Raw genomic sequence first — 143758 nt, 5'->3', positions numbered from 1 at the left:
TTGAGTTTCCTCCCACCATTTGTGTATCTTTTGAAATTAATAAATATATCTCTCACCCCTGTGGTGTCTGTGTGGCTTTATCTGCTGAAATGCAAGGACAACATTGGAACGGTTAAAAATATATATTTTTTGAGGGAAATGCCTCCTCCCGAGATCTAACAGTGAATCTGCCTCACTGTTGGTGAAGCTTTATATTTATATATATTTATTATATTTATATACTGCCCTCCCCGAAGGCTCAGGGCGGTTTACATAGAACTTGGAAACTATACAAGAAACATGGCGGAACTTTCAGGGGTCGCTAATAAAGGCATTTAATTATCCCATTGAGGGGATGGATCAGGGGGTAAAGGTAAAGGTATCCCCTGTGCAAGCACCAAGTCATGTCTGACCCTTGGGGTGACGCCCTCCAGCGTTTTCATGGCAGACTCAATACGGGGTGGTTTGCCAGTGCCTTCCCCAGTCATTACTGTTTAACCCCCCAGGAGCAAGCTGGGTACTCATTTTACCGACCTCGGAAGGATGGAAGGCTGAGTCAACCTTGAGCCGGCTGCTGGGATCGAACTCCCAGCCTCATGGGCAGAGCTTTCAGACGGCTGCCTTACCACTCTGCGCCAGAAGAGGCTCTGGATCAGGGTGTAGGTGAACTAAAATTGGTAGGGTTGCCAATCTCCCAGTGGAGTCTGGAGAGCTCTGGGAATTACAGTATGCCTCTAGATTACAGTGACCAAATCTCCTGGAGAAAATGGCTTCTTCGGGAGGTTGGACTCTGGACTCTTGATTTGGAATGCACTTTTTTCCTGAGTTCCTCCCCGCCCATGTGTGTTTTACCTGTGGACGTGTCCTATGCTGTTAAGTCATTGTTGACCCAGGATGCCACTGTGATCAAATGAGCTCCAAAACATCCTGTCATTGACAGCCAGTCTTGCAATTGAAGGCTGTAGCTTTCTTTATTGAGCACATCTGTCTCCTGCTGCGTATTCCTTCTGCCTTCAAGGTCTTATCTCCCCGGGGGGCACCCTGACACCCAATGGAATTTTCCTGGTGTTTTTAGAAGTATTAATTCTATTTATTTATGGTACGGCATGAGTGGCTGGGCAGGGACTCTGGGAGGTAGTTTGGCCTTGCCTGCCTTGGTGTCATGGCCCCTAATGTTCCTACCACCCAAATCCTTGGAGGTCTCCCATCCGAATTCCGTGGCTGGGGGATACTGCAGATGTTGCCCTTCTGCCTCCATCGCTGCAATCAGACACCTTTGGCAAGGGCGCCGAATCCCTTCCTTCCTGGGATGCCAACCTACAGGTGGAGGCTGGATATCCTTCGAGGGTTACAGCTGACTTTCAGGCAACAGGGATCCGCTCAGCTGGGGAAAATGGCCCCCTTGGAAGGGGGTCTCTCTTTGCCCCATTGAAGACCCTCCCCTCCGCAGACACCTGGAGATAGAATCAAATGCACCCTTGAGGTCAACAAAAGCTGCATAGAGTTTCCTCCTACCTGTATGAAGATATTAGTGATATTAGGCTGCTTTAGGATCCACCTCCCAAATGTCCAGGGATTTCCCACCCCAAACCTGGCATCCCTTCTTTCTACCCCCTTGGGAGGTAGAAACTCGCCTGATACACCACATGGGCTGCTTTTAATTTAAGGTGACCAGATTGCCCCACTTTTGGAGGGACATCTGGGGGTACCTGGCAAATTGTACTTACGTTGAAATTAAAAATATATATTACAATACTATTTTTGCGTTCTATGCGTTCTGTGAAACTTTTTGTTGCTCCAGATAGACCAAATTTTTAATCAAGAACCTCCCCGGTCAATGGTGTCCTGCTTTATGTGAGTTTATATAAATAAAAGATGGTCACCTTATAAATGCACAAAGTGTGTTGACGGTCCATTGCGCACGATAAGGGCCGTTCCTGTGTTCCCAACAGAAGTGCTGGGTTTTCTGGCCTTGGAGCACATCTAATCTAAGAGTAACATTAAAAGGCATAACAAGCAGCTGCTTCTCTCCCTCTCCTCTCTTTGGAAATGGGGTTATGAAACAGCTTGGCTCTGAAGAGGCCTTTAAACAGCGAGATCCCCTCAAGTGTGAATAAAGCCGGCCCTGTTAACGTCAGCCGAGCTCCATTGAGGTCCACCTGGGCCTTCTGCGGCTGAGGTCCTTCAAGCGCTTCAGGGCAAGTTTGAAGGGGCAAATTGGCAGTGAGGCCTGGCTGCAGCCTGAGTGACGGCGACATCTGCACAGGGGCAGAGAGGAGGGAGGCTGCAAATCCGGCTCTTGAGCTTCACAGGCCATTCATTTTCCTGTTGCCTGTATCAATTGTGAAGAGGCTGAGGAGAAGAAGAGCTGGTTTTTTTTTATACCCACACCTTTTACTACCCAAAGGAATCTCAAAGCTGCTTACAATCACCTTCCCTTCCTCTCCCCACAATGGGGAGGTAGGTGAGGCTCAGAGAGCTTTGAGAGAACTGTGACTGGCCCAAGGTCACCTAATAGGCCTCATGAGTCTCAAAGAGGCTTACGATCACCTTCTCTTCCTCTTCCCACAACCAACAACCTGTGGAGTAGGTAAGGCTGAGAGAGCTCTGAGGGAACTGTGACTGGCCCAAGGTCACCTAGTAGGCCTCATGAGTCTCAAAGAGGCTTACAATCACCTTCTCTTCCTCTCCCCATAACCAATACCCTGTGAGGTAGGTGAGGCTGAGAGAGCTCTGAGAGAACTGGGACTGGCCCAACGTCACCCAGGAGGCCTCACAAGTCTCTAAATGGCTTCCAATCGCTTTCCCTTCCTCTCCCCACAACAGGCAACTGTGAGGTAGCTGGGGCTGAGAAAGCTCTGAGAGAACAGTGCCCCCTGGGTCACACAAGTAACTCTATGCGCAGGAGAAGTGGGGAATCAAGCCCAGTTCTCCTGGTTAGAAGAACTCTTAGGAAGGAAACACAAGGGCAGGATTTCCAGAAGCTCTCCCCCGCTTTTCCTCTCACTTTCATCTGTGTTACTGGGGGGAACCTGAACCTACCCAGGTCAGAGTTTGGCAGAGCCAGCCTTGATCCCCTTAAATAAAAGCTGGTTCTCCCCCACTTCCAACTCCCCCCCCCCCGGCCCTGTTAATGGTCATTGTAGTCCACAGGCATCTGGAGAGCCACCGTTTGGCCACCCCTGCTGTAGGAAATCACTTTATTCAGTTCTCAGAGGTCACCCCATGCTAAGGTACAAAATAAATTTGGCAAATGAATCAAGTGATATCACAGTGCTTAGTTTTTCTTTTTTTTAATGGCATCTCTTTAATAAAGCCTTCCTCTTGAATCCCCAGTCTGCTACTTTTTGATGTGTGAGATAACGAAAACAATTATTCCTCACAAGCAAAGGGAGGGGAGGGGGAATCAAACGCAGTTGTTCTATCACAAACAGGAAATCTCATTATATACTCTCCTAGAACCAACTCTGCAGCAGATTCATTGCCCTCTGTGGAGACCTGGGATTGATATATGTTTTCTTCTTTTTGCCGAGATTTTGGAACAGAAGATGAGAGTCGAAAATATTTGTGTATTGCATTTTTTTAAACGTGCTGATAAGCAATTTCCAGCTCTGTTTATAGCAGGTTATTTCCACTTGTAGAACTGATTGGGAGGCATTCATCTTCTTTCTCCGCTCTTTTGAATAGCAGCCTTAATGGTTGAGTCCGAGGGGTGGGGTAGGCAGTGAAAGGGGGCAACCCACAGACAAGCTAGGGGCTACCATGTACTCCGCAGTTATGTTGAAAGACATTGATTTCAGTCTCCCAAAATTGTCCAATGAGGACTGGGTGTGTTCTATATATAGGGTTGCCAGCTCCAGATTAGGAAATTCCCAGACATTTTGTGGCCAGAGACTGAAGGGGGGAGGGTCTGGAGAGGGGAGGGACCTCAAAGGGATATAATGCCACAAAGGCCACCCTCCAAAGCAGTGAAATGGGACCACCTTTTAGCAGCATTTAAATCCAATAACAGCAGCTCTTTTTGGAAAACAATTGCAAACCACTTAGACGAAAGCAATGGGTCATTTAAGTCTACTATTTCTCCCCAAACATGGTGCAATTATTTTTCTACACTCTTTGTTGCCTCCCCAATCCAAAATAATCACCCCAGTCTCCCCTCTGCTGATTCTCTTCCTAGCTGGCCACCTGTTAGTCTGGATGAAATTGAAAACCTTATCCAGCAACTAAAACTAGACAAATCTCCAGGCCCCGATGGACTACCAGCTGAGTTATTTAAACTAAACTCTAACTAGTGGAAACAACTTCCCGGTTATCCTTTTTACAGCTATCGACCAATCGGGAATATTCCCTGAATCCTGGCTTAACTCAGTCATTGTGCCTATTTACAACAAAGGTGGTTCTAGCTCTCCAGTAAATTATTGTCCTATTAGCCTTCTATCTATCGCCAGTAAAATGTACACCAAACATCTAGAACTTAAGCTAGTAGATTGAGTGACTTCAAATGACCTAAAAGGTCCCGAACAAATTGGCTTTACTAAAAATTGTTCTACTCTAGACCAGTGGTCCCCAACCTGCGGGCCGCGGCCCGGAGCCGGGCCGCGAAGGCCATGGCGCCGGGCCGCGGCTCCCTCTCCCCGCCCCCCCACCGCAGTAAAAAACTTCCTGGGCCGCAAGCTTGTGGCCCGGGAAGCTTCTTACTGCGGGAGGGCGGGGAGAGGGAATCAGGGCCGGCCGTGCCCATGCGGGCACGGCCCGACGCGTGGGTGCGGCCCGCGGGTGCGGCCCGATGCGTGGGCGCGGCCTGCGGGCGCGGCCGATGCATGGGCGTGGCCCGTGCGGACCGCGGGCTGCGCCCCATTGCCCTGCCGGTCCCCAACCTCAGAAAGGTTGGGGACCACTGCTCTAGACCACTGTTTAACCCTCTATTATATTGCAGACAAATATCTTCATACAGGTAGGAGGAAACTCTATGCAGCTTTTGTTGACCTCAAGGGTGCATTCGATTCTATCTCCAGGTGTTTACTATGGAGAAAATTGCAAGACCTTAATATTGATTCGTGCCTATTACTACTCCTAATGAACTTCCATTCCAACAATACCTGTCAGGTCAAATTTACTGAAAAGGGTTATCTAACTACCCAAATCCCCATCCTGAGAGGAGTTAAACAAGGCTGCGTCCTTGCTCCTCATTTATTTAACCTTTTTTTACACAATCTTCCAAAAACCCTAAGACTCATAAATGGTCATCCTCCCAAACTAGATAAACTGAGGGGCTTTCCGCACTCCTTCAAAATCGCACAATGGTTGCCAATTGAAATCACTACAGTTTTGCCATTATGCACAACGTCGTTGACAATCTGCCACACACCTGAAACCGATCCGCAAAAAGCGCTTCCTTGTAGCGCTTTCGGGGAAATCCCCAAAAGTGGATTCACCCTCCGGAAAGCGCTACACTCCTGCAACCAATCTGCAACACTAGCGGGAAAGTTCTGTGCGTTACCATTGTTGTGGTTTCTACAAAGTCCCTCCCCCTGGCTCTCTCCTCTGATCTTCCGGCGAAGCGATCGCCATTTTTTTTTCTCTGAGCGAGCGGAGATTAATGCACTGGCAAGCCTTCGTTTACCCAGTGAGGCTTCCCCGGCTGCAGTCCCTCCCCAGAGCTCTTTACAGTCACTAAGCACAAACAACAGAGAAGCCCGTTTGCTGATGTATTTTCCCTTTATTTTTTACACTGTTTTCGGACGGATTTTTTTTTCACTCGGGAGGAGCGTGGTAACGATGAAACGACAGCTCAAACACACCTGCAAGCTGGATGGGTCTCTCCGTTGCAACGAATCAACACAGATTCGTTGCAACGTGTGTGTGTGTGTTTTTTTTTAAACTTTCTTAAAGGGAAAGGGGCTGTTTGGGAGCATGCTAACGGCTGCCCATTGGCTGCTTGACAGCCAGAGGTGGGACGAGCTTGGCAATAGCGCTTCCTTTCTAGCGATTTTTGCCGAGACCGGAAGCCTGTGGGACACGATACAAAACGCAACTGGATTCCACTACAAAGTCAGGTATGCATAATGACGAATTCCACTATTTTAAATGGCGATTTTTCGTTCAGCAAACAATTTGCTACAAGGATCCCGGTGCGGAAAGCCCCTGACAATCCCACTTCTTCTATATGCTGATGATAGTCTTGCTTTCCTATTCCAGAATTGGTCTGAAAAGATATTTGAACGATTTCTATGAATATTGCCAACTTAATAACGTATCGATTAACTTTGAAAAAGCCAAAGTGATGGTCTTTGCACAGAAGTGGTCCCCCTGAAACTGGCATCTTGGTGGTCATCAAACTGAGCAGATCAAATGGTTCAAACACCTAGGAATCACCTTCCACCATAATTTGCACTGGACGAAACATAGAAATAGGATTATTTTGCAGGCTAAATGTTCTACTGCCCATCTAAACAGTTTTTTCTTCCTCAAAGGTAATCAATTTGTCCCATCTGCCTGTCGTCTGTTTGACTCAAAAATTCTCCCCCAAATTTTATATGGCATCCCTCTGTGGATCTCAGTTTTTAACAAAAACTTGGAAAGGTTACAGTCTGCCTTTTTCCGGCAGATTTTGGGAACTCCAAATTGTGTCCCTTACTCCTCCTTATGTCTCGAAATCGGCCATAATCTTCTCGAAACTAAGGCCTGGATTTCTACCTTCAAATATTGGCTAAAATTGCATTTTAGGGTTCGATCAGATAGTCTATTGGTCTGTTTATTGAGAGACTCTTTCAAATTTAAATGGTTCTCTACCATCCTGACTACACTCCAACAAACTGGCATTGACTACAATTACATCTTATCTCTGAATGAATCTTCCATTATGCGCCAAATTAAACAAAGGCTCCTCGATCAGGAATTCCAAAAAGTCCATCCTACTGTTCTGGCAACTTGCTCTCCCCGTGCTCTTGGCCTCCAAGTGAAGCATGGGATGATGCCGGCTTATTTCTATAACTTGGCAAATCCCCTTTATCACAGAGCGTTTTCGCTTGTGCGGCTTGACGCCTTTCCATCCAAAGTATTACAAGGGAGATTTACCAAGATTCCTTTCAAAAATAAACTATGTCCCTGTGAATTACACTCCTGACACCATGCAACATATCTTACTGGATTGTCCCTTGTTTATTGTCCAGCGAAGGCACGTTATACCTCTTATACCCAAATGGAGAAACCATTCAAAAGACCTGATCTGCCAATTTGTGTTGAGCGATAAGGATGCCAATGTCACCTTTATTATGGCTGAATTTTTGTCTTCAGTTTTTAAACTTAAACTGCTTGATATATCCTGACTATCTCTGTTCAGTTTGCTAATCTGCTTTATGCCAATAAAGGTATTGTGTATTGTAATACCACAAAGTCCACCCTCCAAAGCAGCCATTTTCTCCAGAGGAACTGATTTCTTTGCTCTGCTGTAATTCCTAAAGATCTCCAGGTCTGATTCTGCACTGAATTCAGATAGTTTTGAACCCAGGTCTTTCTCCTTCCTCTCCCCTCCCCCTGAATTGAAACAGTAAGCCTTCTGCACTTGATTGGGGAAGCTCAGAGTGGGGAGGGAAAGAGTGGTCATGAAGCTGAACTACCTTTCCTGATCTGGCGAGGGGAGGGGGGTTGGGTGAAGTCTAGATGGCACTAGTGTTTTTTTCCTAGCCAGCAGCAGCCTCTCAGAGAACGAGGCAAACCTCTGCTGAGAGAAGTGTGGGCTTCTGGAGCGCAGTCATTTAAAACAGGGAAGGAAGCCTTGCAACCAGGAACCAGGAAGTCTTTGAACTGACGCCCTGGCCAATCAGGGAGAACTGCTCAGGTACATCAGTGTTGGAGGCAAGGAGCAGTAAGTTAATTCACAAAATGGAGAAATCTACACTTATACTGGTGGTGTTTTTTCAACTGTCGAGGCTTATATCCACTCCTGGATATCGCGGGAGAAAGGTAGAGTCACTCCAGATCAATCATGCTTGTCGCAGAGGGAAAATTTAAAGCACCCAAAATCAAAATGGAAATCAAATTCAGTGTAGAGCTAGAAATGTTGTGGTTGTCCTTGAACTTCCAGGGAGGGATGGAGTATAAATGAATGAATGAATGAATGAATGAATGAATGAATGAATGAATGAGAGATCTGCAACATAGTCCCTGTGGGAATCCTGGTGCCTACAAAATCTTTTTAGAAAGTGGCTAGGGCTTTTGCCCAGCAAGGCTTTTAACTGGCAGAGATGTGATTGGGTTGTACAGATTTGAAAAACCGTACTTGGCACTAGCTGCCACCACAACCATGGATCTTTATTGTGTGACAGGAGGTCAGCGGTGGCAGCCATTTTGTGCCTGGCTTCGTTTTCCGTGGCCATCATTTTGTGATAACGCCCACCAGGCGGTGCCAGAATTCCAAAGGTGGCCGCAAGCTCAACAAGGTGAGGGACCGCTGCTCTGTGCTAAAACCTGAGCGTCATGAAGCAGAGGGGCTGTCGGGGACCCGCTTGCTAACTGAAAAAACAGGGTGCCCTTTTGAAGAAAACGTCACGCCAGGCCTGGTGAACGATACAACAGGAACAAGCTTTATTTCAGCAACGTGGAGTCCGCTGGTATGGAGTAAGAGCTTCCACTGAACTCCAGGTGGAAGCTCCCTTTTATACAAAACCCACCTCCTTAGGCTGTATTGCCCCACCCAGTACTTGCGGAGGGAACATGCTGATACAATCATGACTCATGCACATATGCGAGGTTTTCCGGGGTTCCTGATGGCCCATTTTCCTGGAACAAAGGGCCATCTCCGGGCCCTTGTCAAAAGGTGGAGGGGGACATTGAGGTTCTTTAGCGGCCATTGCCACCTCAACGATCGGGTGGGGCGCCCAGCTGCCGGCTTGCCTATGATCACCATGCCCTACCTCCGTGATCGCGGGCGCCTCTGATGGCGGGGTTCGGTCCGGTTCCCAAGCCACCAAGGACCGAACCACGACATTCTGCCCCCCCAAAGGTCCATTCTCCAACCCCCCGGGACGGCCAGGATACCGCTTGTGGAAACGTTCAGTGAGTCGGGGCGCAAGGACGTCCGCTGCCCAGACCCATTCCCGGTCCCCCAAAGCGAAGTCCTTCCATTCCACGAGGTACTGCAACTTCCCCCTGTGGAGTCTAGAGTCCAGGATATCCGCCACCTCGTGGTGCTCCCCCCCCGGCAGGACCTCGGGCGCTGGCGGGGAAAACACGGGGTGCCAAACGTCACCGTCCGGAGTTTTTTTTAGAAGGCTCACGTGAAAGACGGGATGGATGTGCCGGAGGTTCTTGGGGAGCTTGAGCTTGACCGAAACTTCGTTGATCGGGGCCAAGACCTCGAAAGGCCCCAAAAACCGAGGGCCTAGCTTCTTGCTGGGCAAATTCAACCGTAGGTTCCGGGTGGAAAGGTAAACTCGATCCCCCGGTCGGATCTCTTCAGCTGGTCGTCTCTTCCGGTCGGCGTCCTCTTTCTGCGCTGCCTTGACTTTGTGGAGCTGCTCCTGCAGCGACTTCCAGCAGCTCCCGGCACGCTTCCCCCACTCGCGAAGGTCGGCCGATTCCCGGGCGGGGACCTCTCCAAGCTCCGGGAAGTGTCTCAGGTCTGTCCCGTAGACGACGGCAAAAGGCGACATCTCCGTGCTGCTGTGGTCTGCGTTGTTGTACGCGAACTCGGCCAGGGGGAGCAGGGGCACCCAGGTGTCTTGATGATAGGAACCGAAACACCGCAAGTACTGCTCCAGTACTTGATTAACCCGCTCGGTCTGCCCGTCCGTCTGGGGGTGGTAAGCGGAGCTCAGCCCTTGCTCGATGTCTAACAGGCGCAGGAAAGCTTGCCAAAACCGGGACACGAATTGTGAGCCCCGATCGGAAATCACCTTGTCCGGCAGCCCGTGCAGTCGGAACACGTGATCCAGGAACATCCGAGCCAATTGTGAAGCACTGGGGACACTGGCGCAAGGAATGAAATGGGCCTGTTTGGAAAATAGATCTACCACCACCCAGATCACCGTTTTCCCCTTGCTGGGAGGCAAGTCTGTTATAAAGTCCATGGAGATCACTGACCACGGCCGGGTCGGGACCTCGAGCGGGTGCAGCAGACCTTTCGGCTTGCCAACCCCCGGCTTGCAGGTCAGGCAGACAGGACAACCACTGACGTAAGCTTTTGTGTCCCGCCGCAGACTGGGCCACCAAAACCGCCGCCGGGCCAACTTCCAGGATTTTACGAAACCGAAGTGCCCGGCGGTCTTAGCATCGTGGCAGAGGCTGAGGGCTTCCCGTCGTAGCCCTTCCGGGACGTAGACAGCCTCCCCCCTCCGCCAGAGACCGGAGTCCAAAATCAAAGAGTCCCGGAGCTCAGCCAGCTCCTCGTCTGTCCCGTAGGCTGCCACTAGGCGGTCTCGGAGCGGGGCGGTCGCCGGGTCGGGCTCCCATTCCTCCCTGGCCCGACGCCTAGTGACGACCCCCCGTCCCAGCTGCTCCTCACCAAACACGGACCTGGTGCAGGGAGCGTACCCCTCCCCATAATGCGGCAGACGGGAGAGGGCGTCCGCGAGGAAATTCTCTTTGCCGGGGATGTGACCAAGCTTGAAATTGTACCGCGAAAAGAACTCCGCCCACCTCATCTGCTTGGCGTTCAGGGATCGCGGTTGCCGGAGCGCCTCCAGATTCTTGTGATCTGTCCAGACCTCGAACGGCTCCTCTGTTTCCTCCAGCCAATGCCGCCATTCGGTGAGGGCGAACTTAATCGCAAACGCCTCCTTCTCCCAGGTAGACCAGTTCCGCTCCGTTTCGGCGAATTTTCGTGAGAGGTAGGCCGCCGGCCTCAGCTGTCCCGCCTTGTCTCGCTGCAGGAGAACCGCCCCGGCTGCTGCGTCGCTGGCGTCGACTTGTACCACCATCGGCTGGGTTGGGTCGACGTGCAGTAGCGTGGGCTCAGACGCGAAAGCTTGCTTGAGGGCCAGGAACGCTGCCTCCGATTTCTCATTCCAGCCGAGCGCTGCGCTGGGCCGCGTGGCGCGAGGACCTCTCCCCTTGGTACCTAGCAAGTCCGTGAGGGGAGCCACTACGGAGGAGTATCTGGGGATGAAGCCTCTAAAAAAGTTAGCAAACCCCAGGAAGCTTTGTAGCTGTTTCCGGGTGCGGGGCCTTTCCCAGGCCAGCACCGCCTGCACCTTCTCGGGGTCCATAGCTATGCCCTGGGCTGAGATGCGGTAGCCCAAATAGTCCAGGGAGGGACGGTGGAATTCGCACTTAGCCAGCTTCACGTATAGGTGGTTTGCCAGCAGGCGCTTTAACACCTCCCTCACCAGGGTCACGTGCTCTTGGGGATCTTGGCTGTAGATCAGGACGTCATCCAAATAAACAACCACCCCCTGAAACAGAAGGTCCTGCAACACCTCATTAATTAGACTCATGAAAACCCCAGGTGCCCCGCTTAAACCGAACGGCATCACTTTAAATTCGAATTGTCCCAATTGACAGTTAAACGCTGTTTTCCACTCATCCCCCTCCCGGATGCGTACCCGGTAGTACGCCTCCCTTAGGTCCAGCTTAGTGAACAGAGTCCCTTTGCCCAGCCGGGCCAGCAAATCCGGGATCAGCGGGAGGGGGTAAGCGTTCCCCGCTGCGATGGCGTTGAGGCCCCGGTAGTCCTGGCACAGCCGTCGGGACCCATCCTTTTTCCGGACGAACAAGACTGGAGCTCCCATGGGACTGGAAGCGGGCCGGATGAAACCTCGGGCCAGATTTTTACCCAAAAACTCCCGGAGGTCCTTGAGCTCACCCTCACTCATCTTGTAGATGCGCCCTTTGGGTAGTACCGCCCCCTCTGGGATGTTGATAGCGCAGTCCGCTCCCCTGGGACGCGCCGCCGTCCTCTTGTGGCTGGAATTCTCGTGGGGGACCCGATGCCGTGCACCCACCGTCAAGTCGAACTTCAGGGTCCCCGCCCGCCAGTCCACCACGGGGTTGTGTTCCTTCAGCCAATCCAGGCCCAACACCGCCCGATATCCCGCTACGGGGACCTGGATCAGCCACCGCAGCTCTTGGTGGTCCCCTATGTGGATGGCGATAGGACCCACCTCCTCCCCGAAAGGTCCCCCCTGAATCGGGCTGCCGTCCATCTGGACGAAAACCAGGGGAACCTTCCGAATGCGCTTCGGTAGCCCCAAAGCCCGGGCTATCTGGGGGTGGACCATGCTGTGGTCGCATCCAGAGTCCAAAAGAGCCTCCCCCACCCAACTTAGTCCGTTCTCCGGGTTCCGGAGCTCTAAAATTACCACGTTCGGAGGTCGCGCCTCATGCTGTAGGGGTTTTCCCTCGCACCGCGGGACCTGCTGCCCGGCGCCGTCTACAGCAGGTCCTGGCCGTTTCCCGTCGCCTGGGCGCTTCCCGGTTCGTTGCGGAGGTCCTCCGCCCGGCGTGCCTGCTGGGGGCGTGTCGCACCTCCCCCCTGGGAGAGCCCGCGGTCCTCCCCCCCTTGCCGTTGGCACGCTGCTGCGAAATGTCCTGACCCCCCGCATTTCAGGCACAGACCTTCCCGGCGTCTCCTTTCCCGCTCAGGGTTCGGGGGTCGTTTGGGGCGAGAGTTGTCGGGGCCCGGTCTCGGCGCCTCGGCTGACCCGCTTTTGGCCTCCCGGGGGGGTGCGGCGGCCCAACCCAGGCTGGCTTCCAGCTTGGCGACCACAAAACACCACCCCTCCAGTGTAGACAGATCTTCTTCCGTCCCCTTGATCACGGCCCATTCCCTGAGCTTCGGGTTAAGGCCCTCCCGGAAGTACTCGATTTGGGTCTCCTCGTTCCAGGAGAACACCTTGCCTGCTTCCCTCCGGAAAATGTCTATATAGTCCATAACCCCCCTAGTACCCTGTCGAAGTCCCTTGATCCGACTCTTTGCCTTGTCCTCAGCCTGGGGGTCCTGGAATCGTCGGCGGAGCGCGACCACGAAGTCCTGCAGGTCCCGAGTTGCCGGGTCGCCGCGCTCGGCCAACCCTAGGTACCACTGACCCGCCTTGCCCTGGAGACACGAGGCCACCCCCCAGACCAAGTCCTCGGAGTCCTCATACCGGTCTCCATACCTCCGGGCATGCGTCAGCGCGTGGAGGAGGAACTGCGGGAGGTCGTCCGGCGTCCCGTCGAAACGCGCCTTAAGCTCTGGGGGGGAACGTTTTGGAGAGTAGTCCGACCCCCTCCGGATCCGGGATTCTCGGCGTCCGCCGTCTCGTCCTGCTCCGCTCCACCGGCTACCAACTTGCCCAACGACGCCGTGCCGCTCCCTGCCTTGCACGTCGCTCCTGCGTTGGTCTGGCTCTCGCCGCCCCGTCGGCTCACCCGCTCCCCCGAGATCCTCTGCTGCCTCGCCTCTCCGCTGGCCGTCTCGCCTACTCGGGACTGAAAACTGCTCCGGGTCGGGGTCCGGGGCCCGCTCACCAGTGCCGGGCTCGTCCTCGTCGCTGGAGACGTCCTCACTCGACGCGATCCCCTCCGCCGTTGTATTACCAGTCCCTCCGGGCCCGGCCCGAGCTTGCTCACGGGCTTCAGCTGCCTGCAAGCGCCTGGCCAAGTCCGCCATGGCCCGCCGCAGGTCCTCTAGGGATTCCTCAGGTCCTACCGGGCGAAGCGCCTGCCTCAGCTGGGTGTCCCAGGTTGGGGCCAACCCCCCAGACCTCGGCGCGCTCCCCGCCGTGCTTGGGAACCCCATGGCCCGGCGCCTTCCCTTGGCCGCCGCTGCCGAGGGTCTCGGGGTCCCGGACAGCTGCTCCTGGCCCCCCGATTTTCGGAGGAAATCTCCCGGGGACATTAAACTCATGTTCCCGGGGTTCGTGGGGGTCGAGACCGCCCCGTTGCTTGAAAACGCCATCTCTGGATCCGTCCCGATAAGCGCTCGGATGCGATGCCGACCCTGGAGTTCGGTGGGAAGCTCTTACGATGTCGGGGACCCGCTTGCTAACTGAAAAAACAGGGTGCCCTTTTGAAGAAAACGTCACGCCAGGCCTGGTGAACGATACAACAGGAACAAGCTTTATTTCAGCAACGTGGAGTCCGCTGGTATGGAGTAAGAGCTTCCACTGAACTCCAGGTGGAAGCTCCCTTTTATACAAAACCCACCTCCTTAGGCTGTATTGCCCCACCCAGTATTTGCGGAGGGAACATGCTGATACAATCATGACTCATGCACATATGCGAGGTTTTCCGGGGTTCCTGATGGCCCATTTTCCTGGAACAAAGGGCCATCTCCGGGCCCTTGTCAAAAGGTGGAGGGGGACATTGAGGTTCTTTAGCGGCCATTGCCACCTCAACGATCGGGTGGGGCGCCCAGCTGCCGGCTTGCCTATGATCACCATGCCCTACCTCCGTGATCGCGGGCGCCTCTGATGGCGGGGTTTGGTCCGGTTCCCAAGCCACCAAGGACCGAACCACGACAGGGGCCCAGCACAAAGACCTCATCCAGAAGCTGTTGTCCTGGTCCCGAGCAGCCACTTATCCCGACAGGAAACGCTTCCTGTCCTCTTTTCAACATTAAGTCCCCTTTTCCTATTGTCAGTCAGTTTTACACTGTAAGCCTTCTGGAACCAGCTTTTTAAAGAGACCTGTGGTAATGTGAGTTTATATAAATAAAAGATGGGAATAATAAAATAAATGCTTGGGGTTTTTACCTTGTGGCCCATAATGGACATCTGTGTCCATATCTATGCTCTGGGGAATGGCAGAAAACATTTAGACTGTCCAGTCACGGCTCTGACAATCTAATCCACTGTACTTTTCTAGCCTTGTGGGTCTTCGGAGCTCAGACATTCTTCATCTCGCTCTCTCTTTTTTCTCTCTCAGGTTTTAGTTTGACGGCAGGATTTAGTTTTGCATTTCTCCCTCAGACCAGATCGGGGAATTCTTTCAAGCACATCCATTACTTTCATGTTCTGGCTTAATGCATTTCTGCTGCATCCCATACTTTCACTGCTGTGAGGCACAACTTGATTTGAGTTGGCGAATGAGAGCGCCCTTTTCCTTCCAGCTAGGCTGCCTGTTATGCAAAGAGAATACTATAAAAGAATGCACAACGATGGATAATGGAGCCTAAAACAATCATCTTTAGGACGAGACAGCGTTTGTTAGCTCAGTCTTGTGTGCGATGGTGTCATTTATAATCGAACTGCAATATGTCATAGAAAGCAGGAGACTGGCACAATTTGTTTATGGGAACGACACATCTCTAATGTCAGAGCAGCGGCCTGGTGCATTTTATGCAAATAGGAGCATGTTGATTATGAACTATGGGGTAAGATGGGGTAAGAGGTAGACATAAGAAGAAATGAATTACGTAGGACTACTTCAGCTATTGATAATGCATTACAATTCAACTCCAAGTAGCATTTTTGGTTCTGTCAGCACATTTGTAAGATTAATTCTGAACCTGGGCCACAGTGTAGATTAAAAAATTGGTTCCATGGGGCCAGGCTCAGAAAGGGGGATATTTCTAGAAATATAGGAGGACCTATAGGTTTGCACGAAAAACCCTTAAATTTCAAAAGGGAAGAGATAATGATCTTTTTAGATTTTGAGATTCTGTGAGATCTCCGTAGTCATTTTGGATTGTCCAGGAAACTTCTGTAGTTGTTAGTTTTATTTTGAGATGAGGTGTGGGGCAAAGAGAAGAAGAGCTGTTTTTTTATACCCCACTTTTCACTACTCAAAGGAGTCCCAAAGCGGCTTACAAAAACCTTTCCCTTTCTCTCTGCACAACAGACACCCTGTGAGGCAGGTGGGGACAGAGAGAACTTTGTGAGAACTGTTCTAACAGAACTGTGACTAGCTCAAGGTCACCCAGGTGGCTGCATCTGGAGGTGCAGGGAATCAAACCCAGTTCTTCAGATTAGAATATGTTGCTCTTAACCACTATGCCATGCTGGCTGGAATGGTAGAAAAGACAGGAAGGAGGATGGGGAGGGGGAATAATAAAAGCTAGAGTGGAGGGAGAGGAGAAAGGAATAGCAAAAAAGGATTAAACAGTGGGGGCTGGAAAGAGGGAAGGAAGCAAGGAAAGGGCAAATGCTCCAAGGGGGAAGGAAGGGATAGAAGGGAAATGGCAGATGAACTGAGATAAGCAGATGGAGTGAAAAAGAGAGGAAGGAAAATGGGGTAAGTTACAGAATCATAGAAAATGAGGAAATGAGGGGCAGAAAGCCCAAGTGTGGAAAGCCTAGTGTCGACTCACAGCATTCAGTGGAAATCCAAAGCAAGGGTAAAGCAGGATATGTCTCGTTGTGTCTGTGGATCCACTGAGGACCAGAGTTCGAGGTCTGGAGCAGGATCATAAACCTGAGCCACTGATTGGCTCACGCCTGGCTGGTCCCCTGAAGGTGTCAGTACATTCAAAGGCGACCACAGCATCCCTGATTGGACAGCACGCAGCCAGATCCACTAGGGATCCAATCACTTTGAATTAATTGGGTATCCAGTTGCCCAACTATGGGAACTTCTTTTGTTCTGGGCTGTATATATTGGGGGGGGGGGAGATATTTGGGAGTTCTCCGTTCGGTGTACCATGAGCTGAGATCACTAATAAAGAGATGAAAGATTCCAGGGCCTCTGTGTCCTTGACCCACAGATTTAACATGTCTCAAATGCGGAAATGGTCCAGGCCATTCCCAGAATCTATTCTTAGACTCGATCCCAAAGAAAACGGGCTTTGGGGGCAGCCAATTCCTGAGTGCAGCCACTCTAATTGCTCCATTAAAAAGCTATTAAATTTAAGGGTTATTCTTTGAGAAATGATATCTATAGTTTGGGACTTCACTTTTTATGACCCATTCACTACTTTCTGGGCCTTACTTACATTGTATGTTGAAAGAATTTCTGTTTTTATCATCATCATCATCATCATCATTTTTATTTTTATTTATTAACCTCCCCTCTCTGTATCCAAACTCAGAACTGGAAACTGTGTCTCCCTAGGGCAGGGTTACCCAACCACGGTACCGGTTTTAAAATTAATTAATTTAATTGCTGGTCATCAAGGGTAGGCAGATGTTAATCAGTGGGCGGCTGGGTAGATTCTCAAGCAGGAAGGTCAGCATGTCATGATGTCACTTCCTGGCCTTAAATGTAGGCCTGGCAGAACACCTTTGTCTTCCTAGAACTTCTGGGGATATAGCAGAAGTGGCATCCCTGTAAACGTAAGAGTCAGAACCTTGAATCTGCTTCAGTCTGTCTGCAATCTGGGGCCAGCGCAGGTTCTCTGAGGTTCTAGGGCAGGGGTAGTCAAACTGCGGCCCTCCAGATGTCCATGGACTACAATTCCCATGAGCCCCTGCCAGCGAAGGCTGGCAGGGGCTCATGGGAATTGTAGTCCATGGACATCTGGAGGGCCACAGTTTGACTACCCCTGTTCTAGGGGATCGAGTGCAGTCTCCTAGGGTTTCCAGGCATGGACCTGGAAATGGTAATTGCCCCTTTAAATAAGATAAAAGGAAGTTAAACCTCTCCAGATAATCCTGTGGCCACCAAGAGCCCAAGCTCAGACTATCTGCACTGCTTTTTTGTTTGTCAGGGAGGACTGGGTTTTCAGCTGAAATTTTAGGTAACCAAAGCTCCAGGGAGCACTCTGTTTTCTTTTGTAAACCCCACGTTCCATCAAAAACTTATGTATCAGATGTCAAAGAAGAAGAGCTTTTTTTCCTGTGCACCTAAAGGAGTCTCAAAGCAGCTTACAGTCGCCTTCCTTTCCTCTCCTTCACAACAACAGGTGGAGTTGAGAGGGCTCTGAGAGAACTGTGACTGGCCTACGGTCACCCAGCTGGCTGCATGTGGAGGAGGAGTGGGAGATCCAACCTGGCCCCGAGCGCTACCTATCACACTTATTTGTACTGAAACACACTTATTCTGTTCAGCTTTAAATTGTGAAGAAGTAATAACCCTTTCCCTGGCAGCAGAGGTGGGCAGGCAGCAAAGTGATTAATGGTCCCTTGGTGGTTTCAAACCTGCACTGACACAAATTCTTTTATTTAAAGGTGGGAAAGGGCTATAGAAACAGAGAGGTTTGACTCAAATGTTAACAATAACATCATACTGAGTAGCCCTTCGGGTGAGGGAAGGAGTAATCCTCCGGGCTGGAAGGCTCCATAGAATCATAGAGTTGGAAGGGACCTCCTGGGTCATCTAGTCCAAGGGTAGTCAACCTGTGGTCCTCCAGATGTCCATGGACTACAATTCTCATGACCCCCTGCCAGCAAACGCTGGCAGGGGCTCATGGGAATTGTAGTCCATGGACATCTGGAGGACCACAGGTTGACTACCCCTGATCTAGTCCAACCCTCTGCACTATGCAGGGCACTCACAACCCACTCGCTCAGCCACTGTAATCTGCCACCCCCTTGAAGCTTCACAGAATCAAGTTTTCTCCCCATAAGGGCTAGGTGGAATGGTCCCAGCAGGCAGGTGGGTAGAAGGCTAGTCCAGGGCCTAGTCTGCATACAATAGATAATGCACTTTCAATGTGCTTTCGCAGCTGGACTTTCCTGTGCAGAACAGGAAAATCTACTTCTAAAGTGCATTGAAAGTGCATTATCTCATGTGTGCAGACTAGGCCCAGGTGTCCTCTTTTTGAGGTTTTGGTATATCTCCTGTCCCCCACAGTGGTAGAAGTCCTGAGGAGCCAAACGGGCCCTAACCCATTTGGCTATTTTGAAAGAGGGAGCCAGGTCACAGAATCAAAGTATCATAGAGTTGGAAGGCAATTCCAGGGTCATCCAGTCCAACCCCCTGTACAGTGCAGGAACTCACAACTACCTGCCCACCCACAGTGACCCCAATTTCATAATCAAATGATCCCTCCAGCAAAAACTCTCCAGAATTCAGCCTGGCCTGGAGGAAATTCACCTACCATCCCACAGTGGTGATCAGCAATTCCCTGGGTATGCAAGGAAGGGCCACAAGAGACAAACACTGGCACATCCCTTCCTGCCCACCCAACTCACAATCTGCCTAAGTTCATAAAATCAGCATTTCTGTCAGATGGCTATCTAGCCTCTGTCCACCTGAGGAAGCCTGATCCACTGAGGAACCGCTCTAACTGTCTGGAACTTCTGGATGTTTAGCCGAAAATTCTTTTGAATTAATTAAAACCCACTGGTACTGGTCTGACCCTTTGGGAAAACAGAAAACAACTCTACTCCATGTTCTATATCAAGTGTAGTCAACCTGTGGTCCTCCAGATGTTCATGGACTACAATTCCCATGAGCCCCTGCCAGCATTTGCTGGCAGGGGCTCATGGGAATTGTAGTCCATGAACATCTGGAGGTCCACAGGTTTACTACCCCTGTTCTATATGACAGCCCTTCAAGTATTTGATCTTTTTCACATTTACTACTGTCAAGACGTCTCACCCATCCTTTTGTGATGCTTTGATTTTTCCTTCCTAAATGCAGAACTTGACATTTTTCACTACTGAAATTCATTTAAAAAAAATTTTTTTAGCCCAGTTTTCCAGCTTGTCAAGATCATCCTGTATCCATCTCCTCTAGCTACTCAAGGATCGACTGTTTGATTTGTTCGAAAATGTTGCCAGCTACAGACGTCAAGCTGATGGGTTGGTAGTTACCCGGATCCTCCTTTTTCCCATTCTTGTAGATGGGGACAACATTTGCCCACCTCCAATGTTCTGGCACTTCACGTTCTCCAAGAATTGTCAGAAATAATGGACAGAGGCTCAGAAATTACATCTGCAAGTTCTTTTAGTACCCTTGGATGCAATTCATCTGGCCCAGAAGATTTGGTTTCATTTAAAGAAACTAAGGGCCTTTTCGCACAGGGATCTTTGTTGCAAATTGTTTGCGGAATGAAAAATCGCCATTTAAAATAGTGGAATTCGTCGTTTTGCACACCTGGCTTTGTAGTGGAATCAGTTGCGTTTTTTAGCGTTTCCCACAGGCTTCCGGTCTCGGCAGAAATCGCTAGAAAGGAAGCGCTATTGCCAAGCTCGTCCCGCCCCTGGCCGTCAAGCAGCCATTGGGCAGCCGTTAGCATGCTCCCAAACAGCCCCTTTCCCTTTAAGAAAGGTTTTTTTTAAAAAAAAAACAGACCCATAGCAACGAATCTACGTAGATTCCTTGCACTGGAGAGACCCATCCAGCTGCCTAATGTGAGCTGTCGTTTGATTGTATGATCGTTGGCACGCTGGCTCGAGTGATAAAAAAAAAATCCCCCCCCCTCTCACAGCCCCGATTTTGGGCTGAATTAATGTGTAAAAAATAAAGGGACTTTATTTCAGCAAACGGGCTTTTATGTGGTTTGTGCTTAGTGACTAAAGGTGAAGGAATGAAGCCAGGGAAGCCTCTAAACAGAAAGAGGCTCGCCGGTGCGTTTATCCCCGCTCGCTCCGAGAAAAAAAAATGGTGATCGCTTTGCCGGAAGTTTGGATGACAGGCTCAGGAGGAGGGACTTTGAAGAACCCGCAACAATGGTAACGCACAGGTCTTTAGCGCTAGTGTTGCAGATTGGTTGCAGGAGTGTATCGCTATCCGGAGGGTGAATCCACTTTTCTGGATTCCCCTGAAAGCGCTAAAACGAAGCGCTTATTGCTGATTGGTTTCAGGAGTGTTGCAGATTGTCTACGACGTCGTGGGTAATGCCAAATTAGTAGCGTTTTCAATTAGCAACCATTGTGCTATTTTTAAGCCGTGGGAAATGGCCCCAAGTGTTTATGAACTAACCCTACAGTGATCCTAGGCTACAGCTCTCATCCCTCATCACATGAAATGATTTTGTCATATTGAGTATGATTCCCGTTGCAAAAGAAGACTGAGGAGAAGTAGGAACTGAGCATTTCAGCGCTCTCCTCATCTCCTGTTATGGAGTCACTTTCTGGTCCCTATAATGGTCCTACTTTGTCCCTATTCTTTTCTTACTTTTAATATAACCGAAGAACCCTTTCTTGTTCTATTTAGCATTTCTTGCCAGACTAAGCTCCTACTGAGCTTTAGCTTTTCTAACACTCTCCCTACAAAGCATTGGTTATTTGTTTATATTTCTCCTTGGTTATAAGGCCCTCCTTCCATTTCCTAAATGATTCTTTTTTATTATTTTGGTTTCTTTAGGCTCCTCCCAGTTTTCCTTCTCAAGGGAATTGTTAGCAATTGTGCCTTCAGTATTTCACTTTTGATAAACTCCATGTATGACCATGTATGGTCTTATCCAGGGGTAGTCAAACTGCGGCCCTCCAGATGTCCATGGACTACAATTCCCAGGAGCCCCCTGCCAGCGCTGGCAGGGGGCTCCTGGGAATTGTAGTCCATGGACATCTGGAGGGCCGCAGTTTGACTACCCCTGGTCTTATCACTTGATAAATGTTTAACAAATTTTAAAAAATGCATAAAAATTAATGAACTCCCCCCCTTTTGGGAAACCCTTACAGGGCCATTAAAAAACAAACAAACCAGGGTTTCGCAAAACCCTGGTTGAAAGGGCTTGATGTAGAGGTTCTCCAGAAATCCTCTTTTCCAAGAGGCAGAGGGTGGGAAGGGGAGGAAACTTAGCAAGTCAGTGCTGCCATAGAGTTCCCAAATTAGCCCCCCCCTTTTTTTCTTTTTGCAAGGGAATTGATTTCTGTGACCTGGAGGTCAGTTATAATTCCAGGAGATCTCCTGCCAGCACCTGGAGGTTGGCAACCCTATGTCAGGAGACATGACCTGCTACCCACATTTTGTAAGGCCATATATTTGCGCATTTCACAACTGGAAAAGGCACACACAGCCCTATTCACACAAAACATGCATTGGGCAGATTATAGATAGCATGATCTCTACTTATGTGCTGCCCGATTGCTAATCCTTAACAATGGGAAAGACCTACAGAGAGAGAGAGAGAGAGAGAGAGAGAGAGAGAGAGAGAGGAGAGTATTTTCTCTTGTTGGCCGAGAGAGGGAGCTAGTTTCTGGGAAATCAAAATGTTGCATTAATGAAATTTCTGCATGCAAGAGAATATCTGTCTTGGCCTTCATTTCTCAAACTTCTGAACCATCCTTTTATAATCATGAATGTTTTGGAATACCTGCGAAGCAGCCCCCAGTCTTCTGCAAGCACATCTCTTTCCTCAGTGGCAGACCCTGCAATTGTGGGCACCGTGTTCTTCGCAATCAGCCTGGAGAAAAGGAGGTTGAGAGGGAACATGATAGCCCTCTTTAAGTATTTGAAAGGTTGTCACTTGGAGGAGGGCAGGAAGCTGTTCCCGTTGGCTGCAGAGGAGAGGACACGCAGTAATGGGTTTGAACTACAAGTACAATGATATAGGCTAGATATCAGGAAAAAAAATTTCACAGTCAGAGTAGTTCAGCAGTGGAATAGGCTGCCTAAGGAGGTGGTGAGCTCCCCCTCACTGGCAGTCTTCAAGCAAAGTTTGGATACACACTTTTCTTGGATGCTTTAGGATGCTTAGGGCTGATCCTGCGTTGAGCAGGGGGTTGGACTAGATGGCCTGTATGGCCCCTTCCAACTCTATGATTCTATGATTCTAGTTAATGCCTGGATCCCAATGTGTGTGATTGTCTATAAATCTCTGTGTTTTATTGAGGGCCTTCAGAACTTGGACCAGTAAGTCTAGAGGAATTCTGAAGAACATGCTTGGGAACTGGAACCTTCTCAAGGGTCTCCATTAATTATGTAACTCCCACGGGCAAAAGTGGCTTCAATGTGGTTCAGATACCACATGCTGCTCAAAGGGAGCACTCCTGTGAACACAGAGACATGACCGGCAGGGCAGAATTCGATCATCAGTACATAGCGGTGAATGAGTAGTGACTGTAGGCAGTGCTTCATAAACTGTGCTGCTGGGTTGTGATTCATAAGTAACGTCCATGGGACATCTAGTTCCGTAGGAGAAGGCACCAGCATCCATGCCTACCGCTGTGGCTACTACTCATAAAAGTCAGCTTGACATTTGGCCAGGATCTGGATCAGGTTGCCAGCCTTTAGGTTGGGGTCATGGAGAACTCCCAGAATGACAGCTTCTCTCCAGACTATAGAAACTGGTTCCCCTGGAGAAAATTGGCTGCTTGGTAGGGTAGACTCAACAGCTTGGGTCTTACCTACTTCACTTACTTTCTTATGCTCCCCGCAGGGCACTTGGCTCTTTGCTGATGGTCCTGGGGCCTCGGGAAGCATGCCTAGCCTCGACCAGGGCCAGGGCTTCTTCAGTCCTGGCCCCTACGTGGTGGAATGAGCTCCCAGAAAAGCTGTGGGTCCTGTCGAAGCTCTAGATCAGGGGCTCATGGGAATTTAGTCCATGAACATCTGGAGGACCACAGGTTGACTACCCCTGCTCTAGAGGTTCCTCAGGGCTTGCAAAACGGAGATCTTCCACCAGGCATTTGGTTGATGATGGGCGTGATGAGTACCAGGAAATTTTAAACTCCCCCCCCCCCCGGTTCTTGGGTATTAGACCATATAGACCCACCCTGTTGGAATCCATATTCCCAGCCACGTCAGCCACCAAATCAACTGTATTGGAGACTGGGAAGATCTTTCAGTTGTATTGTACTTCATTGTTAGGTGTATTTTACTGGGGTAAGATTTGGTGATTTTATTGTTGTAATATTTTTATGTTAACATGTTTTTATATATGTGCTGTAAACCGCCGTGAGCCAGTTCCCTGGGAGTGGCAGTCTAGAAATGAAATTATCAAATTACTAGCTGCAAAGCCCGTTCCTAATAATGGGCTTTGAAAGGGCTCCCTCCCCGGCCCCTGGCCAGGCAGCTTAAGGTGGCTTTTGGCCAGATCAAATGGGTGGGCGGGGGCTGGGCAGCTCTTTAGGAGGCCTGGGACAGAACTCCTTAGCAGGCAGTCAGCAGGCCCAGCCTAGCAGGCCAGGAGGCCCTCGTTAGCAAGCCCTCCACCATGACCCTTTGCCCGGGGCCCTCTCCCCTTATCTGCTGCTGGCTCCAGGCACTGAGGCGTCTGAGAGCAAAGAGGCTAGAGTCTAGGGAGAGAGGGCGGAAGCTTTAGGGGCAGGGCCAATCAGGACAAAGCTGGCTGCACCCTGATTGGCCCTATTCCAACTTAGACAGCTGGACATGTCCCACCCCCTAGGCTGTTTCATAAATATATAGAGGAACAACAATGGATAAGGATAAATAAATAAAATAATGAGATCCCTTTCTTCCCTAAACCTCAACCTCCCCCGTCTCCAAACACAAAATCCACAGGAATTTCCCAACTCATTTGGTATGGAGGTGGAGCCTGGGGAGGATGGGTTTTGGGGAGAAGGTCCACAGGCCATAGTTTTGACTCATCAAACAACCCTAAATTTGAATGCAGAATATGTGATAGACTGTAAAAACAGAAATGCTAGAAAAGCCCATGTCACTTGGGTTTTGGTTTGATTTGGGAAAATCCATTGATTTTTGCTGCCTGGGTGGTGGGGTCAGCCCTTCCATCACCAGCAAAAAAAGAAAAAAGAATAAAAATAGTGATACCCAGGCTCTCACAGGTATGTGCTCCAGAACTCTTTAATCCATCCACCTTTAATCATGCTGATTTTTCAAATATCAAGGGTTATATCCACTCCAGGATATTGTGGGGGAAAGGTAGGGTCACTCCAGATCAATCATGCTTGTTGCAGAGGGAAAATTTAAATCGCCCGAAATCAAAAAGGAAATCGCATTCAGTATAGATGGCAGGGACTGAATCAACCCGGGATTGAAATAAAAGCTCTGTGCAGTTTCAGCCCAGGAGCTCCACAGGGTGTTTGTAACCTTTCCGCTCCTACCTTAACAGATCTGGACACAAGCTAGTGAACCAGCTGTTTCCAATGCTTCCCCTCCCCCCTTCCAAACGCGAGTGAATTATCTCATGGATTCTGCACCAGGGAAAGGGTGGAACCTGCATGCCTCCTCCCGCCTTAAACTGCCTCCTGTCTCTTCCCAGTCCTCCTCGAGCCTGCTTGTTAATATGGTGGTGGTGTCACTTCCGGTGAAATGTTACTCCACTGGGACATGGCCAACTGACACCACCTCTGGGGCTCCTTGAAGCCTGAAACAGGTTGAAAAAGGTCAAAAGGTTGAAAACGACTGGTGTAAACTTCGCAGTGCAACGGCACTCCCTTGCCCTGTTGGCAGCACACCTCAGCCTCCATGGTTACCCTGGACTCTCATCACCAGCCCACGGTTGGCTGCCTGTGTCTTGAATTGTGTCTTGAACCTTGATGAAATCAGGGTTTGAACTGGCTTGCATTGGGTGGATATGAGCAGCCCAAATAGCCCAGGGTCATCAATACAGGGTCTTTCACAGTTAGTAATTGGATGAGAGACCACCAAGGAAGTCTGGGAATACTATACAGAGTAAGACAGTGGCAATCCACCGCTTGCCTGGAGTGCCCCATGGATGGGGTCACCATGTGTTGGTTGCAACTTTACAGCACATTCTTCTGTGCAGATATTCATACATTTTAGATCAATGCTTAGCTGAGGGCCCATCTGTGTATAATAACAATCGGGGGGCTTTTTACACTTTCTGCCCAAATGCCTTATGTCAGAAGAAGCTGCCTTCCTGCTCCCTTCCAAATAAAACATGGAAATGGTTGGGTCCAGAGCTCTGTTTCTATTCATGGAAGGTGCTTCCATCAACGGAATGGAACATTTTGGCCTTCCCTTGCGCCTGCCTTGCTTCCTTAAATTGTCTCCGTCATCTAGAAGTTAGGAAAGTTCCATTCCGCTGCTCAGAGAGCCTTCCAGCCACAGAAAACCAAGGCTATATCACTCCCATGGACTGGGGGCCCCACAACCTTTTTGAGCCTGCAGCTACCGTTGGAATTTTGACACAACCACAATCAAAATGGCTGCTGCAGGAGGTGGAGTCAACTACAAGATGGCAGCCTGAGGTGGTAGAGCAGAGCACAGAATGTCAGGGAGTGAGGTTATGCATAACTCTTCAATTTTTCAGGAAGAAGCTGTACTTAATAGGATGTCTTTTAAAAGAGTGGTCCCCAACCATTTTATCACTGGGGACCGGTTAACGCTTGACAATTTTACTGAGGCCCCGGGGGGGGGGGTAGATTTTTGCCGAGGGATGTCGCCGCTGCTGCCTGAGCCTCTGCTCCACTTGCTTTCCCGACGGCGCCCCTGACTTCCCGCTACCCGCTGGTGAGCGCTGCCAGCAGCATCTGCGCAATGCCACGCCGAGGGGGAGCTCCAGCCATGGCGGCTGTTGGAGAGCACCAAAGGTGAGCTGGCGGCAGAGTGGCAGGGCAGCCCGCAAGGAGGAGCCGTGGCCCGAGGAGACGAGGAGGAGCCGTGGCCCGATACTGACTGATTCACGGACCAATACCGGTCATTGGACTGTGGGTTGGGGACCATTGTATACATACAGTGAGACAGTGAAGAGCCTTGTGGTGTGATGGCTTCACAGCAATCAGATTTCTAAAGGCCAATCAGAAACTCTTCTAGGGAAAAGCCCCACCTGGCCCCTCCCAGGAAAGGTGTTTGTGAATGCTGTGTTGCCCATGGGCAGCCTGCTGTGGGACCCTGCCATAGCCTCATATGTGTTAGCATAGAATGATTACGCTTTATACCACAGGGCACCCAGAGAAAAAATAATATCCATGCATTTTGGTTATTTTGATAAAACTTTAATTAGGAAAAAACAGTATTTCATTTGATACAAAATTACTCAAGCTGGTAAATCCTGGCAAGATAGAGAGAATAGGTTTTCTTCTTTATTATGAACCTCATTAAACATAATTTTAAAAATTTCAAATAATGAACAGCATTCGTCAAGTTATCGTCCCCCAATCTACCACTTCTAATATAAAAAGCCTATTAGTCCACCCCCCTTTCAATAATAGCATATATAGGGGAGGGTGTTTATGAAAACTTTTCGAGGGACAATTCTCCTAATTTCGATCTGTTGACCATTGTCTGCAAGCCAAACAGCAAGTGATTGCAGCAGAGTAACAAAGAGGGAAAGGGGACTCTGATGTAAGAAACGCTGTAAAACAGAACAAAAGATGCATTGATCCGGTAGCAATACTGTCAGTCTATAGTGCTCAAAACTTGTACAAGCAGTGGCCTGAATACCACCATTCTGCTCAGCCAGGCTTGAAGGCTTCCTCAGTCTCAAGGAGTCTTGATCCCAGTAAAGAGTCTCCTTCATCACAGGAAGCCCCCTGGCGAAGGAGCAACCCCTCGAACTTGGCTGAGCCAAAGGGTGGGATACACGCCAATACCTTTGAGCTGGGGTGGTGGAAGCATGCTGGTGCATTGTGCTGGTTTATGGTATGATTAATCCGCTCATTACTGGAAGGCAAACATTTGAGACCAATGCCAGAAGGGGCTTCTCTTTTATTTATGAAATAATCAAGGTGAGAACGACAGTGGCCACTATCCATCATGCTCCACTGTTGTGCATTTCTCATGTTTTTTCTGGAATGTGCGGAGTTCTCCCACCAGACAGTACTCCTGAGCTGGATGGACGCCACACACCACAGAAGGGCTCAACAGATCTGCTCCATTCTCCTGAAGGTACAAATGCGTAGATGGAACACACACAAATGTTACATCCAACCCATACGGTAAGATTGCATTAGTCTGCTGCTTTGCGCTAGGGCTCCGGAACAATCCCGGTGCTTAAGATAGTCAAGTTGCAGCCACACACTTGGGTGTCAAGATCGTATAGGAAAGTCTCCTTGTTGGAGCTCAAGGAGGAGGACGGATCTAAGGATAGGTGGACACAGCTTTCGGTTGGGGTCTGGTGGCCCCGTACGAGTATGGCATGGCGGTGCTCAAGATTTCTCACCTTTTCAGATTTCTGACTACACCCTCCCACCCAAGCAACCACCTCTTAAGCTTCAATAACTGTATGATAGTTATGGGGGCTTACTGATGGGTAGCGAATGCAGGGTCCTGATGGAGCTATCACAGTCCCACAGGGCCTGTAAGACAATGCCCTTCCACCAAGGTTGAGGCCAGAGTGATCTAGTAAGGTGGGCTTCCCTCTACCCCCCCCCCCCTCAGGCTCCTCTCCCTCTTTTTCCATGCCACTGAACAAATGTGACCGCCATAGACAGGAAAGGACAAATGATGGCTGGGTGGGGTAGTTAGATAGATAATTGTTTAGATTACAGAATACCTTTATTGGCCTAATAATGATTTAAAAAGAAGATTAAGTGGTATAGCTAAATAGTACAATTAAGTGATACGTACAATCTTTCAATAACATATCAATATTACAAGATGGCCATATTGGGATGTGCGGTCTACAGTGGACTCACAGAGGTTTGTTTCTAGCTGGTACAGGGTTCAGATGTGAACAAGTCACCCTTTGTATTGTTAACAATACCTTGGCTACTTCTTGGATAAACTCCGGATCATTTTCACCTAGGATTTTATGCATGGTGTCCTTCTCGTCTACACTAGTAGATTTCAATTTGCTCCAATATTTAACTAGTGAGTTTTGCAAGTGGAGAAATCTAGGGCACTCCATCAATAGGTGGTATAAAGAGTCAGGTGCACCATGGCCATGAAGACACAACCTTTCCGCAAAGGGAACGTCCAAAAGGCGGCCTTTTGGCTAAGATCAAGTGTAGTATCTGTTCTTATCAGATCATGGTTTAATTGTGAACTGAGGGTTAATTTTTAAAATTTTCATTTAAAATTTAAATAAATTAACAGTTTTATGAGCTTTAACTACATTGTACACCGGCCCAAGTCCATTATAGGAGACAGGTAGTATAACAATCCTAATAATAGTAAATATGATGATGATGATGATGATGATGATGATGATGATGCATCAGGATCACAGCCTCCATGCTCTCCCCAGCCATACAGACACACATATATATATATATTCAGGAGTCCTGAAAATAATATAGGATTTCAAGATGAAGAGCTGATTTCTAAAATCTAATTTGTTTTATTTAGAGCTAGCAATCATCGGAGTTACCATGTTCCTGTTTCCAACGGGGGATCTCCTGCTCTCGGCGCATGACCCCTGCCACCAGTTGGCATGCTAGACAACGAAATGGGTACACAGTGCGAAAGTCAGGCAACAAAGAAAAACAAAGGTGCAACAAGTCGGAAACGGAGCTATAGCCTCAGAAGGGCTGCAACGTCCTCGCCAAATAGATATTCATGCAAATTATCAAATATGTTGTATTCCTTTTAGAAATGTGTTAGGCTATAGCTCCCGTGCTATAGTAGCGTTTTTGCTATTCTTTGTTGTCCGACTGGTCGGCATGCCAGCAAGGGACAAAAATAAAAATCGCAGTTGATGCCACGGTGTTACGTCACTTCCGGAGAAGGCCCCAGATCTGCTCTCACACTGCCGCAGGAATCCGGGGAGACTCCATGGTTGCCGTAGAGTTTCTGCTGACTCTTAGAGCAGTGTGATGTCACTTCCGGGTTTGTCCTGGAAGCGTGGTGACACTGCCCCCCTCACTTCTGCCTCCAACATCCATTCATACTGAAATCATTAGATGGAATGTCAACTTTCCATTTTTGTTTTGCATAGCACATTGGATACTTTTTGTTAAGACCTATGGAGTGTAAACCCACTGGTTTGCATCTTATCACTCCCTTTGGCCATGGTGGAAGCATGGCTCTCCAGGTGTCCATGGGCTACAATTCCCATGAGCCCCTGCCAGGCAGGGGCTCATGGGAAATGTAGTCCATGGACACCTGGAGAGCCACAGTTTGGCCACCCCATGACATCAGAGGAAATCTTTGAATATGGGTGAGTGGCAGGTTACCAGAAATAAATCAAAGCCAACAAGCCTATTTATTATGATGTCACAGTTAATTTCAAGGCATTTGGAGATGAGAAGCTACGCTATGCCAATCGCAATGCAGATTATATATTAGGCCAGTACCTGTACAGACAACGCACATTGTCAATGACACATTGTCGGCTGTGCTTACCTCTGCCCCAAATATAGCTGCTATGAATGGGCTGTTTTGCATCCTGAATCTTAATTGGGTCTGGCTGAAAACCGTGATTGCTTCCTACACGGAAGAACTAGGTAATATGCTTGCTTAAAGAGTGTGGGACGTATTTCCCTAGGAAATGTCTAGCTTTACCGATACATTCCCCGTTTAATGCAATGGAATATTTCTTAAACTGTAACCCTACCTTTTCTCATCTTCAATGGCCCTTACTTGCAGATTATTGGACTGTGGTTTGAGCTAAAAGGCATTCAAAAGAGGACAAAATCAGTCGCCGGCATAAATGGTTTTTTAAAACTATGTCTCCAGCTGTGAAAATTGGCTTGGCCTACCGAAAGACGGCATAGTCTTCTTGGTTGACTGGATTGACTCATGTCCTCAAATGGGCAGGGCAGGCATCAATTCTGGTGCCGAGATTTCGTGTAATGCTTAATAACCTATGCAGTCGACACTGGAAAACACAAAGCAGTTTGAGTAGCACAGCCTTCTCCCCTAAAGCTAAACATCTGCAAGCTTATTAACACGATATGTCGACTCTTAGAAGCTACTTTGGACATGTCCAAGGTCTTCTGCCCTGACATGGACCGTCTAGGCTAGGCTGATCTTGTCAGATCTTGGAAACGAAATAGGATTTAGCTATGGTTAGTACTAGGGTAAAAGACCACTGAGGAAGTCCAGGGTTCTTACACAGAGGAAGGCCATCACCTCTGTTGGACTCTTGCCTTGAAAACTCTACAACAGGTTTTCTCAGCCAGGGTTTTCTGAATGGATGGGAGTTAATTAGTTTTTAATATATTTTCAAAATTTGCTAAGTATTTATTGGGTGATATGACCAGATGTCCATGGAATGCAGGGGCTCATGGTAACTGTAGTCCATGGACATCTGGAGACCCACAGTTTGGCGACCCCTGCTCTGTAATGTACTACAAATTGTAGAGGCTCACAGTTATTGTAGTCTGTGGACACCTGGAGACCCATGGTTTGGTCACTCCTGCCATAGAGTCTGCCCTTTCCCCCAGGGAATTGGCCTCTGCAGTCTAGAGATCAGTTGTAATCATGGGAGATCTCCGGGATCCACCTGGAGGTTCGTAATGGGATTTGTACTATACAGTCCTGCAGGTATATCCGAGTAAAACCCAGTCTTGGAGATTTCTATGTCTCACTCAAACACTTTATCAGCCTCCCCCTTTCCTCCTGTTTCAATATTTCGAAGGTTATCTCTTGAAAATAAGGATGTTTTACTGTCACCAAAGATCTGTTTTTGTAGTAGTTTATTCTACAGAAAACTATCGCTGTCTCCCGTGTTTCCTTTTGATACGATGTTAGATTTACCCACGGGGGAGCTCTGGAACTGTGACAACTGATCCTTGTTAAATATTTCAAACCAGTGATCCAAGTGCTGCCAAAATCTTTGTATGGGAGTCGGAAGGCGGTCATTCACCGGCTGACTTTCGTCTCTTGTGCTCAGACGTTCTTCCCACAAAACTTTCCTGCCTCTCTGTCACCACTACAAAACTCTGCACCCCAAAGATCAGAGGGGTGCCCGGAAATGGCATGGGATGCGGTTCGGGGGCCTGCAGCGAGAAGGAGTAAACGACAGAATTCTCCTTGAGCGACAGACACGCAGAAATTGCCTACAGTAGTTTGGGAAGAACGCTGACTCTGCCACAAGGCGCCTTCAATTCATCATTTTGTAATCGATATGTCAGTCGTTACTTCCAACTGGAATGAACTAACTAATGACCTGGCTAATTTTGAAAATCACTGCGGCACAAGTCTGAATTTCCTCTGCTAATAAAAGGCCTACAAAATGGGGAGGAACCGGCCATGGCTTTAGCTTCAGATATAAACGTTTGGATGGGGAGGAAGTGGAACTACTTTGACATGACCGTAAAGTCAGTCTGTTTGCTGGCAGGGGCTCATGGGCATTGTAGTCCATGAACATCTGGAGGACCACAGGTTGACTACCCCTGTCTCCACTGTTTTCTTACTAGTACCCAACACTGCTGGAGGTAATCTCTGGTATCCCAATTTAAATCCCCCCCAATATTATAAATTAAGGATACAATCCAATGCTAGATATTGATTGACTGCAATGGAAAAGCTTCAAGTGCCTAATTTCACTGAAGTCCAGTGAAACTTGTGTTCCGTAGTTTTTTGGAAATATAAGAACATTTTGTTGGTCATTTGTTCAGGAGATTTCAACAACTTCAAGTGAAAAGGATGTTATATTTTTCAAATCATTTGCCAGGGGGGACAAGAATCACAGAACCATTGAGTTGGAAGGGGCCATGCAAGCCATCTAGCCCCACCCCCTGCTCGATGCAGGATCAGCTGAAAGCATCCAGGATCCGTATCTGTCTAGCCCAGGGGTAGTCAAACTGCGGCCCTCCAGATGTCCATGGACTACAATTCCCAGGAGCCCCCTGCCAGCGTTTGCTGGCAGGGGGCTCCTGGGAATTGTAGTCCATGGACATCTGGAGGGCTGCAGTTTGACTACCCCTGGTCTAGCCGCTGATTAAAGACTGTCAGTGAGAGGGAGCTCCCCACCTCCTTAGGCAGCCCATTCCACTGCTGAAATACGAGGACTCTGAAAAATGTTTTCCTGATATCTAGCTAGTACCATCCTACACATAGTTTAAAGCAGGTCCTCTCCTCTGCTGCCAACGGGAACTGTTCCCTGCCCTCCCTCAAAGTGACCACCTTTCAAATATTTAAAGAGAGCAATCTCGTCCCTGCTCAACCTCCATCCCTCCAGGCTGAACATTCCCAAGTCAGCCTTTTCTCATAGGGTATAAGTTCTAGTTTTCATTACCCCTCAGTCTTGCAAAGGGTGGTCCATTAACAGCCAGCTTGGACCCACCAGCTTTCTGCCTCCAGACTGCTCGGCCACAGTGATCCATGCAACGTTCACCTCCAGCCTTGATTTCTGCAACTCGCTCTACGTGGACCTGCCCTTGTCCTTGACCCAGAAATTGCAACTGGTGCACAATGCAGCTGCTAGGGTCCTCGCAGGAACCTCTTGGAGGGCCCATATCCAGCCTGTGTTGAGGCAGCTGTATTGGTTGCCAGTTGCGGCCCAGATCAAGGTTTTGGCATTAACTTTTAAGGCCATCTGCAGCCAGGGCCCCAGGTATCTGAAGGCCACTTACCTCCTCTAGTCCCCTGCAGGGCACTTTTCTTGGAGGGCATGAATTTGTTGGAGATCCCTAATCTGAGGGAGGTTTGCCTGGCCTCGACCAGGGCTGGGGCCTTTCCGATCCTGGCCCTGACCTGTCGGAATGAAATCCCAGGAGAGCTGAGGGCCCTGATGGAGGTGTCACAGTTCTGCAGGGCCTGCAAAACAGAGCTCTTCTGCCAGGTCTTCGGCTGAGCCCAGGGGAAGTAAGATCTACGACCCCTCGTTGAGTCCACTGGTGCACTGGGTTGCTCCTCATTAACCCCTGAGGTGAAACGCTGCCTGTTGAGCGGGAAGGGGAGGGATATACCGGAGTAAATGGTTTTATTGTTTAAGAGGATTTTATTGTGGGGGTTTTATGACTGTTACTCACCACCAGCCCTCCTGCACTGGAGTGGCGGGCTACGAATCGCATAATAAACACACAAACAGTTAGACTCAGCAGTTTCCGAATAAATTGCTGATCCATCACATCCCCTTCCAGCCCCTAGGTCAGGTGCCAACACAAGTGTGATTACCGACAACAGTCTCTCAGCACAACTAATGAATCATTCATTTGTGCTCGGCAATAAAACATAAGCTCTCCTATCAATTATTCATCCTTGCAGGGGAAGAAGCGAGTCCTGCCATGATACAAAATGTCAACTGAGTTCCTACCAGTGGCTTGCGCTGGAGGAGGAGGAGCGATTCTAAGAACAGGCAGCTGTTCCTGCTTTTGCTGAAATAGTTGCCGCAGGTCCAGCTTTGACAATGGGCCTTATTGGCTGCTTTGCAAAGACTGGAATCAAATCCATCTGTCTGTCTCCCTTCCGCCTCCCTCCCTCTCTCCATATCTGTCTGTCTGTCTGAAGAATGTTTCAGGGGTTTCTTAAGGGTAAAAAAGTTAAGAACGGCTAATGTAGATAGCTAGGTAGACAGACAGATAGACAGACAGACAGACAGACAGACAGACAGACAAGAGAGACGCCATATCTTTGGGGACAGGGGCCCTCACAGCCATTTACCATGGGGACCCAACCTGAATTAAATGAAGCAGCAAGCTCTGCTCCTGGGGGTACTCTTCGGTCAATTCCTTTATGCTTTAGAATAGCGATCCCCAACCTGTGGGACGCAGACCACATATGGTCCGTCGACTAATTGGAGGTGGGCCCCGAAGGACGCCTCCCCCCCCCCCGGCCCTTTACAACACACTTTGGGTGTCATTGTCTCCCATCACTCCCAGATGGGACTATCTTGTAGCAGAAAAACAAGCTCAGGGTTCCCATTGATTTGTTATTGTCATGAGTTAAAATTTCCATGAAAATAAAATGTTCCTTATGTTCATTGTTTTGGCGTGTCTGTATCTTATTTTGAGAGTAGAGGAGTAAACTCCCCTCCCCCCCTGGGGCCTCAGTAAAATTGTCAAGCGTTGAGTGGTCCCCGGTGATAAAAAGGTTGGGGACCACTGCTTTAGAACTCACAAACTTTGACTTCCTGGAAGCTGCCTGGCAGGTCAGGCTGAAAGTCTCACGCAAGACGAGTTGCCCACAGAGGCCTTGATCCATGCAATCCTGCGCAATGTTTCTCCCGTGTAAGCCTACAAAGAAAAAGTAAAATTCCTCCTGTGGAAGAGTAGGGGCCATATTATTAAGCAGGTTGCCAAATTTCGTGTGCATGTGCTTAGCACACGGGAAAGACAACTTAAGCTTAAGTGAAGATTTTCGGAGGAATTTTACTATGCATTTTTTATAATGTCCCCATCAATTATACAATTTTATATATTTTAAATTTTGTACTGGCTCCCTGATTTTGCAATTTTCTACTCTGAAATGTTTTTTTCTTGCTATCTGTTTTATCTGGCCGCAGTGCTGTATTAAAAAAAAAATTTAATTTGAAACATTATTCTAATACATTCCCATCCAAGCCCATGCAGACTGGAATAACTCTGCAAAAGATGAGATTGTCATAATGGAAGTCAGGGGGAACTGACGGGCGAGGAAAACATTCTGAAAAGCGGGCCCCTTGTTTCTGGTCTAGAATAATCTGGCCTGCTTCATTTAGATTCATTTAAGGCAGGGGTAGTCAAACTGTGGCCCTCCAGATGTCCATGGACTACAATTCCCATGAGACGTTTCTTCGTTTGTGTGTGTGTGGCTGTCAAATGTGCCTGCCACGGGAAGGGTAGCATCTTGTGCTTGTTAGACTGGGTTCGGGCTGCCTCAGTGATGGCCTGTCTAGAAGCCTGATGGGATCAACCAGGCAGCTGGTGCTGCGGGGCTCCTGTCTGCTTCTAATTGCATTCTCCTGGTGCGGAAATGTTCAAGGGACACCAATCAACTTGCCTTCCTACCATCCCCCATGGCCCGAGAGCCAGGTTCTTCCTGCCACAGCAAGCCGGAAAATATACCTCTCCGTCCTCAGAACGGGCTTTGCAAGATCACCCGCCTTGACCTTAAGCCTTCTTGGAATGCAGAGCCACCGCCTCGCTCTGCAACGATAGATAGCCTTCAATAAACTATCCAGGTTCCTCTTGTCTGTTATTGCACTTAATTTCTCCGCGGCCAATTGGCAACTCTCCGGGGGGCTAAGGCAAATGGATGCTCATTTGATTTGCAGGATGTAAATAGGCCAGGGGGGAAGAGAGAAATCCCTTCTCCAAGAAGATATCTGTCTCTCCACTGGACACTCTCCTGCCCGTGGGTGAAGATTTTAATGTTTCCTCTAAAGGACTGTTTTTCGCACTTGTTTTTCATTCTTGGCTTTATAAACCTACCATTTTAAAAAGGATATTTTTAAGGACTACTTCAGCCTTTCTACTTTTTTTACCTGAAATATTCTTCACACTTTGAGAAACCCCAAAAGTGGCACGATCGTGCAGAATACGGTTGGGAAGAAGAGCTGTAGACACGCCCACCCGGGGCCCCTCCCCTTCTCACCCCCTCCAGGCCCATCATTGGCCATTTTGGATGGGGGCAGGTCGGCATGGCCATCTATGGTCATATCACCCAACAAATGTTTAACAAATGTAAATAATATATATAAAAATAATTAACTCCCATCCATTCGAGAAACCCAGGGCCCTCAAGAAATCCCAGGGTTTCACAAAACCCTGGTTGAGAAAGCCTGGTCTACTTGCAGATAAATAAATATATTTCTCTGTACCCCTTAAAGATGCCCATGTAACCTTTTCTTTTCAGAGAAGAGCTGATTTTTGATAGCCCACTTTTCAGTACCCAAAGAAGCTTGCAAACACTTTTAACCTTCCTCTCCTCACACCAGACACCCTTTGATGTAGGCGGGGCTGAGAGAGCTCTGACAGAACTGCTCTGTTCGAACAGCCAGTAAGAGAACTGCATATAAAAAAGGAAGGAACACACTGTGTAGGAGTCAAAGAGAAATTCTGCGTGGCAGTAAATGCTAATAACTATAAACAACAAAGAATCGATCAACGTCACAGTTTCTTCCCTGAAAATATTTAATTGATAGCAGAATTTGCTCGAAGACAAGGATGGAAAACGTTTGTTATTAGCATTTACGGACATGCAGTTCTTGGACTGGTCCAAGGTCACCCAGCCGAATGCATGGGGAGGAGGAGTGTGGAATAAACTGGGATTTCCAGAGCATTTGCTGGCAGGGGCTCATGGGAATTGTAGTCCATGGACATCTGGAGGGCCACAGGTTGACCACCCCTGCACTACACCAAGCTGGCTCTCAAGTAAAAATGGCCCTGCTGTCTCTGCTCCTCCAATCTGATGCTTCTCAGATGCTGTTTGTGTCCCAAAGTTTTCTCTCTCCCTTCTTTAGATTAATCCCAGCCAAACAGGGCTCACTTAGTTCAGTACACGTTGACCCCCAAGGCAAACTAAGCTGAGTTTGGTTGAAAGGAAATGATTTGTGCATTGCACACATGACCGCTCCTAGCCAATCAGGGGTTCGGTAGGGACTGTGCCACCATCCATAACAGAAAACAAACCTTTTTAAGGAAGGATAATTATTCCAGAACAGAGGAAAATTCCCATTTTACATAGGGATCCTAGTCCCCAGGTGGGATCTGGAAATCCCCTGGAATTATAGCTCATCTCCAGACTAACGAGATCGGTTCCCCTGGAGAAAAGGGCTGCTTCGGAGGATGGAATCTACCGAGGCCCCTTCCTGCCCCAAATCCCACCCACTCCCAGCTCCACCCCCCAGATCTCCGGATCTTTCCCAACCAAGAGCTGGCGATCCTAATTTCACTCAATCAACAAAAGAGGGAGGACATTTTATGAAAGAGTAAGCAGTGATTGGCCACCTTCCGCCTATTGGCTAAGCCCAAAACCACGGATGGTTTTTAGAGAATCTCCCACCCCTTTCAAAATGGAACTGCAAAAGTTGGAGCCGCCTTCAGTCAGAAGAAGCCGTGCTCACAGGAAAGGCAATCGTCATTTTGCAATTCAGCATTGGCTGGAGGCAGAGTGCGTCTTCTGCTTTCCTGGAACCAGGAGATCCTGGTTGGAGGTACCTGATAACCACAGTCAGCCCTGACTTCAGTACTGCAATGCTGGAAGCTGCTTCTAGTGTGGCTTGTTCACTGCGCATAACAATGTCTTCCTTTCCCCAAAGTAAGGACATTTAATTTATGGTGCAATTCAGCCACAGCATATTAAAATATGTAACACTACTCTATACTAGCCAGTCTTGATTTTATTTTGACCCCAACCCTTTTAGGGGCTCTTCTAAAGTTCCAGGGGCCTCAGTGATAGGTGGCCACTTGCACCATGAGCTAGGCTAAAAAATGCCTAAGCTAAGAGTGAGCTAATTAGACTCGCCGTACCTCATCTTATATACATGTGAGACAGATTTCTAGAACATCCAACCAAGAGAACCAGGTGCGTTCATTTTTTTTTCCTTGAATGCATTAATTCAAGCACACACCAGGGCCTATTCTGCACACAATAGATAATGCACTTTCAATGCACTTTAGAAGTAGATTTCCCTGTTCCGCACAGGAAAATCCAGCTGCCAACGCACACTGAAAGTGCTTTATCTGGTGTATGCGGAATGGGCCCAAGGAATGGATTGCACAATTTCTTTTCCTTTCCCTTGGCAAAACTCAAACCTTCTAGCAATTATCAAGGTCATGCATGACAAAAATAGTCTTTCATTGGTTCTGTTACCAGGCCCCCCCCGAAACCCTTTAGGTTCCTCTTCCCACATTCTCCAGTTTGCGGCCTCCTTTGAATGTACTGGGGCCTCCCAGGGGACCATATGGCCCCCACTGAGCATGGCTGGTCTACATTATAATTAGCCAAAATGATTTTAGAAATGTCCTAGAGATGCCGGGCATCTCTATGAGTGGAGCGATTCCTAGAGTGTCACCCAATCTTTACCCAAAAATGATACTACTGCATTGTGTGACACTTTCTTCCCCATTTTTGAGCCTGTGGCCCCATCGAGTGGTGCAGTTCAACGTGAGGACAAATTACTGAAGCCTAGGCCTGTTCGATTGGTTGGGCTTTGACTGGAAGAAACTCAGCATAGTGGCTGTTTCCTGCATGCCCAGGGAAATGCCAATCGCCACTTTGGGGTCAGAAGGCAAATTTCCTCCAGGCTAGACTCGCAAGGGATTCTGATTTTTTTTTGTCGGGGGGGGGGCACCATCTGGGGAAGGAATTGAGGTCACTGTGGGTAGGCAGGCAGTTGGACTAGATCAGTGGTCCCCAACCCCCGGTCCGGGGACCGGGACCGGTGTGTAGATCAGTTGGTACTGGGCCGTGGCTCCTCCTTATCCTCCTCTCTGGCTGCTGCCTCGGGGGCTGCCCTGCCACTCTGCCACCGGCTCATCTTAGGTGCTCTCCAGCGGCCACCATGGCAGGTGCTTCCCCTTGGCATGGGATTGCACAGCTGCTGCTGGCAGCACCCCCCAGCAGGCTGCAGGAAGTCAGGGGCGCCAGTGGGAAAGCAAGTGGAGCAGTGGCAACGTCCCTCGGCAAAAGACTACCCCCCCTCAGTAAAATTGTCAAGCATTGACCGCCCCCCCCTGATAAAAAGGTTGGGGACCACTGGACTAGATGGCCCTGGAGGTCCCTGCCAGCTATATGGCCTGGAGAGTGCCAACAGGATTTATATTGACATGCATAATATACTAATGATAACGATGGATGACATAAAGAAGGACACACTGGAAAATAATTTAAGAACAACCCAGTTGTTCCAGCTCATTCTCTCCACCCGGACACTATGGAAGGATGGCGTCCAAAACACATGTAGATGCTCTTGTTTGGAATGAATGAGAATCTTTTCTCCTGAATAGTTAGAAAAACGATAGGTTTCAGCAGGGAGATCAAGATGATAGAATATGTGGTTGTATAACTCATTCCTCCCTAAACAGCTTGAAGACATAAGAATACATGGACCTAAGAAGAGTCCTACAGCAGGGGTAGTCAAACTGCGGCCCTCCAGATGTCCATGGACTACAGTCCCCATGAGCCCCTGCCAGCCTTCGCTGGCAGGGGCTCATGGGGACTGTAGTCCATGGACATCTGGAGGGCCGCAGTTTGACTACCCCTGTCCTACAGGGTCAGGACGACAGTGGTCGATGTAGTCTGACGTCTTGTTTCACAGAGTGGCCAACCAGTTGCCCTGGAGGGCTGACGCAAGTAGAATAGGGGCTCTGCGGTTAATATATATATTTCATTTTTCCTAATGAGAACCCAACGTTCTTAATCACATAGGTCTTACCACCTCCAGCCGGTCTTCCCAACAGCAACCCCGTGGGACAGGCGAACACATGCACGGGATTTAAAAGGGGGAGGGGGTTTATAATCCATTAAAGAACCTTTGTGAAATCTCTTAATTCCTTCTTTCTCCCTTCAGCTTGAATTCTAAACTCTTTTAGATTGGGAACACATCTTCTGGCGCAACTCCTGGGACGGAAATGGATAGGGACATGATGCCTGCAGTCCCGCCCCAGGGAGTGCACCGGAAGACGTAGGGAGGAAGCCGGTGATGGTGGAAGCCGAGGCTCCAGCCACGAGGAAGGGAGGGTGGTGGCTGGTGGAGGTGAAGGTCTAGGTGCTGGCCATGAGGGAAGGAGGGAGGTGGCTAGTGGACGGGGGCGCTCTGGAGCCTGGTGTGGAGGCCGTGCACCTGGCCGAGGCCAAGCTGCCCCCTCCCCGTAGGCATCTGGGGGCAAGGGCGGAGGCTGGGCACCTGGCTGAAACTGCCACCCCACAGTCCTCTGGGGGCCAGGGGGGGGGGAGGCCACAGGGCTCCCGATGGCTGGGCTGCTGCCTTCCAGGGCTGAGTCTTCACTTACTTTGCTTTTTCCCTTGTGGATCCTGCTGAATTCAGAATGATTTGAACTCGAGTCTTCCTCTATTCCCCTCTTCCCCCAATTGAAACAGAAAGTGTTCTGCACTTGATTGGGAAGCTCAGAGCGGGGAGGGGAGCCAAGTGCAGCAGGGGAGGGAGGCTCTTATGAGCATCTTATTGCATTAGGAAGGGAGATCCCGAGTGACAGCATGAAAAGAATCCAATATTTGTAGCATCAGATTGCTCTGACTTGACTGGGACATCCTGGACATTCACATTTGACCATCCTCCTGAGAGCTTTTTTGTTTTGTACTGTTGATGATGATGATGATGATGATGATTGCTGTTTCTTGAGCTAGTCCAAAGCTGAATAAGGATTTTGGGTGGGGGCATCCCTCCTATTAAAGATCATCATGACCAAATTGAATATATTGCCTTCTGACATCATCCTGTCTGAGTGCATAAATGGTCTTCGGTGATAACTAAGTGCCAGCCGCTAAATTTTGCACATGCACAAAAAAATCAATGTGCAAGCAAAGTGAGATGTTTTGAAGAATAATAAGAGTTGGGTTTTATACCCCGCTTTTCATTACTTGAAGGAGTCTCAAAGCCTTCCCTTCCTCTCCCCACAACAGACCCCCTGGGAGGTAGGTTGGGCTGAGAGAGCTCTGACAGTACTGCTCAGTCAGAACAGGGCTGTGACTAGTCCAAAGTCACCCAGCTAGCCACACAGTGGAGCTTGGAGTTCTGACAACATCGTTTGGCTTTTGAGGATCCAGAAATATTTCCCACGCAGGAGAGCCTGGGCAGAGGGGAATCTGGGAAGGAGAGGGACGGATGTGATGTCATCGAGCCTGCCTTCCACAGCGGCCATCTTGTTCACTGGAAGGGATCTATGTAGGCTGGAGGTCAGTTGCAACTCCCGGAGATCTATGGGCTCCACCAGGAGGTTGGCAACCTTAGCATTCGGAGAGGGAGGCCTACATGGCCAAAGCTAGAGCCAATGAACTTGCAACAGCCACAGAGCTGGAAAAACATGCAAACCGAGCTGGAGCTTGAGAAGACTAGATGTTCATCCTGTGGCCATTCTCCTCTCTGGATGACGCTCTCCCTACACCACAGGGCTCAGAGCACCCAGGCTCCATGCACTCCAAGGAAGACATCTTCCTTTGTCCTGGGCCGGAAGCACTCGGCCATAGCTCTAGTGGGATGGGGGGTTTCACTTTGGAAGCCTTACTTCCAATGCTGGAAGTGGCTCACGACGGACCCTGTGGGGTGTGTACCTCCTAAATATTAATAAGGCCACGGCCTTATGAAGGAGGAGGAAGAAGAAGAGGGTTGGAATTGGGGGTTTTCACCTTGCTTTGCACTACCCAAAGGAGCCTCTGAGCATCTTGCAATCGCCTTTTCCCACAACAGACACCCTGCGAGGTAGGTGGGGCTGAGAGAGCCCTGAGAGAATGGTGACTGGCCAGGGTCACTCAGCTGGCTGCATGTGCAGGAGGAGCGGGGAATCAAACCCAGATCTCTGGATTAGAGGCCACCACTCTTAGCCACAACACCAAGCTGGCTCTTGAAAATCATAGAATCACAGAATCATAGAGTTGGAAGGGCCATACAGGCCATCTAGTCCAACCCCCTGCTCAACGCAGGATCAGCCCTAAGCATCCTAAAGCATCCAAGAAAAGTGTGTATCCAACCTTTGCTTGAAGACTGCCAGTGATGGGGAGCTCACCACCTCCTTAGGCAGCCTATTCCACTGCTGAACTACTCTGACTGTGAAAAAGTTTTTCCTGATATCTAGCCTATATCGTTGTACTTGAAGTTTAAACCCATTACTGTGTGTCCTCTCCTCTGCAGCCAACAGAAACAGCATCCTGCCCTCCTCCAAGTGACAACCTTTCAAATACTTAAAGAGTGGCAGAGAATAAACAGCGACTGCCATTGATGCGGCGCAGGTGTGGGCGGGAACAAGAAGTGCAGGGAGGGAGCATGTGAGCTTCGTGCAGGTGTGGCCGGTGGGCGCGCTGGGGCGGCTGGGCAGAGCGGCAGGCGATGTGTTTAAGCGCCTCGTGGCCATGACGGCCTCCTTTTCTGCTGGGTGACACGCCAAGGCAGCATCCCGCCCACCCTCCCTTTAGTATAAGTTGCTGAACGGTTTGTTTAGGCCCAGTTGTTACCTGTTTTATTTCTATGCAGGGGAACTGGTAGCCTGGGATGGCTCCGTGGGAGGTTTATGCTCACTGTGGCATCCTGGGGGGACACCCCCCCCCAGCTAAGGACACCAGCACCAATGAGTCCTGTTTGGAACCGGGGCAGGCTCAATTGCAATGGCTGATTCAGGGGATTATGGTGACTACCGTTTGGTTCCTATCCCTCCGCCCTGCCAACACTCCTTGATATTTATTTGTTAATAAAGCTGTATGTAGCCTTGATTTTGCCACCAAAAGGGTTGTGCGCATCTTGATTTAGCCAAGTGCCCTCCTGCGAATCAACGGTTACACACCCATGCTTGGGACATTTATGGACGGCATAGCATTGCCTGTCGAGACCATATGGTATGCATGAGTTAAGTAAAATACAGAAAGGAAAAATCACTTTAGATCTTAAAAGGGGCTGCCCTCTCTGTGTTCTCTGTTCTCCTACTACTTTGGCCCTGGGTTCAAGGGGATATTATTTTTGCCCCATGATGTGAGAGTAGCCCCCATCATCAGAGTTGCTATCTCAGATGGCTCTGTAGTCCAGAGCAGGGGTAGTCAACCTGTGGTCCTCCAGATGTTCATGGCCTACAATTCCCATGAGCCCCTGCCAGCAAACGCTGGCAGGGGCTCATGGGAATTGTAGGCCATGAACATCTGGAGGACCACAGGTTGACTACCCCTGGTCCAGAGGCCATTTGTCCTTCCAGGAGATCAGCTGGCCTCCCCTGGAGGTTGGCAACTGTAGCTGACACGTTCCCAGCGGTTTGGAAGAACAGTGCCATGAAATGGGGGGGGGGGTGGGGGAATGGCGCATGGCCATTCTCTGGCTATTAGTTCATGGCTATGGATCCATGGCTTTATGCAGAACTGCCCTCCTGATCCCAGCCTCTTTGCTCCAGCCGGAGCAAGGGGCGGGGAGTGGCGTCATGAGATGATGCGTGACGTTGTGACATCACTTCCGGCATGTACCCGGAAAGGACAACCGGGTGCTCTAGGAATCGCACGTCTCTATGATCAAAGCAACCATGCACAAAGGAATAAAATGCCTATAAGGTTCATGAAATCCCTTCCAGGAAGGGAAGCCACGCCCTGGAATTATTGCTCATCTCCAGGTGGCAGAGATCAGTTTCCCCTGGAGAAAGACTTCAAAAACAATCCCAACATGGCGGAAGCTCTCATTATTCCTACCCCCTGCTGTCAGATGCCCAAGCTGCCAACTCCAGGCTGGGAAACTCTTGGAAATGGAGCCTAGCGAAGCAGGGTTTGGGGAAGAACCCCAGTAGAAGAACCCTCTAATCTCATAAAATCCACACTCCAGAGCAGCCATTTTCTCGAGAGGCACTTATCTCTGCCATCTGAGAAGAGTTTGTTTTTTAATACCCCACTTTTCAAGACCCGACGGAATCTTAAAGCTGCCAACAATCACCTCCCCTCCCTTCTTCCTACAACACTGTGAGGTAGGTGGGGCTGTGGGAGCTTTAACAGAACTGCTTTGTGGGGACAACTCTTAACAGAACTGGGACGGGCCCAAGGTCACCCAGCTGGCTGCATGTGGAGGAGTGGGGAATCAAACCCGGTCCTCCAGATCAGAGGCCACTGCTCTTAACCACGACCCCACGCTGGCACTCGTGATCAGTTGTAGATCTGGGAGATCTCTGGAGGATGGTCACCTGACATTCCTCTTTCAGTCTCCACTTGAAAGAGGCTTCTCTTTTGCCGGGAGATGGCGGTCAACCTTGGAAAACCACTGCTAGTCTGAATAATTTTTGGTGGACTAAGGGGTGGATTTGGGGTAAGGCCAAATCATAGGTTGGTGGGAACCTGGTGACTCAAGCTAATCAGCTTTTCTTGATAGCACTGGGGCTGTGAGAAAGAGGATGCCGATAACATATAGAGAAGACAGTCCAGCCCCCACCCTCCCAGGGATGCAACAACATGGAGGCTGGGGATTGATGCATGGCTCCAGAGATGCCCGTTTGCTCAGCTGTGGCTGGCCATCAGGCATATTGCTGTGGACCAGGGGTAGTCAACCTGTGGTCCTCCAGATGTCCATGGACTCATGGGAATTGTAGTCCCTGGACATCTGGAGGACCACAGGTTGACTACCCCTGCTGTGGACCACAGGGTTGCCTGGAAATCTCCCAGAATTACAGCAGATCTCTGAACTACCAAGATCAGTTCCTTAGGCAATTATAGCTGCTCGAGAAGGTGGATTTATGGCATCCTATCTCTGCAGAGCTTTGTTCCACCCTCCACCTCCACCAGGCTCTGCCCCTTAATCTCAAGGGGTTTTCCAGCTCCCAGTTGGCAATCCAGATGGACCAGCTGTTATGTTCAAGGGGGCAATTGTGAGTGCTTCCCCTATTCTCACCCAGCTCCCCCACATGCCAGTTAGTGATGCCAATTTATTCCGGGTCTAGGAGTCTGGAGGGCTCTCATGCATGATCTCCTTTCAGAGATACTTGCTCCCACCCCTGCTGGGGGGTGGGATCTACATCACGTGTGTGCAAATACACTATGATGCCTGCTAGCGTACAGACCTCTATTTCAAACGGAACCAGCAAATCAGCCACGCCCCTCCCTCCCCAGCCCCCTGGATTATTATTTTAAACAGTGATCACATACAGAATACATGTTGCTTTTTTTTGTTTTGTTTTGTTAAAGGAAGACATTGCTAGATTATGCAAGGCTAGATTGCATTCAAGAATGCACGAAGCAAGCCCTTTCTAAACCCTTTTGGGAAGAGAGAGAGAGTCAGAGAGATACGTGGCTTAACGGGGGCAAAAGGGATTTGCACCCCCTCTGAGTGTTATTGGCTCATTCTCTTTTCCCTTCCTCTCCTCGCACTCTTAAGCACGTCGGCTTTGTAAAGCAGGGGACTATCTGCTTGCGGTAGTATAACTCGCGTCTCATGCAGTAAGAAAAGGATTCACTGCATTCATCTATTATTCTCAACGGCCAAAAAGCTTTGCTTTATCACAGACACTCTATCAGGCATTGAGTTGTAAAAGCTTTATTATTATTATTATTTTTTTTTTAAAAAACCCTACCTTTCCAAAATAAGCCCGGTGCTTTTATGCTGAATCCCACTATCATGAAAATATTCTCTCTCCCCCTCCCCAATCCCCCTCATGGCAAAAGGCATAGTTTACTGATCAGTTTTGCCAAAGGGGTCCTGACGGTTTGGGGCACGGTGGGAGGGGAGAAAGGAACGGGGTCATCTTGTCTCCTTGAAACTCGGCAATGCGTGTTCAGGATTGCAGGCACAGCGCGATCCTCCAGCTGTGTCTACGTCTGGTAATCTATCGTTACGGCGGACACATCTGCCTGATTAGTATTCTGTGCTTAATGTCAATACAGAGGATGCCGGAGTCGAAAGGACAGCACTGCAGTAATTATAGGTAACACTGCAGTGGCTGAAACCTGGGGTGTTTCTCGGAATTTCAGAACACACGCCACGGCGGTGGAAGCCGAGGGTCACTCAAACCACACTGGCAAATCTGTCCAAAGCCAGTTTTGTAGACACGAAAAGACTTCTAATAAATCCTTGTCCCATCTATACTGGCTGATATCGTCCCACTCTGTTTGGCCAAGTATGAAAGCCTTCCTTGCTCCGATGGAAGAGGCTCCAAGGAGTCTCTCTGGAGCCAAGGCAGGCTTCAGATTTGGCCAGCGATGTCTCCATGCCTACATTAAACGGCTCACCAACAATTTGCTCTCTAAATGGATGTCACCAATTCCGGCTGCGTGGTATATCATAGGAGGGAAGAACTTTGGTTTAGACGGATTGAATATCTGCTTCCCCAACTGCATAGGTTTTACTTTGACCACCTTGTTTATAAAAAGACCCCGAGAAACAACATGATCAGCATTTTGAACCATAGCTTTAGTTTTCCCCCACTGTCTTTGCCCCCTGATCTTCCTTAGTAGCAACTGGTTTTGCTGCTCATCTCTGAGAATCTTTTGTTTGTCTCCCTCTCAATCTCTTCTGTAGCAAAATGGCCAATTAATCGGCCATTTGAAATCCTGAACTGCCCAATAATATTTGCTGGCGGAGTTGCAGGATTAAAAGAAAACCATGCGGGAGGGTCTCCCCCCCTCCCTTTTCCTTTCGCTCTCTCTCTCTCTTTTTAAACGATTATTTTAGAAAACACTTTCACCTCCGTGTTCAAGAAAAAAATACCCCCTTTCCGGAGTGTCCTTTGCCTCGTTCCGCACGGCCAGCGCAAGCAGTGATCTTCCCTCGCCTTTCCCTGCAACTCAGTGCAACATTTTGTGTATGTTTGTTAAAAAAATATACGCATGTTTGCGTGACCCTTCAGACCGCGGTCACGTGATCGGGATTCTCTTGGATTTCTATGCACTCGATCTCTTCCCGCTCCTTCCGCTTGGCCCGTTTCTTTTTCTTGTGGTGCTTTTTGGAGGGTGGGAAAAATGTTAGAAAGACGGGCAAAATAACAAAACAGTGCAGGAGTGTGCAACTGCCAGTGAGCAGCAAGCATTTGAACAGTGTGAAGGTCAAGTTCGAAGGCACGAAAAGGAGGGGGACCAACCCGATAAGAAAAGAAGTCGCGTTCTGCAAAATGGCCATCCCGTGTTCTTGCAGCGCACTCTTGATGCACTGAGTCCGGGTGTGCTCCGTTGCCAGCACGAATGTGTAAAGCAGGGGCGCACAGTGATCGATGGAGAAATTCAGAGTGTAAATAAGGCACAAGATAGAAATGCAATCCATGTCGACGTTCCATAAAGTCATCAGGCCCAGGACACCCAGCTCTATGGAGGTGACCGTGAGAATCAACCAAAAATTCCCCAGAGGATGGATGACCAGGAAGAAAGTCAGCAGCAGCACCAGCAGGATGCTGAAACCTGAAATCAAGACGGGCATCGTCACCGACAGACTATACTGGTCCATGAAAACAAAGGTCGGGTTGAACACGATGAACTTGATGCTCTGCTTCAGAGACAGCGGCCTCAGCTTCTCCAACAACTCTATCACGTCCCCCTGGGTTTTCTCGCTCGTCCTCGCCACGAGATACATGCGGGAAGCAATGATGTTGCTCTCGTCGCCGGCCTTGGAGAAAATGATGTCGCTCTTGAAGTGCTGGAATTCCGGCTTCCTCAGAAAGGAGTTCTGGAGGATGCTGAGGAAGTCGCTCTTGTTGGTGGTGCTGATGTTCCCGGCTCGAAGATACTGATAGTATTGCTGAAGCCAGGACAACGTGTTGAACCCTTCGCTCAGTTTCTTTAAGTCCTCTTGCACCGTGCTGTTCCAGTATTCCAGGGGCTCGTAGATGTAGAAGCCGATAACGGGGCTGTAGTTGCTGAAGTACTTCTGCTGGATGACGGCGTAGGAGACGCTCGGGGAGTCGCTGGAGAGGAGGTTGATGATGTTGGCCCCGTCGCTGATCTGCAGGCAGCCCATGAACGAGAACGAGGCGTAGATGAGATACAGGATCACCACAAATGGCTTGACGTAGATGTTCGTGATCCACTCGTTGTAGTGCTCCCGCAGGAAGTGTTGGATGAAGTGGTTCTGGTAAGGGTCGGTCTCGTGGTGGGAAGTGTGCTGGTGGCCGTCGCTCATCATGGTCTGGAACCAAACGGGCTTCCTCTCCAGGTATTCGGCCGAGGGGATCTTGCAGCAGAAGATGCTGTGGTACCGGTTCTGCTCCAGCTGCCCGGCAAAGACCAGGCACGAGCCAAAGAAGGAGAAGATGTAGAAGTAGTTCAGCAGGATGGAGACGCACATGTTCTGGCAGAAGATTTTGACGGCCTCGATGTTGGTGAAGGGACTGGCGCCCATGCCGAAGGCGATGAAGTACAGAGAGCTGGTCATGGTGTAGGAAACCATGACGTCAGAGTAGGCGTCTGCAACTCTGTCTTTGAAGGGCAAGCTCTCTTTGGTGCGGCGCCAACCGGACAGAAGTTCAAACACGCCTTTTGTCCCATGACCTAAAACGACAGCAACAAGCACAAGGAAATGTATTAATTTGCTTTCATTCACTGTCGAACGCAGTGCGATCAGGAGGCGCTAAATGCCGGCTTTGAAATGCTTACAGCATAGTGGCTTGGGTGCAACTAGCTTTTCTGCGGGTGAAAAAGGAAGTCTTGAGTCTGAGTCTGCTCTGATCACCGAAAAAGGCTCTGCTTGGTATCTGGGGACCACAAAAGGCCTTTGGAACAGGCACTGCCACAAGGAGGGGCTTTGAGTAAGATGGAGTTGAAAATAGCTCGCTGGATCCCACCCATTAATTTTAGTAAGGCGCTTGTGTGCTCTGTGTCCAACCAGGGGTTATTGTTTCTTCCTCTTTTTCCTTCTTAAAACATAATGCAAACTGCAGTTGGGACTGGGGCAATCCCATGTACTTGCCCTGAGACACTACAACCCAGTCCTAGGACTTTCTGTGAATTGTAGGTTGGGCTATAAATCCTGAACTAAATCCTAAAATTTCTGCCCGAGGGCACAACAGATGCCAGAGCTGTGTGGGTCAGAACGGAAGAAGAACATAAGAAAAGTCCTGCTGGATCAAGTCCAGCATTCTGTTCACACCACGGACAATAATCTGCCACTAGGAAGCCCAGAAACAGGATAACGGCAACAACGTCTTAGAATCATAGAATCATAGAGTTGGAAGGGGCCATACAGGCCATCTAGTCCAACCCCCTGCTCTACGCAGGATGAACGCAGCAAGGGTCTTCCTACCCTTGCTGCCCAGCAACTGATCCTTGGAGGGAGTAGATTTCAGAGGGTCACATCTTCCAAATACCTCCTAGGGTGGGACATTTTGAAGCAAAGCCATGGTCACCTTCTCCTTTCTCTTTTCCATACTAAGTGCAGGAGAAAAGGCAGTAAATCTCCCAAGACAAAAGAGAGTATCTCGCATGTGTATCACAAAATAGTCTTAGGATCTAGGGGTGGACGTCCCTCAGCAGGCTGCACAGCCTAAATACTAGCAGCCCCTTCCTTCTCCTGATCTCTCCCACTGTTCCCCAAGATGACTCTTTCAATTTTGGCTTGTGAGGTAGGGTTAAGGTAGGACAAGGCCGGTGATGAGCAGGGCAGCTGGCAGCCCTACAAAGGACTGTACCCCATTCCTTCCAAGACCACAGACGTTCTGCAGGAGTAGAATTGCATACGCAGGCAGCAGGGAACTACCAGGTTCAGATCCCCTGCTCCTTGCCTAACTAGGGCATCAGCTGCCCTTGGGGAGATGGGCCAATTAACTTCTACGTCTTGCCAGGCCAGTGAGCACGACGTCTGAGAAAAGGAAGAGCAAACAAAATGATGGGTTTTGTGCTGGGGGTGGGGGGGTGGGCAGAAGGGTTAATTTTTAGTGCCTGGACCAAGTCCCCCTCGATTAGCTTGTCTGATTAAGTGAGATCATATAGAGACAAGCCCTCACCTAGATATCCCAGGCTAGACAAATCTTACCAGAGCTCAGAAGATAAGTAGGTTTGGCCCTGGAGGGGAGCCAGACAAGAGAGTTCAGGGTTGTGACGCAGAGGCAGGCAATGGAAAACTACCAGTCAATGTTTTGCCTTGAAAACCCAGGGCACGGTTTCCCAGCCATGGTACTGAGGTATTATAATGGTGTCACAAAGGGAATGCGGCATGGAGCTTTTCAAAATGGCGTCCTGGGAGAGCCCTCCCACCCTGTGAGAGAAAAATTACCCTTATTTGGGCAGTCTGACCTGCCCGCCCTCTCAAAGTGGCCAATAGTGGGCCTGGAGGGGTGGGAAGGGAAGGGGCCCTGGCCATTTAAACCTTTCCTGCCTGAGGCTCCTCCCACTTCTGAGGGGTGGGGCAGGGAGGCTTGGCCTGCTGACATCACTTCCTGGTACCTCAAAACCTGAAAAATATTTCATGGGTGCCTCCATGGTCAAAAGGTTGAAAAATGTTGCCAGGGGGTGGGGATCACTCTATGCCAGCTGTGACTTGACAGCAAAACCAAGCGGAACAAAAAAGAGACAAACTGGAATAATAGGGCAAGATAATGGGAACAGGCTTTACCCCTGCTGCCCATGGCACCATCATGGACTTCTCATCTGCAGATCGGAGGGCTGAATCTGGGGAAAGCTGGGTTTGAGGAAGGAAGGGATCTCGGTGGGGCATGCCATTAAATCCACCTTCAAAAGCAGCCATTTCTCCCCCCCCCCCCAAACAGGGTAACTGATCTTTTTAGAATTGAGAGCAGTTGTAATTCCAGATCTTCAGCCAGCACTCAGTGGTTGGCATCTCTACCCTCCACCCCAAATCAGGGTGCTTGACCAAGCTTGACTAGATCATCCTCTCTCAATTGATTTATCATTGAGAACCCCCAGGAGCATTGGTCAGGCTTTGAGAAACCCCAGAAGTGGCCCAATCGTGCAGAATATTGTTGGGAAGCAGAGCTGTGGACATGCCCACCTGGACCCTCCCCTTACCACGACCCCCCAGGCCCATCATTGGCCATTTTGGTCAGGTTGACATGATCCTATATGGTGGTATCACTCGATAAAAGTTTAGCAAATTAAAGAAATATATACAGAAAAAATGAATTAACTCCCATGCTTTCAGGAATCCCTTCCAGGGCTGTCAAGAAGCCCTGGCTGAGAAGGCCTGGCCTAGAGGGAGAGGGTGTCTAGGACCACGGGAGTCAAGAGACTTCACTTTTGCACTCCAAAGATCTGACAAGAAATGGAATGGAGATCAGCCATGCAATGTAGGATGCCCAGAGGAAGGCCTTTAAATCTACTAGATCTGAGTCTGGCGGCTGCCTAGAGACCAAGAAGGTTTAAACCAGGGGTAGTCAAACTGCGGTCCTCCAGATGTCCATGGACTACAATTCCCAGGCGCCCCTGCCAGCATTCGCTGGCAGGGGCACCCGGGAATTGTAGTCCATGGACATCTGGAGGGCCGCAGTTTGACTACCCCTGGTTTACAGGGTAGGAGCTTTCAAGAGTCAATGACCCCTTCATCAGATAGGAAGGCAGCTTTGACTCTCAGAAATCCATAGCCCTTGAATCTCAAAAGCTCACACCATCAGAATCTTGTTGGTCTTGAAGCCATTGCTGTACTTGTTCTTCTATTTCTTTGAGAACCAGCATGGAGTAGTGGTGAAGAGAAGCAGCCTCTAATCTGGGGCTGATTCTCCACACCCCCATATGAAGCCTGCTGGGTGCTCTTGGGCCACTGACAGTTCTCTCAGAGCTCTCTTAGCCCCACTTGCCTCACAGAGTGTCTGTTGGGGGGAGAGGAAGGGGAAGCGATGGTAAGACACTTCGAGACTTCTTCAGGTAGTTAATAGCTGGGTACAAAAAAACCAGCTCTTCTTCAGCTGCAGAACAACACAGCTGTCTTTGAAAATGCAATCAGATCTACCATTCTGTGAATGTGGATGAACCCTCATCATCCGGAAATAGCCCAGCCTTTCAGCCCAAAGTAGAAAATGAAGTTTTCATTTTCCCCTGAGAGATAACCATCTTCAAGTATTTAAAAAGGTGCCATATTGAGGATGGAGCAGAGTTGTTCTCTCTTGTCCCAGAGGGCCGGACCAGAACCAACGGGATGAAATTAATTCACAAGAAATTCCGTCTAAACATCCGGAAGAAGTTCCTGACAGTTTAGAACAGTTTCTCAGTGGAACAGGCTTCCTCGGGAGGTGGTGGGTTCTCCATCTTTGGAGATTTTTAAACAGAGGCTGGATAGCCATCTGACAGAGAGGCTGATTCTGGGAAGGCTCAACGGGGTGGCAGGTTACAGTAGATGAGCGACTGGGATGTGAGTGTCCTGCATAGTGCATGTCAGGATCAGTGCCTGCTCTCTGCCATGATTCGTCAGGAACAAGGGTGACTCCATATTGCCTGTATTTTAATGCCTTTCTCCCTGCTTTCCATGTAACCCAAGCCTGTTCTCTGTTCCCATGTTATCATGCTTTGTAGTGTCCGCTCTGAATTGTTTGTACTTTGATCTCTGCCTGCTTGCTCTGCATATTGTAACAGCAACAGAGTAACCGAAATCCTGGGGTGCCTGTGAGCGGCTTTATCTTGTCGCTGGCGTCGGCCAGCCCAAGGACGCGCGAATTGTAGCACCTCTGGCAGGAAGCCAGGGATGGCACCTTGCAATTCTACTGTTGGGCAGATTTGACTTCTTGAGTTATAGTGACTAGAGTTAACTTCCATTAAAGCTTTCTTTTCATAGAAGTTTTGTTGTGAGTTCTTTTAGCGCTTGACAGTGCAGAGGGTTGGACTAGATGATCCATGAGGTCCCTTCCAACTCTATGATTCTATGATTCTAAGTTTAGTGTATTCCCCATGGGTTGGCCGCATTGTGCTCCCGGATCAGCCCTGTGGAGCAAGACTTCCTGGATGAAGAAGCAAAGAAAACCCACATTTTGCTTTCCCCTGAGTAATCCAAACTGGCGGTTCTATATTTCTGTGGCACTTTTAGTTCCATAACACAGAATTTTAAAAATCAAGTGCTAACCCTGACCTGGGGTCACCCAAGTAAGCCCAATCTCACCAGATCTTAGAAACTAAGCAGGGTCCACTCTGCTTAGAAAACCTCCAAGAAAAACAAGGGTTAGGACGCAGAGGCAGGCAAACCAATTCTGATTGTCTCTCGCCTGGCTGCCTGACAATCTTTAGGATCTCCTGGCTACCCTACATACACCATACAATAAATATAAATTCCTATTTGCTATTTGTGCATCAATAGATCAGGAGCAGGCATTGCAGGTAGAAATGACGTGTGGTATATGCACAGCCACTACCTAAATCAGGCGTAGTCCAACTGCGGCCCTCCAGATGTCCATGGACTACAATTCCCATGAGCCCCTGCCAGGGGCTCCTGGGAATTGTAGTCTATGGACATCTGGAGGGCCGCAGTTGGACTACCCCTGACTTAAACGGCGTAGAAAGTTCATACTGTATGAGTATGCAAGACAAACAAGCAGCCGTGAAAAGCGAGTGACCGAAAATTCTGACAATGGTACCATCATCAATGAATATAAAAAAAGAAACAGGCCAGGGAACATTTGCTCATCATTCTTAAAAGCCGAAGGGATCCGCACGCTTAATGTGAGATCACCTCCCAAATCTCTGGCACGGAGACAGCGGCCTCATTTCAGCACGGGTGCTGGCAAGGCGAAAGCACTTCCCTGTGGGACTTGGCACTCACAAAAGGGCCTCATTTAAATCGAGCTGCTCCTGATGGGGGGGCAGCCCACTTGAAATGGGACGCTGTGCCAAGTGCAAAGTCTGAGTGATAAGCACGGTGGCTGGCTGCCTGCTAATCCACTCGCTGGTCCGCCAATGCAGGTTGGTCCTTGTGGCGGGAGAAAGTGCATGGGGCAACTGCCTCTAGGCCCTCTTCTGCATGATGGAAAAGCTGATGAAAACTCACTAAATCCATTATGGTTTTTCTGATCTCTGCACAGCAGAGTGAACTTACTCTGCAAAACTGATTTTACTCTGCATGGTGATCTGCCTCTTTGGTGATTTAAGTGTCTTTTGTTTCTGAAAGAAGCTTTTCACCGATTCATTTCTCTCCTGCCTGTCTCAGACGCACTATTAGTCATGCAGAGAAGGTCCTTGGTTATGCAGATTAGTGACTGCATTAGAGAACAAAGTACGTCACTGAGTTTCTAATACAGTCTAGCAAGTGGAGTTGGCAAAACTACAGGAGCAGGGATATGAATTGTTGCATGCAGAAAGCATTGTAGCATAGGTTTTCAACAGACTATATTCAATGCAGAACGATTGTAGTATAATACAGCGGTCTAAACTAGTTGTTTTTTAAACTGTTTTATTTGGCTCCACGCAAAACACCCCCAGGGTTGCCAGCTCTGGGTTGGGAAAAACCCAGAGACTTAGGGAGTGGACCCCACTGAGAGCGGGGTTTGGGAGGAGAGGGACTTCACTGGTATAATACCATACAGTCCAGGGATGGAACCTGGGGAGGGCAGGGACCTCAGTCCCCCCCTCCAAATCAGCCATTTTATCCAGGGGAATGGATCTCTTCTTACCTGGAGATGCTATAGTTCCAGGGGACCTCCAGACCCCACCCGGAGGCTGGCATTCCTAACTGCATTCAGTATCAGAAATGGCAGGAAACACTCTAGGAATCTTCCTTAATCTATACTCTAACCACAGAGATTTGGAGGATTCCTAGAAGGTGGCCAGGAAGTGATGTTCCTCCTGGTGCCACAATCAACCCTACAGGTTTGTTTTGACTTTCCAGGCCTATGAGGCAGTGGGCGTCAGCTATAAAGCTACCAAAACTGGCATATTTGAGACGGAATTATTATTATGCTGAGTTCTGCACAAAGAGGGGATATTTGGGGAAAGGGGCGAAAGGATCCGCCAATGTCCACAGTCTTTTTCTCCATAAGTCAGATGCTGTATGAAAGCAAGATTGGTTTCTGATTTGGTGCCCAGGCTTCGAAAAGGAAAATAGCTTCCCTCTAGAAATAGGGAAACTACACGGCCAATTGGAGTTGGCTAGAGGAGGAGGTGACCGCAGGGGAAAGAAGTGATTTAGGACACTGCCCGCCAGCTTCATTTGCCCTCGGAGATATTGTCACCCAGCCCGATCTGATTTAGCTAAGTGGTGACCTCACTGCTTCTAGGAAGGAGGCCAGTTTTAAACAAAAAAATGGCATTGAAGCTGGAATCTCTCAGGGCTGCAAGCAACTTAAGGATCAAGGAGCACAGCTTGTCGGTTCAGGCAGGGATAGTCAACCTGTGGTCCTCCAGATGTCCATGGACTACAATTCCCATGAGCCCCTGCCAGCATTTGCTGGCAGGGGCTCATGGGAATTGTAGTCCATGGACATCTGGAGGACCAAGGGTTGACTACCCCTGGGTTCAGGGAAGAGCACCAAAGTTAAGTGTGTGTGTATGTGTGTGTGTGTTTGTGTGAGTTACACCAACACTTTTTGGACTGTTTTGTGCAAGGCCTTGAGTGGTATTCCGCAAATCTATTCTGCCAATCTTAATCCTTCTCTGTAATGCAAAGAGAGGATTCCGGATAGACAGCAGATCACAGTGGGGTGCCCTCATGCCCAAAGAGACCATCACTGTTAGCAGAACAAGTAAGAACATAAGACCAGCAGAAGTACCCAGCTGGATCAGACCAGTGGTCCATCTAGTCTAGCTTTCTGTCTCACGCAGTGTCCAACCAGTTCCTCTAGGCAGGGGTAGTCAAACTGCGGCCCTCCAGATCTCCATGGACTAGAATTCCCATGAACCCCTGCCAGCATTTGTAGAATTGTCGTCCATGCACATCTGGAGGGCCGCAGTTTGACTACCCCTGCTCTAGAGAGTCAATAAAAGGCCAATGAGGCTGAGGCCTTCTCATAATAAGAACATCAGAAGAGCCCTGCTGGATCAGACCAGTGACCCATCTAGCTCAGCATCCTGTCTCACCCTGCAGATAACCGGGTCCTCTGTTGTTCCAATAACAGGAAATAGAGCAGGGATAGTCAAACTGTGGCCCTCTAGATCAGTGGTCCCCAACCCCCGGGCTGTGGCCCGGTGCCGGGCCGTGGCTCCCTCTTCCTGCCCCTCTCCCTGAAGCGAGGAGCTCTCCAGGCTGCGAGCAAATCGGCCGCCAAAGCAGCCGATTAGCTTGCGGCCCGGCAAGCTTCTTGCTTCGGGAGGGGCCGTTTGCTGGCGGCCTGGAGGGGCGGAGAGAGGGAGCCGTGGCCGCAAGCATGGTCTGCCATGAAAACGCTAGAGGGCGTCACCCCAAGGGTCAGACATCCCCCGTGCTTGCACAGGGGATACCTTTACCTTCTTCACCTTCAATAGGCTCTCACTTTGCCTTAACGATACCCGGGCTGGGCTCAGCATGGAACCAATGGCTCTGTGCTCTTCCTGCCAAGGAAGCAGGGCTGCCGGCTCGGAAGGAATTATAGCTCATCTCCAGAGAGCCAGTGTGGTGTAGTGGTTAAGAGCAGTGGCCTTTAAATTGGAGAACCAGGTTTAATTCCTCAGTCCTCCTCATCATGCATCCAGCTGGGTGACTTCGGGCCAGTCACAGTTCTCTCAGAGCTCTCTCAGCCCCACCCACCACGCAGGGTGTCTGTTGCGGAGAGAGGGAGGGAAGCCTCTTTGAGACTCCTGCAGGCAGAAAAAAAGTGGGGCAACCCCCCCCTCCCCCCCTCCCAGCCCTTCTCCTTCTCTGGGACTGCTAGGGGTTCCTTCTAATTGAAATCACTGTAAACAGAACTGACTGGCGTAACGAAGATGAATGGCCATCCTAATGAATGGCATGGAAATGAATGAAGATTTCTGAAAACAAAAGGCATTTCTAATCACTGCTGGGACGGATGCAATCAAACAAACCAAGGCTCTTGTCTGCTGCCCTTCTGATCAGGCCCTCGGAAGTGGCGGGAGAAGGAACTGGCTGTTGTTGGGAAACCGGTTTGTATGTGTGTGTAATTTTAGCCCTGGGAGAAAGCTGCCTGGCATCTGCTGTAGAACATCCACTTCTGGGTGGGAAAATAGCAGGCGATTTGGAGTTGGAGAATCCCAGAGAGCCCCCCCCCCCCCTGCAAGGCAGCCATTTTTTCTAGGGGAACTGTTGTCCGGAGACCAGTAGTAACGCCAGGAAATTTCCAGACCCTACACAGAGGTTGGCAACCTCAGCTGCCCTGGACTTGAGTCCCTCTAGAACATTAGAGCTGCAGAGATTTTCTCTGAAAGTAGGCAGTAGGAGGGACTACTCATCAAGTTTGCAGATGACACCAAATTGGGAGGACTGGCAAATACTCCGGAAGATAGAGACAGAGTTCAACGAGATCTGAACACAATGGGAAAATGGGCAAATGAGAACAAGATGCAATTTAATAAAGATAAGTGTAAAGTTCTGCATCTGGGTCAGAAAAATGAAAAGCATGCCTACTGGATGGGGGATACGCTTCTAGGTAACACTGTGTGTGAACGAGACCTTGGGGTACTTGTGGATTGTAAACTAAACATGAGCAGGCAGTGTGATGCAGTGATAAAAAAGGCAAATGCCATTTTGGGCTGTATCAACAGAGGCATCACATCAAAATCACAAGATGTCATAGTCCCATTGTATACAGCACTGGTCAGACCACACTTCGAGTACTGTGTGCAGTTCTGGAGGCCTCACTTCAAGAAGGACGTAGATAAAATTGAAACGGTACAGAGGAGAGCGACGAAGATGATCTGGGGCCAAGGGACCAAGCCCTATGAAGATAGGTTGAGGGACTTGGGAATGTTCAGCCTGGAGAAAAGGAGGTTGAGAGGGGACATGATAGCCCTCTTTAAGTATTTGAAAGGTTGTCACTTGGAGGAGGGCAGGATGCTGTTTCTCTTGGCTGCAGAGGAGAGGACACGCAGTAATGTGTTTAAACTTCAAGTACAACGATATAGGCTAGATATCAGGAAAAGAATTTTCACAGTCAGAGTAGCTCAGCAGTGGAATAGGCTGCCTAAGGAGGTGGTGAGTCACTGGCAGTCTTCAAGCAAAGGTTGGATACACACTTTTCTTGGATGCTTAGGGCTAATCCTGCGTTGAGCAGGGGGGGTTGGACTAGATGGCCTGTATGGCCCCTTCCAACTCTATGATTCTATGATTCTTTGTGGATAAGGCACATATCCCTTAGCTGTCCCAGAGAAGAAGAGCTGTGTGTGTGTGTGTGGGAGGGGGGTTGCCCCATTTTTGTCTACCTGCAGGAGTCTCAAAGAGGCTCCCAATCCACCTCCCCTTCCTCTCACCCCACAGACATTTTAATGTCACATCCTGACATCACCTGAAAGCGACGTGGGCACATCGGGGTAGTCAGGGTGTGTGTGATGCTCTGGTCTGTGGGCAAGACTCTATGGTTAGAAGCAAATTCTATCATAGAGTTTGGCCCAAAAGCCTGAGCATCAACCCCCTCCCCGCCCCATGTCTCTGATGTGCCATCGTCACTTCCGGATGACGTCAGCCTATCACGTAACTCCTCCCGGGAAAGCATCCCCTCATTTTCTGCCAACAGCATTGAAGGACCTGGCAACCCTATCACAAGAGGGGGGGGGTTAATCTCCCCCCCTCCCAAAGCCATCCTAGTGTGGCAGGGCAGGGCAGCAAGCTATTCTTGGCTCTAGGGTTGCCAACCTCTAGGTGGAGCTTGGAGTTCTCCCCGAATTACAGCTCATCTGCACAGAGATCAGTTCTCCTTGAGGAAATCGCAGTTTAGGAGCGTGGATGCTATGGCATCATGTCCCTGCTGAACTCCTTCTTCTCCTCCTCCCCAAATTCTGCCCCCCCAGGCTCCCCCACCCTAAAAAAAGCAGGTTCCCAAGTTGAAGACAACCCCTTTTGGCAGCAAAGCCACAAACCGTTTCTGGCCTGCGGAAGCTTCCACTCAGCCATGTCCAGATCCTACATGCCCTTCGGTGTCTAGCGGCTTATTCATGCCTCATTAATCTGTGTGGCGCCTGACCCCCCACTAGGGGATAATGAAAGCTCTTGGCTCACTTTCCGTGGATGTCAAACAGCACCTGAAAAATGCCTCTGCTACCACGCAGGTCCCTCATTAACGTATCAGGAAAACCGCATCTCATCTTGGCTGTCCAGCACTGATTGGTATGTATTACGCACACATAAGCACAAATACCCTTTGTGAGAACAGCTCAAACAGGACTGTGACTAACCCAAGGTCCCCCAGCTGGCTGCATGTGTAGGAGGAGAGGGGAGTCAAACCTGGCTCTCCAGATTAGAGGCCACCCCTTTTAACCCCTGCGCCAATCCTGGTTTTCCAGGATTGTGGCCTGAGTCACATGTTTAAAACCCTTTCTGGAAATAAGCCACTTTGAACAGGCTTCTGAGTAGACCTGCTCCACTTTTCCAACTGCACCTCTCTGATCTCCAAAATGGACACTTTGAACATCTTTGGTGTTTCAAGAAAACAGAGGATGTAAGGCCTTTTAAGAATCTCTGTTTTCAGTTGAACTCATCAAGAGATGTGCTGACTTTTCATGCAACCACATTAAAAAAGGCACTGGCAAGTATTCCCGTTACGCTACTATGCGCTAATGATCTTTGCCATTTCAGCACCCGCAGTCCCCAGAAGATCTATTCTCCTGCGTAACCTGTGGGACAGCGGCTGATTAACAGGGAATAAAATGCACTGAGTCAGCCTGGAATGCTAGTGCAGCATTTAGGAAGTGCCAGGAAACAAACCATTAACTCCAGTAGGATTCGCTCTGTGGGCGTTCTCTCCACTTGGCACAGATCAAGCAAGGAAGATGGGCTACACTAGTTGCACTCAAAATGGGCCAGTCTGTGGTCAGGCCATGCCAACTTGCCATGGGACCCAATTCAGAAAAGTTATTACAGATTATCTGCTTGCAGCCCATCCTTGCCTGTTGCTCCTCTTCTGGTTAGGACAGAAGGAACCCTGAAGCCCTGCGGTTGTCGCAGCCTAAGCCGCAGATAAAATAATTAGAATCCAGTTTGGTCCCTTCTACGTATTCCTTAGCCCTCCTTTTTCTCCCTCCCCTTGCCTTTTTCTCCCTCCCTCCCCCTGCCCCTCTACTAGGATGGCTCTGCCTCATGTAGGCTGGAAAGAAGAATAGGAGCTCAGAAGACAGCCCAGACCTCCTCATCCCACATCATTTTAGAGCCCCCACGGACCCCCTTCAGAACTCCTGTGGACCCCAAAGGGGGGCGTGGACTTTTTGGCTGGGAATCCCTGCGATCGAATTTTCAAGGCAAATTCTTGGGCTCCTAACAGGACATTTCAGAGGAGGGCATCTAAAATGACAGGGGGGTTGGTGCACCTCTCGGAGGAAGGCTGAAGAGTCTTGTGCCCTGCGATTTATTTATTAATTCAATTTATATACCACATCTCACTGTGATGTCTCGAGGCAGTATACATAGAAGAAGAAGAAGAAGAAGAAGAAGAAGAAGAAGAAGAAGAAGAAGAAGAAGAAGAAGAAGAAGAAGAAGAAGAAGAATTGGCTCTTATATGCCGCTTTTCTCTACCAGTGCTGTGGCAAGCCCAAGGTCCCCCAGCTGGCTGCAAGAAGCAGACAATCAATCCAGCTCTCAGGATTAGACATCGCTGCTCTTAACCACTACACCAACTAGTAAAACAGAACATATGTCAAACTACTTTATACAGGTTTGTGGAGGAGAGGTCTCTCAGTGGCTCCTAGCCATGGTGACCAAAGAAAACCTCCACGTACAGAGGCAGTCAGCCTCTGAAACCCAGGACTAGGAGGCAACATCTGGAGAAGGCCTCAGCCTCTATGTCCTGTTGCTGAATCTCCACAGGTGTGGTTTGGCCACTGTGTGGGACAGGATGCTGGACTACGATGGACAACAGAAAAAAGAGAAAACCTGTCCCAGGCTATCAAAATCAGTGTACAATGTAGTATTTATACAATACTCCTTAATGAGATGTTGAATCCAACATCAAAATGAGTCTTGTCTCTATTTTAATAATCTATGAAGCAACCAGAATGGACTCCAGATTTGTGTCGTTTTCAATGCTGAACTTCCATCAGTGGTTGTTTCCTCCTATGATTGTGAAACTTATCCTAGCGAGTTTCCAATATTTCAATATTCATCCAGCTCAAAGTTGTAGTATAAACTCTACTGATATAACATCGGCCTTCAGCTCGCAGGTATGGGAGAGCTTTGTCAAGAGACCACTGTCTTGCAGGCCCGTCAAAACGGCCTGCAGCTCTTCCCCCACGTGGGGTTGAAGCCAAGTATGCTTGTATGCTTACTTGATCCTACCATGGAGATATGCCTGCCATTAAAGAGCAACAAGACTGTCCTCCTTTCATGCAGCAAAAGGCTTCCTGCCTTCGAGATCATTTTGGGCTTCATCTGCAAGTGACTCATTACATTTTGCGCCTCCATATTAATCAATAGCAGCTGCAAAATAATCTCTACTCTCAGCACTTATGCAGAAGGTAATTACTAACATAATTGAACGATCCAAGAGATTTCAAGCTCTCAGTCAAAAAGGAAGTTGTGTGATATCACCGGGTTTTCATCCTAGTTCTTTATGCTAACAGCTGTGAGAAAATTTCAGGTTGATTAATAAAACGTCTTGGAGAGATTAATGGGGAACTAGCTGATAAGCTATGACCTATTAATGCAAGTCATTAAAGCGCCCTCCTTATCAGCGCCTGGAATGGCACTGTGCATATGTAAATTAAATTCATAATGTCAATAAAACAAATACAATGAAGAAGGTATCCCGTCTAGGGCACTCAGGCAAAGCTGCAGTTGCTGTTGCTCATACAAGATGCGTGGTTGATACTACACAACCACAAAACCTGTTTTAATTGTAAATGGGTACCCATGAGGCCCGTCCAGGAATTTCAGTTGCCTGCACATAATCCCAACAAATGTTATCTAAGATATCATTCATTCATTCATTCATTCATTCATTCATTCATTCATTCATTCATTCATTCATTCATTCATTCATTCATTCATTCATTCATTCAATCAATCATTTTCTATATTGCCCTCCCAGTACGGCTCAGCACAGTGTGCAAAGTGGGTTAAAATTAACAGTAAATTAAAAACAGTGTAAACATTAACAGTATAAAACCAAATAAAACATAAGTATTAAACAATAACAGCCTCCAGGGGTCTTCAGACTAAGTGTCACTCAGTTTGAGTGTTTTGTAGGGGAGAGACACAGGTGTTATTAAGTCACTGGTCCAAACCAAAAGCTTGGTGGAAGGGTCTTGCAGGCCCTGCGGAACTATATATGTTGGACGGTGGGCTGGCTAGTTTTACTCATAAGGAAAATTTACTGGTTTTGAAGACGCGGGATATTGGTAGGGTTGTCCACTTCCCAGTAGCACCTGGAGACCTCCTGATCTCCAGACAACAGCAATCAGTTCCCCAGGTTAAAGGGGCTGCTTTGGAGGACGGATTATGTGGCACTGTTATCTCACTGAGTTCCCTCCCCTCCCCAAACCCTGACCTTTCCTGCCTCCACACCCCAAATTTCCAGCTGTTTCTCAACCCCAGAGCTGACAAGTCTAGATAGGAGTCATCCATTTTACCTGACTGTAATGGCTGCTGTCTTTTAGGATGTTTTATAGATAGTGTCAACTTGTATAGTGTCCGTGATGCAGTTGAGTTACAAACAACAAAACTCCAAGTTGGGAAATTTCTGGAGAGTTTAGGGGTGGAGCCTAGAGAGGGCGGAGGCTGGGAATCCACCCTCCAAAGAAGCCATGGGAACTGGTTTCTTTGGTCTAACGATCAATAATTCGGTGACACTTACTTCCAGGAAAGAGCCTTCGGGATTGCCCTGCCAGTTTTGCATTGTAACTTTCCCAGGTTTTTGCAATAACTGATCTTGTTAGTTTTGGAAATGCTCTAACAGTCTTGCTTCTTGTTCTCCTGATCTCCCCAACACTAGGGCAGTGACCCAAAGCCAGCCTTCAAGAACTGTAGAGGGTTTGTTATTCTGGAGAAAAGTCCCTGTCTTGTTTGTTACGGCAAAATTAAACACGTTGCCACTTGGGCAATGACATTATGGAGCTCTACATGTAATTATTTCAAGAGATCATCCACATACTATTTACAAGATAGATAGTCCAAATGGGGAGCTTGTCTACCTGGAGCAGGAGAAAAGAGCAAGAATCCACTAACACTTTAAAGATTAACAAAATTTGTGGCCGGGGATGAGCTTTCTCGAGTCACTGCTCCCTTCAGATACAACTAAAACGTGAGAATAGGAGTGATTTCGGATGCTGAATTACTCGTCTTGGAATGACTTGTAGTCAAGTTAAACTTTACTGCACTAGGCTGTAGCCATCGCAAGATCAGATGCACAGTAAAACTGTTCATAACTGTAGATTAGTTGGACAGTGAAGTGATTTCAGATGCCGGATGACAAACTATGAGGACAAATGGACTCACATTCTAGCTATATTTGAAGAAGTGGTGACTCACGAAAGCTCATCCCCTGCCACAAACTTTGTTTGTTTTCAATATTTACAGGAATCATACTAGAGTGACAAAGTTGATTTTGAACATTCAAGCTGCAACCTTGCTCAAAGATTCTCACGGATTCCCTCTTTCCTCATATAGTCTAAATTTAGTATAATAGTATGTCCAGGGTATTCCGTGGTTGCCCCTTTCCATCTCTGGGGTCTTCACCTTCTCAACGAGATGGATATACCACCTGTAGCTGAGGGCTTGTAGCCTTGCTCTGATGGGGATGGACGAGCTTACGTTCTTTAAAGGAGGCATTGAAACGTCTCCAAATTTACAGCCTCCCCTAAATACATCTCGATATTCTCGGAAACTGTTTCCTCTTCACCTTGACGCCTCCTTATTCCCTAAGATTTATACCCTAAGACAAATGTTCAGCCAGGTGAGCGTGGAGGAAATGCCACCAGGGAGAAGAATGCTCAGGAAAGGTACCCCTTCCCGCCACAAGCATTCTTCTTTTCTGCACATCACTTATCTGCTGGGTTGCCAATCTCCAGGTGTTGTGTAGTAGTGGCTCTAAAGATCAAATATTATTGCCTCCAAAAGTGTGGAAAATATATAAAGTATATAATGGAGCAAGCATAAGCAATGAATGTGTAAATTTACCAATTGGTATATAAAAGTTCAACAGGTAAAGTACAAAGGATGAGTCAAAACAGAAGTCCAACAGGTTACAGAAGTAGAACAGTTAGCGTTAACTGAAGTTCAAAGGTTAAGCAGGTGTAGTACAATAGAATAGTTAAAACAGAAGTCCAACAGATAGAGTACAGCTCCAACAGATATACAGCTCTAACTGAAGTATATTACTGTTGTACTTAATGTTGCACACCATGCTGAGTTGGTCTTCTGGGTACAGCGGTATATAAATCAAATAAATAACATAATTTTATCACTATTAAAGCTGGCCTGACCACTAGGGGATGGGGAGAAGGAAGCAGAAGATTAGCTCCTGCCAAATCTCCCGCATCTAGGATTCTAATCAGGGGTATGAGTGACAGAAATTGGGAAATGTTTTTAAATTCTTAATCTTTGTATACATGTTAGTGTGGTTACCTGCCCTGAGCATTTGAAAAGGTAGGATATAAATAAACAATTATTGATAATAAATAATAATAATAAATGTATGGGAGTGTTGTAAACCACCCCGAGCCCATCATCGGGGAAGGGTTAGTTTATAAATAAAAAATTAAATTAAAGCAGGAATTCATGATCATCATAGATGGTCTAACAATAAGTTGCACAATGCAGAACTGAACTGGCACACTTCCCTGTGCAGAACAGACATACAAGGCTTGACGGTTTGGGGAAAATAGTACAATAAAATGTTAACATACAGTCTGGCAGGCAGTGACTGATAGGCGAGATAAAGGGAATATGGAGAAGAGGGAATGGGAGATGTAATCTCATGTCGCCTGCAGTTTATGGGTTTACATTTATCCCCAAATCATTCCTATTAGGGTTGAGTGTTTCGGCTCGGTTTGGCTGCCTCGCCGATCACCGAAGCCCAAGGCAGCGCGTAGGAGGCCAGCAGCCGCCCCTTCGCCCCGAGGTGGCCAAACCGAGCTGAAGCACTCAATCCTAATTTCTATCCCTTTCATTAAATAACGGAGTGACAATTCTGGTTTCCCAGCCTGTAAGCCGGGGCTATTCAAACTGCGGCCCTCCAGATGTCAATGGACTACAATTTCCATGAGCCCCTGCCAGCGAACGCTGGCTCAAGAGAATTATAATCCATGGACATCTGGAGGACTGCAGTTTGACATCAAATTTATGGCATCAGATGAGCAACGCATGATTGTGACTCCTGGCTAGGATGATTTGGCAACCAAATCTTGGTACTTCCTGTTGGACTGCTGTTGGGTCAAGGGGGGAGTGAATTTCCAGTTGATGAAACCTTTCTGGGGCCATTGTGAAACCCCCGGGTTTCACAAAACCCCAGTTGAGAAAACCTGCTCTAAAGCTAAGCACAACAGTTAAAATGTTCAAGGTAGGGATGCCAGGCTCCAGATGGGATTCAGGAATCCCTCGGAGTTATAGCTCATCTCCAGCTCTTCTCAGATCTCCTGGAGAAAATGGCTGCTTTCGAGGGTGAACTCTATGGCATTGCTCCCTACTGAGGTCCTCCCCAGGCCCTACTCCCAAACCTGCAGGAATTCCCCAACTCGGAGCTGGCAGCCCTACCCCTGACCTCCCCTCCCCAACAGCGGAGGTCCCGGAAATCCTACCATAAATTCAGACCCACCCATGATTATGACAAAGTATCTCTACTTGTTCTTGGGTGGAGAAGGGGAATGATGTGGAACATAAGCAAGGTCAGGGGGGAAAGGTGTGAAGGGGAATGAAAGATCTCCTGGGATCATGGAAGGATCATGATCTGCTCTCATTCCACCGGCTCGTTTCAGTTTCAAGGAGCCCCGTTGAGCCGTGCTCTCCGCTCTGCCATTCAAACCCAAGGAGATGAATGTGCCACTTGAGTCCACGTTGACATTATTGGCAAAGCAGTTTAAGACTTGCTTACTGATGCTTGGTCTAGTCCAAGCATGGGTTGCTGGATATTTAAAAACAACAAAAAACTTGTGGCTGGCAGTCTTCCAAGCTTTCACTCTCCCACTCCCACTTCAGAAACACATATTAAGGAGAGGAGAAATCCATTTGAAATTCATCTTAATGGAACTGGTAGATTTTCGGGTTCTAAAGTGTAGTAACATGAACAGAGATGGTCAAAAAACGCTGCTACCTTTCCCCCTTGGAGGTATGCTGTTCCTCATAGAAAGTAGATTGAAATGCCTCTGAGGGAATGAATAAATTAATTTCTGCTGATGTAATGTTGTCATAGCAGAGGTGGGAGGGTCTGAACCAAATAAATGGCACCTCAAGCTCCCATTGGTGGATGAGGGACTAGGGGCTGTCCCTTCACCCATTGGTCTATGGTAGCACAGGGGAGGAGATAAAACATGTTAATGTTTATGCATGCGAAAACAGGTGTCTTTGGCATCTTCATAAAAGAAAAGTCGTAGTAAAGCTAGTTTCAAACACTGCACAGGAACCAGTGGAAAAGGCGCACTTGCCACTATCACGGGGGAGGACAATGAGTAATCAAAAATAGCACAGTGGGTTTTTCATGGTGAAAACAGCACCATATGCTGAATTTTTAAAAACGTCTTTTTTTGTGATGTTTCCTGCCGTCCATAATACACCCATGTCTGCCAGTTATGGCTATCTCAAGCCAGAAGTCTACCTCTTGTGGCAAAAAAGGCCAATGTACTACAGATCTGGCTCCCAGCATGGGAATGAGGAGGGGCCATTGTGCTGGATCCTCAGTTTCTCTTTCGGAAGCTGCTTTCAAGCCACACTTGTCATTTTGGAGATTAGCTGTGTTTGTCTCTTTGAAGGGCAGGATTAGCAGACAAGTTGCCAGTCGCGATCCAGGTCCTGACAGAACTAACAAAGTTCCTCAGGGCCTATGGTTGAGGCCAGGATGACTGGAGAACAATCCCCTCTGCATGCCCCTCTCTCTATGCTCCCCCCCCATTTTTTGGAAACATGTTTCCAGCATGGGAACAGAATGGCCAGCGAGACAATGGTGGCAATGGAATGGCAAAATGCTAAATTTCAAAATGTTTTACATTTTTAAATTATTTTAAATTATTTTAATGTTTATACATTTTGTGAACTGCCCTGAGCTCATCTGCAGGAAGGGGTGGTCTAGAAATTGAAGTATAAAAGAAAGAAACAAAATATAGCTTCACATCACCATAAACCTCCGTGAAACCCTGTTGCCCACTGACGCTCCGAAACAACACCGCTGATGTCACTATGTTGCTTCCTGGTAAAACACAGAGCTGACACAGGGAACTCTTTGGTTTTGTCACGGGCGTTCTGGCAGTTCCTAGAACTACTCTTTGCCACTTCCTGTTTGTACCAGCAACATGATCACACCACTTCTAGGGTGTGCTGAAGGGACATCACCACGTCACTGATGCAACACTGGCCTAGGCCTTCCCCTGCTGTCAATAAACCCCCCCCACTGGCCAGATGGTATGGGCCTAGCTGCTCTGACTATGGAAGCAAATGAGGTTGAGAAGGCTCCCTGAGGAGTTGTCAGCTCTGTGTGCAGAAAATGGAAGAAGTGCCATAGAAGCAGCTGTTTTCTCCACCTGGGTAGCCCAAGGAAGCCTGATCCTGTCAGATCTTGGAAGCTAAGCAGGGCGGCAGGATCTCTGTGCTCTGGAGATGAGCAGTAACTCCCAGGGATCCCCAGGCCTCACCCAGAGGCTGGCACCCTTAGGATGTACAGGCCTCCTCTCCTGCCCCAGCCCGAATCCCGCATGATGGCTAAGGCAGCAGAAGCCCGGCTCTTTCATTCAATTGAAAGCCTTCGCAGCACACAATTCGTAATTGTCCTGGTAATACAGGGAAAGCAAGACACGACATGGTGATTAATGGCCGCTCGGTGGCTCCCCTGGCAACGGTCCATGGCAGATCAGCAAAATGAAGTTGGAATTGTCCCGAAGTTCGCTGCCAGTGCAGCACAGCTGGCCATTGGGGGGTGGGAGGGGCGGAGGAGTAAATGAGGCCCTTCTCTCTGCCCAAAGTGCAAATAGCCAAATGGTGCTGAGCTGGGGCTTAGTGTTGCTGGGCACCACCGGCAGGGGATCGGGGGGGGGGGGAGGGGAGATTTGCCAGATTCAGGTTAGGAAACTCCTGGAGATTTGGGGCAGGACCTGGGGAGGGCAGGGGCCACATCTGGCCCCATGGAGGCAGCCTCCTATCGTCCTTTGCTCTCTTTCTCCTTTCACAGAAATGTTTGTTTTGCAAAATGGTGCTTGCTTGCACCTAATTCCACCATTCTGCGCCTTTCATCATCTACCCCAGCGGTAGTCAAACTGCGGTACTCCTGACGTCCATGGACTTCAATTCCCATGAGCCCCTGACAGTGAATCCTGTGTATGGACGGGGGCGCAGCTTCCTCGTTGCACGCCGGCTGCCCCAGTGCAATGGCCCCGTGCATGCAATGCAGGGCCAGAAGCGCCGGGAGTGTTTTGAAGCGGTGGCAGCAGCAGCGGCGGGGACAGGGGTTTGGGGCTCCAACTGCACGATGGTGGGGAGTAGCATGCTGCTTTCCCACCATCGTGGGGGTGGGAGGGCGCCTCTGTCAGCTCCGTGGAGCTGCTGAGCTTGCAGGGGTGAGAGGCATCCCTGCAGGGATGCTGTAAGTCAGGGGATGAGTCGGGCCTTCCAAGTATGTACATGGCTAGCTCGATCTAGCCCTCACCCGCACCCTCGGGAGTCCCAGGGACACAGAAGAATCCATGTTTCCTTAATGCTGGGAGAATCGAACCCAGCATGCCAGATTAGAAGTCCGCACTCCTAACCACTACACCAAGCTGGCTCTCTTGGGTCACCTTGGACTAATCCCAGTTGTCTTGGGGCATTTCTTACAGAGCAGTCTGTCCTGGTTTAATAAACCATAATAAATATATACATGCATACACAAGACAGTTCTGTTAGAGCTCTCTCAGCCTCAACTACCTCACAAGGTGTCTGTTACGGGGAGAAGAGGGGAAAGGTAATCGTAAGCTGCTCTGGGACTCTTTCTGGTAGTGAAAACCAGGGTATGACAAATCAGTTCTTCTTCATCACCGGTTCCAACCCCACCAGCATATATGTAAAGTTAGGATAGGATACTGGAGATCTTCAAGCAGAGGCTGAACAGGAGGACCTTTACATTTCCTGAGCTGAATACTGGAGAAGATGGAAACACACTCCAAACACTGTGACCTAAAGCTGAAATCGTATATTATTATTGTTGCTGTTGTTGTTGCATTTATTACCCGCCAATCTCGGCACAGCCGGCCCGTGGCGGGTGACAAAATAAAACAGTATAAACCCCTAAAATCCCTATTTCCATTAAAACCAACAATTAAACTACGAACAACAACCGGCGGCAACCAACCCCCCCACCTTGCTGGAAAAATCAGGGAGAGGATGACCCCCCACCGATGACATATGGTGGGGTACTCCTCCTTTGTGGCAGGCCCATAGATCTTCTCTTCGCCCTGCCCTCAACCATAAGCCTGGTGGAAGAGCTCCGTTTTCAAGGCCCTGCAGAAGGCCGAAAGCTCCCACAAGGCCTGCAGCTCCTCCGGGAGCTCATTCCACCAGGTGGGGGCCAGGACCGAAAAATGGTGGGAGAATCCCTGGGTATCACCAGTGCAAAATATTTAGAGCAGACCTCAAAGCTGTGGGTATAGTTCACTACACCGGAGAAGATATTAAGCAACACAATTGGGAACAGAAAGGGTGATAGAAGAGGCCGTCAAGGAATGCTGCAAAACTGCTGGCCTTGGGAAAGATTCCTCCTGGCTGGACCAGCTCCCTCCTATTAGGGATGATGTACGCGCACCTCGAGCTCATCCCTGCCGCAAACCATGCCCCTTTCCATCTAAATTGTGCTCGGGATGTGCGTCAGTGCATTTTAAACACGAGGAGTGACAGACTCCGTAAATTAAAGCAACCCCAACATAGCGCAGATCTGGGACAGGTCCTTAAATAATGCAGATCAGCAAAGAAACTGCAACGGCCTGGGGGGAAATGCAAAGACAGAGCCCCATAAATACCTGCGATAATCGGCATGGGGAGAGGGAGGTGTGAGGGCACAGAGAATGCCTCTGAGCCGCCAAACAGATGACAAGATAGCATTTTGGATATTGTAAAGACTAACGTTAAAAGGAAATCAGAGATGTTTCATCTCTACGCTTGGTCAGTGACACTTGTCTCGTATCCAAAGGACTCCCTAGAATGGGGAAACAGTCTTCTTTGCCTATTGTTTGTATGGCAGGGATTATGGGACAGGCTGGCCCTATCTTGGCAGATTTCGGAAGCTAAACAGGATTAGCATTTGGATGGGAAACCATGAAGGATAGGTTGGGGGAGCTTGGTCTGTTTAGCCTGGAGAGGAGACGACTGAGAGGGGATCTGATAACCATCTTCAAGTATTTAAAAGGCTGCCATATAGAGGATTAAGCAGAGTTGTTCTCTCTTGTCCCAGAGGGACGGACCAGAACCAATGGGATGAAATTAATTCAAAAGAAATTTCATCTCAACATCCGGAAGAAGTTCCTGACAGTTAGAGCGGTTCCTCAGTGGAACAGGCTTCCTCGGGAGGTGGCGGGTTCTCCATCTTTGGAGATTTTGAAACAGAGGCTGGATAGCCATCTGACGGAGAGGCTGATTCTGTGAAGGCCTAAGGGGGTGGCAGGTGACAGTGGATGAGCGATTGGGATGTGAGTGTCCTGCATAGTGCAGGGGGTTGGACTAGATGACCCAGGAGTTCCCTTCCAGCTCTATGATTCTAAGTCCAGGTGAGCTGAGCAGAGGGAGGAAATGGCAAACCACCCCTGAACTTCTCTCACCTTGAAAACCCCAAGGGACTGTCATAAGTTGGCTGCAACTTGATGACAGTTCTCACCACCACATGTCATGCACATTGTTAATGATGTGTAGAAATCATAGCATAATTGTCTGCCACAGTGGTGGCAGAACTGTGCCTCTCTCTAGATGTCCATAGACTACCATGATAATTATATTCCATGGACATCTGAAGAGCCAGTTTGTCCACCCGGGTCTACATCAACAACTATCTCACCTCAGGAGTATCATCTTTATATGCAAATAGAGAATTTGGAATAGGTCCTCCAGGCAATTGTCAGGGGAAGGGGGATTTATCAGGAACAGGAGGGAGGCCCACCCAATGTACAGTGACGTGTCTGCAAAACTGCCCATGTGACCCGTAAGGGGCATCATGTCTGGGACACCAGGGTGAAACTCTTGGATTGGGTAAAAACTCTATGGTACATTTGGTTCCTACCATAGAGTTTTTGCCCAAATACTAGAACTATGTCATAACTTTCTGGATGTGATGTTACTTCTGGGTCATGTGGGTGGTGACATAGGTATATCACTACCTGTTGGATAGATCTCTCTCTTTTTCAAGGTAAGTTTCCCCCACGGGTCAGCGGCTTAGTGGCAGGGAGGTGGGGCCTAGCAGTGGGGGATCCCTACCTTGACTGGGGGGTCTGGCAACCATACTTTGGAAGAAGGTGGACCTTAGGAGAGGTAGCATAGGGACATTGGCACAAAAAGACCCGAGTTTACATCGATGAGATAGTGGGGGTGGATTCGGCCCTTTGCTGGCCACTCCACTAAAGCAAATCTGTGGGAAAACAATAGCTTTTAAAGTCCACGGTAGTCTGGCTATCTGCCGTTGTTCTCTGTACTCTATGAGGAAACTGTATCCTCATCCTCTCTGTCTGGCTCTCGATAATTTTCTTTTGCCTAAAACTGGCACCCAGTTTACTTTCACCTCATTACAAACAAACCCTTTTCTCATTGTTTTAAAAATCTCTCACCTCCTACTTGGTATCAAGTAGGGCTGCCAGCCCCACGGTAGGGCATACCTGGAGATGTTGGGGTTAGAGCCTGAGAAGGGGAGGGTTTGGGGAGGGGAGGGCCTTCAATGGGGGACAATTCCATAGAGCCTTAAAGCTTTGGTTGTCCCTGGTGTGGGTGGGATGGCAGGGGGATGGCGTGTTGCCAGCTCCAGGTGGAGCTGGGGAGTTGACTGTCCAAAGCATCCATTGAAATTAGCTGTATTGGGAGATGAGCTGTATTTCTGGGAGATCCCCAGCTCCCACCTGGAGGCTGGCATCCTATGCAAGCTGCCATTGACTCCAAGTAAACCGATCGCTATGGCCTAGAGATCAGTTCTAATCCCAGTAGATCTCCAGCCACCACCTGGAGGTTGGCAACCTTAGCATGAAGGGCCAACAAGTTTATAACCAGATGTTATCAAGGCAGGGAAGAGGGTGCCTCAGGAACACCCCCTCAGTTTGCCTCAGAGATCTCTTGTTGTAAATAGTGCCAAGCACTGGGAGGCCAATAAATATTTTTGGCTTCTATAATAAGCTGCTTTTATATTAGATGGATTACTCCAATTTGTTTTATTGTCCATACAAGGCATGCAGCATACAGTCATCAGAATCAGTCAGTGCCAGCCAGGTACACATTTGCAGAGTGAAAATGGAGCTGTGTCTTCTTTTATTGCCTTCTTTGTCTTGATCTTGATCAGTGATTATTTTGATTGTAAGTCTCCTCAAGCAGGAGTGGCATGAATTTCTCCCAGATACATAGAGCTGGGTTTTTTATACCACACTTTCACTATCCTAAGCAGCTTGCAAGCACCTTTCCCTTCCTCTCCCGTGTGCTCTGACAGTACTGCTCTGCAAGAACAGCTCTAACAGGACTGTGACTAGCCCAAGATCACCCAGCTGGCTACATGTGGAGGAGTGGGGAGTTAAACCAGGATCTCCAGATTAGAGGCTATCACTCTTAACTACTTAACTACTATATCAGGATGGCTCTAGACAAATAAGTAACAAACCATGAAGAAGCTCATATGCACAGATCCCCAAGGAAAACATCTCAAAATGTGGATTTCCCCTTTTAAAAATAAGCCCATTGCAAAGTCAGTAGGTTCCTGCCAACACCTAGACCAATTCTGCACAAGGAATTTGCCCCTGGACAGCCTCTCGTTGCTTGCACATGATGTCGGCATTAGTGCACATGATGTCGGCAGCAACCCAGAGCTCTCCAGTAGGTGGTGTGAGTTTTTGTCAGATTTGACCTGCGATGAGGGAAATCGGCAAAAACTGATTCCCACTTTTTGTTGAACTGCAAATCAAGACACACACTGGGAGAGATGTGTGACGGCCTTGGTAGTGTTTTGCTTGTCCTTGCATCTGCCCTCCCCTCTCCATTTCCTGCTCAATTAAAAAAAATATGGTGTGGTCCGTGTTGCTACAGAAGCACAAAGCAATGTGCCCTCATGTCAAATAAAATGTTTTCTTCAGTGTGCACGGTAATATTGGAACTGGGTGGCTACAACACATTCCTGCTTGTGTTTTCTGGTGGTGGGGTATGAATGGGGAAATGAAGGGGAGGCATGTGATCCAGTAGCCCTCTCCCTATTCGTTTGGCATCTGTGCTCTTCGTTTTCAATCTTTATCATGAACACACAATTGTCGGTAGGGCCAGTCGCTCCCGACGCCTGCGCAGGCCTGGCTGCATTGGGAGTGACCATCCGCTTTGGTTGCCAAAGCGCCCAACCCTAATCATGGGGTCCAGTTACCATGGACAGAAATCTACCTGAACTTAAAAAGAGACCATTATACAAAGAATCCCGAAAAGAGAACTAAGGAAATGTTTTACTGTCGTGGCATTTTCCCATATCAACATGGAAGTGTATGTAAAAAAAAATAATTTGGGGTCTCCAGGGGGGGGGGAATGTTTGAGTCCCCCAAATAGCTGCTGTGAAGGGATTGATGGCTTGGGTTGATTGACAACCCGAGGAGTGGGGGTAGATGTTTGGGTTGTCCAGGCTCCCTGCTTCTCTGCTGCCTTATCGGGAGGCAAAAAGCAGGATAGTGTAGGCAGGTCTCCCGTCAGGAAGCATGAAAATGTGGTTTCCTGTCACGTGTTTGGAAGCAGGATGCAATGCATGTTCTACACCTCCATGCGAAATCAGTCCTATTAATGGATCTTTCCAACAGAAATCACTATCTGAATTAGGACAATAAAATCAGAGTCCAGTAGCACCTTTAAGACCAACAAAAATTGATTCAGGTCTTGAGCTTTCGAGTGCAAGCACTCTTCCTCAGACTATGAACTCCTTACATGACAGGGAATATATAGCAAAAATTAATTCTGTGACATTAGTAGACTGTATCTATCTATCTGAATCTATCTCAATGAGGGGTAGAGATCTCACATCAGGCACAAACCTTAATGTGAAACTGGACATGGATTACGAGGCAGTAGGGTAACACTGTACAAAAATGATTCACAAAACGATTATGAGAAATTATTAAGGTCTGCCCATCCCCTTTTCAATTGCTCGGCCACTTCAGGAGGGCTGGCAATGGGGATTCTCTCTCTGGGTAACACATTGCCACCACACAATTGTAGTACATGGCTGTCAATTGGGAGAAGCAGGATTCCTAGCCACCTCTTTCACTCCTGAGGTCTCACTTCTGTGGTCTTCCACAGCCCCAGCACCGGAGTACTGTGGGGACAATTCACTGCAGGATACACCTCTCCAGAGAAGTAGTCAAGCTCCATCCTGTAACTCCCTGGAGCTTCCCTTTGCATTGGACTAGCGTTTCTGAGATAGGAAAGCTCAATGTGGTCAGAAAGCCGTGTCCAGCTTCCAATTCACGGAGGATTTAGTAAAAGAATAAGCTTCAGAAGCTTATCATGAGCATAGCATGAGTTAAGCAAAAAGAAGTCAAAAGAAATTGGGTGAAACACAATCCTTCTGTCTTCTGATAAAACATAACCTATTTGATGTTAAATACAGGGTTAGGTCCCTTTGCTTAAGGAGTTCCCCGCTTCTCATAGTGTTATCAGCTCACCTGGCAGCCGCATGGTCCAAGTAGGCTGCTCATTTCTTCTCCTAAGATCAAGCTCCTAATTTGAAGGTCAGCAGGTGAAAAAGAGCCCCCTTCCTGTGGTCAGCAGTAAATATACCTCCCTGGGAAGCTCCTTTCTCCAAGGGAATTTTGGGAAGAAGAAATCTGTATTCCCCGCCTGTTTCCTGGCTAGGCCAGTTAGCTTTAGACAGGAGATGAGCAAGTGATGAGCTGTCCCTCCCTTCTCTCTACAGCAGCTGCCCCCAAGCCCAGGTCTGCGGACCGCTCCCGGTCTGTGGATCAGTCAGTACCGGGCCGCGGATCTTCCACGTCCTCCTCCCCGGCTGCCGCCTCGGGGGCTGCCCTGCCACTGTGCCGCCGGCTCACCTTCAGTGCTCTCCGGCGGCTGCCATGGCTGGGGCATCCCCTTGTCGTGGCACTGCGCAGCTGCTGCTGGCGGCACCCTCCAGTGGGCGGTGGAAAGTCAGAGGCGCCAGCAGGAAAGCAAGTGGAGCAGGGGCTCAGGCGGCAGTAGCAGCAACGTCCCTCGGCAAAAGACTACCCCCCCACACTGGGCCTCAGTAAAATTGTCAAGCGTTGACCGGTCCCCGGTTATAAAAAGGTTGGAGGTCGCTGCTCCACAGCATAGGGGGGGGGACTGCATCCTTTTGAAATAGCAAGGGGGAGGGGCACTTTGCCACAGCAGGATTAATCACAGATGGCTCTGCTGAGCTTACACTGGACCTAGTACTTTCAGGGCAGCACCCAAAAGTCAAGGGCAACCAGGCCACCTAGTTTAGTTTCAGCCATTAGGTAGGTATCCCAAGCATAATTACAATCTAATCACCTTGCAGTTGCAACCTTATGACAGTGTAATGAAATCCATGTATCGGCAAGCTGAGAGTGAGAGGTTCTAATTGAGATGAAGCAAGACCTTGGTTTAGGGCTAACTCCCCCCCCCCCAATACCTTGCGGTCTCTTCGAGCTTCCTCTCCCTTAATATTTCATTTTCATCTCCAAATGCTGATTGGAGGAACAGTGAGCAGCCAAGTCTCAGTGCACTCACTCATCTGCCAATCAGAATTCTCACAGACTTTATCCTTCATCCGGGTCAGTCCTATTAAAGACAGCCTCTCTTCCAGTAGAGCAATTGACTTCTTGGGCCCCTTCCTAGTGCCAAAGAGCACCCAGCCGGCACACCGCTCATGCATGCTCTCCTGGCTGCTTGCACGTGACAATCTGCTAGGGCTGCCCCTGGTAATCTCCCACTGTTATGATTGATCTTCAGGTAACCAAGATAGTTTCCCCTGAAAGGGGGGTAGACTGTATGGCAGGGGTAGTCAAACTGCGGCCCTCCAGATGTTCATGGACTACAATTCCCAGGAGCCCATGCCAGCGAATGCTGGCAGGGGCTCCTGGGAATTGTAGTCCATGGACATCTGGAGGGCCGCAGTTTGACTACCCCTGGCCTATGGCTACATGCAATAAAATCTGACTTGACTTGACTCTAGGTATTTAGCAACCCAAAGCTGCCAACCCTACACTCTGCACATGCTCATGTTCTTCTTCACCAACTTGTCTTCTGTCTGTGTGGCCTGAACTTTGGATTTATTGCCTGGAACTGCAGTTGGATCTCCAACTTGGCCACCAAGTGCTTTTCCGTAGAGCACCCCCAAAAAATTGCCCCATGCAGAAAAGGATAAATGATATCTCCCCACCTTCTTTCTGTCTTTGCTTGCTTCTTGTCTCTCTCTGACCATTATTCTTCGAAGTACGGACAGCTCTGTGGTGCTAATTATTGGCTAAGCGCCATAACGGGGTGCTGACATAGATGGACTGTGTGGTATGTTATGCCGAAATGTGCTGAAATATTTCTCTGATGGTTTGCGGGCTTCCCTGAATTGTCTTGACAAAACGTCTCTGATTGTTCCAGTCAGTCACTGCCTCTATCTTCCTTCCTGAGTTTGCTCTGATAATTATTCTGATCCCGTATTTTGGAGTATACAGTAGTTATTCCCCTCCACCTGAACTTTGCTCTGGGTTCTATTCCGATGGCCAAGAAGAAGGGATCCGGGGATCCTCGCGAATTACAGCTCACCCCCAAACCAAATCAGCTCCCTTGGAGAAAACAGATGCTTTCAAAGGTGGACTTCAGAGCACTGTACCTTCCTGGGGTCCTTGCCCTCCCCAGATTCCATCTCCCAATCTCCAGGAGTTTCCCAACATGGATCTGGCCCCTTACCCCACCTGCTGGTGGCTGGTGGGGGGGGGGGACAGAGAATATAACAGGTATGGGAGGGGGTGAGGAATGCAAGGCAGATGGCAAAAAAGTCAAGGCACAGCTACGGAACTGCCAACTCGACATTGCACATGAAATAAAATCAATAAATCTTTAATTTGGAGCTTGCCCTTCTTGGAAGCTCAACGCAGGTCACAATATAAAATAAACAATTGTTCAGAATATTATATAAAAATATAAAAATTATATATATAATATATATATATATCCTTATCCATGGTTCCTCTATATATTTGTGAAGCAGCCTATGGGGTGGAACGTGTCTGGCTGTCCAAGTTGGATTAGGGCCAATCAGCAAAGCTGGCTGCACCCTGATTGGCCCTGTGCTGCAGCTCCCACACTCTGCCCCTGGACTCTAGCTTCTTTGCTCTCAGTCTTCTTTGCTCGTCTTCTTTGCTCTCAGTGCCTGGAGCCTGGAGCCTCAAGCCAGCAGCAGGTAAGGGGAGAGGCCCTGGGCAAATAGTTGTGGTGGAGGGCCCGCTAAGGAGGGCCTCTTGGCCTGCTAAAGAGGGCCTCTTGCCCTGCTAAGCAAGGCCTGATAACGAGGGCCTCCCGGCCTGCTTAGGAGCTCTGTCCCCGGCCTGCTAAGGAGCTGCCCAGCCCTCACCTGCCCTACTAGATCTGGCTGTGAGCTGTGAAAAATAAGAGTAATCCAGTGGTAGTTACCTAAGGTTTTTAAATATCAGAACTCAGTCCTGAAGTAGCTAACTCAGAACCTGAAGTAGCTAACACTGAATTCCTGTATTTCTCACGGCTGGGTATTCTTGTTGTTTTGCATATGCCCTCCAGGAGGTTGGCAACCCTAGCTGGCCACCGGCTGTCCCTCCTCAAACAAAGCTAGGCTGGGCTCACTTAAGAAAGCCCACCCTTGTGATGATACAGCGCATGGCTTCTGTTTTAATTGGGAGGATTAATTGGATTAATCTAAAACATAAAAAAGCAACCGTAACCGAATCAATTCTGCTTTGCTACAAAGAGCAATGGCCCTCTTGCATTTGCAGTTTAGTTGAAAAATCTGCCCACTCCTAGCACCCCAAGGCAAATTTCCCAGCACATTTTTCAACTTCCGAAACTAACAGCGCAAACACTCCCCTAGGAAGAATCCCCATTGAATGGGCCTGAGCAAAGTGCTGCCAACCTCCAGGTGCTACAGCAAACAAAAACTGGCCTCCACAGTAAATGGGAAATATCGGGAAAAGGAAGGAGCTGCCTCATTGTGACTCTGAAACCATAATCGATAGGGCTTCCAAAAGTGAAGAATAGTTATTTATGAAGTATCGTCAAGACCAGGGGTAGTAAACTGCGGCCCTCCAGATGTCCATGGACTACAATTCCCAGGAGCCCCCTGCCAGCAGGGGGCTCCTGGGAATTGTAGTCCATGGACATCTGGACGGCCGCAGTTTGACTACCCCTGATCAAGACAGTCATAAGTAATAACCAAACAATCTGTGTAAATCTGTGTACAAGTGTAATCCAGAAAATAGTTCAGGCAACAGTTCGACAGGTTAGTTCCAAGTGAAGTCCAAAGGAGGATACAGGAGTTCCTTGTTTCGCAGGGTGGCTTCTACGGTGGACCCAATAATGATAATATCAAGTTCCTCAAGGGAATAATTAACAATTTGACTTAGAAGAATTGTCCAAAAAAGGAACTAATTGTTGACCTCAGTGGTCCTTTTTCAAACTGCACCTAGCCTTCTAAATGAACCAGGGGAATCCCATTACTACTTATGACTTATTGCTAAAATCCCATTACTACCTATGATTGTCTTGATGATGTTTTATGAACAACTATTTTGTACTTATGGAAGCAATGTTTACTATAGCTTCAGAATCACAGTTACTCAGCAACCTCCGGGTGTTGGCTGGAGACCTCCTGGGATTAGATCTGTCCTCCAAGGCAGTGGTCCCCAACCCCCGGGCTGGGGACCGGTACCGGTCCATAGATCAGTCGTTACCGGGCCGCAGCTCATCCTTGTCCTCCTCCCCGGCTGCTGCCTCAGGGGCTGCCCTGCTACACTGCCGCCGGCTCACCATTGCTGCTCTCCAGAGGCTGCCATGGCTGGGGCTCCCCCTCGGCGTGGCACTGCCCAGCTGCTGCTGGCAACGCCCCCCAGTGGGAGGTGGGAAGTCAGGGGCACCGGCAGGAAAGCAAGTGGAGCAGGGCCTCAGGTAGCGGCAGCCCTCGGCAAAAGACTACCCCCCCCAGGCCTCAGTAAAATTGTCAAGCGTTGACCGGTCCCCGGTGATAAAAAGGTTGGGGACCACTGCTGCAAGGGACAGAGATTTGTTCCCCTGGCGATAATGGCTGCTTAGTAAAATGGACACTATGGCGTTATACTCCATAGCAGGGGTAGTCAAACTGCGGCCCTCCAGATGTCCATGGACTACAATTCCCATGAGCCCCTGCCAGCATTCGCTGGCAGGGGCTCATGGGAATTGTAGTCCATGGACATCTGGAGGGGCCGCATTTTGACTACCCCTGCTCCATAGAATCCTCTTCCCTCCCCAAACCCTGTCCTCCTCAGGCCCCATCTCCCAAAAGTTCAGGTATTTCCTAACCCAGAGCTAGCAACCCTATTTAGCGGGACTCTGAGTAGATCTGGTTAGGATGATACAGTAATAAAAAGGGGGATTGTTTTATTTGCAGGCCCGTAAAGTAAATTCCTTGGTCAGGATCCTGCAGGGATTTTCAGAATTCTGAGAGATACGTGGAGCCACAAAAATGGCTGCTGCAGGAGATGGAGCCAGCCACAAAACAGCTGCCACGGTTTAATAAGAACAACAATAAATAATAATAGACCTTATTTTCATAGCCTGCCCTTCCCAGTTGGCTCAGGACAGGCCACAGCAAAACAGAACCTACAAACAAAATTAATAGAAATGGGTTTTAATAAGCTATCTATAAACCATCTCTTTGAAACCTTACTGAGGGTGGTTAGGTTATATTGGGTGGGTCAGTATTTTATGTTGGGGTTTCACAGGCAGGAAGACTGGCATTCCTGGCCTTAACCCTGGGCCTGGCACAACAGCTCTGCCTTACAGGCCCTCTGGAACTGCTGAAAATCGCAGGGGGCCCTGATATCCCAGGAAGAACGTTTCACGAGGACAGTCTGACCTCTTTCAAACCAGGGGTCCTGAGCAAATTCTGTTTTTTTTGTTCTTAATGCTCTTAGCAGAAGAGGTGGTCCCATAATTCTGCTCACACCATGAGATCCTTGCAGTGTGGTGACAGCTGCTGCCAAAGGAATAATTTTAATAATCTGCACAACCAATTCAATCTCCAGGGACCAATCAGAAGCCTTGCTGGACAAAGGCCTCGCATTTGGCAGGGTCCAGGAAGAGAGCAGCAGTCCCAATCAGAGAGAATGCCGGAGATCTTTTCTTTCCATAAAAGAAAACTTTCTTTGTCCTTTTCTACTAACCTACTGTCAAAGTCAGCAAAACAACCATTCGTTTTCTCTGCTGAGCAACTAGTTTCCAATAACAATTCATCCTCCATTTTTGGGGGGAACTGTGGCCAATGCCAAATCCCCCTCTCTCATACTGGCTGAGGCCCTGGCACAATCGTCTCACCCATTTCATTCGGTTTGGGAATATATATTTATATACATTCTGGGCAAGAGGACGGATCAGTCTAAGAATATTAAAAAAGGAGGAGGAGGAGGAGGAGGAGGAGGAGGAGGAACAGGAGGAGGAGGAAGGTACAGCAAACCTGGCCATCAGCTCAGGTCACCATAAGCCCTTCATTACGTCTCTACTAATCCTGTCATTATGAAGACCAATAATTACCCATTGCGAAGAAAGGGATCCCCAAGAGCGTCGAGTTGTATTTCCCATCGGTAATGAAAAAGATCCCTGCTGCGGTGACGCTGGAGATGCAGACGGTGAGCACGCCCAAGAGACCCAGGAAGGGCTTGCTGCGGAGGCAGTCTTTCATGGAACTGGAGAAGATGGCAGTCAGCAGGATCAGCATAAGGCTGACCAAGATCTTGCTCCTGGCCAGGAGGCTGGTCTTGTGGAAGTCCCTCCACAGGCTAAAAGAGGCCAGGGCGTACAACTGCAGGTCCTCGTGGCTGAGCTGCAGTTTGTGCATTAAGTTGCAAAATTCGTTCTCCCATTTTTCGCCGATAAGGTCCTGGGCCGCCGAATGGTAGGTCTGGAGGTAGTACGTGATCTGGATGGCTCGGGCCGACTTCACCCGCTGGTCTTTGCTGTTGGGGACTTCCAGGACTCCACCGAGCTGGTGACCAATGAAACTGCTCCTCCCGTCCTTGGGGGAAAGAAAACCCAACCTGGATTATTCGCTGCCCAAGCGGTAGCACGATACCCCATCCCACCGTTAAATGCGTGCATGCCGAAGGAGGAGCGGAGAAACATCTCCGAAAGCTGAGTGGTCAGAAATGTGGCCTCCATAACTATAGGTGAGCTCGAGGAGGGTGGGGTGGGGAGCTCGAGGAAGCCATTTTAAAGAGCAACCACCCTGCATGCAGGAATGGGGAGGGGGTTCAGGACTTGTTCTTGGTCCTGCCCCTTCCCTTCTGTGTAGTTCTGTGGGCCTGAGCATCCCGTTCCTGCAAACGTCCCCGTAATGCAGTGATCCCCAATGAGGTCCCTGTGAGCACCATGGTGCCTGTCAGTGGGTTTCCTGGTACCCATTTGCTTCTTCCCCAAAGCCTCTCTTCCCCCTAACAAAGAGCCATTTCTGGGTTACCCCCACTTCACTGGCACAAGAGCCCAGGAGGCATTATGTTTGTGTCCACAGGGAACAACAATTTGTGAACCTCTGACTCCCTCCTGAAAGAATGCTTGGCTTAGAACCTCCCAACATTTTGTGATAGGTCTCAGTGACAGCCACTGACGGACTGCCTCCCGTGGCAGCAATTTTACGACTGCCTTGAGGTGGCTCCTCCCTCCCACGGCAGCCATTCCGTGGAGGCAAAGGGCCACACTTTCCCACCCACAACATTCCAAAAGCGCCCAATGGCTCACAAAAATCCACATTTCCAAAGGCCACATTTAGTGGTTTATTTCTTTGCATTTCATCCCACGTTGGATCGCAGCATTTTGTCTTCCCAGGTAAGGAGCATCTATCATCTAGCCAGGTGGGACATGGAGTAGGGGGATGCAGGCTGGTGGCAGGGGGATTTCAGGGAGCGGTCAGGAAATCTCCAATGTACTGACGTCTCCACGACATGCTGATGTCACTCAGAAATGATATCAGCACGTTGGAGGCAACACTCTAGCCTTTGGGGGAAACTCTATGGCAGGGGTAGTCAAACTGCGGCCCTCCAGATGTCCATGGACTACAATTCCCAGGAGCCCCTGCCAGCAAATGCTGGCAGGGGCTCCTGGGAATTGTAGTCCATGGACATCTGGAGGGCCGCAGTTTGACTACCCCTGCTCTATGGTACAGTTTTGCCCCCAAACCAGAGAAAGCACCATGCCTGGTATCCACCTTACTGCCGGCCACCATCATGCGCATCCACTTTGCAAGTCATCTGCACATCAACACTGTACACCCAGCTCTGCAAGTTTCAGGTGTGTTTGGGGAGCTGGTGTGCAGTAGCGGGTGGTGGCATGCATCTGCAACGGAGCCACAAATGCTGGCTCCATGAGCTTTTTGAAGGACAGGCATGAATGGTGGCAGCGGGTGGCATCTGTGGCAAAGCCACAAACACCATTCTGCAAGTGTCATGTGGGAGGGGCGCTTGGGGTATGTGTGTGTGCCAGAATGGGGGTTCTACCATCCCCAGTGGGGGCCTGGCATCCCTAACCTGGAGTGTTCCCAGAATAACAGCTAATCTCCTGACTACAAAGATCAGTTTCCCTTGGAGACAACGAATGCTATGGAGGGTGGACTCTGTAGCATTGTACCCCCGAGGTCCCTGTCCTCCCCAAGCCCCAAGGCGTTTCACACGTGGATATGGCAACCCTACCTCCCCATCCCCTGTGGGTGGCCAGAGGGGACTTGGCAACCCTAAGCTCATCTGCAGGCTACCAAGACCAGTTTCCCTGGAGAAGATGAGACAGGGGTCATTATCACATTATACCCTGCTAAGGTCCCCAACCATGCCCTTTCCAGGCCCCCAAATGTCCAGGCCTTCTCTGTCGGCAATCCTAGCTGGCAGCCTTCCCTTTCCTCTCCCCACAACAGACACCCTGTGAGGGAGGGGAGGCTGAGGGAGCCCTAATATTATTGAAGAAGAAGAGTTGGTTCTTATATGCCACTTTTCTCTACCCGAAGGCGTCTCAAAGCGGCTTACAGTCACCTTCCCTTTCCTCTCCCCACAACAGACACCCTGTGAGGGAGGTGAGGCTAAGAGAGCTCTGAGAGAAACTTGGTGTAGTGGTTAGGAATGCGGACTTGTAATCTGGCAAGCCAGGTTTGATTCCCTGCCCCTCCTCCACATGCAGCCAGCTAGGTGATCTTGGGCTCGCCACAGCACTGATAAAGCTGCTCTGAACTAACTCTTCTTCTTCTTCTGTTCTGACTGAGCAGTGATATCAGGGCTCTCTCAGCCTCACCTCCCTCACAGGGTGTCTGTTGTGGGGAGAGGAAAGGGAAGGCGACTGTAAGCCACTTTGAGCCTCCTTCAGGTAGAGAAAAGCAGCATATAAGAACCAATTCTTCTTCTTCAGTGATATGAGAGCTCTCTCAGCCTCACCCACCCCACAGGTTGTCTATTGTGGGGAGAGGAAAGGGAAGGAGACACCAGGTAAGGATGCCAGTCTCCAGGTGAGACCTGGGGATCCCCTAGAATTACAGGTCATCCCCAGATTAAAGAGTTCAGTTCCCCTAGAGAAAATGACTGCTTTAGAGGGTGGACTCCATAGCTTTATACCACACTTCTCTGGGTTCCTCCTTGCCCCAAATCCCACCCAACTCTGGCTCCACCCTACTCTGGCTCCGCCCCTACTTTCACCCCTCACCTGGGAATTGGAAACCCTACAAACAAATCTGCGAAGGTTTCAGCACTAGAACTGGGGAGGGGGTTATGGGGGAAGGAGATTCTTGGAGAAGACACTCCGTCAACCCCTTTTTCCTCAGAAGCAGCTGCTAAACCATTCACTTTGGGCCCCAGGAGAAAATGGCTGCTTCAGAGGGCAGGCTTCAATGGCTCCCTCCCTCCTTTTTTCCTGTCTACTTTTATACTTTCCTCTGTTTCTGTTCTCTGTCAACTTCCTATCTTCCTGCGTTTCTGTTCTCGGTTTCCTTCCTCCCTTCCTTCCTCCCTTCCTTCCTCCCTCCCTTCCTCCCTCCCTTCCTTCCTTCCTTCCATTTATTTGCCGCCCTCCCCTTGAGGCTCAGGGCAGTCTACAGAGAACATGAAGCCATAAGACAGGTACAATATAGGTTCGATAACTGCATCAATCAATTAATAATAACAATGATAACAGCAATAACGATAACAACATTACTAATAACTGAACTGTTAAGGCATTGACTGCAACCCCCCAGACTGGTCAGTGCAGTCTGCCCCATGGTGTACTTGGTGGGCATATCTGGGGGAGGGGGGGAGGTGTTTCTGGGGCCCAGGAGTTGTTGGGTCCATCACTCTCAGCCAAATGCCTGGCAGAAGAGTTCTGTTTTGCAGGCTCCTCTTATCTCCCAGTGACCCCTCCTCTAGCTCTCCCTTCCCAGGCTCCACCCTCAAATTCCTGGGATGTCCCCAGCCTGGAGTTGGGAACCCTTCTCTCACTTGTTTCCTAGAAGGACTGGCCCACGGGCACCCAAGGCAAGGAAGAGGAAGAGAAAGCGCAGGGCAGCCCGAGTTGGCAGAGGGGGCACTCAATGGGTACACGCCAAAGTAGCCATCTAAGCAAGGTCATGATTTTGCCAGAAGCTTTCCCTTGTCTGGGCAGACTAATCCGTACTTTGCATTTGTACCTTTCTTTAAAATGTACCTGGGATTCTCTTGCATCGTTTCTGCCGCTGGTGACTTGCAGCCCATGGATTTACAAGCCAGAGGTTCTTGGGAGAAATCTTGTGCTGCCCTTCCTGGGACACGTTATCAAGGCATCATGGAGAGAGAGTTCAAGCAGGGATTAAGGAGGCTTTTGAGGCAGGTTTTACTAATAATCTGATGACAAGTGCGCCTTTTCATTCTGGCTGCCCACCAAAGCAAAACCAACAGCTCAGACAACTGGACAAGGACGCTTTCTACCAGGAAATTCATAGGGTTCTAAGGTTGCCAACCTCCAGGTCCAGCATGGAGATTGCCTAGGGTTGTAAATCCCCAGTTGGGCATCCCCTGAGTTGGTACCTTTCCCCAGCTTCAGTGGTTGAAGAAACTGGGGAAACCCCCCTTTTCCCCAAAAAAAACAGGCAAGAAGCCGGGGGGGGGGGGGAATACTGTTTTTACGTATCCTGGAAGTTACATAAAGATATTGGTGACATCGGGGTGGGGTGGGGGGGCTGTCTGGGTTTGGGGCAAAGCTTTATGGTGAAAAGCTAATTCTGCCATAGAGTTTTGTGCCAGACTGTCACCCCCGACGTCACCAATGTCCTTATGTCAAGTCTGGAGATGTAGAAATTTTGCTTTTTTCAGGCTTCTCCCCCCCCCCCCCATCCCCTGCTAGCTGGTCCCATGGGCCACCAAGCTATTTCAGTTGCTGTTATTTCAGTTGATTGGCTGCTATTTCAGTTGATTCCCAAACTACGGAGATCAGTTCTCCTGAAGAAAATGCTCTCTTCAGAGGCTAGACTCTACAGCCTTGTCCTCTGCTGAGGACCATCCCCATCCATTCTCCCACCCAGGCTGCACCCCCCTCCCAAAATCTCCAGGTATTTCCCAACCTGGAGTTGGCAATGGTACAAATCTAGGCCACATCTGGGCCAGATGTGGGAGGCCTCCAGTGGCTCTAAATAAACGCCCATCCACTGGTGGTAAAATGTTGCTCCCATTTCTACCAGGGAGAAAAACCTTCTCAAAAGTTTGAAGGCACAAAATATTCCATATTCCATATTCCTTATTCTAATAATTTTCTCTCTCTCTCAGCTTTGTAGGTCATGCCCCATATTTAGGGGTATTTGGAGTGAGCGAATCAGCGTGCCTGGGCATTGTGTGCGTGTGCTACATCAGCGTCCTACAACCTTTTTTTGGTTGCGGCCCGTTGCCAAAGGGTGGGGGAAGAGGGCGACCTGGGGGCGCTGTGCATGCACGGCAGCCCCGCGTAAACACGCATACGTGAGCTGCCACGCGGGCGCAAACGCGCATGTGCAGCAGCTCTGTGTTTGCGCGGGGCTGCGTGCCAGAGGCAGTGCTTCCCTCTCCCTGCCTCCCTGCAGCAACAAGCTCGCCGGGCCACGAGCTAATTGGCCGCTTCAGTGGCCGATTTGCTCGTGGCCTGGTGAGCTTCTCACTGCGGGGGGGTGGGGGGGCGGAGAGACGGATCCGTGGCCCGCTGCCGAGGCTGGGGGTTGATGACCCCCATGCTACATCACTCTATCCATGGACTGCAATTCCCATGAGACCCTGCCAGCACCACAAAGTATGCCTCTCTAGCCCCCCCCCACCGCCAAATGGGAACAAGATTCCTTTATTAAAGTTTCAAGGCCCATAAATCCAAAGGGGGTAAAATAAGTAAAATAAGCACTATGCTTATTTAAACCATTAAGAAATCTTGGTGCACGCCTCCCAACCGTCCCCTTGCCTTCAGACTGACAAGCGGAGAGGCCAATCGTTGGCCCCCCATCCTGGACTGAGCCCACCCCCACACCCCTTAGCCTTTTATTTATACCGCGGAATGCGGTTTACAGCTGATTCATCTATACGCAATTGTAAAGACGGCCTTATTCGATGAGCTGCAGTATGAACTATGTTCTCTGCTGTTTCAGGGACATGCAGGCTGGTGTAATTGGAGTCCCAGAGAGCTTTTGGAATCAAAGGTTATAACTGGGAGTTAACATCATTTTTTTAACTGTTTTTCGAGGGATTCCAAGAACGTGCAGGTTTTATCCTCCGGGACTGAGTTTAGCACAACAGTAACTTCTTTCTAGCATTGGGGACAGGTGAGGTCCTCTTACTATTTTCAATGGAGGTCAAAAAGTTGCTTTCCTTTGTAGGGTAAATAGTACAAGAGGACTCATTGAAAATTACTCGTGGTTAGGGTGACCAGCCCCCAGGAACTAGCTGGAGTTCTCCTGGGATGACAATTGATCTCCAAGTGACAGAGAGCAATTTGCCTGAAGAAAATGGTTGCTTTGGAAGGTGGGCTCTATGGCTGCATACCCCACTGAGACCCCTCCCCTCAAGCCCCGCCCTCCTCTGGCTCCGCCCCCAAAATCTAAGCCAGGCTTTCTCAACCAGAGTTTCGCGAAACCCTAAAGTTTCCTGATGGCCCCGGAAGGGTTTCCTGGATGGGTGGGAGTTAATTTTAATATAATTTATATAATGTTTATATATCGTTAAAATTAGTTAAACATTTATCAGGTGATATGACCATATATGGTCATGTCAACCACCCACTCCTCTCAAAATGGCCAATGATGGGCCGGGAGGGGATGGGGAGGGGAGGGGAGGGGTCTCAGGTGGGTGTGTCCAAAGCTATGCTTCCTAAGCACATTCTGCACCATTGCACCACTTCTGGGGTTTCTCAAAGGCTGAAGAATGTGTCAGGCCTTTCTCAAGAGCAAAAAAACTCAAGAAAGGCTGATCTAAGCCTTCCGATTCCAGAGACGTTAACATATAAATCTAGAATCTCTCTCTCCTGAGTTGTCTTGGGAGCCTTTCCTCCATCCTGTGGTCTTTTTCATTGACCCCAAAACTCCAGCTCTTTTTCTGTGTGGTTAGAACCCAGGCAAAGTTCGACAGGCAGTGCTGTAAATATTCTTGCAAGAGAAATCCCTTTCCGGATTCATCAAAAGAACAAAATAACTTTTTACATCAAAGACTGTAAACTGCAATTCTAAAGGAATTATATATGCCATTGAATGTGTGAATCTTTTGTATGTAGGACTCGGCTCCAGACCTGTACAAGTCTGTGTACTTGAACATCTGAGCTGCATAGGAAACACAAGAATTTCAGCACCAATTGTTGAACTTTGGCTGGGTTCTAACCACACAGGAAAAGATCCACAGTTTGGGGTCACCAGAAAAGTTCATGCAAACCAGGGGATACCCATGCCCCACCTGAGGACTGGCATCCTTACCTGAAGTGCCAGCTTGCCCTAGTGGTTAAGAGCAGAGGCCTCTAATCTACAGAACCAGGTTTGAACTCCCCACTCCTTCACATGCAGCCAGCTGGGTGACCCTGGGCCAGTCCCAATTCTCTCAGACATCCTTCCACCTCACCTGCCACACAGGGTGTCTTTTGTGGGGTGAGGAAGATGGTTGTAAGCCACTTTGTAATTCATGAGGCCTGCTGGCTGTAGGCATGTGGAATTCGGTTCTAAGAAGTATATGAATCAATGTTGATTCAGACACTTTTTAGGCAAATCCAGACCAAATAGACCTTCCCCTGTAATTAAACTGCCTAAAAGAACCTTGGCCAAATTGCTGAACTGTGACTCAGGTTCAATTCAGCCATGCGAAGATCGGGCAGTTTAAAGCAGAGGTAGCCAAACTGCGGCCCTCCAGATGTCCATGGACTACAATTCCCATGAGCTCCTGCCAGCATTCGCTGGCAGGGGCTCATGGGAATTGTAGTTCACGGACATCTGGGGGGCTGCAGTTTGACTACCCCTGCTTTAAAGGGACCAAAATTTTCCTTTCCCATCTATTCTGTTGGGGGGTTGCAACAGGTCAGTTGTAATCCCCGGAGGAGATCTCCAGCCACTACCTGGAGATTGGCTACCGACCAGGATGGGATGCTTTGCCTATGCAGGGCCCTCCCGTGAATCACTGCCTTCCTCAGGAACATTAAACAGGAATCCACAAGAAATCAGACATTTGCAGTAATGAGATTAGAGGCATGCTCGAAATGAGGAACCTCACAGCCCTAAATCTCATTTGCTTGCTTGGGATCATCCATAAGACAATTTCGGCTCTGTAATAACTCGGCTTTATTATCTGACGCTCTGGAGAGAAGACGGGGGAACCGAACACAGAGGGCTGGGGACGGCTCGGATCATCTTCCCAAACTGCTTTGGGGATCTGCTGGATCCGTTAAGATTATGGCCAAAGACAGATGAAGGCAAAGAGGCAGGAAATCAGATCTTCCTCTTGTTAAAATGTCAACTCTGCCAACATTTAAGGACTTTGTGTTTTTAAAGAGAGGCCATAAGGATTGGGAAAAAATTGTGTTAGTAGATAGATTGGTTAACTCAGGGATAGTCAAACTGCGGTCAGTGGACTACAATTCCCATGAGCCCCTGCCAGCATTCGCTGGCAGGGGCTCATGGGAATTGTAGTCCATGGACATCTGGAGGGCCGCAGTTTGACTACCCCTGGGTTAACCTAACAACTTCAGAGTCCCTCCTCCACCCCATTGGCTATTAAATACATTGTGCGACTTTTACAGTCTGATTACATAGCTTCACCAGCTGAATTGCCGCTTTGGTGTTAAAGATTGCAGAAGACTCAATGCTGATAAATCTTTGCTGTGTGGTTTGTGCATATGATCTTTCCTCCAACTTGGTTTCTCCCCCTACACAACGGGATTAGCTGTGACCCAGAGGATTAGCTAAACCACGTCTGTTAGTGATCAAAGGGCCCATGTAAACCGGTGCTGTCCTATTAGCTTTGGGCTTGCCTGTATTCTCATTTTCCTCAACGGCACGGTCTTATCGGTCTGGGGTTTCTTCTTTTTCTGTTACGCACGTGTTTTGCTCTCTCTGGTCAATTCGATATCACATCATTTTATGCTGGCATTAAAACCTGCAATTTGAAGTTGCCGGGAGATATGCCAGGCATACAACAATGAAATAACGAATTGACCACTAGAGGGAGCCAAATGTATGGAACAGGGAGGTGGGGGGTGGGGGGAAGAGCTCAAAGCAACTGGAACAACAAGAGAGGACAACAAGAATGCCGAAAAGCCCTGAATCAGTTGATGCTACGATGACGGGGGAGTGTAAGATTGGTAGGTTGCAAATAGGGGGGATTAAGCATTTGTGGTTGGTGGTTGGTGCTGGTGCCTTACCCTGATATTTGCCCTCTTCTCTGCCTTGTAGATAGGAAACCACGGAGTAGGGGTAGTGCCATGGTTGAAGCACTAAATTAGGAACTACAAGTTCTGAGTTCAAATCCACACACCGCCATGATGCTTCTTGGGCGACCTTGGGCCTTGAGTCTATCCTACCTCACCGGGCTCTGCAGTGGAAATTTGTTGGATGACCTTGGGCCAGTCATGCCCTGTCAGCTTGAGCCTACCTCACAGGGGTATTACAAAGACAAAATGGAGGGGAAGAGGACGTAAGTCACTGTGGGTCCCCATTGGGGAGAGAGTCAGGGTACAACCAAAGTAAAATAATAAGTAAAATAAAATGTACACTGGCACTTATGACTGTTTTCCAAAGTAAAACAGGAAATCGGCTCCCTGTCCCAAGTCACATCACTGCGGTTTGTGGGCTGCCATTATGGAAGCCAGTGTCCAGTGGGACCTGGGGATCCCCCGGAATTGCAGTTCATGTTGGCATGAGTTTAAACATGCAGAGCAGGGTGCAGCACCAAGCTGCTTAAAAGAAAGTGATGTTTTTATTCTGAAAACGTTCTATGTAAACGTTCTATGTAAACGTTCTAAAATGTTTTATGCAAACCGCCCAGAGCCGTAGGGGAGGGCGGTATAAAAATCTAAATAAATAAATAAATAATAAATAAAAGGAACAAAATTTGTATAGAAAAAGGAGAGGAGAGGGAGTTCCAGCAATCTAACGGTTCTGTTCATTCTGTTCTAGAGGCAAGCAAGGAGGAAGTGTGCTCAAAGGAGCAGGAAGTCTCCAAATGAACAAATCAGGACATAGGAGATCATTTGAAGAAAAAAAACATGATCTAACCATGCTAAATACACATCTCTTCTGCCACCCCTCTTCAGATTCTTTTCAGTCATGCCCACTGCAGCTCTTGTGTATTCTAACAGTCTGGAGGTCAGATGTAATTCTGGGAGGTCTGCAGGCCCCACCTGGAAGTTGGGAACCCAGCCCTCCCTGTTTTATCACCACAAAACCCTTGTGAAGCAAACTGTGCACTGAAAGAATGACTGGGGATCGGAACAGCATCTTTCTCCTGTGCACTAACCACTACCCTGTACTGCCTCCTTCAAACGCTTTCCTGTGACTCTTTTCTCCCTGCAGGGGAGGGAGAATGTAGCATTTAAAGACGGAAGAACCCCCTGGCCAGCATATTTCTGTTATCTTGCGCATCCTGCTAGATTGATGACAAGCTGATTGCATCTCAAAATGCAATTCATAACACGGACGTGTCCGCTTCTCTGACGGAACACAAATAGGCTTCATGCGGTGATACAAACTCATACGCAAATTCTGGAGGGGCTTCGCCCTCCCCATTGCACCCACCGTGACTTGGTAACTCCCTTTCCCCTCGGGAAGTGCTTAGTGTGAAACGAGCCCCGACACAAAGAAGTGGGAAAGGTTTTCACTTGGTATCCAAATGAAGGGGTGGGTGGGAACTTCATGCAAATAAAAATGTGGTGGAAGTGTCACAACGTGCCAGATTTTAGTGCGGAAAATCAACCAGGCAGAGGAGGGCTCTTGGGGGTATCCTTTTGGGGTGGGCTTGCAGATGGAACTGAGTTTGCTAAGCACTGCGTCTCTTAGGGCCAAACTACATGTACGATTGGGAGATTCGGGAACAAAGGTCTTGGAGAGGCTTTCAAAAATGTAAACGGCACCCAGGAAGTGGGGGAAGGATGATTCAGATCAGGCCTGTGTAGGGGTGCCGGCTTCCAGGTGGGGCCTGGGGATCCTCTGGAGTGACAGCTCTTTTCCAGACTGCAGAGATTGGTTCCCTTGGGGAAAACGGATATTTTGGAGGGTGGACTCTATGGCCTTGGAAACCACTGAAGTTAAGAGTCCCAGAGGGGGATGTGGTAGAGGGCTGGCAGATCCCGTTTGGGAAATTCCTGGAGACTTGGGGGTGGATCCTTAGGAGGGCAGGGGCCTTGCCGATCCCCGGGCCCAGAGAGGTAAAGATGGCCTCAACCACAGCCAGGGCTTTTCCAGCCTGGTGGGACAACCTCCCTGGCGAGATCAGGGCCCTGCAAGATCTATTTTCTCCTGTCAAGCTTTGGGGCTTTGTTTTGTGCCGTGATTCCCCAGGAAGTAAAGGTGCTGTTCTTTCATGAGGGTGCCCATTTGGGGATGGGGAATGCTGAGAGCCTTGAGGTGTGGGTCCTGAGGAAGGTGGGGTTGGTGAGAGAGATCTGGAGGTGATTTTATTGTGGTGGAAAGCACTGCCAACTTGCCACCGACTTACGGTGATTCTCTGAGCGGCTTTCGAGGCAAAGGACAGGGGGGGTGTGCTATCGCCTGCCTCTGCAGAGCAACCCTGAGCTTCTTCAGTGGCCTCCCATCCAAATGCCACCCTGAGCGGTCTTCCCCTGGCTTATGAGATCAGCCTGAACGGCCTTTTAACGCTTTCTAATGCATTTGATGCTTTTGTATCATTTCAGTATATCCCCCCTGGCGAAGCTGAACGCGAAACGCATAGAGCAGGGGTAGTCAAACTGCGGCCCTCCAGATGTCCATGGACTACAATTCCCATGAGCCCCTGCCAGCATTCGCTGGCAGGGGCTCATGGGAATTGTAGTCCACGGACATCTGGAGGGCCGCAGTTTGACTACCCCTGGAGAAACGGCATTGCGGGCATCCCCTCTGGCTGAGTTTTTGTGCTCTCCTGGCCCCTGCCCCTCTTCCCTCTCCCGCTCTCCGGCTCTTGCTTGCTTCTGCTACGTGGGATGGCATTCCAGTACACTCCTTTGCAGGAGGGGAGGGCGCACACCGCAGTGCAGTCAGGACTTCGGAGCTCTCTGCTGATCGCTCCCCCCCCCTCCACGCACACACACACACACAGCCGGCAGCCTGTGGCTTTCCCGTTCTCCGCCACTGCTCACGCCCGCACTCTCCAGCTGCAAGAGACGGGAGAGACACCCAGCGGGGAAAGCCCTGGCTCTAGCCAAGCCCTCCGGAAACCCACGAGCCAGAGAAGCGGGACTCCCCGCTGGGGGGTGAAGGAAGCGGTTCAAGATTCCCATGGGGCTTTGGCACCCCTTGACAATACACGCACGCTTCATGAGCTTCAACTGGGATGCTCCCCACAGCAAGCACAAATGTCTGGGGTGGGAGGGGGTGGGGGAGGCTTCTCCTTTGGGGTTTGTGGCTGTCTCTGAGCGGGTGTCCCAAATGATTTTGGGGAAGGGGAAACCTGCACATCCCAAGAGAAGAGCTTTTTTTCATACCTCGCTTTCTACTACCTGAAAGGGGCTTATAAACACCTTTCTGTTCCTCTCCCTGCAAGAGGAGCCTTGTGAGGCAGGTTGGGCTCAGAGAACTCGGAGAGAACTGTGATGTGCCCAAGGTCACCTGGCTGCTGCTCTTAACCACAGCACCAAAAGGCTCACAATGCAACCCTTTATTCAGTGTGTGAGCTTTCGAGTGCAAGCACTCTTCGTCAGACTATGATCTCCTTTCAAATAAATGTCAGGTTAACATGCCTGGTTTCCCTTCTTTCCCTAGGGAAATGTGAACTAGACTTGGGTTAGATTTGATATCGAGGCAGGGGACACGAAATGCGCCAATTATTTCCATAATTTGGTTACAGATATGGATCCCCATAAAGAGGAACATGGGTTCTGGCTAGATCTCAAGATTACTGACAAGCTCTGGTCACACGTTACATGTACAATCCATGTGCAATGTACACGACTTTTCTTTATGTACGTGCTGAGTAATTCCACATGCTGTGAAGTTTACAGCTGAACAAGTGACTCAGTCCCATATCTGCCCAAGTACTGGTTCCTCATTTTGTTTGTAAAGAAGGAGAGCTGGGGTTTTGCACCTCGTTTTTTCCTAACCAAAGGAGCCCCAAAGGGGCGGACAATCACCTTCCCTTCCTTTTCCCACAACAGACAGTGAGATGGGTGGAGCTGAGAAAGCTCTGAGAGAACAGTGACTGGCCCAAGGTCACCCAACTGGCTGCATGTGGCAGAGGAGGGTGGAATCACACCCAGTTCTCCAGATTAGAGGCCACTGCTCTTAACCAGCAGGTGCTCTAGCGAACCAGCTGGTGGGTTACCGCTTTCATACAAACAGAGGTATGCATGTACGGCCAGAGCAAATAGCTTTGCCAACGATGACAACTCTAGGTTGGGATGTTCCTGGAGATTTTGGGAGTGGAGCCTGGGCTGAACAGGGTGTGGGGTGGGGACGGCCCTTAGGGGGGAATCCATCCAGCCAAAGAGTCCAGCCTCTGGAGCAGCCAGTATCTCCAGGGAAGCTGATCTGTGTTCTTTTGAGATCAGTTATGACTACGGGAAGTCTCCAGGTATCGCTTGGAGATGGTCATCCCTACAGGACTACCTTCGTGAAGAGGAATCAAGAGGGAACAGGCCTGCCCCACATCTTTGCTTTGCTGCCCCCCTTGCTTCTGTTCTTTGACCACGCTGCCATGTGACCGAGAGATATATCTGTGTGGAAAGATGGACACATGGACAGATAGCGGTCCATGTATTTCTGAATCATCTCCCTTCAGGCATGAAGTGCTTGCTTCTTTTTAGGTGGGAACAGAAGGACCCCCCCCCCCCAAAATGTTTTTTTTTTTTTAACTGGCTCTCTGGGAACCGGAACGTTTTACAGTCTCTTTGCTTATCAGTAAAGTGGGTCAAGTGCAGTTAACGAAATGCAAAGCATCGAGAGGAAATCTCATTTAAGAATCTCAAGAAGCCCCGGGGATGTCCCTGGTTTGAACAAACGGGAGAGTTCTTCGGAAGGAGCTGCACGGACAGGGAAGAGAACGGGGAACGGGTTCAGATTCTACCGTGCTGCTTGAAAAGGGTTCTGTTTCCAAAAGCATTTGACCCTGATGTAAACTGCTGCAAGAAACAGCAAGAAATTGCATGCAGGGTGGGGTTGTGGTCCTCTAAAACAGGGGTAGCAAATGCTGGGAGGGGGTCATGGGAATTGTAGTCCATGGACATCTGGAGGACCACAGGTTGACTACCCCTGCTCTAAAAGGCCAGAAATGTTCACTTTCAATCCCAGGAGGTTAGCTCAGCAATTGCAAGGCCTCCCTCATTCTACACCAGGGCTAGTCAAACTGTGGCCCTCCAGATGTCCATGGACTACCATTCCCATGAGCCCCTGCCAGCGTTCGCTGGCAGGGGCTCATGGGAATGGTAGTCCATGGACATCTGGAGGGCCGCAGTTTGACTAGCCCTGTTCTACACGGTACCAAAGGTGGTATTTTGCAGTCACTCGGACTTTAATTCTTCTCTTTCTTCAGCAGGAGGCTGTTCCGCTTCCCATAAATATGTAAGTTGGATTTGACAGAGTGGTCCCAGGGCAGTTGCCGAGCAAAATTGTTTGATACATTCACATCGAGATACGTTGCTGCAGCAGCAAAAACAACTCTGTGCCGGGCGTGTGGTGAGCGTGGGCACGGAGAAGGTCCCTGGAAGGTCCCTGAAGAGGCAGACCTCCTGCAACTAGAGGCATCAAGCTTCATCCCCAACTAGGATCTGAGCAGGGAGAGGTTGTCCATCTGCTCAGTGGTGGTCAGTGCCATGAAGTCGCTGCTGAAATATGGCAACCCCTGTAGGGTCTTCAAGGCAAGGGACAAACAGGGAAGGCTGGCCATAGCTTGCCCCTGCATAGCAACCCTCGACTTCCTCAGCGGTCTCCCATCCAAGGACTAACCAGGGCCGACCCTGCTTAGCTTCCAAGATCTAGAGAAATCAGGCTAGTCTGGCCATGGCAGTTAGGGCAGGGGTAGTCAGCCTGTGGTCCTCCAGATGTCCATGGACTACAATTCCCATGAGCCCCTGCCAGCGTTCGCTGGCAGGGGTCTCATGGGAATTGTAGTCTATGGACATCTGGAGGACCACAGGTTGACTACCCCTGAGTTAGGGCACCCATCCCTTTAACACGTGTAGATGTTTTGTCTTTGACTTCTCGATGTTCGTTATAAATAGGCTTCGCTTGAGGCTGGTTTCAAGTTAATTAGGTTGGAGAAGAGGTAGCAGTGAAACATCCCAGAAGTGCAATTGGGCAATGCAGAAGTCTCAGGCAGACGCTCCCCACAACAGAGACCACAACAGAGGTGGGTGAGGCTGAGAGAGCCCTGAGATTACTGAAGAAGAAGAAGAAGAATTGCTTCTTCTATTCTGTTTTTCTCTATCCGAAGGAGTCTCAAAGAGGCTTACAGTCACCTTCCCTTCCTCTCCCCACAAGAAACACCCTGTGAGGTGGGTGAGGCTGAGAGAGCCCTGATATTACTGAAGAAGAAGAAGAGTTGGTTCTTATATGCCGCTTTTCTCTACCCGAAGGAGTCTCAAAGAGGCTTACAGTCGCCTTCCCTTTCCTCTCCCCACAAAGAGTTGGTTCTTATATGCCACTTTTCTCTACTTGAAGGGGTCTCAAAGTGGCTTACATTCACCTTCCCTTTCCTCTCCCCACAACAGACACCCTGTGAGGTGGGTGAGGCTGAGAGAGCCCTGATATTCCTGCTCGGTCAGAACAGTTTTATCTGTGCCATGGCAAGCCCAAGGTCACCCAGCTGGTTGCATGTGGGGGCGTGCAGAATCGAACCCGGCATGCACTCCAAGCTGCCCAGTAGGGCTTCTGATTGTCCACTGGACAATTGTCTAATGGACTGTACAGATTTTGCTGAGCCAGCGCAGAGTAGTGGTAAGAGAGGTGGCCTCTAATCTAAACAACCTCCTCCACATGTCCTCAGCTGCGTGACCTTGGGCAAGTCCCAGTTCCCCCAGAGCAGGGGTAGTCAAACTGCGGCCCTCCAGATGTCCATGGACTACAATTCCCAGGAGCCCCCTGCCAGCATTTGCCCTCTCTGCATCCGCTGGCAGGGGCTCATGGGAATTGTAGTCCATGGACATCTGGAGGGCCGCAGTTTGACTACCTTTGAGCTACTGTCTCGAGTGGGGCATTTGTGCTTTAGAGAGAGAGAGAAAGAAAGCATTAACAGTCCATCGCCCTGAAACGCTCTTTCATTCCAGAGAGGCACGGGCTACATTCTTGTGACCAGACCGGGGCCGGAGCCTGGATCAAGCGCCAGTTGTGCGGAAAGCACAAGGCAAGCACGTCTGCCTCTCTGGACTTCATTGCAACACTTCTGCCGATGCACCAAACGCTGGCCGCCTGTACCACAACAGCAAAGGGACGCGGGCTCCCCTGATCCGGAGGCCGCAGCAGCCGAAAATGCTCACCGAGGGAGCAAAGGAACAGCAGGAGCACCGCTACGCCTGAAAGTCCTCAGCAGCAGCAAGCAAACAAAATTACAAGAGAGGTTTGTGAACCTTGGCAGGTCACAAGTTGGGCAGGGCGGGGAGCCACAGAAAGAGCCTGAGATTACAGTTGCCAACCTCCAGGTGCAGCCTTTGTATGCAGAGATCAGTTCTCTGAAGAGAATGGCAAGTTTTCTGTGGGGGCTCCCCACAAAGATCTCTCCCTCCCAAACCCCATCATCTCCAGGTTCCATGAAGGGGTCTCTGAATCCATTCACATAAACAAAAGAGGCGACGGCAGAGTCCAGAGAGAGGACAATGGAGTGTGGCTAGAATCCCTTGGCCCTGTATTCTCTCCTAAGGTTGGCTGGTGTAGTTAAGAGCCGAGGGCCTCGATTCTGGAGAACCAGGCTGGCTTCCCCACTCCTCCTCCAAATTCAGAGAGAGAAGGGTGACTTTCCCAAGGCCACCCGGCTGGCTGCATGTGGAGGAGCAATGCTGAATCAAGCCCAGCTCTCCAGATTAGAAGCTGCCACTCTTCACCACCACACCAGGAATTTACCATTTTCACACTTTACAAACGCAAATGATCAAAAAAACAGAAAAAAATCAGCCTAAAGATAGCCTCAAAGACGTACCTGGCTAGTTATGTGCATCGATTGTACAAGAAAACACAGTGTTTATGCACAAGATACACCAATACAGATTGACTGGGGAAAAAAAATTATAATTGGCAGTTCCGGGTGGGTAACCATGTTATGTGGCAGGAATATCCCCAAGACCAGGTGTAGTCAAACTGCGGCCCTCCAGATGTCCATGGACTACAATTCCCATGAGCCCCTGCCAGCGAATGCTGGCAGGGGCTCATGGGAATTGTAGTCCATGGACATCTGGAGGGCCCAGTTTGACTACTCCTGCTCAAGACTAAAGCAAATGTTTTGCAACAGGCTCCTTTCACTTTCACTGACACTTTAATTGAAAATTCACTTTCATTGATACTTTTGTCTATTTGTTTTATTTACTTTCGTTTAAAGGACACTCAAAGAGTTGATACCTTTTCCCCCACCCTCTTTCGCTTTGTCGGCTTTACATGGGCTCAACTCTGAGCACCCGGAGCGGATTTTGGGAAGGGTGGTGCCGATTCTGCAACTGGAAATTGGGAAAGGTTTTAAAAAAACGGGCAGCGCTAGTCTTGAAGAACAGTGAAACTGCCTTTAGAATCGCATCCCCTTCAGGAAAGGCAGGAGAGGGGCTTGGGGTGCGAATGGCAAAATACAGAACATGGCCACAAGCTTCTGGTGACCCCCACAGAGTTTTTGAGGCGAAAGACGGTCAGAGATGGTTTGCAATTGCCTGCCTCTACATAGTGAGGCTGGGCTTCCGTGGGGGTCCCCCATCCAAATATATTAACCAGAACTACCTCTGCTTAGCTTATGAGATCTGATGAGATCACGCTAGACCAGGGGTAGTCAAACTGCGGCCCACCAGATGTCCATGGACTACAATTCCCAGAAGCCCCTGCCAGCATTTGCTGGCAGGGGCTTCTGGGAATTGTAGTCCATGGACATCTGGAGGGCCGCAGTTTGACTACCCCTGTGCTAGACTGAGCCCCTACCCAGGTCATGCAAGAGAAGACCAAATGGTTTGCCATTGCCTGCCTCTGTGTAGAAACCCAGGGAGTCCCTGATGGTCTCCCATCCAACTACCAACCAGGGATAACCCTGCTTAGCTTTGGAGTTTGGACTAAATCAGGCTAACCTGTGCCATCCAGATGAGGGGGTCTTTAAAGGACGGAGGGAGAGAAGGAAGAAGAAGAGTTGGTTCTTATATGCCGCTTTTCTCTACCCGATGGAGGCTCAAAGCGGCTTACAGTCGCCGTCCCTCTCCTCTCCCCACAACAGACACCCTGTAGGGTGGGTGAGGCTGAGAGAGCCCCGATATCACTGCCCAGTCAGAACAGCTTTGTCAGTGCCGTGGCGAGCCCAAGGTCACCCAGCTGGCTGCATGTGGGGGAGCGCAGAATTTAACCTGGCTCATCAGATTAGAAGTCCGCACTCCTAACCACTCCACCAAACTGTGTACTATTCCTCCTGAAAGGCCTGCGGTTAGAAACAGGCCTATAAATCTAGCCTCTATTGACAAGGAGCTGAAAGGACTTCGGCAAAGAGCAAAAACATGAGCTGTTAATTTTTGTTTTGCTCCTGATTAAAGTCGCATCAGAGCCAGTTCAGCGTTTTCCCTCCCAGTTCAGCGTTTTCATTCCAAAGGGAAAGTCCAGGAGGACATGCACAAACAGAGGCTGCAATCATTGCATGGGGAAGGGACGACAGCAGAGTGTGGCGCTCTGCTCAAGTGGAGGATCACGCTGAGGGCGGCCTGGGCTCACCTCCACACCCCGGGCGAGGGGGAAGTGTGCAGGCTGCAGGGCCTGACCGCACAGCCTCTTGGCAACACTCCTGGGGACTGGGGGAGTCCGTCTTCCCAAGGAGCAGCGCACAATCCCCCCTCCAGGACCAATGACCAGTGTTTGCTGCAGTGAAGGGATGGCAGCTGGCTCTGAATGCCTGGGAACATGTGACAGGGAGAACGGATGACACTTGGCTTCGTAGTGTCCCAGCAAACTCTCAATTGGCACGTGAAGAGCGAGGCCGTCACACATATAAGCGCGTCCCACCTGCCTGTCACTGAACTGGCTCAGGGAGAAACTGTGGATTTGTGCCAAGGCCTGTCTGATAATTACACAAGCAACCTTTTCCGTTTTGGCTTAAACAGAACATCACTTTCCCGTCTCCTACACCCACTGACTGACCTATCGTTCCCTTCTATGCTTCCTTAATTGTAACAGGAGGAGGGAAGGTGTTTCCTGTCTTGTCAAATTCCGGGATCTAAGCAGGGTTGGTTCCTGGATGGAGGGGCCACCAAGGAGGGCTCAGCAGCGGAAGGCACTGTCAGACCGCTTCTCACGTGCCTCAAAAGACACTGGGTGGAGTTACCATAAGTCTGGGGCACCTTGATATCAATGATGTGCGTAAGATAGACAGAGGAAGGGAAGGTTGCATGGTACAGCCTGATCCGGTCAGATCTCAGAAGCTAAACAGAGTTGATGCTTAGATGAGTGACCACCAAGGAAGGCTCTGCAGAGGAAGGTAATGGCCAACCACCTCTGCTTCTCACTTTCCTTGAGAGTCCCTTGCTGGGTTCCCCGTGAGTCAATCTGACAACACTTTACACAACCAGACTGGCAAGTTAAAGAGGGCTGGTATGTGGATGGGAGACAGCAGGGAAAACCCTGCAGAGGCAGGCAATAGCACAACACAATGGCAGTGGCTCCTCCATTGCCTTTAACAGCTAAGCAGGGTTGGTACTTGGAGGAGTGACCACCAAGGAGCACTCTGCAGAGGCAGGCAATGGCAAAACCACGTCTGCTTCTCACTTGCCTCAAAAGACACTGGCTGGGGTTGCCATAAGTCCATTGCAACTTGACAGCAATGACCTGTGCAAGGCAGATGGGGGAAGGTGACTCTCCAGATGCCCATGGACTACAATTCCCATCAGCCCCTGCCAGCACTGGGAATTGTAGTCCATGGGAATTGTAGTCCATGGGCATCTGGAGAGCCACCGTTCGGCTACCCCTGCTGCATAAGGCAGCTTGACATGTGTGCGACGGTGGGTTTCCTCTAGCTGTGGGCTCCCGGTGCACAAACTTTCATCCCACAAATCCCAGCATAGGTTTTGGAGGATGGAGGAAGGTCCAAAAGGTAAACATCAGAATCACACAGAGCCAGAAGAGACCAGAAGTCCAGCCCCCCCCCCCCCCCACTCACACACAGACACTTTTAATCCACTCTAGCCCCCGATCTGTGGGAATTAAAAAAAAAAAGCATACACTCCTGTCAGGTGTTCATCCAGTCTCCTCCTAAAACTTCCATTGAAGGAGGCTCCACCACCCTCAGAGGCAGTGTATCCCATCTACGAACAGCCCTCGACATCAGAACACTTCCTAAAATTTAAGGAGATCCTCCTTCATCATAATTGTTCCTAGTCCTAGGCCCATTCTGCACACATTGGATAATGCAATTTCAATGTACTTTTGCAGCTGGATTTTCCTGTGCAGAACTGGATAATCCACTTCTAAAGGGTACTGAAAGTGCATTATCCAACGTGTGCAGAATGGGTCCTTGTCTGTAAATCTGCACCAAACAAGTTGGCTTCCTCTTCAACATGTCACGTAAACACAGCTATACTATCACCCCTTGCCCTCCTCTTCGACAAGCAACACCTACCCTGCTCTCTCCACCTTTCCTCCTAAGGCGTGGATTCTGACCAACATCCTCCTCACCCTTATCTGACCCCTTCTGACCCCCCCCCACCTCTAAAAGTTATGCTGGTAATTGTGGATGAATGGCCATATGGCTCCTTCTCTTGTAGCTCAAAAGCTCTCAAGAGCTCTGCGTTTTTTGGTGAGAGCCGCAAAGTGCAAAAACAGCCCTGGCCTCTGAGATTGTTGGAAGCCACTGGTTTGGGGTGCACTGTCTCAGTTTATGTGTCCTCCGCCACCCCCTGGCCACCTGTGAAAAGCAGCATTCATCCGAACTGTATAGGAAATGCAGTTCCTGATTCATGTAGTACAAGCTGTGCAGTAAACGAAAGCCAAGTCAGTGCAGCCTACCTCGAAGGGTCGCGCCCAAGATTATTGAGCTCATGGGCATGAAAGCAATTTTTTTTTGTGCACATGAAGTGCGGCAGCAATGCGTTGGCTCTGACCTGGCGTGCTCAGGGTAGCTCAATCTTGCTGGATCTTGGAAGCTTCTTCTGTTTGTCTCTGGCCTTGATTACTGCGGCAGGGATTTTGACAGCCCTGGAAGGGTTTCCTGAATGGGTAGGAGTTAATCTTTAAATATATCTTTAAAATGTGTTAAATATTTATCAGGCGATAGGACCATATATGGTCATGTCCACTGGCCCAAAATGGCCAATGGTGGGCCTGGATGGGGTGGGGGGGCATGCACACGGCTATGCCTCCCAACCACATTCTGCACCATTGTACCACTTCTGGGGTTCCTCGACTCCTAAAGGATGTTTCAGGAGTTTCTCAATGGTAAAAAGGTTGAAAAAGGCTGCTTTATGGGGTTGCCCTATATACTGGTGGCTGGGCCCCACTTTTCACCACAAATACCATCAATAATTGTAGAGACTGTCTAAAAAGCTAGAGCTCCCGGAATTGTGATAATTTTCAGGGGCGGGCGCGGGGGAGAATCGTTTTAAGGGAAGAGAGCACACACTTGTACTTCCATAACCCACAGCAAAATCATGAAAACTGTCCTTTAAGTCATGCCCCCTAATTTCACCAGCATTGAAGCAGATGGTATGGTAGTCAAACTGCGGCCCTCCAGATGTCCATGGACTACAATTCCCAGGAGCCCCCTGCCAGCGCTGTTCTAGGCTCTGCATTTTATATTCACCATACACTCCTCACACCATCCTGGGATCTGCCCACCCCGATTTGGTTCCTCCTCAGGTTGTGAGAATGATTATGACGATGTTATCTGTTCAGTCGTATCCAGCCCTCGGCGATTCTATAGGACAGTTTTCGCCGTACGTGTCTGTCAATGACTGCTTCTTTTAGTTCTTTGAGTTTTAGAAGCCAAAACCACATTGGGGTGTATCTTGCAGGCTGCCATTCTGGGCATCAAAACTGATCCCCCCTTCTTCGCTGCCCTCTAGCCAGGAGTGGTTTAAGGATTTGCAGGGCTCACAGCACCAGAACCCGTTTAAGGATCCACTGGGCCCTAGCAGAGTACAATTACCACAGGTACAGCCAGACAGGGGGTGGAGGGAACCCCCATAGCAGAAAGGGGTGTCACTCTGAAGAGGGAAAAGGTAGAGAGAGGCTATAGCCCTGATCTATGGGGGAGAAGTACCTTGTGGGGCTTTAGCAGCTTCCTTGGAAATATTCCGCCCCCCCCCCACATGCACACACATCCCTAAAAGGTCTTGTTGGGGGGATGTTAGCACATGGGGCAGGGGAGGTGCTGAGAGAAGAGGCATCATGTAAGCCGGGGTAGTCAAACTACAGCCCTCCAGATGTCCATGGACTACAATTCCCATGGGCCCCTGCCAGCGAATGGTGGCAGGGGCTCATGGGAATTGTAGTCCATGGACATCTGGAGGGCCGCAGTTTGACTACCCCAGATGTAAGCACTCCTCTCTGCCACGAGAAAATGGGCATGCAAGAAGACAAGCGGCAAAGCTTAGTGTGCCCAGACAGCAGAATTTCTCTCACCCGTTTTGATCCTCTGAGAAGCTGGGGGCAGGGCCCGTGTGTCTCCCTTCCCTATTATATTTGCCTAATAACCCTGCAAGGTAGGCAAGCCTCAGGGAGAGCCAAAGGTCACCCAAGGAATACTGCAGCAGGTTAGGATTAGTGTCCTCCGGGTATCCCAAATTCTCCCAAGGATGATGCCGCAGGCCAAATTGACTTCAAATCTCTCTGCTTTCCTGGCACATGATTTATTTTCTAATCCCTTCGCTTTCCTTTTACACCAAAGTTGCTTGATCCTGCAATAATTTACCCCATGACCTCCACGGCCCAGTCTAGCCGGATCTTTCCAGATCTCAGAAGCTAAGCAGGGTCAGCCCCAACTAGTATTTGGATGGGAGACCCCTCAGAAGAAGAAAAGCATTAGATTTCCTGCCTCGCTTTTCACTCACTCCTTGAAGGAGTCCCAAAGCCGCTTACACGCACCTTTCCCTTCCTCTCCCCACAACATATACCCTCTGAGGAAGGTGGGCCTGAGAGAGCTCTGACAGAACTGTTCTGTGAGAACACCTCTAGTAGGCGCATGCCTGGCCCAAGGTCACCCAGCTGCCTGCATGTGGCGGAGGAGGGGCAGATCAAAACCTATGCTCCAGATCAGCGGTCACTGTGCAGAGGCAGGCGACGACATACTGCCTGCCTCTGACTATCTCTTGCTCCTTGCTGGCTGGTCAGACGAGTTGGACCAATTCTGCACACGATAGATAATGCACTTTCAATGCACTTTAGAAGGAGATTTCCCTGTTCTGTGTGGGAAAATCCAGCTGCCAAAGCACATTGAAAAGGCATTATCCTCTGTGTGCGGAATGGGCCCCGGTCAGCTCTTGGAAGCGATGCAGGCAATGGCCAATCCCCCCTGAACATCTCTTGGCACAGTGTCCCCCAGCCCAAGAACAGAGATCCCAGGTAAGAGGCAGCAGCCTTGCCACAGGTGAGAAGAGGGTGTGGACACAGGACCCGTACAGCCAGGCAACATCCTGCGCCCTCCCTGCACCCAACAACACAGCCAAGCCCCCTGTCCCCCGGGGCATACCTGCCCTACAGCCCTGCGCCCCCGAGACGCCCCCTGGCCTGCCCCAGAACAACCGCGCCAGCCGCCTGCCTGCCTGCCTGCCTGCCTGCCTGCCTGCCTTCCGGGCGCCAGATGGCCCGGGAATCCCCCGAAGGCGCCAAAGCCAACCCCCCCCCCCCCGCGGCTGGCCACCGCCTCCGTCCAACGGGGCAAAGAAGAAAGTTTTGCTCAACGGCGGGCGAGCGAGCGAGCGCCGTCCGGCCGACTTGCGAAGCCGCACCGAGCCGGAGCAGGAGAGGCTCCTCCGAAAGCCTGCGACGCTTCGCCCGCCGCCGGAGCCCGGAGGGAAGGCAGGCAGGCAGGCGCGGGAGGCTGCGGTTCCCAAGCGCAAGACCCGCCGGGGCGGCGCACGGCCCTCGGAGCCTGGCACGGCCGCAGGAACCCTTGGGCGCCCGGGCGGGAAGGGTCCGGCCCGGGAGGGAAACGTTCCCCTTCCCCCTGTTGCTCCGGCGCCAGGCTCCCCTGGGCAGTGGCGACGGGCGGGGAGAATTCCTCGAAGGATCCCTGCCATGCCTTTGGACACCCTTCGGGAGCAGGCGAGCAGGAGAACGAATCTTAGGCGTCGAGTCTCGCCCTGCCGGGTCTCCGGGACCGGGCCACGTCTCCGGGGGCAGGGCGCGCCCTCTCGACCAGTGCGACATCGGGCTGCAGCCAGTCCCGAGCACGCTGACCGCGATCCGCCCTCGAGGAACCACGCTGCCGGCCCCGATCCCCCCCCCCTGGCCCCGCGGGCGCGTACCTTGAGGCGGGTGGTGGGGTAGGTGAGGGGCGTGCGGGCGGCGCTCTTGTTGGCGGGCGGCGCCTGTCGGAGCTCCTCGAGGACGGCGACGATGTCGTCGAGGGCGCAGCGCTTGTCGTGGCCGCTGAGGGCGCACAGGTGGGCGAAGGTGTAGTTGTAGCCGCGGTGGCTGACCCGCAGGGCCAGGACGGCGCGGTGGATGCGCAGCAGGGCGGCGGGCCGGAGCAGGATGTTGGCGCCGGGCGGGGCGAGCAGGAGGAGGCGGCCATAGCGGCCCGGCGGGTGGAGGTGCGAGTAGAGGCGGCCCTTGGCGCGCTCGAGCGGGAAGAGGCTGTCGGCCAGGCGGCGCTCGATCTTGGCCAGGCTGTGGGCCGGCGCCACCAGGCGCTCCAGGTCGCGCTCGGGCTCGAAGCGGCTGAGCGCGCTGAAGCCGCACACCAGGGTCAGCACGGCCGGCACGGTGAGGAAGAAGACCGGGTGGCGGCTGACGAACAAGCCCAGCTGGCGGCAGAAGGAGCGCAGCCCGCCGTGCAGCGCCTGCCGCAGCATCCTCCCCCGCCGCCGCCGCCGCCGCCGCCGCCCCGCCCGCCGGCCGCCCGGAGCGCCTGGGACATCGCCCGCCCCGGCCCGGCCCGGCCAGCCCCCCGCCCTCGCCTCGCCTCCCGCCACGCAGGGCCACGGCCACGGGCAGGGCCGCGGGCGGGACACGGGCGGCGGCGGCGGCGGCGGCGGCGCGGCGCTGGGCAACGCGCGCTCCGGCGGCTCCGGCGGCTCCTGGTCGCCCGCCGCCTCTTCCGCAGCGAGTGGCGCGCTGCACTCCGGAGATCAGCCGGCTCCCTTCGGCGGCCCAGCCGCGTCTCCGCCAGGCCCGGCCCCCTGCCGGCCGCCAGGCATCCCCGCCCGCCCGTCCGTCCGTCCGCCTGCCTCCCCGCCTGCCTACCTGAGGATGATGCGGCAGTCTGAGCCGCCCCTGCCGGGCGCCGGGTTGGGGAAGCCCCGCCACGGCCGCCGCTCCCCCCCCCGCCGCCGCCGCCGAGGGCGCTCCCCGCCCCCTCCCCTGCGGGCCCGAGGGGGAGGGGGAGGGGGAGGGGGAGGACTGCTCTCGCTCCCCCCCCCCCAAGGCTAACCCGTGGAGAAGGAAAGGTGGCCGGGAGGAGGTGCCCTCGCACCCGTGCGCCGGTGGTGGTGGTGGGGGGGGGGGGAGGCAGGAGGCTTGGGGCTCTTGCCGGGGAACCCAACCTTGAAGAGCACGTGTGTGTGTGGGGTGTGGGGGGGGAGATACTCCGGTAGAGGCTCCCGGTTGATGCTGGCACCGGTCCAGTCAGTGCATCAGGGGGTCTGCGGCACACCTGCATGCAGAAACCCAAGCTCCCGCCAGCCAGCGCATGGGGACATTCATGCACACCCAGCCTGGTTTTATTCCCCCCCCTCCTTTTTTTTTTCTTGCACAGCCCACCTGCAGGAGAACCTCCCACCTTTGGACCGGCTGCCAATGGAGCTCCCCCCTCCCAGCCCCCCTGAGTTGTGGGTCCACCTGGGGCGACGTGGCACGGGCACGGGTGAGGCTGGAACACCAAATGCACAGGTGTGTCATCTGGATCAGAGCCCCCCCTCCTCCATTTCCCTGATTGAAAATCTCACCCACACCCCGACCTTGAAGGCCTATTAGGGCTGTCTTGAGCCAGGGTCACTGGAGACGACAAACACACAGCGCCCCCCCCCCCCATGCCTCTTATCAGCCTGCTGGGCTGCGGAGGTCAGCTGTCACTGGCCAGCAGGGGTAGTCAACCAGCGTTTGCTGGCAGGGGCTCATGGGAATTGTAGTCCATGGACATCTGGAGGACCACAGGTTGACTACCCCTGGCTGGACAGCACTTTCCGCTACCAAACTAGACTTCCACACAGACTCCAACAGAGGGGGCGGGAGGCTGTGGTTTCCCTAAATCGGAAGCAGGCCTCTTGGAACTAAAACAAGCAAGCCAACTGGACTCACGACAGACAGCCGTGTTAGTCTGTCTGTAGCTGTAGAAATAGGCAAGAGTCCGGGAGAACCTTAAAGATGAACAGAATCTGTAGCCGAGCAAGAGCTGTCTGAAGAAATGAGCCATGAGCTCTCCCTACCACAAATGTTGATCGTCTTTAAGACAGGGGTGGGCAAACAGTGGCCCTCCAGATGTCCATGGACTACAATTCCCATGAGCCCCTGCCAGCATTTGTAGTCCATGGATATCTGGAGGACCACAGTTTTCCCACCCCTGCTTTAAGGTGGTGTTGGACTCTGGATGTTTTTTTCCTACTTGTGCTCTTATGTGTCTTGGAAAATTGGGACTGGGAAAATCCAGAGGTGGGCCCAGGGGGGGTTCGAAGGGGCAGGCAGTGGCAAGCCACTTCTGAACATCTCTTGCAAAGCTGGCTGCACCTTGATTGGCCCTATTCCAACTTGGACAGCTGGACACGTCCCACCCCCTAGGCTGTTACATAAATCTATAGAGGAACAACAATGGATAAGGATATTTATTTATACTTCAGACGTCTGTGCTACCACTTTTGGGGTCACCGGCTCGTGGTAGCTTACAACAATTTAAAATACAGTAAAATTAAGACGTGTAAAATAACCTAATGGTATCATTGTACAGAATTAAAGCAATGTGTATCGCCTGTTGTTTAACCTGGATAGAAGACTAAGAGGTGATTTGATAGCCATCTTCAAGTACTTGAAGGGCTGTCATAGAGAAGATGGAGCAGAGTTGTTTTCCGTCCTCAGACTGCCGGACCAGAACCAATGGAATGAAATCCATTCAAAAGAATTTCCGGCTAAACATCCGGAAGAAGTTCCTGACAGTTAGAGCGGTTCCTCAGAGGAACAGGCGTCCTCAGGAGGTGGTGGAACTGAGCTAGTTCCGTCAGAGCCCTAAGCGCTTCCGAGAGCTCATTACACCAAGTAGGGGCCAGGACCAAAAAGGCCCTGGTCAAGGCCAGACAGACTTCTCTCAGTCCAGGGATAATCAATCTATTGGTAGCAGAAGAGCAAAGAGTTCTCGGGGGCATAGAATTCCAGAATGGAAAAAGATAAAGAAACATTAAAAGAACAGTGGTATTAACGTTTGGTGTAGCTAAGAGTTCAGAATTTTATACTCATTTGCATTCTGTGATGCTGAGTGGTCACTCTCCCTTTATCTTTCTAGTGTGGCAGAGTATTAAGAGCAGTACAGGGCAAACAGCTGTTTGATCTAAGCTACTTCGCAGGACTGTTGTGAAGGTAAAAGACAAGATTTGCTGAATGGACTCCTGGGAGGAAGGTGAGGCTAGGTACTTAATTCCAGATGTATGGGAAGCATTTAAGGGTTTGACCCCACAAACATTCATACAGTTTGGAAAAATTTCTTTAAAAAAAAAGGGTGCCTGCTCTTTTATTGAGCTGTCTTATACCGAATCGGGCCATTGGTCCATCAAGGTCAGTCATGTCTGCTCAGACTGGCAGACTGTCCATGGACTACAATTCTCATGAGCTCCTGCCAGTATGGTGCTCCATCTCATCAGAGTTCGGAAGTTATGCAGAGCAGACATGTGGAAGAAAGACCTCCAAGAGAACTCTGCCCTGGCAAATTTATCACCTCTGTTTTTCACATGCCTCGAAAGCACCTTCTGGGGCTGCTGTAAGTCGGTGGTGATTTCATGGCACTTGATTTATTTTATTTTGGGATTTATACTGCCCCTCCCAGCAAGCATACAAGATCACTGCTTTGCCCTCGATGAGGAGCGCATGCCTGCATTAGCCCAAATTAGGCACTTCGAAACCTGAAGACCTCAGTGTATTCACTGCAAGTCAGGCCTGATTGATCTAGTGGGCTTCCTTCTGAGTAAGCATGCATCAGAATGGGATAACTGTCCAGTTGATTTCAAGGAGAAAACGGAGTCTGTAGCCCCAGAACTGAGACCAGCCTGATTGGAGGGAGTTGCTCTGAATCTTGACCAAGGATTCATTGTTCCTGCAGCAGGTTCTTTGCTTGCCTTGCAACCTGGAGTTCTATAGTGCCTTAAGGCCGGCACAAAAATGCTATTTAAAGCTGTTTCTGCAGATAGGCAAATCCACCAGAGATCAGATCAACCTCCCTCTCTGAATATCTCTGCTCCGGATATTGACAGAAGTGGAATATACATGACAAGCACTGACTGGCATCTTCCAGACGGGGCTGTCAGATATCTTCTTCTCAAGAGCTGGTTTTGCGGGAATGTCTTTGTGTCTCCCTTTTGGAGAGCCAGCATAGTGCCATGGTGAAGAGGAGAGGCCTCTAATCCAGAGTCCCAGTCCGATGCCCTGCTCCTCCACATGCAGCCACCTGGGTGACTTTGGGCCCGTTACAGCTCTCTCAGTCTCCCCTACCTTACAGGGTGTCTGTTGTGGGGAGAGGAAGGGAAGGCGATTGTAAGATGCTTTGAGACTCCTTCGGGTAAGGAAAAGCGGGATACAAAAAACCAGGTCTCCTTCTTCTTGCCATGTTTCGTGCCAAAAACAGTCCTCTAAAAATAGAAGCCCCACAATTCCTTTGTTGTTCATACGTGGTGATCTGAGTCACCAGCCACACCATACATGGAAGGCCAGACTCTGATGTTTTCAACTATTTAAAAGGCTATCTGGCCACTTGTGGGTGTGCTGTTCTGTGTCAGATCTGGAGGAAAGTTTTTGAAAGATACCTCAAGGGCCGTTTCCCAACCAAAATTCTCCTCCATCGCCGTGCCTTGAACCAATCCTGGTCTTAGCTGGGGTGGGAGGTGCCAATCCAGCACTGGGACCTTTAGGAAGACGGGCACCCTCCCCACACACACCCATGCTCTCCAAATTCTCATCTGAAGGTCGTTTTGCCTCCAGGCGCTGAAGAGAAATCAATTCAGCATTAAGGTTGCCCAGAACAATCAATTCCGGAGATGTATACAGAAAGGGCTTCACGCAGGTGGAAACCCCAACCAGCATGGTGCAGGCATGAAAGAGAGGCAGACTCTCATCTGGAGAGCCGGGTTCATTTCCTCCACTCCTCCCCCTGCAGCCAGCTGGGTGACCTTGGGTCAGTCACAGTTCTCTCAGAGCTCTCTCAGGCCCACCTACCTGTTGTGGGGAGAGGAAGGAAAAGATGTAGATTCCAGGGGCACCTTTAAGACCAACAAATTTTCGTCAAGGTATAAGCTTTTTTGTGCATGCACAATTTGTCAGATACAGTGAACGCTTAAACCTTGACGAAAACTTTGTCGGTCTTAAAGAAGTTGCTGAACTCAAGCTGTGTTCTGCTCCTTCTGACCCACCTGCATCTAAAGAAAATGCAAGGACAGATGTTCGCCTCTCCATCTTAGAATCATAGAATCATAGAGTTGGAAGGGGCCATACAGGCCATCTAGTCCAACCCCCTGCTCAACGCAGGATCAGCCCTAAGCATCCTAAAGCATCCAAGAAAAGTGTGTATCCAACCTTTGCTTGAAGACTGCCAGTAAGGGGGAGCTCACCACCTCCTTAGGCAGCCTATTCCACTGCTGAACTACTCTGACTGTGACATTTTTTTTCCTGATATCTAGCCTATATCGTTGTACTTGAAGTTTAAACCCATTGCTGCATGTCCTCTCCTCTGCAGCCAACGGAAACAGCATCCTGCCCTCCTCCAAGTGACAACCTTTCAAATACTTAAAGAGGGCTATCATGTCCCCTCTCAACCTCCTTTTCTCCAGGCTGAACATTCCCAAGTCCCTCAACCTATCTTCATAGGGCTTGGTCCCTTGGCCCCAGATCATCTTCGTCGCTCTCCTCTGTACCCTTTCAATTTTATCTACGTCCTTCTTGAAGTGAGGCCTCCAGAATCTTCTCCCCCCAAGGGCCAGTAAAACTGCAACCTGACATGTTACTTAATCCACTTGATAGCATCCCTATGGGCAAAAAGCACACCAACATTTAGACAGCCTTTGCCTCCAAGAGAGGTTCAGGTTCCCCAAGGAAGGAACCCCAAGTTGAGCAAACACAGGGCCTGTCTCAGGTGGGGAGGAGGGGCTCTTCCTTTCGTTCATTCGTCTGGAGCAGGGGTAGTCAAACTGCGGCCCTCCAGATGTCCATGGACTACAATTCCCAGGAGCCCCCTGCCAGCGAATGCTGGCAGGGGGCTCCTGGGAATTGTAGTCCATGGACATCTGGAGGGCCGCAGTTTGACTACCCCTGATCTGGAGGGTTTGTCCCCTTGTTTTTCGGGGTTATTTTCCTCTCGGGAATGGGAAGGCAGGGTGCATCGCGGGCAAAGAAGCTGCAAGCGGATCTCTGCATGACACGCATCTCGAGAGGGGAGGAGAAAGGGGGTCTGAACAGATGTATTGATTGCCAACACATGTCATCTGTGCAAGGAACTTCGCCGGAGGCTCTTGGGAGCTAGGCTGTGTGAATCTGCATATCGGGCATGTTGCCACATGCACACACGCACACGCACACACCCCCCCCCAAAATGCTGCCTCAGCTAATATTTTCCCTCTGACAGATCCAATGAATATAATTAATGGGCTCGTCGTCAAGCTTGCCATGATCAGCATGCTCATGAATATGATCCCAGGACAAAACCCGCGGCAGCGACAGCCGTGGCGTCTTTATCAGCGGCTTGTGCTAAACTCACAATTAAAAGCAAATGCATTTTTTGAAATGCCATTTACATATGCCGGGAGCCACAACTTCCAGTGCACAAGGTTGCCCATCCCAACATCCCAACACTCCTTTGCACTTCCTCTCTTTGACTGGCAAAAGTGACAGCATATGCCCCCCGGAGGGCTCTTCGCTCTGCGGGTATGAACTTACTGGTAGTCCCCGGCCATCAGGAAGCTCGCCTGGCCTCAACCTGGGCCAGGGCCTTTTCAGTCCTGGCCCCAACCTGGTGGAATGAGCTCCCAGAAGAGCTTAGGGCCCTGCTGGAGTTGCCAACTTTCCGCAGGGCCTGTAAGACGGAGCTCTTCTGCCAGGCCAGGGCGGGTCCCCGCCATTCAATCTGGGATCCCCCCCATCTCCATTGTGTCCACCGGTTCCCACTCTCATCAGTAGGATGGCAAGACTGGCCTGGCTGGTCAAGGGCATAAATTGATTTATCAGTTTTGCTGCCATCTTTTAGTCTTAATAATTTTAACAATGTAATTGGGGTATTTAAGGGGCTTTAAGTGAGCCTCTTGTGGCGCAGAGTGGTAAGGCAGCCGTCTGAAAGCTTTGCTGGAAGTTCAATCCCAGCAGCCGGCTCAAGGTTGACTCAGCCTTCCATCCTTCCGAGGTCGGTAAAATGAGTACCCAGCTTGCTGCTGGGGGGTAAACGGTAATGACTAGGGAAGGCACTGGCAAACCACCCCGTATTGAGTCTGCCATGAAAACGCTGGAGGGCGTCACCCCAAGGGTCAGACATGACTCGGTGCTTGCACAGGGGATACCTTTACCATTACCTAAGGGGCTTTATTGTATTTTATTCTTTTATTGTGTAAACCACGGTGAGCCCGAATGGGAACGACGGTATATAAATTCAAGTAATAAATAATGATAATAAATATTATTGTTGTTGTCGTCGTTATTGGTGTTTGATAAACCCTGCAAGGCTTGGGGGCAGTGGACAACATGTTAAAATAGTCATCCAACCTTCTTGCCAATTCCTGGCAGATGGAATTCACATTTGAGCACCACCAAACATGGAAGCATATCTGTTGCGCATCTGGGGGTGAAAGGTGCAGTTTAACTCAAGGCCAGTTTATGGCAAGAACTCACAAGGTTTTCAAGGCAAGAGAAGAACAGAGGCGGTTGGTTATTGCCTGCCTCTGCTTAGCGACCCTGAACTTTCTTGGTGGCTTCTCATCCACGCGCTAACCAGGGTTGACCCTAGTTAACTTCTGAGATCTGATGAGGCTGGTCTACCCTGGGCCGTCTCCATTCTAGGTTGAGTTTTCCATGATCAGCACACTTGTGAACATGATCCCAAGTAATGCTAGATTGTCCTGAACTCTGGCCACCTTCTAGAAGAAATATCTCAATATAGGACATCCAGGCTGGTCCTCAGAGGCACAGTCAGCAGCCTTTCCAGACCCAGAAACAAAGGAGGGTATGGGACACACCAAGCTTGCAAGTATGTGACAGTAGGTCATGTGACATGAGAGTCACATGACCAAAAGATCAGGACAGAAATGTAACCTAACCAGTGTCAAGGCTAGGACTGTAGACAGCAGACCCAGAGAACTAAGGGGCTAAAACTTCATGGGGCAAGCACCAAGAAACGCAACCTAGTGATGTGGCCAAACAGCCTGTTGTATCCAAGAATACAACCGATGCTAGAGCTTGGCAGTGGGAAGAGGAAGGGGAGGAATTGTCCAGTCTGTAAGGGCATGGGGTTGAATGTGTGTGTTATGTGGGAGGTTGTGATGGCGTGGTGGCAAATGAGGGCATGGGTTTGGAGATATGGGTGTCAAGAACCTGTGGTTTGGGGTGTTCATTGAGTGTGGGAGAGGACTGACCTTTGGGAAATGTGGCATAGTGGTTACAGAGGAGCTTTCCAGAGCCATGTCCTCAGATATGTGAAGGGAAAATCAGACTGGAGACTCTTTTTAGGGGAAGATTACATGGCAAGCAATTCCTCCCAGTTCTGCATCATTTCCCTTCTTGTGTGAATTAGGCCACAGACACCGAAATGCCCCTCTGCCCTAATACACATGGGGTAGTCACAGTACACAGGTGTCCACCCTGTTCCTTCTTTTCACTGTTGATAAAATGTTATGTGCCCACATGCTTCTTTCATGGTTGCTCCTTAGAAGAAGAACAGATTTTTGTACCTTGCTGTTTACTACCCAAAGGAGTCTCAAAGCGGTTTACAAACACCTTTTCCATTCATCTCTCCACAATAGTCAACCTGTGAGGTATGTGGGGTTGTGAGAGATCTGAGAGAACTGGGAATGGGCCGCAGTGACCCAGCAGGCCTCAGGTGTCTCAAAGCATTTTCCAATCTTCCCTTTCTCTCCCCATAGCAGACTCCCCATGAGAGAGGTGGGGTAGTGAGCCTCACAGGGAAGCTGCCAACCCTAAGAGGAAGACTGTCTGTGCACAGCAGTCTTGACCTTAGTAAGATTTTTTATACTGGTTTTTTATTTGCCAGGCCAAGGTTATTTGCCAGGCCAAAAGGTCATTTCAGTTACCACGTGTTTCCAGCCATTTACTTGTTCTCTATTTACAGTTTCAGGCTGTAAATATTTATTTAGATCTTCCTGCACTTTCCAGACTCACAGGACTGATGCTGGTCTGCCTGTCTGCGCCCCAGAATACAAACAGTTGCAGAGAAGAAAGACACATGGCTTGGCTGTGTCTAACCCCCGGCCGGAGCAGTATTTTAAGTGAGAAGGGGCTTTTCTGTGGCCTCCCTGTCAGCCAACTGTTTGGCAGCCCTACTGACCTCCTCTCCCTTTGGTGGTCAGGAGCAGACTGGCAGCCAGACTGGGCTGGGTGAATGGAACTTTGGCCTGCCCTGGTGAGGGGCCAATAGGAAGGCGCTTCATGCCTTCCGATTGGCCCCTCCGCTTGTCAGTCCGGGGCCAAGGGGCCAATTGTTGGCCCCTCCCATCACGGACTGAGCCCACCCCAACACCCCTTACTGTTTTATTAAGAGGGAAAAGATGGTGGTATACGGATGGGTTGTTCTTTTGACTGCAGCGTTAGATTTCTGTGATCTCCTTCCTTTCTTCTGTCTCTTTCTTCCACCTACAAGCCCCTTCACCACCTCTACTCAATTGCCTGCACCTAGGGGTGCCAGCCTCCAGCTGGGACCTGGGGATCCCCTGGAATTCTAGCTCGTCTCCAAGCAACAGGAATCACTTCCCCCTGGAGAAAATGGCTGCGAGCGAGGGAGGGAGGGAGGGCTCCCTAGCATTATATTCCATTGAGGTCTCTCTCTGCCCCAAATCCTGCCCACTCCTGGCTCTGCTCCCAAAGTCTCCAGGTATTTCCCTTCCCAGAGCTGGCAACCCTACCTGCACCATCTTCAGTGGCCAGTGTATGAAGCCACAGCTGCCAGGGGTGCCCCCACAGTGCACCACTTCATGTTCTTCCTGAATGACTCTGGGCAGATGGGAGCATGAAGACAGGTGGCAGTGGAAGGATGAGGAGGAAGGTCAGCTGCAGTGGGCCCCGCCAGAAGATCTTGGCCTTGCCTACATCCAGCCTTTCTCAACTTGAGAACCCCCTAGAATGTTCTTCAGGCTTTGAGAAAACCCAGAAGTGGTGCAATTGTGCAGAATATGGTTGGGAAGCAATGGCTGTGGACATGCCCACCCGGGGCCCTTCCCCTTCTCATCCCCTCCAGGCCCATCATTGGCCATTTTGTGGTGGTGGGGGGCAACATGATCATATATCGTCATATCACCCAATAAATGTTTAGCAAACTTTAAATATGAATTAACTCCCACCCCTTCTCTGGCTGAGAAAGCTTGCTTCTAATTCTTCATCTCTGGTTTAAAAACCAAGGTCCAGATCCAAGACGACTTGAGAGCAGGGCTCCAGAGCACCCCCAGTCTCTCTGCTGGCGAACGCAGGCCCCTCCCCTGCCAATCTGAAAGCAAGAAAAAGAAGAGAATGAACCATAAAGACTGAGATCTGGAGTGGGGGTGGAAAGAGAAAGAAACACCAGCTGGGAGAAGAACCATCTATCATTGGCGGCCCATTGCTGGGAGGCTGATAATTTTCTGAGGAGTTGCATTTCCATTGGCTTTAAGAGCACATAAATCTCACCGCAGATGGGAATGCAAGAGGGGGGGGGGGGAGAAGCAGTGAAACAGTCTTTGCGAGACAGATACTCTTTGAAGACCAGGCTGAAAAGAGAGCCCTTCAGGCAGTTGAGTCCAAATTGCAGGGTCGTTCTAGGCCAGACATTCTCAACTCTTCTTCTGGCCACGGATCTTTTAGGAGCTCTTCTCGGATCCCAGGACACCCTGCAATAGGCTGGACTAGGCTATCAAAGGCCTAAGCTAAGAGTGAACTCACTATATGTGATGTACCTTGTCTTATATATATGTGAGGCAGATTTCTAGAACATTCAACCAAGAGAAGGATGTACAGTTATTCAAGCAAACACAAAGGAACGGATAAAACGATTTCCCCCCATTTCCCCTTGATAAAGACATCATTAATGATGTCATAGGTCAGGGGTAGTCAACCTCTGATCCTCCAGATGTGCATGGACTACAATTCCCACGAGCCCCTGCCAGCGTTCGCTGGCAGGGGCTCGTGGGAATTGCAGTCCACGAACATCTGGAGGACCACAGGTTGACTACCACTGTCATAGGTGACAAAAAGGGCATTCCATTGGTTCAGTTACCTGAACCCCTTTGGGCACCCCTTCTCACATTTTTCAGTCTGTGACCCCCTTCAGATCTGCCCAGGGTCCCCCAGAAGGACATATGGCCCCCATTGAGAATAGCTGTTCATCTATGGCAGGCTTTCTCAACCAGGGTTTCATGGAACCCTGGCGTTTCTTGATAGCCCTGGAAGGGTATCCAGAATGGGCAGAGGTTAATTTTTTATATATGTTTAATTTGTTAATCATTTATTGGGTGAGATGACTATATAGGGTCATGTCGACCTCCCCCCCTCCCCATGACCAATGATGGGCCAGGAGGGGGTGAGAAGGAGAGGGGCTGCCAGTGGGCATGCCCACAGCTCTGATTCCCAACCATATCCTTCACCGTCGTGCTCCTTCTGGGATTTCTCAAAGCCTGAAGAATGTATCATGGTAAAAAACCCGAGAAAGGCTGATCTATGGTCATATCACCCAATAAACCTTTTAAAATATATTACAACTGGCTTCAAATCCCGTTCCTAAGAACGGGCCTTGAAAGGGCCCCCTTACCTGGCCCCTGGCCAGGCAGCTTAAGGTGGCTTTGGGCTGCAGCTCGCGGCTGGATCAAGTGGGGCGGGTGGGGGCTGGGAAGCTCGTTAGCAGGGCCGGGACAGAGCTCCTTAGCAGTCAGCTAGTCAGCTCCTTAGCAGTCCTTAACGAGCAATCAGCAGGCCAGGAGGCCCTTGTCAGCAGGCCCAGCCTAGCAAGCCAAGAGGCCCTCGTTAGCAAGCCCTCCACCATGACCCTTTGCCCAGGGCCTCTCACCTTACCTGCTGCTGGCTCCAGGCACTGAGGCGTCTGAGAGCAAAGAGGCTAGAGTCCAGGAACGGAGGGTGGGAGCTTCAGGGGCAGGGCCAATCAGGACAAAGCTGGCTGCACTCTGATTGGCCCTATTCTAACTTGGACAGCCGGACACGTCCCACCCCCTAGGTTGTTTCATAAATATATAGAGGAACAACAATGGATATGATGAATAAACTCCCACCCATTTTGGAAGCCCCTCCTGAGCCTTCCATAAGGCTCAGGTTTTCACAAAACCCTGGTTGGGAAAGGCTGCCTTAACCATATGAATCATAGAATCATAGAATCATAGAATCATAGAATCATAGAGTTGGAAGGGGCCATACAGGCCATCTAGTCCAACCCCCTGCTCAACGCAGGATTAGCCCTAAGCATCCTAAAGCATCCAAGAAAAGTGTGTATCCAACCTTTGCTTGAAGACTTCCAGTGAGGGGGCGCTCACCACCTCCTTAGGCAGCCTATTCCACTGCTGAACTACTCTGACTGTGAAAAACTTTTTCCTGATATCTAGCCTATATCGTTGTACTTGAAGTTTAAACCCATTACTGCGTGTCCTTTCCTCTGCAGCCAGCAGAAACAGCGTCCTGCCCTCCTCCAAGTGACAACCTTTCAAATACTTAAAGAGGGCTATCATGTCCCCTCTCAACCTCCTTTTCTCCAGGCTGAACATTCCCAAGTCCCTCAACCTATCTTCATAGGGCTTGGTCCCTTGGCCCCAGATCATCTTCGTCGCTCTCCTCTGTACCCTTTTAATTTTATCGATGTCCTTCTTGAAGTGAGGCCTCCAGAACTGCACACAGTACTCCAGGTGTGGTCCGACCAGTGCCGTATACAATGGGACTATGACATCTTGTGATTTTGATGTGATGCCTCTGTTGATACAGCCCAAAATGGCATTTGCCTTTTTTACCGCTGCATCACACTGCCTGCTCATGTTTAGTTTACAATCCACAAGTACCCCAAGGTCTCGTTCACACACAGTGCTACCTAGAAGCGTATCCCCCATCCAGTAGGCATGCTTTTCATTTTTCTGACCCAGATGCAGAACTTTACACTTATCTTTATTAAATTGCATCTTGTTCTCATTTGCCCATTTTTCCATTGTGTTCAGATCTCGTTGAACTCTGTCTCTATCTTCCAGAGTATTTGCCAGTCCTCCCAATTTGGTGTCATCTGCAAACTTGATGAGTAGTCCCTCCACCCCCTCATCTAGATCATTAATAAATATGTTAAAAAGTACCGGGCCGAGCACCGAGCCCTGAGGTACCCCGCTACTCACCTCTCTCCAGTCTGATGAAACACCATTGACAACAACTCTTTGAGTGCGGTTCTCTAACCAATTCCCTATCCACCTAACTATCTGAAAATCCAGATTGCAGTCCTTCAACTTATCCATCAGAACATCATGGGGAACCTTGTCAAAAGCTTTACTAAAATCCAAGTAAATGACATCAACCGAATTTCCTCGATCCAGCAAACCTGTTACTTGGTCAAAAAAGGAAACTAGGTTGGTCTGGCAGGACCTGTTGGAGACAAATCCATGCTGACTTCCTTGGATCACCAAATTATCCACCAGATGTTTGCAGATCACTCCCTGTAATATCTGTTCCATTATCTTCCCCACAACGGAGGTCAGACTCACTGGTCTGTAGTTTCCCGGGTCATCCTTCCTCCCTTTTTTGAAGATCGGATATGATACTGTATGGTACTGGTGTTTGGATACAAGGTATTTCAGAAGGCACTGGTTCCTTTCCATTACATTTTGGAGAAAAATAACAAGATTGCTTAAGTGCATTTCAAGTATAGCTTATTTGGAAATAATTTGCAATTCCTTTATCCCAATCAGCAGCTTTGTTCAATGCCTCCAGACTCAGGATTAAGATTCTGTTCAAATGATAGAGCTAGATTTGTCCTTAGAGCAGGGGTAGTCAAACTGCGGCCCTCCAGACGGGGCTGGCAGGGGCTCATGGGAATTGTAGTCTATGGACATCTGGAGGGCTGCAGTTTGACTTAGAGTATAAGAAGACTCTTTTCAGAGTCACTAGATTGATCAAATATTGGAACAGCTAGGCTTATGCTATTTTATCATTGATGGAGAATGATCAAATAACATTGGCAGCAGTTTTACAAAGTAGTTATTGAAGTTAGGGTTTAGAGGTACAAATCTCTCCAATGATGACTCTATGATATCACTTCCCTGCTGAACTCCATTCCAGAAAGCTTGGTGTCGTGGTTAAGAGCAGTGACTTCTAATCTGAAGAACCAAGTTGGATTTCCCTCTCCTCCACATGCAGCCAGCTGGCTGACCTTAGGCCAGTTACCGATCTCTCAGAGCTCTCTTAGCCGCATCTACCTCACAGAGTGCCTGTTTTGAGGACAGGAAGGCAATTGTGAGCCACTTGGAGTCTCATGAGACCTGTTGGGTGACCTTGGGCCAGTCCCAGTTCTTTCAGAGCTCTCGCAGACCCACCAACCTCACAGGGTGTCTGGCATGGAGAGAAGGGGAGGCAATTGTTAGCTGCTTGGAGACTCATGAGTGGGTGACCTTGGGCCAGTCATCATTCTCTCAGCCCCGCCCACCTCATATTGTGACTCTTGTGAGGAGAGGAACGGAAGGCAATTGTGAGCTGTTTTGCAACTTATGAGGCCTGCTTGGTGGCCTTGGGCCAGTCCCAGTTCTCTCAGAGCTCTCTCAGCTGCACCTACCTCATAGGGTAACTCTTGTGGAGAGAGGAAGGGAAAATTGTAAGCTTTTTGAGACTCCTTCAGAAACCCAGCTTTCTTCTTCTTCTTCTTCTTCTTCTTCTTCTTCTTCTTCTTCTTCTTCTTCTTCTTCTTCTCCTGCTCCTGCTCCTGCTCCTGCTCCTGCTCCTGCTCCTGCTCCTGCTCCTGCTCCTGCTCCCCCAAATTCTGCCCTCCCCAGCACCTCCTACAAATTGTCAGGAGTTTCCCAGGTTAGAGCTGCCCGCTTTAGGCTTCGCCGTGACAACCCACCTGTGCTGGCATTTTGGCTCCCAGACTCAGGAAGCAGGCAAGCCCAAGGCAGCGTCTGGATAGATTAATGATGGGTGGTTGGCCTGACTTGGGGAAGTGCAGACCAACTAACACAATCCATCCATCCTTCCAATGATGAAGCGTGGGCTGATGCAGAGGAATGAAAGTTGGGAGAAAGAAATCAATGCTTCAGGAAATGAGTTACAGAACAAAATTTGCAGAAATTTGTGTAATGGAAATCTATGGAGGAATTGGTAGAGATGAAGAAGGATCGCGGAGGTGGTGATCAACGCAGAGGTCTCCCTGGAGAAAGAGCGGGATGGTGGGACCTTCTTGCAACACGAACACCTTGGGATTGGTGCTTTGCCCTAGCAGGGATGTCCTGGAGAATCTCAGCAAAGAGGCTTTGCTCTTTCCTTCCATCTGTAATATAAAGAGTTTGCAGTGATTTCAAATGGAATTTCGGTAGGAAGGATTTGAACTCCCGGAACACAGGTGAACCCCCCAAAATCCCAGAGACAGGTACAGGTTTGTGCAGCTCCACTGCTGATTGTCATGTACCCTTAGCAGGGGTACATTACTTCAGCCAAGGGGTCCTATGAGGAGGCCTGCTTTTCCCAGGAAGGCTTTTTCAGCCTCTATTCCCCACTCCCTTGTTCCCCCTGCCCTCTGAGGTCATGGCTGTTCTCTTTTATGGCTGGCACTGTTGAATGTTGAAAGAAATGCCAACAACCTTGCCCAGCTCTTCGGGTCTGGCTACAAAGACATTTCACTTTGTAGTTTAGATAAAGCAGCCTTTCCATGGGAATACCTTGTGGCGCACAAATCCCATGTAAGGGGAGCTGGGGGACGAGATAACAGATAGGATATCTGTTCCTGGAATACTCTATGGGGCATCTTCAGCAATGTTCTCTGTAATGGCGAGTTCCTGTAGTCGCTCCTCAGCCTAGTCTGCACACAAAAGATAATGAACTTTCAATGCACTTTAGAAGTAGATTATCCTGTTCTGCACAAGAAAATCCAGCTGCCGAAGCACATTGAAAGTGCATTATCCTATGTGTGCAGACTAGGCCCTCTAGAACCCCAATAAAGCTACTTTTGGACTTCTCACTGCCTTTGTCTGCTTTGGTGTCTTCATGGTTGTGCATCTCAGGGTCATGACACTGATTCTTTCTGCAGTGCCATTTGGCTTCTGGTTTGTTGTCTTGTGGACTATATAATATGATGACTAGCAATTTTAACCTGCGGGGAAAGGTGGCATGGTATTGACACAGCTCTTCACATCTTGGAAGCAGGGTTGGTAGAAGAAGAAGAAGAAGAAGAGTTGGTTCTTATATGCCGCTTTTCCCTACCCGAAGGAGGCTCAAAGCGGCTTATAGTCACCTTCCCTTTCCTCTCCCCACAACAGACACCCTGTGGGGTGGGGGAGGCTGAGAGAGCCCTGATATCACTGCTTGGTCAGAACAGTTTTATCAGTGCCGTGGCGAGCCCAAGGTCACCCAGCTGGTTGCATGTGGAAGAGTGCAGAATCGAACCTGGCATGCCAGATTAGAAGTCGGCACTCCTAACCACTACACCAGACTGGCTCTCTTGAAGGGGAGAATGCCAAGGAAGATTCTGCAGAAGAAGGCCATAGTGAACCACCACAGCTTCTCACTTGCCTTGAAAGCCCCTTGTTGGAGTAACAAGAAGTCACCAGGAACTTGAGGACATTTCACACACAATTTTACTCTATAGCCTAGCTTGAGTGATCCATGTACATGCCAAACTGGAAAACCATTTAGGAATATTTTATTTTAGCCCACAGGAATGCATGTTCATCAGAACCTGTGCAAAGTATAGAGGGTTACCCAGGGTTTTATACATCTACCTCAGTCTTTCTCGACTTTTTTACTGTTGAGGAAACCCTGAAACATTCTCCCGGCTTCGAGAAATGCTGGAAATGATGTCATAAGGCCATGTTTCCCTGCCATGTCCTCAGAAGTCACATGTTTACAGCATGCATAGCATCACCAATAAAATAAAATACTTGTTAAATAAGAAGCTAGTTTCATTTTTGTGTGTGCAGTACCTTGCCTGAGCAAAACAAAGAAGCATTAGTTTCCGCTGTCATAAAGCCCACAATGCAGAGCAGCAAATCTCAGGGGAAATGATCTGTGTGATTGGAGATCACTTGTATCTCTGGGAGATCTCCAGGTTCACAGTTCTAGCAAGACCGGAGAATATACTTTCCCAGGGTTAGAAATGGCTGCCAGGCCAAGGTGAAACCTTGTGCTAGCCTCCAGGTGGAATAGCTCATTTCCAGAGATCAGTTTCCCTGAAGAAAATGGCTCCTCTGGAGGATAGAGTCCGTGGCATTAAACACAGTCCTCTCCTGCTTGAATATCTGCTTGGATATCTGAATCCCTTTGCTTGCAACAGCCGTCCTCTATCCGTTTTCTGCTGGTGAGGCACTGAGAAGGAATTCTGAGAGGCAGGAAATGGGAGGAGCCAAACAGGGTGTGCGGCAAGTCCACTGCAGATCAGAGAGATGAGTAGAAAGACACTCTGTCTTCCTGATTGTTCCCGGGTTTGTTACTTTTAAAAAATACATATATATTTAAAAAATTAAACCCCCCCCCCCACTGGAATAACTCAGGGTTCTGGAATAACCCTGGGGTGATTAGTAACTCTGGGGGAGCAAGCCTCCCTTGGCCCAAGCAAGGCTTCACGCCTGGGCCCATTCGGCATACGTAGGATAATGCACTTTCAGGGTGCTTTGGCAGCTGGATTTTCCCGTGCAGAACAGGGAAATCTAGTTCTAAAGTGCATTGAAAGTGCATTATCTATTGTGTGCAGAATAGGCCCTGGCTAAGAACAGCAGCAGGAGCCTAGCCAAGATGCAGAGGCAACGCAGGATGCCCACATCCCATCCAACACGTGCAGCTGGCGCAGCCAATCTGGCAGGCAGGCTCGGATAGCCTCTCGAAACATGCATCCGGAAACAGCCAGACTCCTGCTTCTCATGGTGGCAATGCGTTAGTCCGAGCGCCTTCCCAAAACAATGTCCCGCATTTCATTAGCATTTCTCTCGCTCATTATCTTTCAGGGGCTTCCCGGCACGGGCGAGTTTCTCCTGTCATAATAACCCATTAATGGTGCTCGGGATTCAAAAGGGAAGGAAGTGGCCTGCGGAGTAATCTGGGGCTATTTCTTTATTGACTCTGGATACGAGGCTGTGCAAACAACGGCCCATTTATCCGCCAATGTTTTCTCCTCATAAAACAGCCAGCCGCCACACGCAGGATAAAACAGTAGGCAGAATAATCCATTCCCCATGAGCACACGACAAAGCAGAGATTCCCTGCAAGGAAAAGAAAAAGGACGGGTTTCCCAGCCGTGCAAAGAAGCTGTGGAGGCACTGAAGCCTGCTCAGCAGAAAACCAAATGATGCCTTACTTTCTGGCTTCTATGGTGAAACCTGAGTGGCATAAGATGCTTTGAATCCATATGCATCGTCCGCTTTGTCAGGTTTCCCTAAAGCCAGTGAGGAAGTTCTCCATTCCAAAAAAGGATTGGGTGTTTTTTTTTTTGGCTGGGACTGGAAGTGTACATGCAAGAGGGAACGACATGGGTGGATTTTGGACCCTCCTTCCTCCCCAAGCTGTTTACCCTCCTTCCTCCCCAAGCTGTTTACCTCATTCTCTCTTCCATTTTCTCTTCACAGGTGTTGTGTGTGTGGCCACGCCCACAATCCTACAGAGGACCAAGGTTGAGGTCTGAGGTAGGATCAAAGCTCACGCAGCGTCGACCAATGGGCTGCAAGGTTCCCTCTTGCAGGACCCAGTAGATTTAAATTAATTACGCAGGATCCAGCCAATTGCACATGGCCATGAGGCGACCTATGTTGTGTCATGTTGTGTATATAAATTGGGGTTTTATGGGGGTTACAGTGTAGTCTTGGGTTCAGCTTGTATCATGTTCTGCAGGGGTAATCAAACTGTGGCCCTCCAGATGCCCATGGAATACAATTCCCATGAGCCCCTGCCAGCGAATGCTGGAGGGCCACAGTTTGACTACCCCTGGTGTTCTGGCACCAAGGAAGAGCGTCTGTGAGTCATTGACCCCCAAGATCCACCACAGACCCAACCCTAGTGATGGAGGTGGGATTGTGACACCAGCATGCTGCACCAGTAAGTGTCCTTCGACTGGAATCCCTGCAGATATGGAGTCCTACTGTCCTAGGAGGGACAAACTGCAGAATTCCCTGGATCCTCTGGATTCACCAGGAGAACCCTGTGTGGTAGGGGAGGCAGAGAGCAAGGGACTGGTTCAAAGTCTCCTAGCAGAGTGGGGTTTTGGACTGGAGTCTCCCAGGTCTTACCACCCGACACTCCTAACCGCTACACCACATGAGCTCCAGCAGCTAATCCAGTCCATGGGAATGGCACATGCCGTTCCGTTCTCAATGTGGGGGTAGTGCTTAGGAATGGTGGCTTCTAATCTGACAAGCCGGGTTTGATTCCCCACCCCTCCCCATGCAGCCAGCTGGGGGACCTTGAGCTACTCACAGTCCTGATGGTGCTATACTCACAGAGAGCTCACAGGGTGTCTGTTATGGGGAGAGGAGGAGAAGGCAAGTGTAGGCTGCTTTGAAACTCCTTCGGGCAGAGAAAAGCGGGGCATAAAAACCAGCTCTTCTTCTTCTCTTCATTTTCAGTTGGTCTTTCTCACGGAGGCTCCCATTCCCAGCCATGGCTTGACCTGTCCTGTTACTCAGTGCAGCTGAAGAGTCATGTGGGTGCCTTGGCCAGAGGGTGCTGGAGGGGGGGGGGTGATGGAGATGCCAGGGCTATGCCTTCACCCCGAAGCAAAAGGGACCACCAATGAGGTTATGAAACCAACCTAAAGAAGCAGGCGACTGTGAATAACAAGGCTTTGTGCTCCAAATATGAATATTTTAATACAATACATTGAAGTAAATTAAATTGAAAAAGATACATTAAGGAACCTGTCACATGGGTCACAATAAACAAATTGGCACACAATAAACAAACAGCCAGGGTTCATGAAAACATGGAGTTTCCTGACAGCCCTGGAAGGGTTTCCCGAATGGGTAAGAATTCATTAAGTTTTAATATACTTGGAAATATGACCATATATGGTCATGTCACCCCACCCATCCCTTCCCAAGTGGCCAATGATGGGCCTGGAGGGGGCAGGAAGAGGAGGGGCCCTGGGTTGGTATGTCCACAGCTCTGCTTCCCAACCATATTCTGCATGATTGCACCACTTCTGGGGTTTCTTGAAGTCTAGAGAATGTTCCAAGGGGTTTCTCTCTAGGAAAAAAGTCGAGGAAGGCTGAGATATGCCAAAGACATAGAGACAACACTATTTAGATCAGGGCTCAACCTGGACCTGAAGAGGACCCTGAGAGAGAGGACCTGGAGAGGCCTTTCTGCATTGGGCTAGGGATGCAGCCCCCCTTGCAGTCAGCCTTTGGCGCTAGAGGTCTATAACCCTTTGTTGTTTGCAGAGGTCTGATGCTTGTTACTCTGGGTCTTTCCCCCCATCTTTTGCTGCAGCTAAAATGGAAACCTAAAAGTGGTTTTTCCATCTGGTGCGTCTTCGGGTGGCATCATGCTAGGCAAAGGACCCTGGCTCAGGACAACAGGGCTAGCCATCACGGCCACTGGATGGATGGGCAAACCTGTCCTCCCCAGGCTCCGTCCCCCACCAGCAGCCGGGAGGGACCTGGCAACCCCTGCTGTGTGTGGGTTTGCCAATGCAGGTTTGGGGGGTACCTGGATCTTTGGGGGATGGAGCCAGGAAGGGCAGGGTTTGCAGAAAAGAGGGCCCTCAGCAAAGTACGATGCTGTAGAGTTTCCTCTCCAAAGCAGCCATTTTCTCCCGGGGAACTGATCTCTGTAGCCTGGAGAGCCATTATAAAAGCAGATCTCCAGGTCTCACCTGGAGTTTGGTAACCCTAGCTGTACCCCACTGGCGTCCCCTTTCCCATTAGTACTGGAAAGCTGGGAGGAGAGGCAGTGGGAATTGCAAGCAACTTAACAGGGGTGAGACACATGGACAGGTGACAAGGGGTCCCACCAGAATTCCTGTTCCCCAGAAGCTGCCTTCCATCAGCATACATGGGTGCTGGCCGGCCCTCCGTCCTCACTTCTACGGAGCCCTCCTTCCTTTGGGCTACACCTGCTCCAAAGGGAAGGGAGGGAGGAGACTTCGCAAACTTCATGAAATGCCTGCATGCCTGGGGTGTGAACATGGCCTTCCACTGCACATGCTAATGATGTTCCTTGAAGGTATCTTTTCTTTATGGAAAGCAGGTTGGTTAGAGCAGAAAATGTCTACGTAAAGGACAGATGGGATTGCAGCTCTGGGACTAAAAAACTACAACAACCTCCCACTCTGTTCAATTTGCATTTTTGAGAAGATCTTCCAGAATTTGGTTCATTTATTTATGACATCCACCATCTCCCATTAACCCTGTGAAGTCACCTAGGCTAATGGGAGATCTACATGAGATGCCTGGGAATTCCTTAACCCAAACTTCCAACTAGAGTTGGTGGGTGGAAATCTCGTGGGATTACAACTGATCTCTAGGCCACCTGGGGAAAATGGCCACCTTTGAAGGGGGATTCTATGGCATTCTATCCAACTGAAGTCCCTCCCCTTCCCAAACTCTGCCCTCCCAAAGATCCACCCCCCCCTTATCCCCAGGTATTTGATTTGTCTCCAGTCTTTGGTTTGTCCTTTAAACTCAGGCTCCCGCAGGCAAGATTCCAGCTGGGGTTATGATTCAAGGGGATAGGAATTTTAAGCCTTCACCCCTACTTACTTACTCTGTCAACTAACTTCACAGAACCATTGTGTGTCCCGATGGGGCAAACATACAAGTACTACAGTTGGCAACTTTGAGTTGGAAAATTCCTGGAGATTTTGGAGGCAGAGCTCAGGAGCTCAAGGTTCAGAGTGGGAGGGAGTCTGGGGGGAATATGATGCCATTCAGCCCCCCTCCAAGGCAGCCATTTCCTCCAAGGACAATAGATCTCTGTAGTCTGGAGATGAGTTTTCATTCCAGTAAGTGTCCAGGCCTGCCAATATTTTGTCAGGAAGAGTTTTCGAAAGTCCAAGCTCCCGTTGACTTTGAGTCTTGAAAGCTCGTACCTGCAAACTCTTGTTGGTCTCTGAGGTGCACCTGGATTCCAATCTCGCTCTTCTATTGTGGCTGTCCTCTGAAACTATTTTGGGGATATGTGCCCTGTATATTGAAGGATGTTCTTTCTCCTTCTTGATTGACTTGACCTACCAGTTGACATTGTCACAATGTCCTCTGAAGCTGTTGCGTTCGTTCTAACTTGACAAATAGGTATGATCACCTGAGGCTATAAATCGCAGTGCCACGAAGCTTAAGCGATTCCACTGTGAAGGAAGACTTAAAACAACCTGTCAAAAAGTTTGCCTGGGAAAAGAGTGAAAAACAGATCTATTCTTGGTTCTGGTGTTGGTAAACTGCATTTCCCTTTATTTATGCATGGAATGGGGTAGTGCAGAGGTCCCCTGTGGGGTGCTACAGGGCCTACTGAAAGTGGGTGGGGCCAAAGGGGGCTTTGGCCCAACAAGGTTTCTGATTGGCTATTAGCCATTTGATTGACAGTTCATCCTTTAAAAAAAAGGTTGGTTCAACCTGAAGATTTGGGGGAGGAGCTGGGAGAGGCATGGTTTGAGGAGGAACCTCAGGTAGGTTGTCATGACCCTGAGGAAGCATACCTCAGGAGACACCCAAGCAGACTCACAACTCTTCATAGAGATGAATTAAAACAGCTTTATTGGAAGACTTGAGAGAGAATCTATAAGAAGTCGCCATCACAGAGCGTATATTGTTGGAGAAACCTCATGGAGTTTTCCAGGAACGGATATACATGCAGCCCTCCTCCTTCTCCAAGAGGTTTGCCTGCCAGACAAGATCGAGAACACTAAAAAATGGTGAGTGCACATAGTATGCAAAACCAAAACCAAAAAAGGTACACAACATAACCTTTACAGGTAGGAACTCAGAAGAGCTGTACAATAAAATAATGTAAAAATGGTAGTGCACAATTAAAAACAGAATAAAAACTATACAGAACTAACTGCACATAAGACTAAGTGCATTTCGACCCTACTGGGTCCTCCTCAGTGGTCAGAACTGTGATAATACACTCTATATAAAATATCTAAAAGTCTTTATAAAGTGTAGCTGAGTGGTTGAACGGGATCTGTAAATTATGGCTCCTACCAATATATGTAAATTTTAGACATTTTGGAGACCACCTCCTATGGCCTATGCCTAGGCTCACCACTCTTCGCTATTATATAACTCTGTGCTGAGAGTGTATCTCGTGTGCGTCAGGAAAAAAGCTATATTACAGTTCCTACCTGTAAAGGTTGGGTTGTGTTCCTTTTTTGGTTTTGGTTTTGCATTGTATCTTTTGGGAATTATAACAAAACATTTTGGGAGGTTATCAGAGTGCACATAGTACCCAGGAGTGGAACCCATGGCTAATGGAGCACCCCTGATTGAAACTGGCAGGTTGGGGCATCATGATGAGCAACTTCTGTACCAGCCAATTTTTATGTACTTAAGTGCAATTAATTATTTTATTCTTTTTATATTATTTTTGAGATTTCAATCAATCAATCAACCAATCAATCAAATACCTTTATTGGCATAATATTTTTGAGATTTCTAGATTGCCCTTTTCCAAATTGGTCTCAGGGTGGGGAAATTATATAGAAATCTGGATTAAAAATTCTAACACCCCCCCCCCCCAATCTAATATCACTAAGCTCCTGCTATTCTGCTGGACAAGACATACCAGCAGGACAGGAACCAGGTTGGAATACGTATCAGAGATACCGCATTTCCGGACATGAGCTACCAGCAGAAATGCGGATTTTGTGCTGGACATACACAGTGTAATATCAGAACTACCACTAGAAGGCGCAGGACATGAACAGAACCCCACCCCTTACAAGCAAAGGAAACATGAATGTGGAAAAGCCTTATTTTTCCAAAGGGATCCCTGAGGCTGAAGCCTGTCCAATAGGCTTCCTTGTTCAATTGTTCTAGAATAGGGGTGGTCAAACTGCGGCCCTCCAGATGTCCATGGACTACAATTCCCATGGGCCCCTGCCAGCAAATGTTCAGACCTTTGGAGTTATTACGAGGCACCGATGCTCATGGGAAGAGCAGTCCATGAAGATGTCTTTAAGGCAAGAGAGGAACACCACCCTGCACGAGATATGGCTTTTTCTCTGCCTTCCAGCCCTTGCACCTTTCGTTCCTATTGCTTATCTTGTTTGTTATCTGGGCCATAGAATTCTCTTTCCTCCCAGCTGCTTTCTGTGCCGTTGGCTTTCTTTTCCCTCCTCCCATGTATGTGGGTCCTATATCTGGTCTCTTTAACTCCGGATTCAATTTTTATGAAGCAGCGACAGAAACCCACTAGACATAAAGCACCGTTCACTCTAAAATATTGGGAGTGCTCTTTGAGAGCAGTGGGATTGTTGCTTGTGATTCATTTAATGCCGTTATTCTGCGGGAATCATATACAGGCCCTCAGAGAGGGGGAAGCATTTTGCAAAGTGGTTTGGAGAACAAATGGCTCCCCCCTTGGCAATGGCACAGCCCCTTTTTGTGATAGCAGATCCATCTCAGAACACGACCAGAGAGCAGCCTCATCAGATTTGCTTGGAGGTAGGGCTGAAAGCCCCCCGAGGTCACTAGGAGAAGATAGACACCTTGGAAGGCACGGCAGACATGGCCAAACTGCAGCTCTCTGCATGTTCATGGGCTACAATTATCATGAGTCCCTACCAAGGCAGAGTCTGCACTTACTTTCTTTATTCCATTGTCAATCCTGTTGAATTCAGATCACTTTGAACTCGGGTCTTCCTCTCGCCCCCCCCCCCCATTGAAACAGGGAAGGCTTCTGCACGTGGTTAGGATAGTTCATAAGGGGGGGGGAGCCAAGCCTCTTTCTTTCTTTTCTTGAAGGGGGGGGAGGAGCCAGGCAGGGAGCCTCTTTCTTTTCTTGGTGGGGAGGGGGAGAGGATTGAAAAAGGCAGAGAAGGGAGAAAAAATCCAGGACCGACAGAAGTTGAGAGAAATTAGGGGCTTCTCCTTTAAGGCAAATTCATCACATGACCACCTGTGGCCAATCACGGGTCCTCTACCACGGAGGAGAGCCCCGACTCAAAACAATGCGATTTTATAATATATTCAGGATTAAAAGCACTCTAAGATATCGCACAATAAGGGTAGGGTCACTCCGGATCAATCCTTCTTGCTGCAGAAGGAAATCGCATTCTGTGTAGAGGGCAGGGACTGAATCGATCTGGGGTTGGAATAAAAGCTCCGTGCAGTTTACACCCAGGTCTCAGAAGCTAAGCAGAGCCAACCCTCACAAGTATTTAGATGGGAGACTACCAGGGATCTGGGTGGTAGCTCCTCCAAAGAACTAGGGGTCGTGAGATGGAGGCAAGCAATGGCAAGCCACCTCTGAACATCCCTTGCCCGGCTGCCAGATGAACTTTCAGGTCTCCTGGCTGTGCTACAGTTGCTGTATGATTGATCCGACTTGCAAAGCTGGTGAGGGAGGCTCCGGTCATTTTTCCATATTGTCCTCAAAGCTCAGTTTAAAAACAGCCAGTGGAATCCAGCCTCTGCCTTCATCCCTGGGATGGGAGGGCCCCCAAGTCCTGCCTTCTTCTGAAAAATGACAGAGGTCCCTATTTATAGATTTCCTCCACAAGCCATGTGTAGGTATTTATGTGCTTCCTTTATACCTGGCCTTTCTGTTGAAGTTGGTTCTTATATGCCGCTATTCTCTACCCGAAGGAGTCTCAAAGCAGCTTACAATCGCCTTCCCTTTCCTCTCCCCACAACACACACCCTGTGAGGGAGGTGAGGCTGAGAGAGCCCTGATATTACTGAAGAAAAAGAAGAAGAGTTGGTTCTTATATGCTGCTTTTCTCTACCCAAAGGAGTCTCAAAGTGGCTTCCAATCGCCTTCCCTTTCCTCTCCCCATAACAGACACCCTGTGAGGTGGGTGAGGCTAAGAGAGCCCTGATATTCCTGCTCAGTCAGAACAGCTTTATCAGTGCTGTGGCGAGCCCAAGGTCACCCAGCTGGTTGCATGTGGGGGAGCGCGGAATCAAACCCGGCTCGCCAGATTAGAAGTCCGCACTCTTAACCACTACACCATGCTGGCTTTTTGGGACTTACAAACACATAAATACCTGGAGCAGAATTCCCATGTTATCACAATTGTAGAAAAAGGTGAAACACCTGTAGAAAAAAGGGCAACATCGCAATCCCAGGAGACAGTCGAATCAAAAAGAAAGTAGATCACCAAATGCCTTCAGTCATAGCGCCTTAGGGAGAAGAAGGTTACCATCTTGCCAGTTGATGCTGGAGCCCTTGGAGCCATGCCTAGAAGTCTCAAGAAACACCTGGACATTTTGAGCATTGAGCAAATAATACCAGCTCAGGTCCAAATGACAGTGTTGCTCAGAACAATGCTCCTGCGAAGATACCACCTGCAATTCCTAAGATGTTGGCTAGATCTTAATCTGTAGAACACCATCTACCAGACAAATATTTGACTGTGACAATGCTTCTCCTTCTCCTTCTCCTTCTCCTTCTCCTTCTCCTTCTTCTCCTTCTCCTTCTCCTTCTCCTTCTCCTTCTCCTTCTCCTTCTCCTTCTCCTTCTCCTTCTCCTTCTCCTTCTCCTCCTCCTCCTCCTCCTCCTTCTCCTCCTCCTCCTCCTTCTCCCTCTCCCTCTCCCTTTCCTCCTTCTTCTCCTCCTCCCTCTCCCTCTCCCTCTCTTCCTCCTCCTCCTCCTCCTCCTTCTTCAGAATAACTAGAAGTACCTGTCATTGATTTAAACTTCAACCAGTCAGGCCTTTACTTTTTGTTCCATTTTGAAAGTGACTCTGACCTCAGCAACTAATTATTTGTGAGTATACAAATATTTTGCAGCTACAGCTTACACCATTTAGGAGAGATCTTCCTTTCTGCAATCCAAACTGGCTATTAGCATTCTCTCCCTTTCTGCTGCGCATTTACTCAGGGATGAATCCCACTGGCAATAAAGCAATTACACCCCAGATGGTCGAGCTTATGCAAAAGAGATTCTACTGTCTTTTCGAAAATAGCTCCAGTGAGGAAGTGTCTTCAGTGCCTGGACTTGAGGAGCATGCAGCCTGCCACAAACAAACAAATAAGATGCTCAGTTTCTGCCTGCCTGCCGCTACCCCAAGGGTCCTTTATGTGTCTCAGAAATCTCATTCCCTTATGCAGACACACATACACAACCCTCCCCCCCCCCCGTTTTTGTATGAGTTATATCGGAATGCATTATCCAGATTGTGGACACCAAATTAATGGATCAGCTGCCCAAACCTGCCATGTCCTCTGAAGGGACCAGTCTCTGTCGTCTGGTGATCTCCAGGCTGTGCCTGGAGGTTGGCAAGCCTTAAGGACAGCAATCTATGAGTCAGATAGCGAACCTGCCCTTCCATCTGAGGTGTTCAGGGCAGTGTAGGATTCAACAGTATTGTTAGTTAGTTACTTTGTTAATCCCCTGCCTTTCTCCCTGAGAGCCAGTTGGGTGTCGTGGTTAGGAGTGCGGACTTCTAATCTGGCATGCCGGGTTCGATTCTGCGCTCCCCCACATGCAACCAGCTGGGTGACCTTGGGCTAGTCATAGTCCTGATAAGGCTGTTCTGGCCGAGCAGTGATATCAGGGCTCTCTCAGCCTCACCCACCTCACAGGGTGTCTGTTGTGGGGAGAGGAAAGGGAAAGGCGACTGTAAGCCGCTTTGAGCCTCCTTCGGGTAGGGGAAAGCAGCATATAAGAACCAACTCTTCTTCTTCTTCTTCTTCTTCTTCTTCTTCTTCTTCTTCTTCTTCTTCTTCTTCTTCTTCTTCTTCTGTTGGGAACCCAGAACAGCTTACCTCTTTCCCCTCATCTCCACTGTATCTTCAGAACAACCTTGTGAGTTAAGTGAGGCTGAGAAGAAGAAGAGCTGGGGGGGGGGGTTATATCCTGCTTTTTACTAGCCAAAGGAATCTCAAAATGGCTTATAGTCACCTACCCCTCCTCTCCCCACAACAGATACTCTGTGAGGCAGGTGGGGCTGAAAGAGCCCTGAGAGAAATGTGACTGGCCAGCAGATCTCACGTGTCTCAAAGCGGCTTACCTTCCCTTCCTCTATCCATATATGGGTGGGGCTGAGAGAGCTATGAGAGAACTGTGACTGCCCCAAGGTTACCCAGTTGGCTCAGCCCTTCCACCCACCCAAGACTATGGTGGGAGAGAGCTGGTCCACTTGCCAGCCCTGCAGTGGTGAGCGTTGGCTGTGCTCATCCCTCCCTCCCACCCGCCCATCTCCCTGAGACCAGGGGGCATGGGGAGGAGGAAAGAGCTGGCCTGCTCAAGAGCCCTGCAAAGGCGAGGTTGGCCTGTGCTCAGCCCTCCCTCTTGCCCACCTGCTGGAGACAGGGGTGGGGGTGGAAAGCCAGCCTGCTCACTAGCCCTGCAGAGGTGGGCGTGGCCTATGCTCTCCCCCAGAGAGCAGGGGAAGGAGGGTTGGGCCCACTCTGGGGCACTGCGGGCATCAGCCCTGCTCACTGTCAGGTTTGCTCCATGATTGCATGTAGTTCCCCTTGTATTCCCACATGCAATGGACTATGCCTCTAGTACAGTGGTCCCCAACATTTTTATCACCGGGGACCAATCAAAGCAAAGTCTTTGCTGAGGGCCGCCGCCGCTGCCTGAGCCTCTGCTCCACTTGCTTTCCCGCCGGCGACCCTGACTTCCCGCTGCCTGCTGGGGGGCGCTGCCAGCAGCAGCTGCGCAGTGCCACGCCGAGGGGGAGCCCCAGCCATGGTGGCCACTGGAGAGCACCAAAGGTGAGCCGGCAGCAGAGTCGCAGGGCAGCCCCTGAGGCAGCAGCTGGGGAAGAGGATGAGGAGGAGCCACGGCCCAGTACCGACTGATCTACGGACCGGTACCGGTCTCTGGCCCGGGGGTTGGGGACCATTGCTCTAGTGCATGATATTTGCTTTGAATAAGAGCATCCACTTTTTGTACACAGCATTTTGTGTTTCCAGAGTGCACATTCCTGTTCCTGTGTGTCTTGTTTGTCATTCTCCATGTGTCATTCCTCAGAACAATGCAGTAATGTTCTAGCTAAGAGACTATCGCTTTTCCTCCTTGATAGATTGTAGTTAACAGCAGGCAACACCTCCAGGGCTGAATTCAAGGGCTTCTCTCCTGTGGGGCACACAATGTCATGAACTCCTAGTTCCTGACCCGCAATTTTCGTCTTCTTTGAGGTTGCTTTATTTCTTTGAGGTTGCTTTATTTCTTCATGCTCCCGGATCTCCCGCTGAGTTGGGGTCCTCTTGGCATTCCCCCTCCCATCTCCTCCTTGCATTTCAAAGGCTCATCCCGTGGTGGACCTTCCCTTATCTCCTGGCCCAAGGTTGGTCTCACCAACAGCGGCAGTCTAAACACCAGATGGGCTGTTTTGACACCTTTTAGATCAGAGAATATTATTGCCTTTTTCTGTGTGAATCCGTGTTCCCCCCAAAAGCTACCTCTATGCCCCCCTCCACAAGCCAAGGTATATATATTCTATGCAAGACCCCTTCCGGGCGTCTCTGTCAAGATCCCTGTCTAAGAGCTTATGCGATGTGCTGATCCAGGGGTAGTCAAACTGCGGCCCTCCAGATGTCCATGGACTACAATTCCCAGGAGCCCCTGCCAGCATTCGCTGGCAGGGGCTCCTGGGAATTGTAGTCCATGGACATCTGGAGGGCCGCAGTTTGACTACCCCTGATCCCTGTCCTGATTCTCCAGATAAATAATTTTACTTAAAGCTTCAGCCCAAAGCCCAAGAGAAATGCCTGTGGTGTGAAACTGCTGGGTCTCAGCTGCTGGGTTCCTGACATGCAATAGCTGGCCCAGAAGGGGGCTGCTCCGTTGTTCTGTACCCAGCACAGACCACACCAGCTACTGATGGGCATCAGCCTTTGGTGTTTTAAATTTGTGAGTATTTAGCTGAATTTTATCTGGAACTTGAAGTATGGTTGCCAGCCTCCTGCCAGCCTGGGGTCCTCCCAGAATTATGACCCTTTTATATAATATGCTTGTATATATTTATTGCATTTATACCCCACCCTTCTAGGAGGCTCAGGGGGAAAAAACAGACATAGAGAAAAGAAAGAAAGTATACATAGCAATTTGGAAATCATTATGCAACACAGCACAAGATCTTTTAACAGCGCTTCATTGTTAAATTAACAGCCTAAGGGCTTAGTGGGTGGAGAGTGGGCGTGGCCTGTCTGAGGCAGGTCCCAAGCAGGATGCACATGTAAGTCCCCTGGGGGTGGGGGCCACCATTCTTATTGGGCTGGGAAGCCCTCATGCCACCTCTGCTAGCAGGGAGAGGGGTCTTTCCCTTCCCCCTTGGGCTGGGAAGCCTCCCTCCCTTGCTACCCTGTTATTTAAAAATGGTGTCGCGGCTGGGAGCCGCTGCACCATTTTCGGCCCTTGGGGAGGCCAGGGGGGGAGACTGCCTTTATTTCTTACCTCCCTCCCTCCCTCCCTCCCTCCCTTCCTTCCTTCCTTCCTTCCTTCCTTCCTTCCTTCCTTCCTTCCTTCCTGCCATTCTTTCTGTCTGTCTGTCTCCCCCCTCCACTACTCCGCTAGGGCCCCCTGCATTCCCGACTGGAGCGGGCTTTTTTACTAGTGGATTAATAAAGAGCTAGATTGTCCCCTTCTCCTCTTCAAATTCTTAACATCGATCACCCTACCTCCTTCTCATCTGAACTTTAATATATTTAATCTTTAACAAAGTTTATTGCTCTTTTATCACCCTCAACACCCAACTGGTGACAGTTAGGACCTTCGAAGGTTGAATGTCTGTATAAATGTTAAAATTATATTACTTTCATTGTGCACAATTAAAAAAAAAACTTTAGGAGTTAAAAACATATATCCAACCAGGGGCTCAGGCTATTGCAAATCAGTATGCTATGCAGTATGTGCACTACACGTCCGTGTTTTGGCCCTTAAAGGCCCTTCTTCAGAGATCTGGTTTTAACACACACCAGTTCTTAACACATATAAGATATGTACAGCAGCCAACAAAAGCTCCAAGGTAAGAGGGTGTAAAGCAGTGGTCCCCAACCCCTGGTCCGGGGACCGGCACCAGTCCGTGGATCATTTGGTACCAGGCCACGGCTCCTCCTCATACTCCTCCCTGGATGCTGCCTCGAGGGCTGCCCTGCCACTCTGCCGCCAGTTCAGCTTTGGTGTTCTCTGGCGGCCGCCATGGCTGGGGCTCCCCCTCAGTGTGGCACTGCGTAGCTACTACTGGCAGCACCCTCCAGTGGGTGGCAGGATGTCAGGGGTGCCGGTGGGAAAGCAAGCGGAGCAGGGGCTCAGGCAGCGGCGATGTCCCTCGGCAAAAGACTACCCACCCACCCCGGGCCTCAGTAAAATTGTCAAGCTTTGACTGGTCCCTGCTGATAAAAAGGTTGGGGACCACTGCTGTAAAGTATCAGAGTCACCTAATGAAAGAAGAGGTCTAGTTTTCAGTTATTAGCTCTCTTGCAAAGGCGGCCCAAAATTTTCAGCAGTGCGTTCTCTTATTAGTGCATGTATCGCAATGAGTGGAGTGAATGTTAATTCCTAAAGTTTTTTTTTTAATTGTGCACAATAAAAGTAATATGATTTTAACATTTTAACGTTAATAAAGACATTCAACCTTTGAAGGTCCTAACTGTCAGCAGCTGGGTTTTTAAGGTCCCAGTTCCAGGTTTTTCCCCCATTGGGTTTTTATTTTATCGCCATGCTAAAACCTTCATTATTACTACTTACTCCAAAGCAGTGGTCCCCAACCTTTTTATCACCAGGGACCACTCAACGCTTGACAATTTTACTGAGGCCCGGTGGGGGGGGTAGTTTACTCCTCTACTCTCAACCACTGCCCTAACGCTCTCTGATCGCTATGGTCATGTTTAAACATCCCTTCAAAATAAGATACAGACACACCACAACAATGAACATAAGGAACATTTTATTTTCATGGAAATTTTAACTCATGACAATGACAAATCAATGGGAACCCTGAGCTTGTTTCTCTGCAACGAGATAGTCCCATCTGGGAGTGATGGGAGACAATGACACCCAAAGTGTGTTGTAAAGGGCCGGGGGGGGGATGAAGTAAAGGGCCGGAGGGGGGGGGAGAAGGCGTCCTTCGCGGCCCACCTCCAATTAGTCAACGGACCACATGTGGTCCACCGGCCACAGGTTGGGGATCGCTACTCCAAAGTATATCTTATAGTCTCTACAAAACTAATTGACACTTGGACAAAAACATTATTTTATTGTAATCCAAATTACCATTCAGCATAAATTAAGTATCAAGTAGGAAACAGGGAGGAAAATATGAATGATCGTGATATAACAGCTAATTCTATATACAGAAACCCTACTCTCCCCAAATTTCCCCCAAAAATCTCTTAGAATTTCCCACCCCAGAACTGGCAACCTTAGTTTGATGTCTGCCATCCCGTTATACATGCACACATCTCCCTTCGAACTATGACTTAAAAAGAAAATTGTCAAGATCATGCCCGGAACGCAGGATCAAATTACAGAATCGCAAAGAGAAAACCACACAAATTTGCAAGGAAGGGCTGGGAATTAGCATGAATGCGCAGCTGTGCTAGACTGCTGACAAAAATACACACACCCCCTTTTTCAGTTTAGTGGCAGAAGACTCAAAAAGCTCTCATAGAATCAGAGAATCATAGAGTTGGAAGGGACCACCAGGGTCATCTAGTCCAACCCCCTGCACTATGCAGGAACTCACAACTTACCTACCTACCCACAGTGACCCGAATTCCATGCTCAAATGATCCCCCACCACTACCAAAAATCTACATAATTCATCCCGGCCTGCAGGAAATTAATCTACCATCCTACAGTGGCGATCAATAATTAGAGCTTCTGCCAGAGAACTCCTCCGCCATACAAATGTCAGGCTTGTGCTAAGCTTGGTGGGGTTGCAGGTGACTTTGCACACTCAAGTTGCCAATGATCAAAGCTTGCAATGTTAATGTCAGTGGGTTCTACCATGTATTCTGAACACTCAACATGTTCCACCAGATTATGAGATTGTGTGACTCTTTCCCACTTTTCACCAGTGGCCAATAACACAGCAGAGAGTCCCCCAGTGCTGGGCAATATGGAAAGCAGGACTTTGCAGGATGGGCTTTGCATTTGCTGGGCTGCCTGGTTCAAACTGGGCAGCCCAGGAGACCCTACCAAACAGCAGATCTTGCAGAGAGCCGGATTTCTCCAGGATTGGCTTGAGGTTGCCCAGTGCATTCCCCCCCCATACACCAGTTCAGGTGAACCAAATGCACATGTCCAGAGGCAGTAGTTATTAGGAGTGCAGACTTCTAATATGGCGAGCTGGGTTTGATTCCCTGCTCCTCCCCCACATGCAGCCAGCTGGGTGACCTTGGGCTCACCCCAGCACTGATAGAGTTGTTCTGACCGGGCAATAATATCAGAGCTCTCTCAGCCTCACCTACCTCACAGGGTGTCTGTTGTGGGGAGAGGAAAGGGAAAGTGAATATAAGCCACTTTGAGAATCCTTCCGGTAGAGAAAAGTGACATATAAGAACCAACTCTTCTTCTGTTCTGACTGAGCAGTGATATCAGGGCTCTCTCAGCCTCACCCACCTCACAGGGTGGCTGTTGTGGGGAGAGGAAATAGAAGGCGAATGTAAGGTGCACTGAGATTCCTTCTGGGAGAGAAAAGCGGCATCTAAGAACCAACTCTTCTTCTTCTTCTTCTTCTTCTTCTTCTTCTTCTTCTTCTTCTTCTTCTTCTTCTTCTTCTTCTTCTTCTTCTTCTTCTTCTTAAATTGTAGGCCCAAGCTGGATGCTACTGCCCAGTTGCTATAGGGCAAATGTGCAAGTTAAAAAAAAAAAGTTTGGACACCATCCCACACACATCTAAAGTGATGTCCCAACCCAACTTAAAAAAGTGTGTGTTTTAAATATTAGCTGCAGAATAAATACAATGGGGAGGGGGGGGAATGGTGAGTAAGGTGGGCTGAGATTAGTCTTTGCCCTGAGTCCCTCCAGAAAATTGAGCTACAGTGTAACAGTGTAACAGAGCATTTTAAAGTATGCAGTTATGGATGTGGTACGGATCCAGACTCACAGCACTCTGAGGTTTAAAAGAGACCATCTTTACTGGGAAAGATTATTTGCAAAATATATCGTATTCATCCGCTATCTGAAGCAGAGTCCAAAAGCTTAAAGAGTAGTTACAAAAGCAGCACATTACAAGCCTCCTGAGGCTAGGCTGCAGGGCGACTACATGACATACATCAGAGGTTGGAGAAAGCGGAGCCTAATGGTGGCTTCTCTTGGAACTGATCTTGTCTTCCTGAAGAAGGAGGAAGTGGGCGGGAACCCAGTTTAAAAGAAGCGAATCCCAGCCATGTGCTTGGAACTTTTCCGCTGCAGACTCAGAGTGACCATTAGGTGCACTGGTGAGTGGCTTAACAACAGCCTTTCAAGGCTGACTTCACCAAATTACTTCCTGATTGCAATTCCAACAAGCTTAAAGGCTTACTGCTCAGGAAATCTGTAACAAGATGTGAGTGTATAACACAAATAATGTTGCCCCGCCCCCCTTTTGCCCTCTGCATGCTTCCATTTGAAGACACGCATTTTCCTTTGGGGTATCAGCTGCTCCTCTCTGGCAGACTCACTCCAGCCTCCAGGTGTGCGCAGGATCTGATAGCTCTTCTCTTGGGTGATTTCCTTTTACAATGCACAAACAGGGTTAATGAGGCTTAATGACCCCCCTACATTGGCAGCCTAAATGGAAAGAACATCTGGCTCTTAGGACAATGGGTCTTCTGTAAATGAAGCAAAATTAGCTTGTGCTTATTTTGTTTAGAAACATGTTTTGGTTTTTTTTTTGTAAAGGGAAGCAAGCATCGATATACAAAGCAATGGGAGAACGGGTATCTGCTTGACGGATGCCAGGAGAAAGAGGGTGAAGAGCTCACAGCTGGGCCTGGAAAAGAGTCCCACCCCCACCCCAAGTCTAAATACACCGCCTTTTAGTTTGTCATTTGTAGACTGCTGCTTCACACGCTGTCCGCTTTTAAGTAAATGCCATTTCCAGCCCCTGGATTTTAAAAGTACGACAGAGAAAGTTTGTGTTTTCTCTTTCAGCACCAAGGTTGGGGGATTTATGCAGCTTAAGCAGGGAGGAGAGATATTGAAGTTGGTTGAATTGGGCCTCAAAGGAGAATGAGTCTTTTGTACCCTGCTTTTCTCTACACAAAGGAGTCTCAAAGTGGCTTGCAATTGCCTTCCCTTCCTTTCCCCATGACAGACACCCTGTGAGTTAGGACAGGAGAGTTCTGAAGGAACTGTGACTGGCCCAAGGTCACCCAGCAGTCCTCAGGAGTCTCAGAGCAGCTTACAATAGCGTTCCCTTTCTCTCCCCACAACAGACACCCCATGAGGTAGGTGGGACTGAGAGAGCTCCGAGACAACTATGACTCTGGTCCCAGGTCACTCAGCTGGCTACATGTGGAGGAGGACTGGAGAATCAAACCTAGTTCTCCAGAATAAACGCCACTGCTGTTAACCACTACACTAAGCTGGACCATTCAACAGCTGGTTCACAATCACATTATTTTAGTTATTTTAGGCCTCCTCATTTTCCCATTATCCCTTTTGACCATACAGGTAAGCACCTCCTCCCCATGGTTCTCATCTAAATTTATCTCCACAGCCTGGTGACTTGTGGAAGACTGGAAGGCAGGTACATTAGGGGGGAGGAGGAGGGAAACAACAGCAAAGGCTGTTTGTCTGTCACTCCCAGGAAACACAAGGAAGTGTCTTCACACGTCTTTAAAAATTGTTGGAAACTCAGCGGTAAATCCAGAGAGTTTCTGGTGGTTTCTAAGAAAGGACTGGTGTCAGGTACTGGGTGGGGATACCATGTACCATATCAGGGGTTTCAGGGCCTATTCTGCACACAATGGATAATGCACTTTCAATGAACTTTCAAAGTGGATTTTCTTGTTCTGCACAGGAAAATCCAGATGCCAAAGCACATTAAAATTGCATTATCCTATGTGTGCAGAATGGGTTCTAGGCAGAGTCTGCACTTACTTTCTTTATTCCATTGTCAATCCTGTTGAATTCAGATCGCTTTGAACTTGGGTCTTCCTCTCCCCCCTCCTCCCCATTGAAACAGGAAAGTCTTCTGTATGTGATTAGGGAGGCTCAGAAGGTGGGGGGGAGCCTCTTTCTTTTCTTGAAGCCTCTTTCTTTCTTTTCTTGGAGGGGAGGGGGAGAGGATCGAAAAAGGCAGAGGAGGGAGGAAAAATCCAGGACCGACAGAAGTTAAGAGAAGTTAGGGGCTTCTCCTTTAAGGCTAGCATGTCACATGACCAGGTGTAGCCTATCAGAGGTTCTCTACCACGGAGCTTTCTTTATTCAGGATTAACAGCAGTCTCAGATATGGCACAATAAAGGTAGGGTCACTCCGGATCAATCCTTCTTGCTGCAGAAGGAAAATTAAAATCGCCCCAAATGCAAACGGAAATCGCATTCTGTGTAGAGGGCAGGGACTGAATCGATCTGGGGTTGGAATTAAAGCTCCGTGCAGTTTACACCCTAGTTTAAGGAAGGGTTTCGTTTTTGTGAAAGATAGAAGAGGACATTGATTTATCAATGTGGAGGAAAGCTGTTTGGGGGACAGGAGTTGTGGGACTGCTGCTTTTAAGTCACTTAAAAATCAAAAGTATAAACGAATACATCAATACATTTATTAATCTCTTGGCATACAATTGATCCAGGCAGATTAGGAAGAAGAGGTTTGGGCCGTCCCTTTGGAACAGACAGGCTGCTGAACAATGTACTCTTCCATTAAGCACATCTGGGAGGTGGACGGGAAAGTGCTTCCCCAAAACGCAAATTTACGCCACCTCAGGGAGCAGAAGGGGCCGTTTTACGAGAAGAAGCCTGAGGACGGGAATGAGCAGAAAAGGGAATGTGCTGAATGTGGCCATGCGGAGCCATTTCCTGCCCTTTTTCTGTAAGATTAATGTGCCTCCGCTGATGCAGCTCCTACAGAAGCTCGCCTTTGATCAATGCAAAGTAAGCAGTTCCACAACCTAAACTCTCCACTCCAGGATTTTAATGGCATTCAGATGAAATTGGCCGCAAAAAAGGAACAAGGAGGGTAGTGCCATTCTTCATACAATATAACTGTGACTCCCTGGTTAATAGATAGAAGGGGACACACAGGGGTTATGAAAATGTAGATCGGACGCTATTCAGTACATTTCCGGAGAGATTAGGTCCAGTCAAGTGTACCAGGGAGACAGTCTCTAATAGACTCAGCTTGGGAAATTCCTGGAGATTGGGGGGTGGAGCCTGTGGGGGGGAGAGCTTGGGAAGAGGCGAGATCTCTACAGCAGGGGTAGTCAACCTGCGGTCCTCCAGATGTTCATGGACTACAATTCCCATGAGCCCCTGCCAGCAAAGAAATGGGTTAAGGCAGGGGTAGTCAACCTGCGGTCCTCCAGATGTCCATGGACTACAATTCCCATGAGCCCCTGCCAGCAAAGAAATGGGTTAAGGCAGGGGTAGTCAACCTGTAGTTCTCCAGATGTTCATGGACT

The 143758-nt window shown here is 49.5% G+C and overlaps 1 protein-coding gene across 1 annotated transcript; it reads right to left on the bottom strand.

Moving 5' to 3' along the window:
* Window positions 1-43330: 43330 nt before the first annotated feature.
* Window positions 43331-106370, bottom strand: PTCHD4 (patched domain containing 4). Its single transcript, XM_077317075.1, has 3 exons — window positions 105803-106370; window positions 81107-81587; window positions 43331-48528 (listed from the first exon to the last, which is right to left on the bottom strand). The coding sequence occupies exons 1-3, from the start codon at window positions 106349-106351 to the stop codon at window positions 46895-46897; spliced, it is 2664 nt and encodes an 887-aa protein (XP_077173190.1). The 5' UTR covers window positions 106352-106370; the 3' UTR covers window positions 43331-46894.
* Between the last annotated feature and the right edge of the window lie 37388 nt (window positions 106371-143758).

This window comes from Paroedura picta, chromosome 1, assembly GCF_049243985.1.
Source record: "Paroedura picta isolate Pp20150507F chromosome 1, Ppicta_v3.0, whole genome shotgun sequence".
Lineage (NCBI taxonomy): Eukaryota > Metazoa > Chordata > Lepidosauria > Squamata > Gekkonidae > Paroedura > Paroedura picta.
This window is presented reverse-complemented; position numbering and strand designations above follow the sequence as displayed.

Bases quoted from the DNA above. Each gene is read 5' to 3' on its own strand.
- PTCHD4 (XM_077317075.1), bottom strand. From the start codon at position 106,351: ATGCTGCGGCAGGCGCTGCACGGCGGGCTGCGCTCCTTCTGCCGCCAG. The intron at 81,588-105,802 runs GTACGCGCCCGC...CTTTCCCCCAAG, and splicing joins ACCCCACCACCCGCCTCAAG to GACGGGAGGAGCAGTTTCAT. The intron at 48,529-81,106 runs GTAATTATTGGT...CTGTCGTTTTAG, and splicing joins GATCCCTTTCTTCGCAATGG to GTCATGGGACAAAAGGCGTG.